The sequence below is a fragment of the Crinia signifera genome, chromosome 3 (genome assembly GCF_055691185.1).
Source record: "Crinia signifera chromosome 3, ASM5569118v1, whole genome shotgun sequence".
NCBI lineage: Eukaryota > Metazoa > Chordata > Amphibia > Anura > Myobatrachidae > Crinia > Crinia signifera.
The window spans coordinates 75,200,763-75,344,941 of NC_139219.1; the positions used below are offsets into that span (position 1 = coordinate 75,200,763).

The following is a 144,179-nucleotide window of genomic DNA, read 5'->3' on the forward strand; positions in this document are numbered from 1 at the left end:
CGGGTGAGTCCGAATAACCCCCTGTGTTTGCATACCCCTTTTCAACCTGGCTCAGACCCTGTAATTTGTACCCGGATCGAAACCGGGTTGGACCTGGGTTTATGACACATGTCCACTACAGTGCTCCCCACTAAATTGCCGGATCAGCCCAGTTTACACTTAACTCGGGTAAGGTCTGTTTTTTCCTATAGATTACATAAGAAAAGGTATTTTTAAAAGGGCTTTACCAAGGAGGAGTTCAAAAAACAGGGCCACCATAACCCAAAAGGGCCCCATTAAACGAAAACAAATTCCTAGTATACGCAAGTATACCTGGCCAATAAACCTGATTCTGTTTAAAGAAAATATTTCCTGATTAATGAAGAGACCACAAATATTTATTTGAAACGTTTGTACTTTTATATTCCCAAATATTCAATATGAAACCTTTTCAAAAGTGTCTTCACATAAGACATGTAAAACATTTGTGAAAACTGTTTGCAGCATACCTGAGCCATTGGTGTACCGAGGCAATTGAAATACACATAAACATGTACAAAATGCACATAAAAATGCCCCAGAAGCTCCAATCAGCTCTGTCTTTCAAATATACCCGGTTGGGAGCGTTTCCATTACCCCTCGACCTGGTAGTGTCCTGGGTTTAACCCTGATCATTACCTGGGTTGGATTGCCAGGGAATCCAAACCGGGTTATTTGGTATGGGAGCATTTCCACTAGCAGAAAACCCGGAAATTCCCATGCCTGTCCAGTCTATCTGGCCAGGCAAAAGCGACGCCACACATCGCTATCGCCCGCAGTGCTCACACAGCGCGATTTGGGCTAATATTTCTAGTCAAAATTGCCTAGCACAGGGGTCCTCAAACTACGGCCCGCGGGCCAGATGCGGCCCGCTGAGGACTTTTATCCGGCCCGCCTGGTTTGCCGCTGCCCAAGCGGCAATCCCTCTCACTTGCCTCACTTGCTGGGAGGATGGACGCCGGGCAGGCTGGCTGGACGGGCGGGGGAGTGGCCTGGGACGTCAGGGGAAGCAGCAGTGTCTGCTGGTCCGTCCTGTCTCCCTGCATAAGCTTCTCCTATGCGTGTGACGTCATCACGTCACACGCTGCGGCTGCAGAGAGGAGAGAATCCGGAGAGAGGAGCCGGACGAGAAGCCAGCAGGGAGGGAGCAGTGGCACTGACTGAGCAGACACTGACAGTGTCCCAGTCCGCACACAGTCTACTCTTGACTGTGTTCTTATTGTTAGAGGTGCGTTTTTTTTATACTAACATATTTAAATATATGTACATATATATATATACATATATATATATATATATATATATGTGTACACCACTCAGCATGCACTGTACATCCCCCGCCCCTGTCTGTTGTGGTGGCTGCCGTTACTGTGTACAATTGTACACAGTAACGGCAGCCACCACAACAGACAGGGGCGGGGGATGTACAGTGCATGCTGCGCAGTGTACATATATATATATTATTGATTCGATACAACCCTCCTGCGTTCGCCTTTCTGTTTAAAAAAAATGGCCATACACACCCAAGTCCGGCCCTCCAACAGTCTCAGGGACAGTGAACTGGCCCCCGATTTAAAAAGTTTGAGGACCCCTGGCCTAGCACATCAAGCCGTGTGTACACCCACTTCCACTACACCAATATGACACAGACATGTATTAACACATCTGTTAATACATTGTCTCCTCTTTAAAAATGCAGCAATAAACATTGATTATGTGTTTTTTCGGTACTTGTGTATTATCAGGGTGCCCATTACATAGTTTATGTAGTGGTGTATTCAGAATACCAATACAGCACTATGCTGGCTACGTAAACTACGTAAGTGGCTCTGGAGCCCTAAAAATACACAATGCTTAATATCCCCACTATCCACGTCATACCCCCTGTATCCACGTCGGCGTGGAGTTGATTTTATAAAGTGTGGCGGGTGCATCGAGCCCGAAGAGTTGCGAGCGCAGAAAGCCCCGCGAATACGCGTGCACTCGCCACGCTTCAGGCTCGGTGGCACGCCACACTTGATAGAATCAACTCCACGCCAACGTGAATACTGGGGTATGACGTGGATAGTGGGGGTATGATGTGTATAGTGGGGGTAAAATGGCTGGTCTAGACTTACCCTCCTCCGGCCCAGGCACCGCGTCGATCCCTGCTGACTCACACTGGGATCCACGGTGACTCCCCAGCAGTCGCATTCAGTCCCCCTGCTCCGGCACTCGCCACGGATGCTGTACGCAATTAGCGTAGTGCCGCTGGGGGAGCAGGGAAACCATGTGATGCGCTACCAGCGGCACTATGCTGAATTACGTACAGCATCCGCTGCGAGTACCAAAGGAGGGGGACTGAACGCTGCCACCAGGGAGTGACCATCGGGGAGTAATAGGGGACCGCCGCCCGGAGGAGGGTAAATATAAACCACACCACCCTGCTCCCAGTGCTGCCTCCTGCATTATCACGGCGCCGGCTACGCTGACAACGTAGCTTAGCCTACGTTGAAAAGCCAGGTGCCCTGATAATACACAAGTACCGTTTTTTTCTACTTTGCACGAGCGACATCAAATTAAACATAATAAACACATTGTAAATTCAAGTGTGCAGAGATTAACAGACATCAGTATATAGGATGGCATCAAGACATAGCCAGGTGTTGGACCTCACAAACATAAAATGTAAAAATCCTGATCTCAAATTGCTTTGAGCCCAGATACTGGCTTTACTTGCTGGAGTGATAGTCTAAATATTGCCCCCACTTGCCGGAGTGGTAGCCCAGGTAGGGTATGGCTCTTATCTTATTAAGGTCGACTACTATTGGTTGACACATTAAAAGGGTTGACATGAGTCGAAAGTTCGACACAAGCAATAGATCCACCGAAAAAATGTCATAAGTTTTTCATTTTTTGGTGTTCTGAAGCGGAGACAAGCAGGATTCCTGTCTCCCGCCGGGAAAATTGGGACGCACATGCGTGTGAGACGCTCGTGCATCCCAGTCAGATGGAGTGCCTCCCCGCCGGTGATTGTCAGCGTGGACATTCTGGCGATCACCGGCACAGAGGTGCTCCATCTGTAGGCACTGTATAAGTGTACCGCTTCACTCATCATGCTTTGGGCACACTATTATATTCTCCCTCTACGTCCAATTGGATAGTAAAGTATAAAAAAAAATCACCTGTTCTGAAAAAAAATTTGAAAACTCATGTCAACCTTTCCCATATCGACCCTTTTCAAGGTGTTGACCTATGAATGTCGACCTGCCGACTGGATCCCACCCAGATAATGCCACACTTGCTTGAGCAACAGCCGAGATACTCCCCTCACTTGCTGAAGTGACAGCCAAAATATTGCCCCCACTTGCTGGAGTGGTAGCCCAGATACTGCCCCCACTTGCTGGAGTGGTAGCCCAGATACTGCCCCCACTTGCTGGAGTAATAGCCAAGATACTGCCCCCACTTGTTGGAGTGGTAGCCCAGATACTGCCCTCACTTGCTGGAGTGGTAGCACAGATACTGCCCCCACTTGCTGGAGTGGTAGCCCAGATACTGCCCCCACTTGTTGGAGTGGTAGCCCAGCTACTGCCCTCACTTGCCGATTACGGTGACCCCCTAGTAACAAATACGTGGCCAGCGAAGGCGAAAGGACCTCTCTGTCCATTCTCCGTTCATCATCCGGTTGTGAGTGACTGAAACCGGCCCTATCCCAACCAGCCATTTTTTCTCTCCGTCTCTCCCAGTCCCACACACAAGGGGAGGGGCCGTCCTTTCCTGCCTTCCAGCCCCCAGCCTGACACCTCCCGGAGTCGCGCTGCTCTGACGTGTGTGCGTCAGCGCGGCGCGACTATCGCCGCATCACGGTGACGGGCAGAGGGTGAGCGCAGCAGAGCAACTTTCGGTCGCGTCACATCACGGTGCCGGGCGCCGTGCAGGGGTGAGAGCAACCGCATCACGGGGCCGGGCGGAGCGCCCGCACACAGAGGAGCCGCAGTGCAGCAGGTACACGCCGGTTACAGGGGATCTTCCGGCTGGGAAATTAAGGCAATTCCGTGTGGCCACTGTGCCGGTGGTAGTGACTGAGTGCAGGGGAGACCGAGCTGCTCACATTACTGGGGAAGCCACATAGAGGCTCTGCTATAACCCTTCATACTTCAACAAGTACCCAGCTGCTGTGTGCCCCTGTCCCGTGTGTCAGGCGGCCGGGGTACCTGTCCTGTGTTCGGGCAGGCTGTTGGCTGTGATTACAGGTCACATGCAGGCTCAGTAACATTAGAAGCTTGTTTTTGTTGGACAGGATAAAGCTTATGGTGCCGGCTACTTGCTGCATTCTGCACACTCACTCCCAGCTAGGTGCATGCTGACATTTGAGATTAATAATGGTGCGTCCTTAAATAACCTCACTGATCACTTAAGTAGCCCAGGACTGAGCAGAAAGTATGGGCAGGTTGGATCTCTGTGATCATGGAAAAATAAGTGTCCAGTTTGATTTTGTCCCGTGTGCTCTCTGCTGAGCCGACAGATACAAGCAATTTATAATCTTATTACATGAGTAGACAAGAATCTGTGGACAGCCCTAATAATTAGTGTTTGCTATTTCAGACTCATCCAGTCGTGACTGGTGCAATAGGGGGGCAGTATGGATGGTGTAATGATTAGCGTTATTGCCTCACAACTGTGTAGAGTTTGTATATTCTCCCCGTACTTGTGTGGGTTTCCTCCGCGTACTCAGGTTTCCTCCCACAATCCAAAAATATACTGGTATGTTAATTAGCTCCCTAAAAATAGAATGTCTGTGTGTGTGTGTACATGGGGTAATATAGATTGTAAGCTCCACTTGGGCAGGGACTGATGTGAATGTTCAACTATACTACAGTATGTAAAGCGCTGCGGAATATGTATGCGCTATATAAGAAACTGTTGATGATATTAATAATAGCAAGGAGATGTACATATGGGTGAGATATGCTGGTGTCCTCATGCATTTGAAGTTATAGGGGGAAATGCACTTGTTCCTTGCACTCGTAGCTCCCATGTAAAGTGACCCAGAGCTATTTGGTTATTGACAACCAGTCATGCATTGTCTGCAACAGTCACATTCTTACAACCAAATGCCCAGGGTCTGCCATGTAACTTTTCCTGGGCAAAGTGCACCAACACTCTTACCCAGCCTAAAAGCCCAACTTTGGGTGGGTTTTCTTAGGAGAATGAGAGCAGAAATCCAATTGTCACTCAAAAACAATACCTTTCAGTCACTTTAAAGGGGAGTTAAGATTTTGAGAAACAATTGAATGTGATCAAATGTCTTAATTCTTACATTTTCTTGATTATACCCAGATCCCATACAAATATGTTGAAGCTAAAGCAATACATGAGTACGATATCATACAAACCGCCAAACAGCTGTCCTGTTGGAACGATAATCGGTCAGTTTGTTAATCAGTGGTCATTCTTTTACTCCCAAACGCCAAAGCTTGGCCATCCCAATTAGTTGGGATAATGAAATGGTTAATATTTTCCCAAGTTAGTTTGGCTACTATTGTTTCTTTGTAGGGTGGACACAGATGTTTGTACATATGCAAACAGATACTACTTGTACTCTGTACAGTACAGGTTGCTGGTTCGCCCAAAGGACTCTGGGCGGGATGTACATAGGGAAAAATGTGTTAAAATCCCTGTTTTCAGTGGTTTTACCGCATTTTCAATTGTACCTAAACCTGGTCACTGCGTTTTCGCTGCCCAGGTTATTGCTACCTTTGGGTGGTGATACCCTATAGAAGCCTATGGGCTTCTTAACACTGGCCGCCGCCCACCACAGCAGATGCCGACCCCACTCCTCGGCAGGCATACCCCTGCTGGAGGAGGCAGCGCCCAGGACACCTGCTTCCCGTCCAGGGAGAAGAGCTGAAGAGGGAGAGTGGCGCGGCGAGGGGCGGCAATGTATTATAGTGTATTGCATTAACATCAACGCCCCCACTTCGCTGCACATGGCCGGCTACCGCAGTGATAATTATAGCATATGCGATAATTATTGCAAAGGACAGCTCTTGCATTAAGAGCTGTCCTTTGCGTTAGCGATGTGCAACTGGTCCCTGGTGGCTCCCCATCCCTCCCTGATGATTATGGTGGTCACTGGGGCTCCAGGGCGGGCTCTCCTCCTCCTCTCTGCACCCGGAAGAGGATGTATAGTGCAGGGAGGAGTTGGGATGGCCCTTGTTGCCTTTGCAATCTATAGTGTATAACTATGCAATGGATGACCATCAATGTTTTCACATATCAATAGTCATCCATTTGCTTTGAAAGATTGGCCTGCGGGCCAATCAAAATATGGGGGTGGGGCTTCACGGGTGTTGGGGGTGGAGCTATGCTCTGTGTCCCGGCCCCTTGATGAAAAACGGGTACTTGTGTATTATCACAGCGCCCCCGATTTCCATCGCAGGGCATTGTACAACCACAAAATCGCGTTGCATCGCATGCCATGCCATATGATCGCATGCGATGCGATGAGACGCGATTATACCTGATTTTTAATTGTACAGGCACCCAGATGCCTGATTCCTATGTTAAATGCCCCCCAGACCCGATTTTACATTGTACACCCACCCTGATGGGTAATGACTATGTTCAAATCCCCCCCCCCCCCCCCATTGTTAACGCCACCCCACTATCAACGCCAACCCGAAGCGTGGCGAGCGGCGGCGGTACGCGTCCTCCGACCTTTTCATAGCCCCACTATCCACGTCAGCGTGGAGTTGATTTTACATAGTGTGGCGAGTGCAGTGAACCACCAAGCCCGAAGCGTGGCGAGCCCCGCGCATTACATAATACACAAGTACCAAAAAAAGAAAATCAAAACTCTTCATATAAGCTTGATATCGATGGTGGGAAACCATCTGGTTTTCCCCCATCGATGTCAAAACTATTCAACATCGGCCATAAACCATCAATGTTTTCTAATCATCGATGGTCAATGGCCATCCTAAGGGAGGAGGTCACTGGTCCGGGCAGCACACCACGTTTCTGCCTGGGCAAAGGTGAGATTTTTTCATTTCACCAACTGCTGTGGACACTGCTAACATTTTGCTGGACACCATTGAATAGAGCTAGGATTTTTGACTGCAATCCCTCCTACTTGTTCAAAACTTTGTTTTACAAGTTACTTATACAGCGCACACCTGTTCCGCAGCACTTTTCAGAGAATATTTGAACACTCATATCAGTCCCTGCTAAAGTGGAGAGCATACAATCTATATATATTATAGCATACATGCACACACAGACATTCTAGGGATAATTTTGATGGTAGCCTATTAATGCTGCATTCACATCGCAAAACCTGCTTAGACCCTGTATTTAAAACCTTTCTTAAACCGGTTGTACCTTTCACATTGAACCCGTTCAGCCATAGAAAAAAGGTGGGGTGTTTGGTCCACCCCCTCCCCCCAAAAATAAAGATTTCATATATATGTATGTATGTATGGTGGGCGCCGCTGGCTGACAGATGTCCAGGTAGCAGTGAGTGAGCACTGAGCAGCTGGTCCCGCTCCGTGCATATCTAATGAGCAGGACCCAGCGCAGTGCATATTTAAGGAGTGTGTCCCTGCCCCCTGCATATGTAATGAGCGGGTCCCGCTCATTACATATGCAGGGGGCGGGACCCGCTCAATAAATATGCACTGTGCTGCATGGCGCGGGACCTGTTTATTCCATATGTGGGAGGTGAGGACCTGCTCATTAAATATGCACTGCTCTGGGTCTCACTCATTAGATATGCAGAGAGCGGGACCAGCTCACTACTGCCTGGGTACTAAATACCGGTTCAGACCCATTCACACTACACAAAAAACAGGTATGAACTGTGTAGGATCCTTTTTTAGCTTTTTCAAAATACAAGTTTTCTGAAACTTATAAATTCACTAGGGTGCTTTCACATCACAGCTGGGTGCTTTCACATCACAGCTATTACCGCTTTAAAATGTTTTAAAATCTTCAAAATATCGGGTTTTAGCTGCGATGTGAAAGGGGTATAACCTACCAGTATATCTTGGGATTGTGAGAGGAAACCAGGGTACTTGTGATATAACTGGCCGCCCGATTTTGAGATCGGGTCGGAAATCGCATGCGCTCGCCACGCTATATAGAATCAACTGTATGACCACTTAGATAGTGGGGAAATGAACAGGACCATTTTAACATTGAATCCTATGGAAAATCGCGTCCATCGCATGCTATTTGGTCGCGATGCGATTTTGGCGGAAATCGCATCGCATCTGATTGTTTGCCTTAAGTTAAGGCATACAATCAAATAATCGGGCACCCAGATATTACACAAATACTGAAACCAGAGTTTATAGAAACTCTGCACAGTTAGGGTCATTATCTCAGCGCTGTGATGCAGTAATGCTAACCATTCCACCATCCATGCTGCCCTATTGCTAATATATACTGTTTATCCAATAGAATTCACATGGTGTGAGTTGTTGAAATGGGCTACCCAAGGGTTACATACAGTACAGCCCTGAAATGAAATATGATCCTACTGCACCTTTATTCACTATTCATACATGCAACAAAGTTGACTGAACTGGGGCATGACTTTACCTATGCCCCGCTGGTCATACAGTCATCCTACAGTTCTGACTGATGTGGGCCATCGTAGTATTAATGTAACCAGAAACTTCCTGTCATATGTTATTTACAAGGATCAATGTATTTGTTTGTGCATCTGGCAGGCGTTTTTAGTTAGTACTTACATAATTTTATATTTTCACCCGCCATCTTTGAAAACCCATGCAGTTCCTCTTCCCTGACTGGGGTGTCGCTGTCTGGTTTGCATATCAGTGCTGATATACAGACCACACAGTGCTAGAAGCACTATAGCAAACAGCAACACCCCAGGCAGGGAGGAGGAACTGCATGGGTTTTCAAAGATAGCGGGTGCTAGAATGAACACTAATCTATATACACCAAATTTTTGCTGAAAATGTTGTAGATAATGATTTTGGGACATATTTTGCCTTTGGGATATCTCTGTAAAGCCGTGTACACCCGGCAGCAATAGGGGCTGATATCACAGGCAATATGGTCGCTGGCGACCATATTGCCAGTGATGGGAGTGTGTCCTGGCGACAAATCGCTGGGTGCGCGCTCCCGTTTTCAGCCCCGTTCTAACCAGCTGATTACCTCTGCGGCAGAGGTTTCTTTTCATCTGCGACCATCTCTGGTCGTCGATGAAAAGGGGGCATTGAGTGATATATATCGCCCCGTGTGTACGCACCCTACATTGTCCTTTTCGCCTGAAACTTCAGATAGCACATCAATACGAATTGCCGTATTTTCAGGAGAGTAAATGTCAAAAATAAGTGTATTTCTAAATACAAATACACCTATTTTTTTACAAATTTCCTTTAGTAAATTTCCGCCAACAAGTGAGGTGCTGATGAACGACTTGTAGTGAATGTAGGATCACTTCTCAGATTGATCTAATAATTCATGCAGAAGAAAAGGCAGCAGAGTCACTGTTAACACTTTACGTCACACAAAATCTGGACACTTTGGTACAGGAAAATGTTAGGCAGGCCTCATTGCAGATGGGGATTTAGGATAATTCAGGGGCAAATGCAGTATTTCTGGAATGTGTTCCAAATATTTGCTTTAGAGTGATTGTCGCCAACCCATGAAGGATATATAACTAGCATGTAACACGTTATAGGCTGCCCCATACAAAGTGCATTTTGTGTAATACACTATGTTGGACATACACAGGCTCAATGGTCACTGTAAGCCAAAAACTGGTTGAGTATCCCCTATCCGTGCATCCCCTATCCGAATTATTCCAAAAACCGTGGTTTTTTGAATCATTCGAATTTTTATTTTTATTCCCCCCCTAACCCTCTTTTCATACTTACAAAGTCCCAGGGTGTCCACAGCAGGCCTCCGGCATCTTCTCCAGGGTCTCCAGCGGTCCCAGGAATGCATTGCGCGAGTGTGCGCGCGCGCGCCGGTGACGTCACCGGTGCACGCGCACACTCGCGCAATGCATTCCTGGGACCGCTTGAGACCAGGAGAAGATGCCGGAGGCCTGCTGTGGACGCCCGGGGACTGCGCGGATGCCGAGGGACCACCGGACACCATCAGGGGACAGGTAAGTATGGCTACAAAAATTTATTCCAAAAACTGGAAAATTCCCCTATCCGGAATGCTCGTGGTCCCGAGCATTTCGGATAGGGGATACTCAACCTGTACCAGATTCTATATCTGGCCGAGCACTTAAGACCCATACACACTGGGCGATTTTGAGCTGAAAGCCGCTCAAAACAAAGGAATTGAAAATTACGTATGATGTGAACCATTTCTTAGCCAGATCATAACTTTTACACCCTCAGTAAAGTTCCTAACATTTTATTTTAACAAGCGGTGTGAAATTTCACCTCTGAGATTTGGAGGTAATGGCTCTTTTTGTCTGTGTGTATATGACAGGCCATAGAAAACATAATTATTATTATTAATATTATTAACCGTTTCTTATATAGCGCATACATATTCCGCAGCGCTTTTACAGAGGATATTTGAACATTCACATCAGTCCCTGCCCTAGTGGAGCTTACAATCTATATTCCTTACCACATGTACACGCACACACAGACATTCTAGGGTTAATTTGTTGGGAGCCAATTAGCCTACCAGTATATTTTTGGATTGTGGGAGGAAACCGGAGTACCCGTAGGAAACCCACACAAGAGAATATACAACGCACAGTTAGAGCCATGGTGGGAATCAAACCCATGACCTCAACGCTGTGAGGCAGTAATGCTAACCATTACACCATCCGTACTATCCTAAAAAAGCTGAAACCAGTAACTCACACAGTATACCCACTGGACAAGTCACTATTTCTTGGGGGTGACATCTTGACCAGTGTAATTCGTATATTTAAAAACCTGAGTATTCCAAATATATAGCAGGCATATGCAAATGGGGATACAATCATTGGGTCACCAGCAAGTTGTTAGATAGTCATTAGGTCGACATGGGTTTGGTCGACAGGGTCATTAGGTCGACATGGGTTAGATCGACAGTCAAACGGTCGACATGGGGTTTTTCACTGCTTTTTGAGCCGACAGGCAGTATTTCATGCCCTACCATCCACTAGGGCGTGGAATAAAATAGTGTGCCAAGTGTAGTGAGGCACTGAGCCTGAAGCATGGTGAGTGCAGCGAGCCTTGCGAGGGGACGCGGTGCACTTTAACCTGTGTCCATGTCGACTGTGTCGACATTCATGTAAAAAAACCAGTGAAAAGGCCGGTACTTGTGTAGTTTCATGGCGCCGTGCTACTTCCGGGTTCTACGCTCGCCACAACTATCTAAAATAAACTAACTTAACTCCATGCCAACATGGATAGTTCATACCCCCACTATCCATGTTGGCATGGAGTTGATTTTAGATAGCGTGGCGAGCGTAGCGTGGGCGAGCGTAGCGAGCCACCCAGCCCGCAGCGTGGGCGAGCGAAGCAAGCCCCGCAAGGGGAATCAGACGCACTGGCGCCGTTAAACTACTCAAGTACCAAAAAGCCCATGTCGACATAATGACCCTGTCGACCTAGACTCATGTCGACCTTCCTGCATGCCGACCTAGACACATGTCGACCTAATGGTGTAGACCTTATGACTTTCTAACAACTTGCAGGTGACCAACTGATTGACTCCCTGCAAATGATACACTTTCCCTTTGTACTAGCTGCGTGTACTGTATGTTTGTTACAATTTAGCACACAAGGTGAAAGGAAAGATTGGGTTTTCTTGGTTTTTATTAAGTACTGTTCAGAACTGTACCAATCTATCGCTTTTCATGTACAGTATGTTGATAAACATCTCTCTAAGCAGGGAATTGCTTCATCATGTTAGAGAGGCACAAGTCATGATGAGTAGAGGAAGCAGCTGCTCTAATAACCTGGTGAACTGCTCAGTCTAGGAAAGACTCTCTATAGCCAGCAGTTCATAAAAAGAAAAAAAAAATAGTGTTCGTAGAAATGGTTTCATTAACATGGCAACCTCTGTGGAAAGATGCTATTTATAGTCTTCTGTACGACCAGACTGTTCCCATTCATGAGTATACTTCATAGAAATGTTGGAAACACTTGCTTAATAATGGAGTGACAAAGCTTTTGCAATATAGATAAGTGTTCTCTTGTCATACAGCTACCCTCAGTGACTTCCTGTCAGGTGTGCATAGCATACAAAGATATCAATTTAAAACAAAGGTGCATACATAAGTTACATAAAAATTGCATAATATCTAGGTTTGTGCCCCCTATCCCTCATTCACAGTAGGGAAGGGGGCACAACTAGACTAGTTTTTCACATTTTGAACAAAAAATATGCTAGGCAGAGTTGCTTGGGACCCTGTGCGCTTAGGGGTCAATCCTATTATCCTGAAAGGTGCTGATGATACGCCGAGTGCGAATTATCTTGACACCGGGCTCACTTTACGGCGGGCCAAATTCAATGAAAAGGGCTCACACCACTATGGAGGTTTCAGCCAATTCGGCCCTGCGAAGGGTGCGAGATAGGCTCAATTCAGGTGCCTTTTTCAGCTTGAAAATGTCACCCGAACGGCAACTCGCACCCTCTGGGTTAATAGGATCTACCAGTTAGACTGGCGGTTTGGCCCTATAGAGACCAGTTTGTCAGGACACGTGTGGTGCTTTTTTCATTTTTGAACTGAACCTATTTTGTGTTTTATATATTTTTTAAAAATGATAGTCTATTCACACATTCAATAGATTTTTTATAAAATGTATTCAAAAAATGTTTTTCTTTTTCTTTAGAACTGGCCTCATCATGGATGAAGAACATCAGCATTCACATTGTGTTACCTGTTTCAGCCGACGTTGCATGATAAGACCAGAGACCGGTGTGTCGTGTGACCTGATAGGCTGCCCACATGTTTGTGGAGCAGTCTTTCACTCATGCAAAGCTGAGGAACATCAGACATTGTGCCCCCTGGAAAGAGTGCCTTGCTTAAACAAAGAGTTTGGATGTCCATTTGTCATGGTTCGTAACAAACTTGCTGATCACTTACAAATATGTCCTGCGAGTGTAGTGTGCTGTACAATGGAATGGAATCGGTGGCCTGTGAGCTATGCAGACAGGAAATCTTATGAGAACCTAAGCAGAGATGTTGATGAAGTAGAACAGCTAGATATGGCTTTGGCTTTGCAAGATCAAAGAATGCTTCTGGAGTCTCTCAGAGTAGCAACAATGATGTCCAAAACAACGGAAAAACTTGAATCTCAAGAACAAATATGTGTCAAAACCGTTGATAAAATACTTACAAATGGTGTACCTGGTGATGAAGATTCCTATAGTGCACTTTACCAAGCAACAGTTGAGACCACCAAGAGTTTAGCTGCTGCCCTGGATATCTTAAATAACGCTACAAGAGACATTGCTATCCTTAATGGTAGGCTACGCGATGCAAGCTGCGAGATGAACCGAAATTTCCAGATTACAGAGCAAGGTAGTAGAAATGATACACTCGCAGATCCAGAATTTGATGAAGAGGAAAGTACCGAAGCTGCTGCTGGAGTGGCGTGCAGTTCCTTGAAACCGCTGCATCAAAATGGCTCAAGTGATTTTTACGCAGGAACAAATGGTAGTTATGTGGTGGAAAGTGAAGACATTAACATGCGCCAGTCATCTGCACTGTGCAATAATATTCATGACGAGAGAAGGGAAGAGCTGTTCCCTATACGATCAATACACAATGGTGCTAGAGCTGGCTCAGAAGCCGATGAACAACTGGTGAATTCTTGTAACCATTTGCCCATTGTTGAACAATTGTCAGCATCATGTATTACCAATGGGTCAGAAGAACAAATAATGGATAAGAAAGATGAACAAGGATTACGGAATGTTGCGGTCTTCGGGAGACGGCCTTTCTTGGTTGATACCTATTGGTTTAAAGCAAAAATGGAGAACAAAGCAGTGGACACTGCAGACTTGGAACTACAAGAAGATCCCATGGGCCTCAATAGTATTGACTTAATCACTGCGGCTTTGTTGTTCTGCTTGGGGGATTCCCCTAGGGGAAGAGGAATTTCTGATAGTCGATATGTAGACTTTTATCATGTTGACTTTGGAACACAAACCTTTTCATTTCCATCTGCAATATTGGCAACAAATACTATGGTTGGAGAAATTGCATCAGCCTCTGCTTGTGACCATGCTAATCCTCAACTTTCCAATCCAAGTCCTTTCCAGACTCTTGGTCTTGACTTAGTTCTGGAATGTGTTGCAAGATACCAAGCCAAACAAAGGTCTATGTTTACGTTTGTATGTGGACAGCTATTTAGAAGAGATGAATTCCCTTCTCACTTTAAGAATGTACATGGTGATATCCATGCAGGCTTAAATGGCTGGATGGAACAAAGATGCCCGTTGGCTTATTATGGCTGTACATATTCCCAACGTAGATTTTGTCCATCAACACAAGGATCAAAAATCATTCATGATAGACACTTGAAGTCATTTGGGGTTCAGCCTCTTTCCAGTGACATTAAACCTGTAACGAGCTGTTCTTTAGGGCTGTTTGAGGATCATTTTAGTAGCTTGCCTTATGAAGTTCTGCAGCACATTGCAGGGTTTCTTGATGGCTTCACCTTGTGCCAACTTTCACGGGTGTCTAGGCATATGAGAGATGTATGTGCCAGCTTGCTGCAGTCACGTGGCATGGTTGTACTGCTTTGGGAAAAGAGACATTATCCACATGGAAGTTCTTGGCAAATCAAAGAAAAGGTTTGTTTATCAAAATATTATAATTTAATAGTTACATTCTGTCATTTGTCAAAGTACATTTAGATTCTCCCATTTATCTTTCTGCACTAGTTGAGGGGGCAATAACTGTAATGCCAAGTTTTTGGTCATTAGTGTTAAGCAGGCCATACACTAGGTGATTTACGTGTGATTTGGACTCTTTTTTTTTCATGCGATTGTGGCGATCAATAGCATGAAAAGCATCCAAACCGCTTGTGATTAACAGCAGATCCGATGCGATGTGTGGTCCCCCGCGCATCGCACCAGAGCCTGCATTTTGCTCCTGCTGCCGAAGAGATATGTTGGATTGAATTGTGGCCTTTTTAGTAGCTATTGAAGGCTTTTTTTTCAACAATGCCTTTCTTCTTTTTTTCCAGCAAAAAGTTATTGGAGAAAATGTCCGCTATTTTCCCGTCAAAGTGGCATAAACACGTGGATTGGTGACTAATTCGCCATTTCAGAATTTTTCGCCTAATCCTCCTCCACTCCCAAAAAACGTAGAAAAGTGCAGATTTTTCGCCTAGGTGAAAACTGACCTAAATGACTATCCTAATTAATGTTAAAACTTAGACAAAATGTATAGTCTATTTTGAAAATACAGTCTTAAATGAACAACGGTTACAGAAGTGTCCTCATTCATTATCGTTGCAGTCACGCCTCCTCTTGTCATGCTAGGTCCCACGAGACACTGTCTTAGTCACAACATGATGCTGCTAGGACGCACCAAGAGACTGTGCTGATTAATTTGATAAGCCACTCGTATATATCGGAACCTGCATACCAAGTTCTATGATGCTGCAGATGCAGTTTTCGTACTTATGTAGTATCTGGGCGTCCGATTTTGTGATTGTATGCCTTACCTTAAGGCATACAATCAGATGCGATGCGATTCGATGCGATTTTGCATAGGATTCAATGTTAAGAAGGTCCTGTTCATTTCCCCACTATCCAAGTGGGCATAGAGTTGATTCTATATAGCGTGGCGAGCGCAGCGAGCCACCGAGCCCGAAGCGTGGCGAGTGGACGCATATTTCTTAAAAAGTATTCTGTGTCCCCTCGCGGGTCTCGCTACGCTCGCCATGCTTCGGGCTCGGTGGCTCGCTACGCTCGCCACAGGTTTATATCCAACTCCATGCCCACTTGGATAGTGGGGAAAGGAAAAGGACTCCTTTTTCCCATTGAATTTTATGTTAAATGGACCATTTTAACATTGAATCCTATGGAAAAATCTTGACCATCGCATCGCATACGATTTGGTCGCATGCGATGCGATCCGATTTCTAAATCGGACGCCCAGATACTACATAAGTACCGCAGTTTTTTCCATGTCAAGTTCCATTGTTCCTTTTTATAAAGACTCCATCACACAGAGATATGTGTTATATGTGAGTTTAATCTACGCAGTTGCGTTGTAGCCATGTAGTGTTGTAACTAAGATGACTTTTCTGCAACAAAAAAAAGAAAAAAACCCAGATGCTAGCAAATTTCCATGGGAATTGGCAGCAAGCTTGTGCCAGGCATCTCGCGCTGCGTGGCATATTGAGGCTATATGTTTGAGGACTTGTAGATCTTCACCAGCAGTATGCACTGAGACATGATCTACAACAAGTTAGCCAGTCTCCATACAGATTGCTAATTTTAGAAGGTAAGGTGCCCATACACTAGTAAGATTTATCTTTAGATCTGGCTGGTTGGAACAAAAACATGGTTATGGATGAGTGACAGTTTGTCAGGTTTCCAGCATTTCTAAGCAAATGGTCAACTGTCATTTGCTCTCATCCATAGCCATGTTTTTGTTCTAACCAGCCAGATCTGAAGATAAATCTGCGTGTGTATGGCCACCTTATGACTTAAAGTTCAAATAAAGATGAGAAATGCTAGTGGAGGGTCTGTCCTAGTGGGAGTCCTTAGCATTTCTGAGTGCTACATAGCTCTCCCTCCTAAAACCATCGACTTGTCATACAGATGTTTCCTCATACACCTTAGATCAGCACAACTATCTTTCGCTTGCATGTGTGTCGTAACCCTTTGACTTCCAGTATGTCTGTGAGCGATGTGCAAAATATCCGCTAATAATGCCAGCGTTGCTCATATTTGTTATATAATTTTAAATAAAAAATGTTGTGTAAAAAAGATTATTTCCTATATAAGGTAAACATTACAGGTCATTAAGATAAATAAAAATGTTTGCTTGTCAATTTTCACACCTACAGGTGGAGAGCCTCTCTTTCAGCGCCGGGGAGTGCCAGAATGTCCCTGCAGGCAATAGCCGGCGGAGAGACAGTCCATCTGACTGGGACGCGCGTGCGTCTCACATGCACACGTGTCCCAGTCTCTCGATGGCGGCGCAGCAGGTCCCTGCCCGTCTCCGCTTAAGGGAGACAGGCAGGGTTGGGAGGGTGTCGCGGAGGCGGCGATAGTTTCGCCAGCCCTTGCAAAGACCAGGCCGGCTCCATCTGTACTTTGACAAATTCACTCAAAAGGTTAATCATAATACAATGCAGCAAAAACGCATCATAGGGGGCTTCGAGCGGGAATGAATTTCTCCTTAATTGTTCATCATAACCACAGACCTTTCTGGAATATAGTATGCTGAGTGTAAAGTGTCATTAATTATTATTTTATAATTGGGGTAATTCTTACAAAGAATGAGATCACTGTACATCGGCCTTTGTAGTAAATGATTGTGAGAGGAGAAAAGTGCACAGTCCATCCAGCGTTTACATGAACACTTGTTTACAGTTGTGTAACATACCATAGAGCAGGACAACTTAATAATCCAAGATTCTTTAAAGTGTCATCGCAACATAAAGTTTTCAGCAAGCACTTTGCCATGTTGGCAGTGAAGTTTTTAAAATAATGGTATATGTACAGTGGTGACACATAGTGAATGGCACAGTCCCCATCTAGTCAAATGAGCACAATAGTTTTGGAAACGCTGAAATCGGCATCTTCAAAACTGTATCATTTTTTTTTTTTTTTTTTAAAGGATGTTTTTACCTTCATTTTGTGTCACTGTTTGATAGAAACAGTGATAAGGAAGCGGGGCATTATAACAGTAAAATACATGGGACAAAAATCACTGCTATCAACTATTAAAATTTGAAAAAGCAGGGAAGGACTATATTTATATAACTATATTTATTCTGACTTTTTCTTTTTTCCCCGTTCAGGTGTGGCGATTCAGCACGGCATTCTGTACAGTGAAGGAGTGGAAGTTTGCTGATATTGTAAGCATGTCTGACCATTTGAAGAAATGTACTTACAATACTGTAGAGAAAAGGGAAGAAGCTGTTCCTCTTCCTTGTATGTGCGTGACCCGGGAACTCACTAAAGATGGCCGCTCTCTCCGTTCAGTCTTGAGACCTGTCCTTTAATTGCAGGATGGATTACAGATGGACACTCACTCAGTTCTGTCTTGAACTTGTCCTTTTAAGCACCAACACTCAAGCACCAGTTTTAACCTCTATACAAATAATTTGTGACACTTAAATATTTAACTTTAAAGCCACTCTCACTGTATATAACAATGGTTTTGGAAGTGATGTTTATTTTTTTATAAATCTTATTAAAGAGAAATAGTTTAGGTGTATGGAGTAAAAGATGCCTTAATGTTTGTGGAAAACTGAACTTTGGATGTGGACTTGAACCTTTCAGAAGTATAAATCATATACGCTTCCTTGTGGATCTTCTATCTTCTAGCATGGTCTTCTGATTCACCAGTGCTGTTTTCCTGATGTGCAGTTGCACTCAAACAATACTAACGGTTATTTGACTTTACCATGACCAAAAATAACATTAGAATGTAAATGTATTCTTCAGCGTTAGTCCAGGGTTGGTCACCTTATAGTCAGGGAAGACTTGCAAACCTCCAGGTTTGCCTTTAATCAAATGGTACCCTACATGGAACCCTCTTTATCCTGTAGTGTTGTAAGCTGACCACCGTGCCATGAGTCCATTGTTATCTTCCTGTAATACAAAAATGCACTTAAATTTGAACAGTAACAAACTCTGCTAGCACTTTATTTCAAAGCTCTGGAAGTTTTTCAGACTGTTGAGGGATCAAGTGCAGCCTGTTGCTGCATCCTGCTTTCGTGGGAAATGTTTTGCTGCACACCTAGGGAGGAATTCTGATATTTTCACCGCCCGCAGCAGTATTACATACCTAAGGCAGCTATTCATTTGTTTCTGGGTAAGGGTGAGATTTTTGGTCACATGCTCCTGGGGTGTCGAACAGAAGATTGGTGACACTCCTAGTTTGGGGCGCCAAACCAAATGTTTGAGCAAGCTAGCCAGGATTTAGCTGCTGTATCCAATCTATTTGGGTACTACATGAACAAAAAAACCCCATAAACAACTGGCTATTGTCCAGTTAGTTTAGACGGGGGATAAGGTGCAATAGATCACACATAAAAAAAGTCCCCACCTCCCAATAGAAGTACTTTTACTTGCTAGCTTTATGGTTATTGGCAGAATTCATTAGAGGTTGGTTTATACAGCATTGTAGACACATATACAGTTTTAACATGCAGCTTATTTTACATTTTTTTTAAGCATTGTTTTCTGTTTTACTAAAACTTATTTAAAAGTAAAATATTTAAAAATGACTATTAAGAATGTTTTTCTTTTCTTGTTTTTACCATGCATTTTTTTTCGTGAGCTGAGATAAAACACTACTTAGAATTATGCATTTGGGATTGAGATTTTATTCCTAAACAAGTCTTCCACAGCCGAGTACAGTGCCTTTTAGGCAAACAGAATTGATTTTTGTCCCCTTTTTATACTGTAATTTTTGGGATAGTGTCTTTCATGTGTGCAGACTTTTATTTTAGGGCTATGGATTTGGGTGAACACATTTTCTACCAAACAATGTGCTTTAAAATTGTGTTTCCAGGTGAAGAATGGAACGACTAATGATCACCACTGTTTCAGTATCTCCCATTGTCACTCAGAAATCATTAACACTGTCACTTATCTTTATTGCAGAGGCCTTATCAGTTGGTGATTTATATCCATGAATTTTAGGTATGGTTAACATTTTTCACTGTGATGTGAGCGCACTGTATACTGTTTGTGCTTCAGTGCTTCACAAAATATTTCTTCTCTTCAGAAAGTTGTTTGAAGACTGTAAACACTCACATTAAAGCACTTTTTATTTAAATTAAAATTAAAGGTGATTTAAGTTCTCTTACGGGGTAAGTGGCCACGTGTGGATTGCAACTTCTTCAGGTGCGTTACATTTGCAGTGTTTTCATACAAGCAGCATTGATGTATGCACAGTATTGTGTGAAGAAGTTCTTCTACACTGATCAGTATTACTAAACTTAGTAGACCCATATATCTTTTGTGTACTGGTGGTGGGTTGGGGGGTTGTAGTTTACCATTCCCAACCGCCACCACCAACACCATAATTCCTTTCTTTAGTTTTTAAAAAGTTCTTCTGAATTAGAATTGAATTGCAAGCATAGGCTTTGCAGCGAGAGCCCAATTTATAAACGTATAATCATTTGGTTGTGTAGATATATTCAGTGTAAATTTACTGGTATGTTAAAATTGTTTTGTTTTTTTTCTTTTATGCACATTCAACAGCTTTACATATGGAACAATCTCATTGTAACAGTATTGAAAAGTAAATTTCCACTGCTTGGGACTGCAGTTATGTTTTGAAGCCTTACCTTACTGTTAAGGTGGAGACATTCTTCTGATTATTCATTTCAGATATCAGTCTCTATAGTAACATAACAAATACATAGACATGCATGGTGCCTAGATTGTTACCAATTACCTAATAAAGCCTTTTTTTCCCCTCCATCTTTTAAGTTAAACATTGGTAACAATCAGTAATATTTAATTCCGTTACTTATCATGGTGTTCAAAATGCTTTATTTTCAATTATAAAATATTTTGGTGTATAATAAAATCTAATAAAATCATTGGTTGAATGTTTTTTTTTTTTTTTTTTTAAACCTCCATACAGTATGTGCGTTTGTTTTATGTTCGAGGTGTTGTTTGCCAGAATGCTTCCTACTCGGTCACCATCCCCCATAAGGTGCAGCATCTAAGTGTGAACTGCGGGTGATCACGTAAACCCACAAACATCCATGATGTAAGTAAACCATTGTGTGTACTTACATGTCTAAAATATGCCCAGAAGCATAGTAATATATACAGATATAGAATCGCCAGCCATTAGAAGCGGGTGCATATGAGACGCTCGCGCGCCCTGATTTGACGGAGCCCGCTGCCGCCCACGCCCCCCCTAACCCTGCCCGTCTCCCTGAAGCGGAGACAGGCAGGGTTTCTGCCATCCGCAGCTGAGTGATGGGGATGCGCAGACACGTGTGTGAGACGCTTGTGCATCCCCATCAGATGCAGTGCCTCTCCTACAGCGTTTGCTAGCTCAGGGAATCTGGCGACTTCCCTGAGCTTGCTGAGAGGCGCTACATCTGTAATGCTGAGCTGCTGATATTATATAGCTATGGAAAAATGTTTTTAAACAACTGAGACGACCACTTGCAGCATCTTAACCCAGTGTGTTTCAGTCAGAGTATGTATTTTATTCCAAAAATCGAGGCTAATCCAGACCTGATCGCTGCTTGGCGATTTTGCAGAGGCATACGATCAGATTGTCGCCAGCCAGACTCTGAAGAGCCGCCCAGTGCGAGTCTGTGGATGGCTTGCTAATTGCTTTCTATGTACAAATCCATGCGCAATTCTCTCATTGAATAATTTTCCCTGAGCATATTTGCGTAACTCTGACCCTTCCACAACACTGCGACAGATACAGGCTGATCAAGGCCGGAGGTGTCGCCACACACCCTACTTTAAAATTCCTGGGCATGTCTGCGTTGTTTAGGACACCTCCAAAAAATATCCGGATACCACAAACAAATGCTTGATTCCTGTTGCGAGGGGATTGCAGTTTGATGTGTTCCCTATTTTATTTCCTATTTGTCCATGCGATCTACCGGCAAGAGCTCAGCAAGCTACCGGTAGATCGCGATCAATGTTTTTGTATGGCTCACTTGTACCCCTTTCAGACCGCACATATTAACTGGTATATTGCCGCTTTTTTACCATTTCAAAACGGTAATATGTGCAGTCTGAAAGGTCCAGCGTGAATTTACCGTTTTAAAATAACTGGTATTTTAAAACGGTAAAAAAGCAGGGTCCTACCTGTTTCAGACCCGTTTTTTTTTCTGTCTGAAACGGTACCCAGGCAGGCAGCAGTGAGCCAGTTTGTTCCCCAGCGCAGTGCATATTTAATGAGTCGGCCGCTCATTACATATGCGCATATGTAATGGACAGACCATTAAATATGCACTGCGCTGGCTCAGAGGGGACCAGCTAATGCTCGCTCAGTGTCAGATTTAATTAACCTACAAGTATATTTTTGGATTACCGAACACCCCACCTTCACACCCACACAGAGCACCCCATCATTAACTAACACTGGACACTTACACCGTCATTAGCCGACACCTGGTACAACACCACCTTTCACCAGGCAGCACACAACACCAATACACCAGACCAGGTGCCAACCCCACCATTATTACCCTGTATTGGGATAGGGCATGTCAGCAACCCACCACCCCAGACCGGGCCCCCGACTACCATACCAGCACAGGGGAAGTGGGGGCCTTGCAACAAGAATGCAAGAAAAGACTGATATAATCTTTTTGGGGCACTCTTTTATTATCAAATTTATGTGTATGTTATCTTAATTTAAGAATTAACTTTTATTTGGTATGCCTTAAAATAAAACATGCTTTATCGTATAAGATTAATCTTTGTTTAAATTTATGCAGATAAGTACACAGATCAATCTTTGTTTTAAAAGATACAAGTATACAAAACCATGTTTACCCAGTTCATACAGGATTAATGAATCAAAACTACAATAGATTTCATTTTCTTCAATGGTTTCCAGTTTGGCGAAAAATAAATCAAAAGCATACACATATATCAAGTATACTTCTGAGACCTCAAACCCATATTTGGGGTCCTCACTGCTTTCCTCTACAATGACACACCCCTTTACTTGACTCCTATACAAATGTATGATCAAATCACCAAATTTTAATCTATGGAGTCTGGGGTTTGTGTCTCAGCACTATCACTCCTAGAGAAAGTTATTTTAGAATGTCAAACCCACATCTGAAACTGTTGCAAGTTAGACCTCTGATGGTGGTATTCTTGATACACTGTTTCTCTTCTTATTTATAGAAGCAGGGAAAAGTAGCACTTCCTCTTACACCAGGTTTATTCTGCTTTCCAGTATCATGTAATTTACATCAGATACTGGGTGAGAGTTAAACCCTTTCCGTCCTATGTGCCTTAAGATAAAGATATAAAGCAGTGTTCACCTCTATTGGTCAAGAAAAATCTGAGCAGATTTTTCTTGACCAATAGAGGTGAACACTGCTTTATATCTTTATTTTAAGGCACATAGGACGGAAAGGGTTTAACTCTCACCCAGTATCTGATGTAAATTACATGATACTGGAAAGCAGAATAAACCTGGTATAAGAGGAAGTGCTACTTTTCCCTGCTTCTATAAATAAGAAGAGAAACAGTGTATCAAGAATACCACCATCAGTGGTCTAACTTGCAACAGTTTCAGATGTGGGTTTGACATTCTAAAATAACTTTCTCTAGGAGTGATAGTGCTGAGACACAAACCCCAGACTCCATAGATTAAAATTTGGTGATTTGATCATACATTTGTAAAGGGGTGTGTCATTGTAGAGGAAAGCAGTGAGGACCCCAAATATGGGTTTGAGGTCTCAGAAGTATACTTGATATATGTGTATGCTTTTGATTTATTTTTCGCCAAACTGGAAACCATTGAAGAAAATGAAATTTATTGTAGTTTTGATTCATTAATCCTGTATGAACTGGGTAAACATGGTTTTGTATACTTGTATCTTTTAAAACAAAGATTGATCTGTGTACTTATCTGCATAAATTTAAACAAAGATTAATCTTATACGATAAAGCACGTTTTATTTTAAGGCATACCAAATAAAAGTTAATTCTTAAATTAAGATAACATACACATAAATTTGATAAGAGTGCCCAAAAAGATTATATCAGTCTTTTCTTGCATTCTTGTTGCAAGGCCCCCACTTCCCCTGTGACTAAGTTTCTCTGAACTTATATTGGGAGCACCACCAACCCTGTAAATAAGCATTTGTTAACCTTTATGAGATAAATGTTGTTTTTTTCTGACAGATAAAAGTAAAAACGCTTATAAGCTTTTTTTGTGTGCGGACTCATCCACATCTACCATACCAGCACCCCAGACCGGGAACCCCACCATCATACCATTCCTATTTATCACCCTCGACAGGAGACCCCATCACCCTGTGACGTGGGTGCGGGGCCCCCCATCACCCTGTGACCCAGGAGCGGGCACCCCATCACCCTGTGACCCAGGAGCGGGATCCCCATCAGCCTGTAACCCGGGTGCAGGACACCCCATCACCCTGTGACCCAGGAGCTGGCCCCCCATCACCCTGTGACCCAGGAGCTGGCCCCCCATCACCCTGTGACCCAGGTACCGGCACCCATCACCCTGTGACCTGGGAGAATACTCCCCATCACCACGGACCGGGCGCATATCACACAGACACCCGGCTACCTCAGCCTCCCAGCAGTATCCCCACCAGGCAGCTGCCAGCGTCCCCTGCAGTCCCGGGCCATCTTACCGGCCAGCTCATCAGGCTCCAGCCCGCTGTCCACATCCGTCCCACATATCACAAAGTAATGGGCCAGGCGACAAGGAGCAGCGGCCGGGCCCAGAAAGGAGCCGCTGCCCCCGCTCATCGTCTAGGCTCCCGGCTGTGTGATGAGAACCCCCGACTGATGCTCAGCGCCCGCCCCGCTCATGCTGCTTTCACATCGCAAACCTGCTTTAGACCAGGTATTTACATGCGATGTGAAAGGGGTTAAACTTGCTCTGACCCATTTTAAAAAACTTTTAAAATAGCTGGTCTAAGCAGGTTTTGCAGTGTGAAAGTAGCATTTGTTGCAGTCCCAGGCAGATTAGTGTGTCACAAGCAGCAATTAATAGGCACATGGGGGGTTTCTGGGTACTTGGAAACCCCCCTGCGTGCGCCACTGCTCTGCAGAGCAGCCAGTGATCACTGAAGAATACGCACAGCATCTCCAGTGCAGGGAGGGAGCCAGGGGGCTTCTCTGGTGACAAATACAAGGGTTGCTGTGCTAGACCATGCCAGCACTGTCATCGACCACACCCACTTGTATCATAGCTCCGGTCCTTACTCGGGTTGGATGCATCTTTGGCACGGCAAGTCCCAGTACACAAAAAAAAAAAAAAAAAATGTTAGGAGGTATACTTTAGGCAGCTACCTTATCATCTACTAACTCAAAGAGCGACTTTACATTATTTGAGTTAAAATTTCTCCATATTATCTGTAAAAGACGCCTAGACAAAGGTGTGTATTTGTAGGTTTAATTGTGAGTGCTGAGTGATTTAAGTAAAATGTTTACATTTTATTTCTAAGATCAGCTAGACCTTCCTAAGATCAGTTATTGCATTTAAAAAGGGGTAACAGTACTTGAATTGCAAGATTTACTCAGTGTTGCAAGTAAGGGGGTACGGCGTGGTACGGAGTACCTGTAAGAAATATGTTGCAGGTACGCAGTACCACTTACCCCCACTGTCAATTCTATTTTTATTTTAAGTCTAAATATAATGCATCCGCAGCCCACCCACCCAGCATTATGATTGGTGCTATATGCAGCTACCGGCTACTGCTGATTTAGCCTATCACACTGACAGGCATCATCGGAGCCAACGGCATGAAGAGCAGGCTCCACAATTGTAAGCACAAGCTGCCCGGCTCTCCCTCAAGCAAGAGCCAACCCACCCCCAGTCATTCCCTGTTTCTCATTCCCTGTCTCCTGATGCCATTTAGTCACTCTTCTAGCTTTGTGTTACCACGCCCCCTCATGACACATAGCCACGCCCATTTTTGGTGGAGGCTATCAGTACCACCAAGAAAAAAATTCTACTTGCACCACTGGATTTACTATCATTCCCCCTTCTTGTACACAGAGATTGTGTGAAGCTGCAAGAGAAAAACAAAAGGATATTAGAGGCACGTCTGCACCCAGTATATCGGAATTATGTAATTCAAATGGGAACCTTGGTACATGTCACTGAGAAAACATGTATCATGTATTGGGAGAAAGGGAATTGGCACCATCTAGTGGCTGAAGTGCATCACTTATGGTGGCTAAAAATACATGTTGAGTATCCCTTATCTGAAATGCTCCGGACCACAAGCATTTTGAATATGGGAATTTTACATATTTCGGAATACATTTTGTTTCATACTTACTTGGCTACACCTGGCTGTGCCCCAGTGGTCCTCCGATATCCACAGTGTCCCCTGGTGTCCACAGTGGCCATCGGAATCCTCTTCTGCGGCATCCCCTGTCCCAAGGATGCATTGCATGGGTGCACCGGTGAAGTCACTGGCGCACCCGCACAGTGCATCCTTGGGAGCGGAGATGCAGCTAAAGAGGATTCCAATGGCCACCATGGAAACCATGAGATGAGGAAAGTATGAAAAAAAGGGGTGGGGGGAACCCCAAAATATTCTGAAAAACCACGTTTTTTTTGAATATTTTGGTTTTTGGATATATGGTTAAGGGAGACTCAACCTGTATTTGAAAATCCTACATCATGTACTTTTTATTTAATGTGCTGTACGTTTGAGAAAATATCTTTTACAAAGAAGGTCGATAATTCAGAATTCACACTTTCGTTACAGATAGATGAGTGCCATTTGGCTGAGACTGAATTCTGATAAAACAGAGGTCCCTATGATAGGGCCTAAGCACTCAACATCAAAGCACAAGACTGCAGCATAGTCATCCAACTGGACTGACACAAATCTCTGATCATGTGTGGTATCTTGGCATTGTGCTGGATGGTGTGCCCATACACTTATACGATTTAGGGCGATTTCACCCGATCCCGAAGGATCAGGCCGAGAAATCGCCCCAAATCGGATAAAGTTTTGACATCCCATCTGTCTCGATTTGTACTTGCTGCAGGTTCAATCTGTCGGATCGGACCGATCAGTGGCACATCTTGGGTGCGTCAGATCTGTAGGTGCGTGCCAGCGATGAATCACCCCTGGCACACACCTATGTGCAGAAGCGGTATCCAAGCGGTGGTGTGGAGCTGGTAGCGACATTTGCTGTGCGGCGGAGCGGTAAGCAGCTACTGAATTTGAAAAAAAAATATTTTGAAAAGACTGGCTGGACGCTGATTGGCTGAGAGAATTCTTCCAGCCAATAACCAGTCAATTCAAAATAATCTTTCAAATTCAGTAGCTGCTTCCCGCTCTGTCACCCGGCAAATTCCGCTATGTGCTCCCTGCCGCCACCTGCACCTGGGGAATTCTTTACAAGCAATAAATTGCATGCGGATTATTGCATGTAAAAATGGCACATCAAGTTCCAAATCATAAGCAAACCTCCCAGGGAGCTCAAGGGGCAAACACGACACACATAATGCCTGTTACACATGTCGCACATTATTAATGCATTTATACATGACACACATAATGCCCCTTAAACATATGCCGAACACTATTGCACAACCAACCCACCCGCAGACAGCACTTGCACAGCCGCTAACACTGTGACCTATGCCTCTGCTTGGATACAGATGTTTCCTCATACATCTTGCCTCAATAGGCCATGCAGCTCCTGGCCAGTTAAGCTAACAGTGGCGTAGCTAGGTTTTGGGCGCCCCCCCCCCTGCCGTTAGGCATGCCTATATTCTGTGTGCGACTGTGGCTGTACCTGCATACGGAATGCTATGCCACAGTGATTTCCATGAATACACTATTTCATATGCAGATACAGCCTCACTCACACACAGAATATAGGCATGCTGCATATCATTTTAATCATCAGAAGCTGCTGGTGCCCCTGACAGCTGGTACAAAACACATCTGCCAGGCTATTAACCAACCAGTGCCGTGATAGCCATATAACTCCCATTATGACCAAGTCCCAAGGTACCTGAAGCAGCTTCTGATTCCATACTGTCCCACCCATTACTGCATTCGGTACTTGTGAGTTATCCGGGCTGCCGATTTTGTCCTTAACTTAAGGACACCCGACCGACGCAATGCCCGCGATTTAGCCGAAATCGGGGGCATCGCGTCGGTCGTGGCCGTTATAAGGAGCCGCGACGCGATGCCCGCGATTTCCCATAGACAGTAATGTTAAAAGACACGATGGACACGATTTCCGACACGATTTCCCATAGACAGTAATGTTAAAAGACGCGATGGACCCGATTTCCCATAGACAACAATGTTAAAATAAAATGACAATGTGAAATTGGCCAATATGGGCATTTCACATTGTATATGTTTTAAAAAAAAATGTTTCATGGCCCCCCACCACCGTTAACGCCACCCCGCTATTGACGCCAACCCGAAGCGTGGCGAGCGCAGCGAGCCCGAGTAGAATAGTGTGGCGAGCGCAGCGAGCCACCGAGCCCGAAGCGTGGCGAGCGGACGCGGATACCTTCACAGGTATCCGCATGCCCTTGCGGGCTTCACAGGTGTCCGCGTCCCCTCGCGGGGCTCGCTGCGCTCGCCACGCTTCGGGCTCGGTGGCTCGCTGCGCTCGCCACACTATTCTATTCTCACTCCACGCCCTAGTGGATAGTAGGGGTATGAAAAGGTCGGAGGACGCGTACCGCCGCCCCTCGCGGGCTCGCTGCGCTCGCCACGCTTCGGGTTGGCGTCAATAGCGGGGTGGCGTTAACGGTGGTGGGGGGCCATGAAACATTTTTTTTTAAAACATATCCAATGTGAAATGCCCATATTGGCCAATTTTCCATTGTCATTTTATTTTAACATTGTTGTCTATGGAAAATCGGGTCCATCGCGTCTTTTAACATTACTGTCTATGGGAAATCGTGTCGGAAATCGTGTCCATCGTGTCTTTTAACATTACTGTCTATGGGAAATCGCGGGTATCGCGTCGCGGCTCCTTATAACGGCCACGACCGACGCGATGCCCACGATTTCGGGCGCGATGAAAAAATCGGCAGCCCGGATAACTCACAAGTACCCTGCATTCTGTAGATGAAGAACTTTTAGCAGTACCTAAAATCTCCCGTAATTCATCTAGGGGTTGAGCTTTTAGCCATGCGGCTCTGACTCGATGGAACTCACTTCCCCGCACAGTTTGAGAGGCCCCACTCTATCCTTCAAAAACAGACTCAAGACTATGTTGTTTACTCAAGCATTTCCATAATTCCCTTAACTATCATTTATGAATGCTTTTCTGTACTTCATTGTTCCTATACTGTATTACATTTATTCTACATAATCTATTCTAGCTCCATCCCTTTTATAACCCTTTCCTGTACTCTGAGGTTAATTCAGGTTGGATTGCATAAGCTATCCAACCCACAATTTTGGGAACTGCACATGCGCAGAATGCACTGGAAAAATTTGACGTCAAATCTGATTAGTTCCCATGGACAACATTTCCACTCTTTTCACTATATATTTAAATATTTGTTATGTTATATGTTGAGCTAGACCAGTCTGACCATTGCACCTTTGTAGTAGAAAACAGGTTCTCAAAGTCGGACCTCAGGACCGCACATAGGGGGTTATTCGGATTCACTCAGAAAGGCACAATCACTCTCTAATGGACAAGCCCATGTGCACTGCAGGTGGGCCTGATGTAACATGTGCAGAGAGAGTTAGATGTGGGTGGGTTATTTTGTTTCTATGCAGGGAAAATCCTGGCTGCTTTATTTTTACACTGATATATAGATATCAGTTTGAAGTACCATACCAGGACCAGTACCATTGAAGTACAATACCAGGACACCACAGGCTGCTTCTCCTGTATAATAACAGGACACCACAGGCTGCTCCTCCTGTATAATAACAAGACACCACAGGCTGCTCCATAACAGGACACCCCAGGCTGTTCCTCCTATATAATAACAGGACACCACAGGCTGTTCCTCCTGTATAATAACAGGACACCACAGGTTGCTCTTCCTGTATAACAACAGGACAACACAGGCTGCTCCTCCTGTATAATAACAGGACACCACAGGCTGTTCCTCCTATATAATAACAGGACACCACCACCACAGGCTGTTCCTCCTGTATAATAACAGGACACCACAGGCTTAATATTACCCAACAAAGGACTGTATAACAGCTCCCACTCACTCGCAGCTCTCACCAACTGCACACCCCTCCAGTAGCAGCACCAACAAGGCTCGTATTCCTTCCTATTTTAAAATGTCCTGCGGTGACGTCACTTCTGACTCGCCAAGATCTTGCAAGTTCGGTAATTGATAGGTAGAGTCTGCTGCAACAGGGCGGGCAGGCTGTATAAATGATTCCGGCAGTCTTGAGGACGTAGTAGTAGTGCAGTGTAGCTGCTGCTTTCTCTATTATCCAGTAAGTTCATTTTATACCCCGGAAGTGCCAGAGTGAGCGCTGGTCACTCAGCCTCAGCCTTACAAGTAACCCTAGCTGCGGCCAGCAGCCGCTGACAGTCGGCCCGTAGCACTAATCAATGAAGTGGCCCGGGGGCACATGGCACCCTGCCCCCGGCCCAGCCCGCCCCTGCTCCCCATAGCTCCAAATCCCACATTCCGTCACCTAAATCTTCCCCCCCCTCTATGTAGCCTAACCCTAAGTCCCCCCCACTAGTGCCCAAACTTATGCTCTCTTTCACAGACTGATCCTAACCTGCCCAGCATACTTTCAGGATGCCGGCTGTCGGTAATCCAGCCTCAGCATCCTCATTATTTTGAGGTTCAGGTCGAAATGAGAATGTATAGGGAGATGCAGGGTGGTAGTGAATGGATAGAGAGACGCATAACACTTTACCTGTGTCCATAGAGCACACAGATAAAGCAGGCCACTTTCAGGGAGTGGAAATGTGAATGCATGACCTGCCGCCTGCAGCTCCCAGCACCGGTACATATTGCTTCTATTTGTCAGGCTGAGGTCCAATCTTCCCCGGGATGATCAAGAGTTGTGGAAGATGGAGACACGCACAGCTTGGGGATGGGAGCAGCATCTCTAACTAAAGACTGCTGTCTTTAGTTCTCCCACTGCCACGGTCACCCTGCCCCCCCCCCCCCCCCCTCCCAGGAAAGTAACTGATACTTTGCACATTGCAGTGGGATTGCCTGATGAGTGTTAGGGGTCATGAGAGTCAGTGGTGAACACAGGGTCCCCTCTTTCCATGGGTACAACAATTTTTAAAATAGGTCCTTGGCAACCGGAGATATCTGACTTCAAAGCAGATACCTCTCCCTATCCAAGCCTGTTAATTGCTCTTCCCAGTCAGATATTTCAGGTTCTGTCTGACAGAGTTTTTCTGAGGGTATATTCCAAAAGCTGTGACTCTCCCCCTTTGATTGACACTAGTAGCTTGTCTCTACTGTTCCCAAAACCAGAGATATCAGCCTTCCAGCGCTCCACACACCTGGTATGTAGTTTTATATACTTGTTGGCAGATTGCTCTGCCTCCTGAACTCTGATCCCCTAGTCCCAATGCCATTTGGTAGGTGGGATTCTCTAGTTTTTAATTCCATTAAAATCTAAGAAATCTATTTCTGCAAACTGGAGATATCTGCAGTCAAGCAAGCTGCCCTCCCACCAGAAAATTATTAATAATTACTTAGCCCACTCCACTATACACCCCTCCTCTGCGTATTAAACATCCTCTACCACCCTGGAAGTTATGTATCAGGGCCCCTTCATTCAGCCCAATTCCCTCTTCTCCCACCTCATCTCCCACCATCTGTGCAGTAAAGGGGTAATTAGTGGAAATTACTGACCCAGGCCCTACATGCTTAGCGGCTGATATACCCCCTACCACCCGCGGGACATCAAAGCTTCCCCCACCCCTACCGCTAGAGGATCGGTAGGGGCCCCAATACATTGCTATGCCCAGGGGTCTACACTGCTGTTGACGCCCCTGTATGTATGTGTGTGTGTATATATATGTATACATATATATATATTATTATTTATATACATTTGGTCTATCTATAATACTTTAACTGACCCGGCATATACTGGGTCACCTAAGTGTCCATCTCCGTGCTTTGCTCCACCCCTCTGGAAACCCCCTTCTGAAAATCCTGTTTGCCCCTGAGAGTTGCTGGCTGCTGCTGGGAAAATGGGCGTGGCAAAGCCTCCTTTCCTATACTTTCAATGGTAAAGTTGGAGGGTAAATATTATTGAATCAATAAGTGCAGCCACCTTACTTGCTGCAGTGCTTGCTTCACTGGCTCACCTGATGATCCGATTCCCCGTCATGCACTGGCCACCGCACCCCATGTGCTGCTTAGCCTCAGGCAGCTTTGTGCCCAGAAGGACATCACTGCGCATGCAGAGAGGGCTGACAGTCCTTTCCCCTGAGTGCGCATCGGTGCCAGCGTGTGACATCATGACGTTATGATGCATCACACGCTGGCACGGGATCACCCGCAATGCACTCTTGGGAATGGGTGCTGAACAGGGGAGAACGGAGCACCAGTGGATGACACCGAGCCCAGATCCAAGAGGAGGATTCGGGACAAATTATGGAGACACAATCAATAAATCGGTACAGTCTTTATTTGCCCGTAGAGATAGTTAAAAAACTGTACTGTACTGGCTAAATCAGTACTGTTGGAGGGTATTGTAATGGAAACATAGAATTTGACGGAAGATAAGAACCACTTGGCCCATCTAGTCTGCCCCTTTTTTAAACATGTTACCTCAAACCATATTTGATCCTTATTTTTTTGTAAGGATATCAATATGCCTATCCCAAGCATGTTTAAATTGTACCTTCTCTACCACCTCTGATGGGAGGCTATTCCACTTATCTACTACTCTTTCTGTGAAGTAATTCTTCCTCAAATTTCCCCTGAATCTTCCTCCCTCTAGTTTCAGTGCATGTCCTCGTGTTCTGCTGCTCCTCTTCCTGTGAAGAATGTCTCCCACCTGTACCTTATTAAAACCCTTGATATATTTGAAAGTTTCTATCATGTCCCCCCTTTCCCTTCTCTGCTCTAAAGTATACATATTAAGATCTTTTAGTCTTTCCTGGTACGTTTTGTGATGTAGGCCATGCACCATTTTAGTTGCCCTTCTTTGTACAGTCTCTAATGTATTTATATCCTTCTGGAGATATGGCCTCCAGAACTGAACACAATACTCTAGATGAGGTCGTACCAATGATCTATACAGTGGCATTATTACTTCTTTCTTTCTACTGCTGATACCTCTCCCTATGCAACCAAGCATCTGACTTGCCTTCTTCATTGCTTTGTTACATTGAAATAGTGACATCGAGATCACTTTCTTCCTCAGTAGTTTCCATTATAGTGCCATTTATACTATATTTAGTCTTTGGATTTTTGCAACCCAAGTGCATGATTTTGCATTTTTTGGCATTAAACTGTAGTTGCCATGCTTTTGACCATTCCTCTAATCTACCTAGATCATCAATCATTTGTTTTAACCCTCCTGGTGTGTCTACCATGTTACATACATTTGTGTCATCTGCAAAAAGGCACATTTTACCCTCAATTCCATTTGCAATATCACCAATAAAGATATTAAAAAGCACTGGTCCAAGTACAGATCCCTGGGGTACTGCACTTGCTCTTATCCATTCAACTATCTTAGAATCCAATCCCAAGCTTTCAAGTTTATTTAACAGTCTGCTATGTGGGACAGTGTCAAAAGCCTTACTAGAGTCTAGATAAGTTACATCTACAGCCCCACCTTGATCTATTACTTTAGTCACCCACTCAAAAAAGTCAATAAGATTTGTTTGACATGATCTTCCCCCAGTAAACCCATGCTGTTTTCGATCCTGTAAATTGCTGGTTTTGAGATATTCTAAAACTCTTTGTTTTAAGAGTGTTTCCATAAATTTCCCTACTACTGATGTAAGGCTCACTGGTCGATAGTTGCTTACCTTTTCCTTGCTTCCACTTTTGTGCAGTGGGACTACATTTGCTGTTTTCCAGTCCTCTGGGATTTCTCCAGTAGCTAGTGACTGGTTGAATAATTCTGTTATTGGTTTTACCAGCTTTCCTTTAAGCTCTTTTAGTATCCTTGGATATATCCCATCTGGCCCCATTGATTTATCCACTTTCAGTTTTGAGAGTTCTGTGAGGACTTTAGCTGCCCATACACGGTCCGTTTAACGGATCAGTTTGGGACTTATATAGTACACATCGCATCACATTGCATGCCTTGTGCATGCAGTGTGCATGCAATGCGATGCGATAACCAGATAGTACAAAAAGAATATGCAGCACATACTTTTTGTACCATACGATGAGATGCGCAGGAGCGCGCATCTCATATTACAGAACGGAAGGTCCGGGAACGGACCGTCTATGGGCAGCTTTTCTCCTCTGTAAATGTGCTTGTTTCTCCCTCAGTTTTCTGACTATACTTGCAACTTAACTGTGGCCCCTTCCCCTCTCTTTCAGCAGTGAATACTGAGCAGAAATAATTATTAATATTATTATATGCTACTACATTGTCCCCCTCAAGAAAACTTCCACTCTCTGTCTTTAGTCTTATTATTCCACTTTTTGTTTTTCTCCTTTCACTTATATACCTAAAAAAGTGTTCCCCCCTTTACCCACTGACTGGGCCATTTTCTCTTCAGCCTGTGCTTTTGCACATCTGATTACCTTCTTAGCCTCTTCTTAGCCTGTGTCTGCTTAAATTTCTTAAAGGCCAACTTTTATGCTTTCACAATACTTGCTACTTCTTTTGCAAACCACAATGGCTTCCTTTTTCTTGTGTTTTTCCTAACTCTTTTGACACAAAGTTCTGTTGCTTTTAGAATTGCAATTTTTATTTTTTTCCACTTATCCTGCACTCCTTCCAAATTCCTCCACTCTGCCAAAGAATCCCTTACAGTTTCCCATCTCTACAAAATCAGCCTTCCTAAAATCTAACACCTTTGTTTTTGTGTGCGATGTGTCGGTCTCTGTCTTTATTCTGAACCATACTGCTTGATAGTCACTGGATCCCAGGTTTTCCCCCACATTTATGTCAGATATTCTGTCACCATTTGTAAGTATTAAGTCTAATATTGCGTCTTTACGAGTGGGCTTCCTCACCAATTGCTGGAGGGATGCTCCTTGCAATGAATTCAGCATGTCCCTACTTCTGGTAGAACTTGCAACAGGCAGCTCCCAGATTACATCAGGTAGATTAAAGTCTTCGATGATTATCACCTCTCATTTTAATGCCATTTTATTATTGTCCTGTATCAAGTTCCTCTTCCTGACCTGGTGGTCTGTAGATCACCCCTAAACGAAGAATTGCCTTCTCCCGTTTCTATGGTCACCCAAAGGGCCTCAGTTTTTTCTTCAATACTTTGTATTAAGGTAGTCTTTATGATTTTTTTCACATTTATTGCAACCCCTCCTCCGATTCTTCCCATTCTGTCCTTCCTAAATACAGTATAACCTGGTATAGCTATGTCCCAGTCATGATTTTCATTGCACCATGTCTCTGTAATAGCCACAATATCCAGTTCATCCCTTGTCATTATTGCAATTAGTTCTGGGATTTTATTTCCTAAGCTCCTAGCATTTGCACACATAGCTCTTAAAGTTGTGTTTGGGCTTCTCCTGCTGCTAGCTATGGTTATCTGTATATCTATTCGGTTTGATTGGCATTATCTTTTGTTGCAGTGGATAGGCTTCCTGTTCCATTTTCCTGCAGAGACAATGGGGGAAATTTACTAAGATGTGAATTCTACTTCACATGTGATGTTGCTATAGGCAACCAATCAGAATCTACTTCTTATTTAATTAGCACCCTCTAGAACAGTGATTTTCAACCTTTTTACCTTTCGGCACACTAAATAAGATTTTTAAATTGCCAAGGCACACCATGAGATCCCCACAGGGCAAAACACATTGGCCCCCACAGGAAAAAAACAAACCTATTGGCCCAATAAAGAAAACAATCACACATGTCCCCACGGTTAACAAAAATAAAGCACATTGCCTCTTTACATGAAGAGAAGAGACCAGTAAATAACAGTTGAACTGGTGGAGGCTGTAAACTGATTTGGGCATCTCTAGATCTGGGGGCACACTTGAGAACAGCTCAAGGCACACTAGTGTGCCACGGCACAGTGGTTGAAAAACACTGCTCTAGATGACAGTAGACAGGATCTGATTGGTTGTCCATTGCAACATCATATGTGAAGTAGAGATCACATCTTAGTAAATGTCCCCCAATACCTCTAGGTTGGGGGAGCAGATTTCTTTATTCTTATTTGGTTCACTGCCCCCCTCTGCTAGTGGAGAGCGGCAGTGTAGTCACACACTATTTATTTACAGTTTATTATATAGCGCAGCAGATTCCATTGCGCATTACAATTGTAGACAGTGATAAAACAAACTGGGTAACAATAGATAGACTTGCAAGCTATACTATGTGGTGTAATGGAGTGTGGCAGTATACAGTCACACACTATGGGGTCGATCCTATTAGTCTCAAAGGGCAGTATTCAATGTCAAAGTTCTCTGTGCATGGAGAGCGTTTTATTTCGCTCTCCATGCACGCTCCATGTTCCGGAGCCTCCTGCTCCCACTATTCAATGTTTTGAAGACTCGCCGCCACTCGCGGCGAGTCTTAACCCCTGCAGCGGACGAGCGTCCGCGGCAGGGAGCTTTCAGGGAGCCGGGGGACGGAAGCAGCCAGAGAGATTAAAGTCTCCCTGGCTGCTCCAGAGGACTGTGGAGGGGAGGGGGGGCTCTCCGGAACCCAGGCAGCACATGCTGCCCCCCCCCTATAGCCAGCGGGGGACCCAGTATTCACTGCACCCGATCGTGCATATTAACGATCGGTGCAGTGAATATATGAATATCTAATGAGCGGCTCGAGTGCTCCGGCGCCCCCTGCTGGCTGCACTGTGTAAAAAAAAAAAAAAAAAAAAAATTTTTATTTTATTAAATATATATTCATGTGCTATAATCACATGAATAAAAATAACATGCCCCTTCACAGAAAAAAAAAACTGATTTTTTGACACCAAAATTAAAAAAAAAACCTTTTAGTTTAAAAGTTCACATTCCAGCTCTCCATCAAAAGATGGAGAATTTCTACACGGAGAGAGACGGCGAAAATCACTTAGAAAGACGGAGAATATTTCACATTGAATAGGGTTGCTCGCTTTTGGAGAGCAAAATGCTCCGTCCAAGGCGAACAAAGCACAAATTCTCCACAAAACACGGAGAACTTTTCTCATTGAATACTGCCCAAAGGGAGCGAGTTGCCATTTGGGTGCCGTTTTAATGCTGAAAACAGCACAGTATTCTAATACATCCCGCCCACTATATGTTGGAGTGAGGCAGTGTACAGTCACACTCACTGCAAAGAGGGTCATCTAAATGCCTCCCGCCACGCACACACCGCGGATCTCCCGGCAAGCATGCAAATGAATGTTATGGATAAACATCCGTTTGCAGAGTGAGTGTGGGGCAGGGAGATCGGTGTTTGTTTGCTCGCTGGGCTCTGAATATTCACAGCCAGCAAGGAGGTTTGAATCAGGCCCACTATGCAGTGGTGTAATAAAGTGCAGCCAAGGGCGTAACTACCATAGGTGCAAGGGGTGCAGCTGCTATGGGGCCCAGAGGTGAAGGGGGCCCATCTTTGCTGTCTAACTAATATGATTTACATACATTTATCACCATAAGTTCCTAAATAGGGGGCCCTCACAAACTTTTGCTATGGGGCCCAATAATATCTAGGTACGCCTCTGAGTGCAGCAGTATACAGTCACACGCTATGTGATGGAGTGAGGCAGTATACTGTCACACACTCTGTGGTGTAATGGTGTTTGCCAGTATACAGTGGGATGGCAGAGCAATCACAGGCAGCAGCAACAACACAGAGGCGGCCCCAGCATGAGCGGTAGCTGCTGGAAGTGTCAGTGAGCATGAGCAGTGAAAGCAGTGACCCCGAGCAGGGCTGGCCCATACTGCTCCGTGTAACCAGCTCACACGCTGCTGCTGCGGAAACCTCCATCTGTAGTGAGACACATCCGTCCTCCACCGCTGCCAGCTGACCGCTCAGCCTCCGCCATGGCGCCCACCATACAGCACGCCGCCGGCACCCCGGGTAATGGCAGCTGCTCCTGCGTGTGTGTGTGTGTGTTGCATAGGGCTCCGGGTACTGTGTACTGCACAGCATGTGAGCTCAGGTTCCCCTCAGGTGCTGTAGTAGTATCACTGTTATGAAGTTACACCGACTGGCAGCTTAGTACATACATAGCACATGTATAGCAGGGGAGCTTCGTATTACAGGACTGCTGATGTAACGTTGTGGCCGGTGACCTGCTGTAGGAGTGTAGCATAAGCAGAGTGTTGGGCTCTGAATTGTGCAATGCTGTGTGCTCTGTAACAGGAATACTATTATTCTACGCAGAATCTCTCCAATTCCTGTATCTGTGATCTTATTTTGTGTTATTTTCCACAGGTGTATTGCATTGGTGTGTACTGTATTATATACTGATACTTTGTAGGCAGGTTATACACCAACAGTGGTTGTGCCTATTATATATTTAAGGTCTTATCAGGTTATGGGAACTTTAGTATATACATATGTACATATTACATCACCACTGATTTATATAAGATGCAAAACTGATATTCTTGTATATGGTATTTTTATTATTTTTCTTGTGTTATTGCTGGGACTTTATTCTTTTATACAATATAGATTTTAACAATTGATTTATATTACAAGTCTGGTGCTTACTTGTACTAGGGTTCTCTATGGAGAGCACCATTTATAGATCCTGTTTACATGACTTTCTCCACACACATGTTTGGCTGTGTCACATGTGACACTCACTTTCTCACCTGCTACAGCAGGAAGCTGCATCTGCTCAGAGCAAAATGCTCCCCAAAGGCTCAAATGTGTTTTTGTTCCAAGGTTACAACGATTTTAATCTCACACATTATTTCATTTTATGTGTCTAATGTAAATAAACGAATATATAACAATACTTCTATTATAACAGGATTTTGCTTGGCTTTTGTACGTATGCATCATCACTTGGGAACGATAAAATGGAGAGAAATAAAGTAGCAGTCAATCAACTCCTAACTGTCATTCTTCAAACCCAGCCTTATAACATGGTTAGGAGCTGAATGGCTGGAACGTTATCTCTCTCTATCTTATCACCAAGCAGTGATGTGTCTCACCCTTGGTAACACCTAAATGGATGAAGGAGGTATCGCAGCACTGATCTTCAATATCTACTGCAAGCCCTTCATTCTTCAGCAGCCGCTGAACCAATGCAATGTCACTAGGATGCATGAGAATACTGTGTTGATTAATTTGATATGACACTTGTACTGTGTATTCCTGTTACATTGTAGCACTACATATACAGATTCAGAGAATCATTTGCAAATAGTTACAAATGTGTCCACATACATCTATCCTCCATGCTCTACAAGTCGCATTACACTTAAAGTGTGACCTGAAAACTCAGAGCATCATACAGTATCATTTTTATCAACAGAAGCTGCTTGTGCATCCTATTGAATTGCTTTGCGAATAAGACCTATTTTGATGTGAAAATTAGCACAAGAAGTTGTTACATATATCACAAGTGTCATATATCAAATTAAGCAGCAGTCTCCTTGTGTGTCCTAGTTCAATTGTGTTGGGACTATGACATTTCCAGCAAAAATACGCCCCCCACTAGCATATTCTCACGGGACCAGGCCTACCAAGAGGAATTGGTTGGTTTGTCTGCAGCAAAAATATATGAGGACACCTCTGTAACAGCTGTCCTAGCATTGCCTTGACATCTTAGTTCCTGACCTGGGGGTTGAAATGCGCATAGGCAGCCTGTAGGAGAAGCTTTGTCCCTTTTTTCCATCACCCACTATTATTGTGCGTGACATACCAGGGGCCAACTCACAACACACAGTTTGTGAAGAACCTGCCCTGTTTGGTCTTGTAACAGTGTAATATTGGCCATAGGTGAAAACTAATATTGTATTCAGATTAGCTGGCAGTTGTTTAAGCTGTGTCCTCATGTGAACTGTTGTTAAATGTTGCCTACATGTGCTCAAACACCAGTATAAGTATTCTCTCCAACAGATTTAATTTATGCCACTTGATTTATTTATCTTACATAAGATGCTTGAACTCTGCCTTATGCACGTTAAATTGGCATAAAACACAATGTAGTTAACTTAACCCTTTGAGTGCCAAGTGAATTTGACAAAATAGGTGTGCAAATTGCCAAGCAAACTTTTTTATTCATCATCATGACCTGTAATATTGACCTTTTTATATAGGATATATAATCATTATTTACACAACATTTTTAATTTGAATTGATATAACAAATGTGAGTGACACATTTTTAGCGGATATTTTGAACATAACTCACAGAGATGTTGGCACTCAAAGGGTTAAATTAACTTTGTAACTCATCTATAACTATCTGCAGTACATGGCTCATATGGAGATGGATAGAATGTAGTGTTCCTTCTAGGAACAGGGGCGGGCAGGGCGCCGCTGCACGGGTGCAGCGTGAAGGGGCGGACTGGGCCAGCCGACGTCACTGTTCTGGGCGGTCCCGGGCCGCCAACGTCACAAAAGGGGTGCCCGGGCCGCGCCGTGACAAAGGGGTGGGGCTGGCCGCCGCTGTCAAGAAAAGGGGACCGCTGTCACTGTAGGGGGTGGACCCGGCCGCACCGAAGGCTCGCCACTGCCGGGGAAGCACCGGGCACCGCTATATACTGCGGCGCCGGGCTTTCTCGGTATCACCATAAGAGTAGGAGGCAGGCTGTTTTAGCGGGGCGCTGCCAGAGGGGCATGGTGCATTTTGTCCTTTAAAAATCAGGCAGAGTGCAGTGCCCCCCTAAAACAGCCTAGCGGGAACACTATATTCTGTCCAGTACCTGACTATATATATATATATATATATATATATATATATATATATATATATATATATATATATATATATATATAGTGTTCATTCTAGCACCTGCCATCTTTGAAAACCCATGCAGTTCCTCTTCCCTGCCTGGGGTGTCGCTGTCTGCTGTGGTGTTTCTAACACATGTCTGGTTTGCATATCAGCACTGATTTACAGCCCAAATTGTGCTAGAAGCACTACAGCATACAGTGACACCCCAGGCAGGGAAGAGGAACTGCATGGGTTTTCAAAGATGGCGGGTGCTAGAATGAACACTATATGTATATATGTCCATTATTCTTAATAAGGATTAGTAAGTCAAACTTAGATGCAATAAACCAATGTGTTTATTGTGCAGACAGCAATGTTTCAGATTAGTGTGATTTCTTATTAAAGTTCCACCATACATGATGAGGCGGCATTAATCCTACACGCGTTAGCGAGTACCCCGGAGACAGTGGCTAGATACAAAGGGACCCGATTCCTGACTGCACGCTGCTGCTCCGCTACTAGTCTTAATCTAAGTACATGCATACCTCTTACTGGGGGGAGGGTGTGGGGGGAATTAATTAAATCAACTCCTTCTATGTTCTGAAGGGGGTCTCAGACTCGACAGTCTCTGGTGAGTGGAGCAGTATTGCAGGTGACATTTTTGTTGTAGGTCTGATGTCAATTCATGACTAATTCATATTAATAATAATAGTAATAATATTGCTTATATTGATAAGATAAATGTCAAAATTATGACTGTAGGTGTGTGTGCAATAGGACATTTATTTACACTAAGTAGTTTTACATTTGTTTTTGTTTTCTCACCAGCTGCCCCACAAGTCAACCTACATGAAGAGCTGGACTCAATCCTTCGGGTGCGGATCATGGTGTTGGATGGTGGCATGGGCACCATGATACAGCAGCATAATCTCTCGGAGGAGTCCTTCAGGGGGCAGGAGTTTGTAGACCACGGCAAATCTCTAAAGGGAAATAATGATCTTTTAAGCATCACACAGTCTGACGTAATATACAAAATTCACAAGGTAATAATATAAGAGCCAGCTACATAGTGTAAATATAAGCTGGAACTTATATTAGTGTATATACTGTATACTTGTTTCTTCAGTTGATGCTTACTTGAAAGGACCAAGCTTGCAGTGAGTTGTATAGGGAGACGGGCCATAACTTGGGTTTACAAGTGGCGCGGAGGGGGTGACACTGTTGCTGTCCTAGTTGCACCTGTATTTGGCTTATAGGGTATCTGGAGAGCCCCCCCGAAGTCATCTGACTCATCGCTATGACATGTCTGGCGCTCAGTTTTCTTATTCCAGGATCCTCTTCCTGGCCCATTAGTGCCTTGCTATGGCATTGGGAGTAGTGCCAAAAGAAATTCCTAATTTTATTTAGACTGATAGCTAACTAGATAATTTCTCAATTGTCACATGGTGCAGTTTGATGACATTTGATAGAGGAAATGGAGATCCTGTGTTTATTGTTTTTATTTCATTACTTTGTATGCTTCTGATGGTGCCCATACACGCACCGATTTTCCCGGTGTGATGCTATGCGCAAAGTACAAAAAGTATGTGCTGCACATACTTTTTGTACTGTGTTTTGATCGCATCGCATTGCATGCACGCATGCAATGCGATTTAGCACAAAACGCACGGCCATATCGGTGTGTGTATGGGCACCTTGACACTGCAGACTAAATATTAAGTAAAATAAAAAAAATCATACTGGTTAGTTAGAAAGCTTAGTCAGCATGAGTAGAGAAATAAAGGATGTACTGTATATGCAGTTATTATGCACTCTTGAGGCCCCCATACACTTGTCCTAAGGACAAGTCGAACCCAATTCCCCTTCAGCGGGGAGCTGCAGGCAGGGGGCAGGAGAATTAAAAAAAAAAAAAAAAATTCCAAACAATGGGTGCCACTGATTGGCTGACAGCGCTCACTCAGTTAATCAACTGCCACTGATTCTTTTGTATGTTTTTTTTTTCTTCTTTTGATTGTAATTCTCTTGCCTGCCACCCGCTGGGAGATGCAGAGAGGGGAGAGCACCTCTACTGCCTGGAACATTCCCACTGTGCAGCACCCCTGGCACACACCTAGTATCAGATGCAGATGCTGATGGCTGTATTTACAACTTATCTTACATGCAGCCTCCGACTCCTGTCCCAATGCACACAGGACCACGCATTGGATCTGATGTCATACACATGCGATTTGGGCCTATTTCACCTGACTTCTCAGCCCGATCCACCGGAACAATAGTGTAAACCAGTCCCAATGTGGATAGCTTAGGGCTGAGCTGAAAGTGCTTTGGCTTGAGTAAATAATGCGATTGTCAACCCTGGACGGAAACTGGCCACCATGCACCATGCCACCTTATAGTCTTCCCAATTCCCCTAAAATCTGCACATTTTATAAAAATAGTAGAAGAAAAAAAGCTTCTTTTAGTACTGGTATTAATCATGTTCCTAAATATAAAATACATTCTCACTTTGGTCACTGTAGTATAAGTTGGTAAAAACAATCGAAATACATACAAAGTATGATCAGGCTGCATGGTAGCATTGACCGCTAAAAGCTGGGTTTACAGGTCTACATTCATACGGTCAACCAATCAAAGCCATGAGTTGTCCGTGTATCGGTAATTCCAGTATTTTGGTGATTTTGCACGGTGTCTCCTCCCACCAATTGTTTGAAAAATATTGTGTTTATTTTTCAAGGGGCAGTCATTTACAAGGCAAAACCACGCCCTGTTAATGACTGCCCCCTAACAAAAAAGTTCAGCGGGCATCTCGCATGGAAGTACATTCGGCCAAAGGTTGCTTGTTTCTCCGAGCAGTGTAAATTGTTCTACAAAGTTTTAACTTATTGGTTCTTATTTGTGAAATGATTTGGGGAGTATTTCATATACATAACAAGCTTTAAATATAATGAGATTTCATTCAATAACAATAGTAAAAAAACTTCAACCATAGGCACTGTGTATTTAAAATGAAATTTAAAGGTAAAGGGTGGAAAGCAATGCCATCAAAGTTTGGTGGCAGTGTGGGATACCTGCCGAACACGGTCATTGTTTTAAAAGGGGCTATCACTTACAAGGCAAAACCATTATAAGTGATTGCCCCTTTAAAAAATAGTCTGTGTTCGGCCGGCATCCCGCACTTCCTCTGAACTCTGGTAGCATTACATTCCACCTAATATGTGCAGTAGTCATAAAATTATTACCATCTCAAACCTGTATATAATATGCATGTAACACCGTTCGGCATAGAGAATTAAGGAGCAGATTTATTCAGCTTGGTGAAGTGGTAATGTGGCTGGTACTTTATCACCGGCCAATCACCTCTCAACTGTGTAGTTACAGGCTCGGTTTGAAAAATGACAGGTAGGAGCTGATTGGCCAGTGATAAAGGCCTTTATTCAGATATGATTGCAGTACAAATTTGTTTGGAAAATGGGCAAAACCATGTGCACTGCAGCTGGGGCAGATGTAACATGTGCAGAGAGAGTTAGATTTGTGTGAGTTATTTTGTTTCTGTGCAGGGTAAAAACTGGCTGCATTATTTTTACACTACAATTTAGATTTCAGTTTCAACACACCCCACCCAAATTTAACTCTCTCTGCACATGTTACATCTGCCCCACCTGCAGTGCACATGGTTTTGCCCATTTTCCAAACAAATTTGTACTGCAATCAGATCTGAATAAGGGCCAAAGTACCAACCACTTTATCACTTCACCAATCTTAATAAATCTGCCCCAAAATGAGAAGATCGTCTTTCAAGCTGTTATTTCAAGTGTAATAGACGCAATAACATGTCACCTGGAATAAGCTACTGCACCAGGCTGCGGCATGGGTATCGTGCTCTTCTGGAATACCCAAGCTTTATTTTGGAAGCTCTCTTTGCTACACATTCCTTACTTACAGAATAAACACAACGATCTGTATTTATCCAGCTGTCTTCCAGTTCTAGTAACAGAACATATCTAATAGAATGTCTCCTTTTGTTTTATTTGTAGGAGTATTTACTCTGTGGAGCAGATATCGTGGAAACCAACACATTCAGCAGTACAAGTATCGCCCAGGCAGATTATGGCCTTGAACACATGGTTAGAGGACTTGTTATCATAGCATTGGCCATATAACTGCAGTCACATTTCTATGTGTTCTTAGTGTACATTGTCTAAAGAAACATTTTGGTATTAGCATTTTAAACATATATTGTTACTTGGTATTCTGTACTCAGTTGTCAGTGTTCAGATTAGGGGCTAAAATAAGTACAATGATAGTTTTTAGACTATTGTAATAGTGAGTATAATGTATGCAAGTCATTATCTTATATTGTCGTCTGATTAACACTGAAGCAAACTGATGCCAAGTAGTCAGTATGAATAGAAACTGGTGACTGACCTCTTCAGCTGTACAATGTACTTCAGAAAACCATAAAATCTATCTAGCCGTACATTTAATAAGGCTGCAGGTTGTTCGGAATCACAGGAGTTGGACTGTAAATGATTGGAAATTGGTCATGTGAGCTGATCAATCATGTTTTCAATTACACCATGCAAATAGTGTGGTGAGGATAAGGACAGAACAGCACAAAGGGCCTTATTCTAGTTCACTCTTTCTGACAATATCCTTCTTATATGGACAAAACCATGTGCACTGCAGGGGGGCAGATGTAACATGTGCAGAGAGAATCAGATTTGGGGGAGTTATTTTGTTTCTGTGCAGGGTAAATACTGGCTGTTTTATTTTTGCGCTGCAATATAGATCTCACTTTGAAGTAAAACCCCACCCAAATCTAATTCCCTCTGCACAAGTAACATCTGCCCCACCTGCAGTGCACATGGTTTTGTCCATCTAAGAAGGATTTTGTCAGAGTGAACTAGAATAAGGCCCAAAGCCACAAATGCTTCTTGCACAGTCGCCCCTATTCAGGCTGGTGGAGGCAACATTATGGCAAAGCAAAATCATCACATTTGGGCTAATATTCCCCACAAACAATATCAGCAGTACGTAGAATTCAAGCCATGTTAAGGGAAAATGGTGGCCCAACAAAGTAATCACCTGATAGTCATAATAATTTCCCACTCAGTGTATGTTTTTAACCCTTTGAGGTCCGCACTAAAAAAAAAGTTTGGTAGAGGCCTATATCTCAAAAACTGTGGGGTCTCATTTTAAAAACTATTGATTGTTGTTGGTTGTTGTTAATATTATCCTCAGTGAATAAAAAATGCAAAGAACTTTTTTTTTCCTTTGCTTTTTTTTGTGGTGCGGACCTCAAAGGGTTAAAGAGAGGAAAAAGGTTTAATGTGGGAACTCAAGCCATGTAACATTACTTTCTTTAATGGCTTCTTTCTATAAGCTCATTTATAGCCCATTATCATAATGGTATTTTGTTACTTCATAGGCTTGGGATGAGGTACTGTATCTGTCAAGGATTTACACTTGTATGATTACAAATGTTTACATTCAAGGATATGTCATTCTAACTCTCTTCGTTCTCTTCTGCATCTCAAAAGAATTCATTGTTGGAAGTTCTTTTTTTGTTACAGGCTTATCGTATGAACAAGGTCTCTGCAGAAGTAGCTAGACGAGCAGCAGACGATGTCGCATCTGAGACAGGTGGGAATGACACTATGGGCGAGATTTAATGCCGCCCAAGTTCAGAGGCAGTGCGAGATGTCTGCCCAACTCGGACGTCTTTTTAAAGGGGAATTAACGAACAAGGCAAAACCATGCCTTGTAATTTGGGCGGCATTAAATCTCACCCTATATATCAGATCTATTTGATTGGAAATGATGTATAAAAGGTTTGGATATGGGTCCAATATTAGGTTGACATACATTGGGTCGACACGTGAAATAAGTCAACATGGCTAAGGTCAACAAAATCATTAGGTCGACATGGGTTTTTTACATTTTATTTGTCCCAAATGATAAACTGGCCGACATGGACACCGTATCGGTGCACCGCGCCCCCTCACATGGCTCGCTACACTCGCCATGCCTCCCTCGGCATACTACTGTATTCGAAATACCGCCTGATGTCTGCTCAAAAAAAAAAGTGGAAAGCCCATGTCGACCTTTTGATTGTCGACCTTTTAAATGTCGTGCCATTTTTCTTCCATGTTGACAGTAGGCATGTCCACCTATTTCCTGTCTCGACCTTCAGTGGTCGACCCACCGACTGTATACCGAAGGTTGAACCTTCCTTCTTCTCAGATACATTGTGCCTGTTCCACTTCCTCTTACTTCCTGATACATCTGTAGTGTTTCATCATCATTGGTGCACAGAAATCAACCTTGCATCACATTGTTATTGCATTGGAGGCTTGCAGAGGTCTGAGATCTGATGGGTGAAGTAATATAAATGACTACTGAGATCTGGAAGAAGGGGAACATGCATTTTGTGTTTTGTGAAGAGAATCTTCATACATCCTCTATAAATTAAAACCTTGGAAGTGACTATAATATTGATATGTAAATGGCCAGCAGGAACGCTTGGGCTCATATGTTGTATGTTGATCTGGCTCTGATACTAGCGATTTGCTCCCCAGACATTTACCTCACTGCACATCACTGAAAAAGTAAGGGGGAAACTTACTAAGACAGGAGGTTTTTTTCACATGGGATGTTGCAATGGCAACCAATCAGAATCTACTTTCCATTTATTTAGCAACTTCTAGAAGATAATAGATAGTACCATACCCTTTAACCATTCCATTAGGTACAAAATGCTCTGTTCCTGGACTTCTTTGCCAGTGGCAGTTACAGAGGTTGGACTCCAGCACAGTCCAATATTCAAAAAGTGGAGCCACACCTCATGCCACCCCAAACATCACTGTCCGGGACTCACTGACAGTTGATGTGATCCCCCTTTTTGAATTTTAGACTGTGCTGGAGCCCCACCCTTGTAACTGCCACTGGCAGGGAGGTCCAGGAACAGAGCATTTAGTACCTAATGGAATGGGTCGTGTTGGAGGGTATGTAGTATCTGGTTGGTTGCCCATAGCAATATCCTATCTGAAATAGAACTGCCTTCTTAGTAAATTTCCCCCTAAGACTCACAAGAGCATCTCATACATTATGACCGTTAAATCTTAAGGGACATATATATTAGATGGCCCATGCAAAAATGTTGCGTGTGAATTGGCCAAAAGTCAATTTTTATTTTTCATTTTTAAACAAACAATACACTGTGCAATTCTAAATCAACAATTTGTCGGAAGCAGAGAACTTAACCAAAAAAAAAATAAAAAAGGATAAATGAGCTACCATTTTAAAGATTAAGTATGAAGAGAGAAAATGGGATTGTCACCAAAAATCTCCTTCTTCTAGATATAATAATAATATATATATATATATATATATATATATATATATATATCTACTTCTCACCTCTATGAGGTGAAGTACCACCACTGACCACTTTGTTTGCTAAAAGATGTCATAATAGAAAGTGAAAGCATTTTTTTGCAGGGACATTGATCTTTTTTAAACTTAATGGATATGGAGAAAGGGAGCTATGAAGACAGATTGGAGGTAGCAGCACATAGGAACTGGGGGTGGGGTGGCGAGTTTGCGCGATGGAAACGGTCATTGCGCAAAGTACATTGCAGTAGCAATCATTTTGACAGGCTATTAACTAGTTATTTAGTATTAGCATACCACAGTTTGTTTCACTCTGTGGCATGTAGTAGGATAGTTAATGTTGTTGAATGAGGATATGTCTTGGATACTAGGCTTGCTAAGACTTTTACTTACATTTTTTATTTTTGTTTTGTTTTGTTTAGGAATTAAAAGATACGTGGCAGGAGCTATGGGGCCAACCAACAAGACATTGTCTGTGTCTCCCTCTGTTGAAAGGCCAGACTACAGAAATGTTAGTAAGTGCATATCCGATAATTATTATTATTCAATAATTGTTTTTTTTGGCATGTTATTGTGTATCTGGGAGATAGGGCGACACCATATGGTCAAAGGTCAACAGGTTCAAATGGGTGACATAACAGTGGTCAACACAATATATGGTTGACCCGAGTTTTTGAGACTTTTTTTCAACATTTTTCATATTTTCCATCCACGTGGACTACAATTGGGAGCAGTAATCACCTTGCCCAAAACGTGGCAAGCGAAGGGGTACACAAATTGGGGCATTGTGCTGAAACGTACAATTTGACACCCATAAAACATAAATAAATGTCGACCTTTTTCACATATCAACCTTAAGCATGTCATCCAAAGTGTCTAGGTCGACCGTTTCTCTGTTTTATCTTTTCAGCCAAACTCATTTTACTCTTGGGTCTTTGTCATTTTAAGGTCAGTGTGTCTCCACTGTGTAAAGGGGATGCATTCAGCTTCTCCACGGTCAGGATGTCAACGTTCACTATACCAACACCGACATCCTGACTACTGTCAAAAGGCCAGTGCCGGCATCCCGAAATCAATTAGTATGCCAGCGCCGGAACCACGAAAGCTGGGATGCTGAACAGAAGTATACCGGGGAGGGTAAGGGTTTGGCTGCAGGGAGGGAGTGTTGGGGTTAGGCACTTGGAAGTGGGGGTGGGGGGGTTAGGTTTAGGTCATCTGTTTGTATCCCATATAAAGAAACGCACTTTTTATACATTGAGTAATTTATAGTTCTCACTCATTTCTGATTTTTATTTTTTAGGTCTAAGAATGAAGCACTGTGATGTGTAAACCTCTTTCCATTAAGAGATGCACAGTATTTGCTTGAAATTTGTCTCTATATTAATCAAAGTTCAAGAAAATACATCACTGAATGTTCCAATATGATCTGTCAGTACTATTGTAATTACCATTTTTATACAAAGTCACAGTATATAAGACCATTGTCATGTGGATGATTCAGTACTCAAGGTTGCTTTACTCTTCTATCATTGATGTATTGATGCCATTTATTTATTTATTTCCCAGCCTTTGATGAGCTTGTGGATGCCTATGCAGAGCAGGCAAGAGGTCTTCTGGATGGTGGCGTTGACATTTTGCTGGTAGAAACTATTTTTGATACAGCCAATGCTAAAGTAAGTGAATAATTCAAAATCACAGGAACAAAAACATCTTTAGCACAGGACCAGTGTTTTGTATGGTGGTTTGGAAAGAAGTGCAAAATAAGTTACAACTGTAATAATTAGGGAGTTTGATTGTTATAAATAGTGTGTATAAAATAGCAGATTGTATGGGTGTACAGATTTCAGTGGAGTTGGCCTAAATGCACAGTTAACGGCAGTCAAGTTTAAATTGAAACTTGTGCCGGGTACACACTATGTGCTGTGTGTGTCCAGCGATATTTGCAGTGGCAGGGACCTGGCGCAATGTCTGCATCAGCAAGTGCATACACACTTGACAATGCCAGTGGGAGGGAGAGATGGAGGCGGGGGATATGCTGCGTTGTGCAGCATGACCCTCGTTAATGGTGAGTGTCCTCGTCTGTACAAACAGGAGGGCATCGTTATTGACCCACGGGTGCTTGCAACCATGCCAATATTTAGAATGAATGAAAATGTTTGCTATGCAATTTTTACACCTATTTTGACAAATTCATTTGGCTAAGGTTTTATACCACACATTCCCACACTTACTATTTCAGGTGCTAAAAGCATGCGATTAGTTGAACAAGAATAGTTGTCATTCACATGAGTACCTTCCAGATGGAAGATTATAGTCTTAAATACTAATTCAGAGAGGAAGAGTAATTCCCCCCCCCCCCCCCCCCCCCCCCGCAACGGGCTGATGTTTTTGAATCTCCGCAGGAGCCGCATTTCACTTGTGGAGATCTGAGCCTGCAATATCGCTCCCAGTGACCCAATTGCTGCAGCATAATGTACATGCTGCTGCCATTTGGCAGTGGTGACAATGCGGTGTCCACGAAAATGGGGTTGTGTCAGCCCCATTTTCCTAATTGCTCTGAAAAACCAGTGTCCGTGTCCTCCGACATAGCTTCACTGGCGCTAGCAGTGTGATTTGGCTGAACATCCTAAAGGCCCCCATACACTATGCGATTTTCGGCCGATTTCACCCGATTTCGGCCCTTTGGGCCGATAAATCGGGTGAAATCGGCCGAAAATCGCATGTATTTGACATCTGATCTGATGCGCGGTCCCATGCGCATCAGATCTGATTAGGGCGTCGGACCTGCAGAATATAAGATATATAGGAATCTGACCCATCATGGGCACATCGTGAGTGCTTTTGAGCACCCACGATGTTTCAGATCCGATATATCTAAGTGAACAACTCCTGGTACCTCCTTCCGGTGTTCTGCAGTAGCAGCATCGAACACACATCAGCGGAAGGGGCAGGAGAGGAGAGGCAGTGAGACTCTTCCAGTTACCTGCTGCTGCTGCTGGAGCTCGGCGCCGGCAGCAGAGCCCGACCCCCTCTCCTCTGCTGTTGGAGGTCGGAGAGCAGCAGAGTGTCTGACACCCCCCTCTCCCCTGCTGCTGCTGGACGTCGAGGTCAGCACGGACACCAGAGCCAGTGACCCCCCTCCCCTCTTTCTCCTGCTGCTGCAGGTCAGGGGGAGCTTCTCATTGGCTGATCTGCCTCCCCCTTGACGTCACTGGAAGTGTCCTCCTCCCCTCTATCTCCAACTTTTGTAAGGTTTCAGATGAGAAGAAAGAAAAAAAAAGCAAGAAAGAAACCATCCCGTTTTCTGCATCCACCTGGGACAATGTATGTGGCTGTGGGATAACTGTCTTTTTTGCACCATTAACCCCTTCCATAGTGGAAGAGCATAGGAAAGGAAATCCAGGCAGGGGATTAATGCATAGATGTAAATGTAAATTCATCATCTAATACACACTAACAATGTAATAATATATTGATATATTGAAATCTAATTTATAATCAGATATTGCAAATAAAAAATGAATTCAATGAGAAATGTGTTTTTCGTATTTGAAAGCTCAATTATTTATATATATATATATATATATATATATATATATATATATATATATATATATATATATATATATACCAGATAGTCCCCCTGTAACTGACGGCGCAGCTTCAATGAGGTAGGCGGCACTCCAACGGTAAAGTTTCAAAAAGATGCAATATTTATTTCAGTGAGCCATTGCCTACGTTTCAAGACTTTCGTCTTTTCATCAGGGCGTGTAGCTAAAAAAATAAAGTGCCGTGCAGAAGACCTCAGACATGTAAGACCTTACCTTAAGTAGCGTGTGTCTCTGTAGTGTATCGTGGGAGACCCGGCGTCTGTGAGCGCAGCTTCCGGCTGCTGTTCCTCCGCCCTCCTCGTGTCAAGGCCGTTGCCCAGCAACGGTGGAAGCTTGCGCTCCACTGCTTTTCCGGGGCTCCTGTGTGTGAGAGACTATAATGTAAGACCAGTAATCTGAAAATGTACGTTTTACGGGATAAAGTGACGCGTGCATAAAACATAACTCCTATGTGGCTACTATTACTATATTGTGCTCTAGACAATAATGGAACTTGGAGACATAATATCTTAATACATAAAGTGGCTTTTTTAAGCTGTAATTCATAAGCTCACGTATATGGGATGTTTTTCCTATCGTAAAACCCCCAAAGATCACACTGTATACATTGTAGCTAAATACACTGACACTTGCAATTGCCTACTCAGAAGAAAAGACAAGGGATAGAAATTGACCATGTTGTGCAGTTTCATATGTTATATAAAAACATTCCAAGAGATCTTTTCATTTAGTCCTACAGGCGCCATGGTATTTAATTTAAAAATCCATTCTGATTCGCGTTGGTTCAGGATTTTTTGCCTGTCTCCTCCCCGTGTCAGGGGGGGGGACATGGTCGATGATCATACAACGCATTTCTGATAAAGTGTGTCCACATGCTTTAAAGTGCTTAGCGACCAGTTGATTGATGTCCTTTCCTTTCAGGATTCCTGTTACTGCTGATCTATGGAGGGCGAACCGCTCTCTGAATGTCCTTATAGTTTGGCCCACCTACATGTACGTGGGCCAAACTATAAGGACATTCAGAGAGCGGTTCGCCCTCCATAGATCAGCAGTAACAGGAATCCTGAAAGGAAAGGACATCAATCAAGGATCACATGTGTTTTATCTGACACAAATTGGATGTAAAAAATGGCACATCAAGTGTCAAATTGGATGTAGGCCTCCTGGGAAGTTGCCGGGGAAGTTCAAGGGAAATCAGATGCAATTTTAAAGGTCAGATAAATCTCATAGTGTATGGGGGCCTTTACACCACATGCGGGCCCATGCTGTCTCTCCACATAGTTAAGCTTTCATATAGTCAGTGAATGGCTGTCCACAGTCTTATTGCTGGACAGCTGCAGCCAACCATCTGTCAGCAAGATGACAAGCTTTCACTCCCCCTTATTCTGCATCGTGCGGTACGGCCCGCGTGCGGCCGTACCGCCGATGTTTTTAGTCTGCACATGCGCAGAGGTCAATCTGCGCATGTGCAGCCCCATTCGCCGCAGACGTATTTCGTCTGCCGCAAAGGGGGCGTATAGGGGCGTGAGGGGCTTCATACCCTCATTTCCCTATGTATACGCCCCGCGTTTCATGGGCGTTCCCATGCAAACGCGGGGCGTATGCATGCTAATGAGGGTATGACGCCACTGATGGGGGCGGAAAGCTGACGTCGCCGGATGTCAGCTCTCAGCCCCCATACAAGCTAACACACGGACGATTGTCCGTGTGGTCTCAGCTTGCGGGAGCTGCTGTGGCGTGCGGCCCTGCCTTCGATGGTCGACGACCATCGAATGCAGGGGGCAGCTCCCACCATGGTGGAGGCGTACGCCCCACCATTTTCATGCGGATCGCCAGCCGTCCGTGTACGGACGGCCGTGGCGATCCGTCTCGTGGGCGGGGATTGGTTTGTGCGGCCAGAGCACCGTGTGCGGCTCTGGCCGCACCAACCAGAATAAGGGCCTCTGTCTGACTGCAGGCTGGGAGGCCGGGAGCGAATGCTTCCTGGCTGCTCTGATTGTGTGCAACTCACAAACAACTACTGTATGTCCTCTGGAGGATGTCGCTGACCACGCATGGGATAGTGGCACAGTGCGCACACACTAGACATGAAGATGTTGTTTGGAATGGTCATTATCGTGCATATTCTCTAAAATATCGTCTTGTGTGTATGCACCCCTAATAAGGACCTATTGGAGTGAAGAGAGGAAAATTATATTCTCTTTATCCTTGTTAAATAAATGAACCTCAGAGATGTGGCAATACCCATGCAAAAAAAAAAACCCAGCACAATGATATTAAAGCTCTACGATATCAGAATTGCATGAATTTGATGAAAAATCCTTTAGCTTAGTACAGGCTCCCTGATTGGGCTCGAAGTACACCATCCTGTAAGATAAGCACTAGTAGAAAAAGTACTATATGTACCTTATTGTGCACATTGAGCTCTAGATTTGCACAACAGCTGTAGCTTAGAAGAAAAATCGCCTACCACTATGTTTTTGGATTGTGGGAGGAAACCAATGCAAAAACGGGGAGAATCTACACACAGATTGTTTCTTGACAGACTTTGAACCCAATGTTAGTTCTGTGAGGCAGCGAGCAAACAACTGTGGCACAAATTCTCAGAAAATCGTAACTTTTTTGATCCTAGAATTAAGACTGTGATATGCACAGATAAGCATGATTGTGTTTTACTGGTTGGATAATTAGCTTAGGGAATTATTATGCACAGTATGCGTGTGTGAATGCCTTTTGTGGAGACATTCTGCTGTAAGCTCCCCTATGGCAGGAAATGACCCAACATAAAACCACCATTATGTTTGGTATATAAAAGCCATCCTGTTTCATTTTATCTGTCTTGTTACACTATCAACTGAGTGCTGTCATTCAAAGGTTACCGGCTTTATCGATTTAGTTCCAAAGTCCTTGGTGATGTGCACATGTGTGTCACTGAGATAATCTAGTGTATACAACCGAATAGTAGTATATGATTCCTTGGTTTAATCAGTGAGCAGTAAAAATCTATACTGTCCTACTTCTCTACATATAGGGCATTTATTTCGCCTTAAGTATGTGCTCTCATATTACTAGATTTACTCTAGGATAAGACAACCAAAATCTGCTGGCCTTTTGTTGACTTGGTATCCCCAGCCACTAGGCCGATACAGGGGCCTGTTTATCATTTTGCTGTGGTACTCAAGGTTTTATATTCTGGTCTAAAATCACCACCAAAGAGAACATTGCTGGAGCTGACGTTTAATGCCCATCTCGTTATCCGTAAAGTATCGCTCCGCTAAGAGACTGCTTCACCATACAGTGCTTTTCCAGATCACACCTGTCCACTGCACAGGAAGCCCAGACCTCAAAGATTAATCATAAAATATAAAAAACAAGTCAAACGCTTTGGTCGAAATTAAGCCAAAAAAAAAATTAATTGTGTGTTCTACAATCGGTTCATGTGAAGTTTACTGTGTCCTGTTTTTTTGTGTATACCGAAAGTGTTAAGGTGCACACACACACACAGCGATGTTGCTTTGACAGGGGATGCGCAGCACATCGCAAAGCACAGAAAGTATGTGCTGCACGTACTTTTTGAACTAGATAGAATCACATCTAGTTCAAAACACACTCTGCTTTAGCACATCGCATGCATTTTGAACTAGATGCAATCTACTTCGAAACGCACATTGCACATCGCACGGTGTATGGGCTCCGTAAAAAAATAATTCATTCTAATAACTGAATTTAGGGCCGAAAACAACTTTGTACAAATTTACAACAACAGTATTTTTACATGAATCTACTGTATCTTCATATTGGGTATATTGTGCGTGGATATGTGTAACTGAGTGCATGCACGTACAATATTATGTCTGCAGCATTAATATTGCATAAGTGAGTGCTTATCTTACTACAGACTGGCAAACTGCATGTGCACAAAGAATATTCTTTTATTTTAACAGGCAGCTCTGTTTGCTATCCAGCAACTGTTTGAAGAGGAATACAAGCCTAGACCCATATTTGTGAGTAATACGGACACCTTGAACCTACACTTTAGGGTACCTGTCCCTTACACACAGCTGGGACATTAAATGGATCCTGCCATTTATCACCATAACGTAATGACCCACTGACGCTAACCTCCCCCTATAACATTATCCTTAGTCCCCTGCTAGTGCCTAAACCCTTTTTCCTTCCATCCCCAGAGTGCAGGCTTTGCAGAGTGCGGGGTCATGGATTTGCAGCTGCCTCTCCTCTCAGTCCCAGACAGCAGCAGCGGACATGGTACCCCAATGCACCAATCCGCCCCAGCGTGCAGTTAAAAAACTTCCATCCATGGCTACATTTTACAATTGTACATTTGGAAGGAAGAGGAAATATATAACTTTTATCCTGTTTAAATAATATTTTTACAAATACATCACCTTCATGTACCTCATTTAGTTTTGGGTGCCGGTCGGGATCCCGACAGTCATTTACCCGCCGTCGGGATCCCAACTGTCAAAATGCCGACAGACAGGTGCCCGATGGCCACCCGCTATTTTCCCTCGTGGGGGTCCATGACCCCCAAAAAGGGAGAATAGAATAGGTGGCGAGCGTAGCAAGTCACCGTGCCCGCAAGAGGCTTTGTTGTGCTCACCATGCTGTCTGAGTCCGGGCAGCCGGGATCCCGACGTCAGGCTAATGACTGTCGGGATCCCAACTGTCGGAACCCTAAACCACACCCTTTAGTTTTACTCTAACAGATGCCCCAGGAATGTTCTATGCAGTTGTTTACCATGTCTCCCCCTTTTTATATAAGATAGATTAGGCCTATCCAGTGTGGTGTGGCTGGAGGCGAGGGCCGTGGTCTCTGTTTGTCCCTTTCTGCTTTTCTCTACTAGGAAACTAAAGAACAAGTTTATTTCTGGAGTTCAGAAGCCCGGTTTACTAGAACAGGCCTGGACAATCTGTGGCTTTGAAGCTGTTGTGAAACTGCAAGTCCCAGCATGCGCAAAAGCTGATTGGTGGGATCATATACTGGGACTTGTAGTTTCACAACAGCTGGAGAGCCAGAGCTTGACCAGCCATGTAGTAAATAGTCATTTCAGCTTGGTTTTTTCTCATTACTGTATATAGGTAAACATATGCGCATTCGTGTCATTTATTGAACTGGAAGTAGTGCTCATGCTGTATACAGCGGTGCTTAAAAGTTTGCAAACCTTTCCGAATTATCGGTATTTCTGATGAAATTTGGGCTAAAACTAGCACAGATTTTCATATAAGTCCTGAAAGTAGATAAAGAGAATCAAGTGAAACAAATAAGACCCAAAAAAATTGTGCTCTTTTTTTTTTTAATTGAGGAAAATGATACGTTGGACCCGAATCAGCGAGCAGGTAGCTGCTGACCCCCCCCCCCCCCCCCCAACAATGTCTAAAAAATGTTGTCTTATTTGTTTGGTTTGGCTCTTTATCTAGTTTTAGGACCTGAGTGAAAATATGAGGTAGTTTTAGGCCAGATTTTCTAATAAAACGGAGTTATAAGACCGTGAATGGTACCCGGCATATCTACCTACTGTATCGAGAGTGCAGAGTGGTAATTGCAACTGGTGATTATCCTTTTTTTATTTATTTTAATTTTAGATTTCAGGGACCATTGTAGACAAAAGTGGACGAACCCTTTCTGGACAAACAGGGGAGGCGTTTGTGATTAGTTTGTCCCATACTGAGCCATTGTGGTAAGCAGATAATTTTTATATGTTGGGCTTTATATGCAACATACTGCAGCTGACAGTCGCATCTAAGCTAGAAACAATGTGTGTGTGTGTGTTATTAAATCATTAGAAGAAAGTATATATTTGCCAGACATATTAAGATAAAAATGCATGGTCTCTATCTAAAACCAATTATTTCTACTATTATGTAATTGTTTTTAAAGAGCTGACTAGCCCCTCCGGAATTATACTGCCCCTCTTATACTTTCTGACTTCTTTATATACTACAGCAATTAAAACTTTGGCCACATAGAGGCACCTGTTATTCAAATTGACCAGAAAATACCCTATTTTGCCATTTTAACTTTTACTTTTGTTTTAAAAAATTTCTAATGACATGGGTTGTGCAATGTTGCATATTGTCGTAAAGGACACATCATGAATATAATAGAGAATGCATAGTTTATGTATTAAAAATAGGCATGAAAGCATATATGGCAACAAAACAGAGCAACACACACACAATTAGTCACCACATGGAAAAAACAACAACTATTATTTACACTATCCGCCATAGAACACAAAAAAATAAAATGCACTGTCCCCTAGAGCACAGTTGCGTACAGTACAGAGGGTCTGACCAGGTTTGTTTAGCTTTTTAGGTTATTGTCACTTTAAAATGTCAGGCAGATTCGCAGGAATACTGCAGATGTCTGCCTTTTGCCATGAAGGCTATTACATCCCCCATCTCTGCCACGCGTCCTATGTCCAGGGTACTGCATCTGAGGGATGACATACAGATGTGTCCTCATAGATAGATGTTTCGGTATGCAGTGTTTCGTAGCTTTACCGAGATGCATGCCATTCCTCCATGTATAATTCATGGATAAGAGGATGTGTGTAGGTGCCATGCATAGGAGAACACATCCATATTATTTATACTTTCATCATATTGACATACACACGCAGTCTTGCTTTTCTAGTCACTAAAAGCATTGAGGCTGGTTTTTGTATAAAAGTCTTGGATATACTGGTAATATCATTAATTATGCAGGTATCTGTATATATGTAATATGTGTAATGTGACCAAATGATTACCATCACCATGACCTCCTTTTTTTTTTCTCTTAAGCATTGGCTTAAACTGTGCTTTGGGTGCCGTTGAAATGAGACCTTTCATTGAAGCCATTGGAAAATGCACAACATCATATGTTATCTGTTATCCAAATGCAGGTAGGCTGTCCAGCGTGATTTGTTACTGAAACCCTTCTGTAGTTTCTGATGGAATGCTGTGGTTCTCCTAAGGGTCATACAGAGGTGACTCTTCTAGTTGACAAAATGATGTGTTCTACATACAGTATGCTGACATATCTGCAGCTTGTGTAATGCTGGGTACACACCAGGACAACAAGGGTCCGATCCCATCAATCTAGATCCAATTCCGACCGATTGGATGTGGATTGTGTGGTGATTGGGCCCTTTTCTGTCCTGCTGTGGACCGATACCGATCCGATGCGTGGTCCCGCGGGTCGGTCTGTCGTTATTCAGATCCTAACTGCAGCAGGTAGGATCTGGAAACAACCATACTCCCGGGTGCGGGTCGTGCCCCCCGCGTCATCGTGAGTGGGTCGGAAGAAACACTGACGAACCGCTCGCATCATGCATGGTGAGCGGGTCATCCTGGTGTGTACCCCACATAAGAATTATTTGAAGTTCTTTTTTTTATTACACCCCATACATTAGTGGTCGTGATTCACAGTTTTGCAAAATAGTTGCAGGAAAATGGGAAGTAAAAAAAAAGCGACTCCAAGATGTATTTGTGGGGGTAGTTAAGTCAGAACATTCATAGGAGAGTTAACGTAGAGGTCCTACATCAGGAGGGGTTGCAGGAAGGCCACATATTCAGCCAACACCTTGAATCTTAACCAGTCATACCAGGTGGCATTGAAGTGTGTACTATTCACTGATTCAGAAAATGTAATCTTTCACGGTCATTTAAAAGCTGACCTTTTTGAATCACCAAGAGATTGGCAACAAGAGATCTCCAAAGACAGGGTTTTGTGGTGTTCATAAGATGTTAAATTAAGGATTTCTTAAATTGTTCGAGGTGTATTTGCATATGATTTAATAGGCAGAACTCCGAAATAAAATAGAGCGCAATCCCAGTGATGTCTGTGAGACCCTGTGAACCATTCCAGTTCAATCAGGGCAGAGCATTGCCACCAAATATGTAGTGGCTCCCAGAGCCTGATTAGAGACTCTCGGAAACTTGAAATGGAGAGTGGTAAGACACCTAGAACACCAAGAAAGTATATTTATACTAATATCTGGAGGGAAGTCGAGTTGATAAATTGCCAGAGTTTTAGGTGCAAATTTTCTTTGGATGTCTGTAAAGGATTCCAGCCTTTGAGTTTAGACATACTGGACTAGACAAGGGTGGAAATCGATGTTAGAGGGGGAACCGGTATGAAATAGGGGTTATGTGTTAGAAAATTATGTGGGGATACTCCAGGCCAAGAGTAGGATGCTAAATTCATGGATATTTAAGCTGCCAATACACGCACCGTGCGTTTGAGACTAGATCGCATCGCATCTAGTACAAAACGCATGTGATATGCCAAAGCATTTTTGAACTAGATGTGATGCAATCAAGTCCAAGAAGTACGTGCTGCACATACTTTTTGGACTTTGCAATGTGATGTCTGTGGGAGACGCATCGCAAGCCCAAAATGCACCGTATGTGGGGACCCTTAACCCTGTGGAGTACCGATATAGAACCTGGGCAGACTGATTTCAATTAGGGCCCACTGCTTCAGGTAGGGTGGCCAAGACATTTTAACTATATGGGCCAAGTGAAGTGAATGGGTAAGTTGAACACCCCCACTTTTTCAGCTACAAATGAAGTCTGGGCACGTTGCCAAGCCAAACAAATGTCTTAATCTCTGAAACATTTAAAAAATAAATGGTGCTGTCCCTCAACCTGAGAAGAAAAAACCCAAGAACCTCAAATACAAATACACACAGCCATCAGGTAAGGACTTCCACACGGTCAGAGCACAGGAAAGGCATACCTAAGAAACTGGCCATGGTCTCAATGAGGCACAGTTGGGAGTACTGGTCACCAGGTGCATAAGCAGGTACTTGTAAGTATTACTAAAAGAATGGTTATAGAGTATCTTGCAAACAAGCTTTTGCTTGGTGCGGTTTATGATTGCTTCGGTAGTAACACAGAGCCACCACTAGAGGTCAGCATGGGAACAAGACTCTACAACTCAAGGGGACTTCGCAGTGAATATAGATTGAAAAGGCATAGAGGACCATCCAATACATGGAAGGCAGGGGCAAAACATTCCTGTACTCTGCATCTTCCCAGTAAGGCTAACAACACGATAAAATCCCCTGTTTAGAGATCTTCATCCAGTATAACAAATAAGGCTGAGAACTCCGCAAGTAAAACCAGGTATGTACCAATTGCCACACAAACCTTGCAGGGCAGAGACAGGGGTGAACAGCCAATGCAGCAGTGAGCCAGCAGGCAGCCATGACAGAGCCTGAAACCGCCAAGCACCTTCCAGTCACCTCTTAAATTGCCCCAGCGAATGATGCAGTGGGAATGGTGCATTAGGTGCAAGAAATTCCCTTGACTAGGTAAAGAAGATGTTTGGGGGCTCATTTATCAATGAGGCATAAAGCTTGTTGCATTTGATGAGTGGTGCTACAGCCAATCGGCTCCTAAATTCCATGTGTTTGAAAAATGACTGTTGGGAGCTGCTTGACTTACACACCTTATATCATATGCAATGAGTATTATCATCCACAACAAATTTTTATCAATTGTTGATAGATTGCTATGAAGAATGATTGATAAGTGGTATTTGCTGATACATGTTGTATAATATGCGACAGAGGGTTTGTGAGGAAAGAGGGAGAAGCTTGGGAAGACCAATAGAAAGTTTGAATTATATGTTTGAAGTTTCTCTTTGAAGAATTTTAAATAAATTGAACTTTCCAATATAATTTAGGTCTGCCCAACACGTTCGGCGATTATGATGAAACGCCAGAAGTGACTGCTAAGCACATTAAGGTAATGCTCTGCTCAACATTCTGCTGTGTTCTGTTCAGCCCAAATACATTGGTGGTAGTAAAGGAGTGATGAAACTAATTTAATTCTCTTCAGAGGAGCACAGTTTTTTCGGTACTTGTATACTATCACGGCTCCCATCGCATGCCATATGTAGTGGCATGCGATGCGATGCGATTTTTCCGGGTTTTTTATGCATTTGTTGTAAAAATCGCATGCCCTCGCATCGCATGCCATGCGATGCTATGCGATGGCATGCGATTTTGATCACAAATGCATCCAAATGCATTTAAATTATTAGCAAACATGTTAAATGCACCCCAAATGTCTTTTTTCACACTGTACCACCCCCACTATCAACGCCAACCCGAAGCGTGGCGTTCCCGCGAGGGGCGGCGGTACGCGTCCTACGACATTTTCATATCCCCACTATCCACGTCGGCGTGGAGTTGAGAATAGAAAGTGTGGCGAGCGCAGCGAGCCACCCAGCCCGAAGCGTGGCGAGCGGATGCGGATACCTTCATAGGTATCCGTGTCCCCTCGCGGGATTCACAGCTATCCGTGTCCGCTCGCCACGCTTAGGGCTAAGTGGCTCGCTACGCTCGCCACACTTTCTATGCTCAACTCCATGCCGACGTGGATAGTGGGGGTATGAAAAGGTCATAGGACGCGTACCGCCGCCCCTCGCGGGCTCGCTGCGCTCGCCACGCTTCGGGTTGACGTTCATAGTGGGGGTGGTACAGTAACAAATGACCATTGGGGTGCATTTAACATGATTTTAACACATGTCAATGATTTATGTGAAAAATGCCATCGCAGCCCATCGTGGGAGCCGTGATACTACACAAGTACCGTTTTTTCTTTTTAAATGTAGTTGGTATATTGGAGTGTTACGAAGCTCTTCCAAACTGGGAATGATTCCTCCTGCTGTATGCTTACATGTAATCTGCCATTACAGTTATTGTCCAGCATCAGGGTTTTGTCTGCCTCAGTAGCAGCTATACTACTAATGTCAGAACTCAGTACTTGTGTACTAACACGGCGCCCATCGCATCGCAGACCATAAGTCATGCGATGCGATGTTACGCGATGGCAGCCGATGTTATACAATTTCAAATTGTATACCATCGCATTGTATGCCATTCTATTGCATATACAATGGTATGCGATTTAAAATTGTATAAGCACCCTAAAGGGATTTCCCATGTTAAAAAAGGCCCTATAACTTAATTAAACGTGTTGGGTGCTTACAATGTTAAAAGCACCCCCAACGGCACCCCAACTATCAACGCCAACCCGAAGCACGGCGAGGGGCAGCGGTACGCATCCTACGACCTTTTCATACCCCCACTATCCACGTCGGAGTGGAGTTGATTTTATATAGTGTGGCGAGCGCAGCGAGCCACTGAGCTCGAAGCGTGGCGAGCGGACTCGGAATACATGTAAAGTAATACGCGACCCCTCGCGGGGCTCGCTGCGCTCGCCACGCTTTGGGCTAGGTGGCTCGCTGCGCTCGCCACACTATATAAGATCAACTCCAAGCCGACGTGGATAGTGGGGGTATGAAAAGGTCGTAGGACGCATACCGCCTGCGCTCGCCACGCTTCGGGTTGGCGTTCATAGTGGGGGTGGCTTGGGGGTGCATTTAACATTGTAAGCCCCAATTAGGGTGCTTATACAATTAAACTTCGTATAGGGGGCTTATACAATTTAAAATCGCATCGCAGTGCATTGGGTGTTTGCCATGCGATGCGATTATATGTCGTGCGACCTAATATCGTGGGTGCCGTGCTAGTACACAAGTACCCAGAATTCTAAAGAAACCATATAGATGTGTTGTACATGATTTGGCATCTTAAACACCATTTTCCATTAGGAATCTGGTCCTTTGCTTTTACTGTGTGCTAATATGTACCTAAAAAGTTATTTGGTAAGAATGTCGACATGCCCTTAAGGTCAAAAAGTAATAACTGCTGGCATCTAAAAGGTTGACGCTGAAATGTTGACAGTACATATTTGTATTCTTATTAAGATTAGGCTAAAATATGCAAAACACTGTACTGTATGTCGCCACTCTGGTATCAACATGTTAAATGTCAACATTATGAACATATCGACCTACTGTTCATGTAGCCATTCTGACTGTCAACATTTGAATCATGGCTTTTCATTTTTCATACAATGTCGACATTCAAAGGAAACCTGGTTTGACTTTGTGTCTCTCCAAAAGAGAATGATTTGACCATTAATCCTTTTTTCTCATCATTTTCTCCTCTGCAGGACTTTGCAATGGATGGCATGGTGAATATAGTTGGTGGGTGCTGTGGAACTACACCCGCGCACATCAGGTATTTTTACAGAGGGAGAGAGGGGTGTTTTTTTTTGGGGGGGGGGGGGGACAAATGCGCCATTTTGTTCTACCTTCTCTTAAGGTGAAAATGAGCTGTCATTCTGTACCATAGGGAAATTGCTGAAGCTGTGAAACACTACAAACCGAGAATTCCTCCTGCATCTGTGGGTGATGGATATATGTTACTGGCTGGTAGGTAGAGGCCTGATTTGGTATAATCTAAACCCTATGTCATTTTTGTGTAATTCATACTTTCTGCTGTAGTGTGTTTAATGTTGTGCCTGAAACATAAATGCATACAAACCATAACTACATGCTGTTTGATGCTTGTGAATACCCGTTTCACATCGCTCAAATAACCCGGGCCCGACTCAAGTTTTTGCTGCATCGACCTGGGTCTCTGTGCTGTGGGAAAGCGCCAAAAGGAAAAACCCGGGTCTAGCAACCTGGCATTTCGACCCAGGTTAAAAAAGAGGTTTTACCTGGTTTGCTGGGCAGTATAAACGAGTAACCTTGGTCAAGCAACCCCGTGTCCAAATCTGAAATGTAACACGGCATTTGCAATGTGAAAGCGGTAAGTGTAATTATTTATCTGCGGGATGGGACCAAGGCTTGTCGCTTTGCTCCCTGTTCCTATCATTGTTCCTTTTAAGGTTTCTCACAAAAGCATCGCAAAGCAAGCATGGCATTACATGGTGCACTGACCTATCAACAACACTTAGGGGAGTATTGAATTGCCGGTGACTACTGTTGATCTCTCCCGACAGTCGTACCCCTGGCCCATTTTCGTTTCGGCTGCATAAATAACTGGTAATAAACAATAAAAATATATATTTTTTTAATTGATCTCTTTCTTCTACAGGCTTGGAACCATTTAGAATAGGACCGTACACTAATTTTGTAAACATCGGAGAAAGATGCAATGTAGCAGGGTCCAGAATGTTTGCCAAACTTATCACATCTGGAAATTATGAGGTGTGTCTGTGTAAAAGGGGTATTAAAAGGGTTTACTGTTGCAACAGCTATTAACATTGTTTGCTACTATTTCAATCTACCTAATTTAGTAAATATGGCATCAAAGGCCTTTCCTTTGTGAGCTTTGTTGCCTGAAACTGAATACACACTGTATGAGATTATATTTCCCATCTGGCTGGTTGCAGTGAAAATCTGGTTATGTCTGGGAACAATCACCCATTTTCTCCCAAAAGCTGAAAAATGGACAAAAAGTAATTTGCTCATAAAGTATTGATTTAACCAATTTGTGTGACCATTTTTGTCTGTTTTCTACGTTTGGAAGCAACGGTCAATTGTCATTACCAGATTTTAATTCCAAACAGTCAGATTGAAAAGGTAATCTTATAGTGTATATCCAGCTTTATTGTACAAAAAAAAAAAGTTTTTCAACTAAGTAAAGTATTACTGTAAATCCTGATTATATTTATTTGTAATTGCTGAAACATGGGTGCACTCATTATCTTTATCCGTGGAGCCTTGAGGGCAGTATTCAATGCGGCCAGCAAGGGGATCAAACGGCGGGGATCGCCAAAAACAAGCGACCCTCGACGTTTAACCTCCGCGCCAGCTGCTCACCATATTCAATATTCCAGGGGAACCCTCGCTATCAGATGACAGCGAGGATTCGAACAAACAGCGAGGTTCCTGGCTAATGCAGGGAGCCTGCCGCATTTAGCCGCGTGCCTCGCTGTTCTGGCAGCTGCACATGCCATTCCCACGTCGCTGTAAAAACCCAGCTATGTGGAAACGGCTTGTGCGGGGAGGTCATTTGAATACTAACCATGCGAGCTGTGACAGCGAGTAGTCAGCACTGCTCACTGTCACAAAAAAACATTGAAAATACTCCTAAATGAGATCTGCACAGGAGAGCAGCTACATGCAACCTAGAACATATAAGGTACAGCCTTGTAAGGTAGATGAACGAGGTCCCATACAGGGTGTGCAAAACTAAGACACAACTTCACAGTAGTTACAGGTGGGAACCTTCTGTAAGGTTAGAGCCTCAAAAATGAGCAGCGTCTTGTTGATGAAGGCAGATTTCTAGATTATATCTGACAATAGCTAAATGGCATGCGTAGGGTTATTCTCAAGTTTCTGTCAAGGAAGGGTGATTAGTGGAAGTAAAACCTGTTTATATTAATAGTTTAGACTGCTGTTTGTGAGTACAATTTATTTCTCAGTTTGTGATCTGGTCGCTGTGACTGGTCACTGATATGCCAGATATGTTTGTTTTGGCCACCTGCATGTGTTCTTCTTTTGCTTACTATATGTCTCCAGTCCAGAGATTAGCGAATGTGTGGTCAGCCTAATTTTGGTTTACTTTTTACAGGAAGCTTTGACCGTAGCAAAAGCACAAGTAGAGATGGGAGCACAAATTCTGGACATCAACATGGATGAGGGGATGCTGGATGGCCCAAGGGCCATGACCAGATTTTGCAATTTCATTGCATCTGAACCAGATATTGCTAAGGTAAGCCATACTGTGCTCTGTTTGCTAATATTTTTTTATAAAAGCGCTTATTTTAATTTTACATAATAGCAAAAAATACAACATAAACACAAGTATCCCATAATTAATGCGTGTGAAACATATTGTCCGAAATTTAAGGGGGTATTCAATCTCCCGCAGCCAATCCCGACGGGGGATATGGCTGCGGGGCCTTATTCAATGCTGTCTTCCCAGACAGCATTAAACAGGGGATCTCGGCAGAACGAGCCCAACTTTACAAGCAGTCAGGCTCGTTCTGCCGAGAATGGCCGGGAGCTTGTCAAGCTCCCGGCCGCAGCTCGCTGAATCCTGGCCACTTCTTGCGGCCATGCCCCCTTCTCGACCCACGGCAGGCGTGACATTGAATCTCGCCTGCAAAATCTCGGTCAAACAGACTGAGAACGGGACAGTCGTGACCCGACATTAAATATCACCCTAAGTCTGTAAATTAATTGCATGCTTTGTTTTGCGGGGACTACTTTCTTTCTTATACTATTTGAAAATTTAGTAAAACAAATCCAATTTGACTTTATATGCCAAAATGTAGTGACTGATTATGTGCATTACATTCATTTCATCCATTACAATGTAAAATCTAATGGAAATCTTGCACCATAGGCATGTGGCTGCCCATATATTTTAGTATGTGTCCAGTGCACAAGATTTGAGGGGGTGTGGCTGCAACAACAGCTCTTTCCCTATTGTGCATCTATTTTTCTCTCTGTGAACAAGCATGTTTGGTCTGCTCTCTTTCAGCCCTGCAGTCACATCAGTTAGTCTGCCTTTCCTGTTCAGGGCACCCAGGGTGCCCCCAAACTACTATAAAAGCCCTGACCCATCCTACTTTGCACCGCCACATGCCACCTACTTTTGTCGGGGAGCAGCAGCAGATTGCAGGCTCCCGGCAGAAGAGGCATTTACAGTCACCCTGGTACTGTTGCATGGTCTTTGCAGCAGTAAGGTGGGGAAATTGGCAGGCAGTCAGTGTACACAGCAGAATACCGTGTTATGTCACCAGATGCAGCTCAAATTAAGTAAAGTGTGGACGAATTTGACGAGGGTGAGAGATAGCTCAAGTGTGTATGTATGTTTGTAATAATGTAGTGGCAATGCCCCATGTTGAGTGAGTGAGTGAGTGTGTGTGTGTGTGTGTGTGTGTGTGTGTGTGTGTAAAACAGTGTCCTGTGGACAAAGCATGCCTATAATGCTGCTGCAGCCCATTTTCCTGCAGCCAGTGATACATGCTGATGTAAAATAGGACCAGGCTATAGCTTCCCCACAGCACCTATATACCCATGGCCATAACTAGGGGCAGCTAGAGGGGTACATACTGTACCATGGTTTGGGCCGCTGCCATCGCCTGACCAGTCAGCAAGTTTGCTTGCATTGAGGAGAGGGTATCAGGTTTTGGGCAAAGGTGGTCCTGCCATTAGGGTGGGTGCCACTAGGCCAGCAACTCTGATACCAATTGAGTGGATGCCAAATTAATGCCTTGCCTTGTTAACATATGAGTACCTTCTGCTTTAGAAACACCACAGATTCCGTTTGAATACTGTATACAGCAATTTTAGTTACATGATGTTAATTAATAACCAGTTTCATATTTGCAAGACAAGGAACCCTAGGCTATGCTTCATAGTTAGAGATCAGCAGGGTCAGCATCTTTAATGGCTGGTTCCATAGTCGCCCGTTCTGCTAGGGAACCCCAATGGACATTGGAAAGTATAGGATTGTGCCAAGTTGTATGGTCAATGTGTTGGTGTCTTTCCTCATGGGAGATGTGTTTATTTAATTTTTAGATATCTTTATAGCATTTTTTTGGTTATATTAAACGTTATCATAAATCACCCAATAAAGAGTGTACTAAATGCATCAAATTCTGGCATTTAGCATACTGTCCTCACCAGGAATTCCTTCTTTCCATCTGGTTACATCCAATGAAATTACTGGTAATTTGGGGTTTTGTGACTTTTTTTAAATGGTTACCGAGTCCCAATATTTAGTTTTGACTTCATTTTAGGTCAAAATCACTATCGTCTGTCAATAGACCTACACAGGTTTCATGTTGAAATATATGCTATACAACATTAAGTAGAGTTGACACTTTTCTTGGAAGTTTAGTAAGCGCTGCCCAAATTATTTTAATGTATTTTGCAGAATAATATTCTTTGGACATACCTCTCAATGAGTGCAGTTTTCTTATCCTATAGGAGACGTCATTCATGTTGGTGTCTTTGAAAAAAAATCCCAAAACATAAGAACTACTTCTGTAGATTGTGTTAAGTAGAGATCAGTCCTAAAGATTGTGATCGCAAATCTCCTTCCACAGGTACCGCTGTGTATTGACTCCTCCAACTTTAAGGTGATTGAGGCTGGGCTGAAGTGCTGCCAGGGGAAGTGCATAGTGAACAGTATCAGTCTGAAAGAGGGAGAAGAAGACTTTCTGGCAAAAGCCAAAAAGATAAAGCAGTTTGGAGCTGCAGTAGTTATCATGGCTTTTGATGAAGTGGGACAGGTAAGTTTGTTGGTTGTAGTATCATTTTTTTTCTATTCTTCTCATAGTATAGGTTTCCTTTAACGTTTATGTTTGGTTTTAAATGGCCTTCATTCTCACAGTCAACAAGCCACTTCTAGAGGCTAGTACAGTCTGTAACTTTTTTGGATATGTCTATTACCTTTTAAAACAGAAATTGAACAATATTGGCCATTTCCCACTTGCAAAATTGCTGAAGCTGGATCAGGTTAGTTAGGGAGCGGTGACCACAAGTTCAAGGTCTTCAATTCGATTAAGTTCAGACCTGACTGTGCCCCTCTAAGACCACTATTATCATATAGATAGGATAGAGACGCTACCCATTTGGCTCAGTGGAGGACTCCAAAAAGGGTAGAAACGTATAGCTTGATAAGACAGGATCTAGAAAGCAACCAGGATAAATAAAATGTAGAACTAACGGTGCTTTCATATAACTGATGGTACAGATGCTAAGTAGAGAGAGATTTTTAATCAGAAATAATATGGAATACACAAATAAGCGTGGTTTACAGTTCTGGGTCTGATACCCTAATCAGGCATGCAGTAGCAAAGTGATTTCCAAAGTGCGCAATTTATATTATAAGTTTGGGACAAATTGGGCTTAGCATACATTGACATCTGTAAAATGTATACCAAAAACCTAGAGCCAACAGCGTGTGCATGCTAGCTTTATTCAGCTGGCCAGGAATACATTGTTTTGACATGAAGGGTTTTTTTTTTTTTTTAGTTCTCAATTTTATTGCATTTGAATGCAAGTTGTCATTCTTTACACAGAATGATATTATAACATTAAATATAGGTGGTGTACAGGGGCACCACAATCTTTTTGGTTAGGGGCAAGATATAATTACATTTTGGCACCCTTAAATAATTGAATGTTCCCCCCTCAGGGGCACCTGGACCTACCTGCCACACCACAGAGATTCTCTTTATCAGCTATTTAGAGATGCTATCAGCTTACCCCCTGTGGCCACATAACAATTGCAACTATCTGCACCCTTATGTGACCCGATCACAGGAGCAGACTTTACAGGGTACTTTTTCAGCCGAACCCAGTTGGAAGTGTGGGAAGGTCAGGGGGTACTATGAGGGAAGAAGGGAGGATACAGTGTAGCTGAGAGAGGGGATTTGCTTGGCAATTTTCACACCTATTTTGACAAATTCACTTGACACTTAGAGTTAAATAAGCCTGGGCATCACCAGCATTGGCAAGTCAATATGGGAATTGCTATCGGATATGTGCAGCCGTTATGGGTATAACAATGCATATTTCTTGCCATTTTCTATAAGGTGGGAACATATGGGGGAAGGCTTTTCTAGCTTTAGTTAACTCTGCCGAGTAGTCTTTATAAAGGAATAATTTATTACCATCCCAGGTCAGGTCTCTGCATTCTATAGATGCCTTCCATAATGCTTCTTTGTGTGGGCAGTCACCGAGTCGGAGAGAGCATGCGAGTATAGGCAGTCACCGAGTAGGAAAGAGCATGCAAGTATAGGCAGTCACCGAGTAGGAGAGAGCATGCGAGTATAGGCAGTCACCGAGTAGGAGAGAGCATGCGAGTATAGACAGTCACTGAGTAGGAGAGAGCATGCGAGTATAGGCAGTCACCGAGTAGGAGAGAGCATGTGAGTATAGGCAGTCACCGAGTAGGAGAGAGCATGCGAGTATAGACAGTCACTGAGTAGGAGAGAGCATGCGAGTATAGGCAGTCACCGTGTAGGAGAGCGCATGCGAGTATAGGCAGTCACCGAGTAGGAGAGAGCATGCGAGTATAGGCAGTCACCGAGTAGGAGAGAGCATGCGAGTATAGGCAGTCACCGAGTAGGAAAGAGCATGCGAGTATAGGCAGTCACCGAGTAGGAAAGAGCATGCGAGTATAGGCAGTCACCGAGTAGGAGAGAGCATGCGAGTATAGGCAGTCACCGAGTAGGAGAGAGCATGCGAGTATAGGCAGTCACCGAGTAGAAGAGAGCATGCGAGTATAGGCAGTCACTGAGTAGAAGAAAGCATGCGAGTATAGACAGTCACTGAGTAGGAGAGAGCATGCGAGTATAGACAGTCACCGAGTAGGAGAGAGCATGCAAGTATATGCAGTCACCGAGTAGGAGAGAGCATGCGAGTATAGGCAGTCACCGAGTAGGAGAGAGCATGCGAGTATAGGCAGTCACCGAGTAGGAGAGGGCATGCGAGTATAGGCAGTCACTGAGTTGGAGATAGAGCTGTAGTTAAAGTGCGAGAGGAGAGGGTTGTGATTACAGGAGGGAAGAGGGGCCTGATCTAAGGCGCTTACAATCTTAAGGGTTTTGTCCTATTGCTATCTTGGTCCAATTCATATGCAAAACATGTCTTCTTTTACCTAGTGGGGTAAATGTAACAGGGTGCGGGAAGCTGCAGGTGTGGGATATTGTACACATTTTTAAAGCGCCAATCATTTACAAGACGCAACCAACCTGGTTTTACCTAGTAAATGATTGCTGCTTTAAAAATACAGCCATTCTCTGATACTCCTGCATGGCCGGCTTATTACATTTACCCCACAGTATTTATATCCTTTCAGCATTTTCAACTTGATATTTACTGTGTTTAATATGCCCTCACTGGCATACCCTCAGTGTTCTGGTGCTATCTCCTGAAAGGAAGTACACTCACTGCTTAAAACAAAGTATATACAGTAATCACCATTTAATGGGAATTTCTATTACCACAGGCCACAGATACAGAGACAAAGATCAACATCTGCACACGGGCCTATAACCTCTTGGTCAGTAAACTGAATTTTAATCCCAATGACATCATTTTTGACCCAAATATCTTAACAATTGGCACTGGCATGGAGGAACATAACAAGTATGCCATATATTTTATCGAAGCCACTAAAAAGATAAAGGTAAGTTTGTGACATTTACAAATCATAGTTACACACTAACCCTATGTTACAGGTTGCGATTCTGTACATTCCCTTTCTCTAGATAACATTGGGATGGTCCCTTTAAGTACTGACACTACATTTAGCAGTCCTATATTGCTTGGCTCCCATGTATAGACAGCAATGGTTTCGTTTTACATACATATGTGATCTTACATCTGTCTTTGTTGGTTGTTAGGAAACTCTCAAAGGAGCAAAGGTCAGTGGTGGCCTCTCCAACCTTTCTTTCTCGTTTCGAGGGATGGAAGCAATTCGAGAAGCGATGCATGGAGTATTTCTTTACCATGCTATTAAGGTAACCATTTACTTCAAGAAGACCAACTATTTAAATTTGAAAATGCAGATCTGAATCCATTCAATTACAATGGCTGATATTCTACCCTCAGTTTAGTAAGTTTTGTGAGCAGTCACCTCTTGGTTAAATCAAAACCTATTGATTAGGAACCTGGTGACATCACTGAGGCTATTTTCTTAGACTATTCTGCAGTGAGATACAAGTTGCAGAAACATTTTAGATTTAGTGGACTTAAGTGTGGCTCATAGAGATTCCACTTCATCTTCATTTGCTGTGTTGGAGCACGTCAAATGTATGGTCACATTTTTGTGTCTTCTGTAGATTGGCATGGACATGGGGATAGTAAATGCAGGCAACCTTCCAGTGTATGACGATATAGACAAGGAACTCCTTCAGCTGTGTGAAGATCTCATTTGGAATAAGGATCCGGAAGCGACAGAGAAACTTCTAAAATATGCACAGGTACACAATTTTGATTTAATAGATGAAAGCAAATTCTTAGTCAGTAGAATCTGTTATTTTAATGTCACATAAGTGCTATAGATCATACCTATAGAAGGAGAGGTTAGTAGTGATATAATCTGCATCATAAGCTAATAATCTTGTGTCAGAAGATCGTCTTGCATCAGTTTTTTTTTTTTTTTTTTTAGATTTGCAGTTCACAGAAATGTCTCTAATTCCAGTCACGCTCTTAATTACACATTGTATTGGTCACTTTGTACTTCGATCCGTAGCAAGAGTCATTGACATTTCAGCAATCCCTCTCTGGCAGGTTAACCTTCTCTGATTTCCCTAGTTAGAAAGGGGTCTCATGCTAGCAGTTACATCCTCCAATTTGAAAGTACCACCCTATGATATATTGTTTAAACATCAATGGTGGTGATTTTATGACCATCGATAGTGGACGGGGGCTAGTGTGGAAAGCAACAGAAAATTAGGCGCAACTATTCTAGTATGTATCACCACAGTTAAAAATCCTAAAATTGTATGGGTTTGTTGCTCCCATAAGCAACTTGGATAATTACTCAATAAGATAAATGATGGTAAATTAAGAAAGCGCAAATTCAAATAAAACTAATATTCCATTTTTTAATATTAACCATAGAATTAATTAATTAACATTTTCCAATCCTACATTTATATAAAACATGATAGATTTGCAATTTATAAGTAGCTAACGATCCACGTTAGCCCAATTATGCAGTAAAAAATATTCTGATGACAAATTAATTCAAACCCTTCAGTAACAGTCCTGTGCAAATTTAAAGAGACAATTGTATGCCACAAGGTATCTGTTCTACAGTATATGAGCAAAATATTGAGATTTGTGGCCAGATGTTAAGCTTTTGCCTGTTTTAATATGAACGAAGCCAAAGTTCTCAATATGATTTGTCCAGAATGTTATTAAATTAATTTGGAGATAATAATAAACTGGGTCCAGATCGCCTCCACCTGAAGGAGCTGTATAGCTTTAGAAATAAGTGCCAGGGTATGTTGGAACAGTCTGGCCTGCTGTTGGTCAGATATTTATAGAATACCTTCAACTGGAGGGAACCTTACGTGCTTGTAATGTTACCACAGTGACAGCCGTGAGTCCGACCTGGCAGGAGACGGTGATGCAGCCACGTGCCCTCCTACCTCCTTGCTGGAGGGAGCCTCTATGGCTCTAAGGATGCAGGTCTCTGGTTTCGGATCCACCGTCACTGGGACGGGACCCCGCACCGGCAAGGATGCAGGTCTTTGGAGTCGGATCCACTGTCACTGGGACGGGACCCAACAGATGATGTATTGCTGGGCTCTCTGGCAGCCACGTCTCTCTCCTCACTGATTGAATTTTTCAGTGACAGCTGTAGTGCAGGGAGGCGCTGGAGATCAGTTAAATTTGGGTGAGATTTGACTAGCTTGATAGAGCCCCAATTTTAACGCGTTTCTCTGCTGTAATTTGTTAAAGCTGAGCCTGTTAAGTCAGCTATAGAGTCATGAGGGTGATGAGCATCCTTGCAAATTGTATGTGAGTAACACTCCACAATCAGTCAGCAGCCCTGTACTGCCCCCGAGTCTTTCTTACTTACATACATACATACATACATACATACATACAGTGTGCCTGGATGCCGATTTGGAGTCCTTCCCTGGGCCCCCCGTCCTCAAGTCAAAACTAAGCTCTGCTTATGAAGCTGCATGGGCCATCTCTCTGCACATGTGTGTATCGCCTATAGTTAATATCGATGGTACATGACCAGATACTGTAGCTTGTTGCCATCAATGTTTTATTGTGACATTGATAGAAGGTGCTCCGATGGCCATCCCTGAATTAAACTGGCTTTTAAAGACAGGGGGTGCAAGGTATAGGGGAGAGGAGCCTGTTTCAGATGTTAACATTTTGGTGCCCAGGCTCCACTAGCAACACCTATACCCAAAGTTTCTAATATATCTAAAGAAATAACATTTTTTTCTAATATAACTGGTTCTGCTCACAATGCCGCTTCACAAAATACTTTGTTGTTACTATTTTATATCATTCAGTGTGTATGTAATATAAATCTGCTTCCCATATACCTTTTTAGGGGATGCCATCAGCATGCAGGCATTCACAATAATGATGCCGAAATCCCAATTAATGGCAGGAGACTGACGCTGGCATCCCAACATCTATGAGGATGCTTTCCAAACATATGTATGCCGGGGCGGGTTCAGCTGGGGAATGTTCTGGGTTAGGCTGTGGAGTGGTAGGATTAGGCATTTAGGAAGGGGGAGTTCAGGTTAGGCTGCAGGGCGAGGAGGGGTAAGGTTTAGATGGATGTGTCTGGTGGTTTGGCACTCGCTGGAAGGGTTAATGGTCAGGCTGTAAAGAGGGTTGGGTGGGCAGTATACTAACCTGACCCCTGTTGTCATTCCATTTTTTTGGGGATGCTGGTGTCAGTATACTAACCCAACCAATGATCATCTGTAAGTATCCCCTTTATAGTGGTGAGTTTTTAGGTATATTTAGTTACAATTTCAGATAACTTACTTTTTTTTCAACCCTAGACTACAGCTAAAGGTGGAAAAAAGGTGATCCAGAATGATGAGTGGAGGAATGGTACCGTGGAGGAGCGGTTGGAATATGCTCTCGTTAAGGTAAACACCATACAGGGTTTCCTATATTCAGGGGTTTATTTACAAACAGTCGGGTTGTAAATCCCGGGGCTTCTGCTCATGTTTATGCTTTTCATTTAAAAGGGCTTTTTGTTTTTTTTACAAGCAAGGTGCAACTAGTAAAAGTGTAAAACCCAGGGAGGTGTAGTTTCTGTTGTGGCTGTCGACTTTTTGAGGACACCCCACATTGAAGGGACACTGTGACACTGTAAAGCTTTATCTGTCCAATCTGTCATTTACTCCCATAGATTACCAGGATATTTGTTCCTACTAGACAAACAACCATTTGTTTCCAAACACTTGAAAATAGACAATGGTCATTCAGACAAATTGGTTAAATCCGTTTAATTTAATAAACTGATCCAAATAATACTTTTTGCCTTTTTCAGCATTTGAGATCAAATGATTGTTTCTAATATTCTCCTATACATTACCAGATTTTTGTTTGCACACTACTACCGGTTGGCTTTTGGTAGTCTTCTGTCCTCTGTAAGAGTTCCTTCATCGGTCCTTACTCCAGGCATAGCGGTGTCTTAAGTGTTGCCTGTCAATTCCAACTGTTCCCAGCCATCGGTTACCTTCTTTGGGTTCTCACAGGCTGGTGTCTGCTGTGTCTCTGGTTTGCCTGCTCTGTGGGTGCCGTTCCTCCACCACAGCTTGTCCTTGTTGCTTCCTGCAGACATTCAGAGTTGTGGGTAACTCTCCTTGGTTGCTGGCCCTCTGCTCTTGCAGAGATTCCTGCAAGAAATTACATTGGCGGAGATTTTATTAGATGTTGTTAATGTGTTATTAAGAGGATCTGGGCTTCAAGCTAAAAGGCATGCATTGCCTACACAATTTAGCCACCTAAAAAATGGTTTCCAATTTGTAAAGGCAATGCAAGCCCTTAATTCCTGTGTGTAATGCATATTTTTCTTTTTTCTACTATGTTTCTTTTAAACCGCTAAGCAAATAAAGCATAGTCCTTACGCCCTACCAGATGTATTACATTCTGCCTTTATGTTTTTTAGGGCATTGAAAAATATGTTATAGAGGACACAGAGGAAGCCAGATCAAATAAGAAACGCTATCAGAGACCCCTCCACGTTATTGAAGGGCCCCTAATGAATGGCATGAAAGTGGTTGGAGAATTGTTTGGTGCGGGGAAGATGTTCTTACCACAGGTACTGAAGACCTACTGTACAACCTCCTTATTCTGGAACATTGTGGGTGTTGTTCCCCACATGGAGTAATAAGACAGTTCATTATTTGTATACAACCTATTACTATAGAATACTGAAAATAATACCTCAGCCATGTATTGGGTTTGACTTCAATTGTTCAATGACCAATTCCTGACATCTGCTTCTTTAACTTTTTTTTATTATAACCACTTATGGTTAAAGGTGATCAAGTCTGCTCGAGTTATGAAAAAGTCAGTGGGACATCTTATTCCCTTCATGGAGAAAGATAGAGAAGAGATGAGAGCAGTATCAGGAAGTGTAGAAGAAGATGTGAGTACCAGTTTCACTGTACATTTGTTATTCTCACCTGTAACATACCCAGCATTTATAAGATAAACGTGTAAGAGACTGATGTTCTCCCAACTAAAGGATAATAACAATCAGATATGAAAGTTTGTGTTTGAGTGGAATATAATAAATAAAACCAGAAAACATAATGTTCATGCAGCTGGCACTGTCCTGCTGTTGGACAACACATTGTGTTATCTTGTTGGCGTTAGGAGTTTGACAGTCATTATGGGTCTCTTTTCTGCTCCTGACTTGGCCTTTCCCAAGGTAGTCACTGTATTGTTCAACAGTTCACAGCAGGGGAAACCACAGCAATGTACTTGCACATGATATGGGACCACACTGGATTACGTGATTTATAGACTACAGCTAAGTATTTTGCACCTAGTTGTAAGGGAATTAACCTGTAATAAGATGTGTCTAGGGAAATTGAGTTGCAAGAAGGGCCACAATCAGGGCCAACTTAACACATAGGCGCCCATGGCCCAATGACTCTAGGGTCCCTTGAGCAGTTGTTGGCTGGGCCAGAGAGATCTGCCTCCCAGGCTGGTGCCTCTAGAGATTTTTAGGGAGGCAGGTACTGTAGAAATAGCTGTCTGACCCCTCTGATTGTGAATTACATCAGTAAATCAGTCAGTGTCAAGGCTGAAGCAAGACTAGGAATGGTTGTCTTCTTACTAATTGGTAGATAGCTTGAGCTATCCGCCAATCAGAGTGTAGCGTTCTTATTCTACCTCCAGTTTGTAGCTAGAAACCGAATGTCTGTAAGCTTTCTGATTGGTGGATGTTTGGACCTATCCAGCAACTCATTATATGGAAGTATGTGGAAAGACGGCGCAGGACTACAGGGGGGTTAAGTTATTATTTTTGTTTTATTTATTCCTGTGAATAGGTAGTTCAGGCCCCTAAGTGAATTGCTTTTTCAAGGGGCTTTAATGCTGTTAAAATGGCCCTGGCCACAATAACTATTACTGACATCCATTATTCAATGCAGCGGCAAAGCCGGATGTCGGATTTGGCCGCTGATTGATGCTCACCCGGCGCTGGGACCAGGTGAGCGCAGTGGTTGGAGGTGGCAGGATTGCTTGGGAGGCAGCTCACCCAGCCCAGCAATGGGTGGGTACTGGAGGTGGCGGATAGGAGAACAGCTCAATGTATGCTGCTGCTGTTCACCCGGTGCTGTCGTCCTTGCCTCAATCTGACATCTTTTCAAGTTGGATTGAGATTGCCGGAAACATGGCCAAAACCTTTTGGCTTTGGCTGTGTTTCTGTCAAAAGCAAGTTGATTGGCAGCGATTCCGCCAAACCACCTGGTTTTCGGCAGGTCAACCTGCCTAAAAAAAACAGCTAGCATCGAATAGATCGGAACCCTTTCCGACCTATCGATGTCGAAAACTGCTGTAAAATATGCCTGAAAATGTTTCCAGAGCGTGAAAGCTATTCTACATCTTTTACTAATTAACTTTAATGGAGTACTAATACTGTTTTCCTGAGTAACTTTTTTTTTAAACATAAAATAAAACCTCATTGCATTCTCCACTTGATATTTTTTTCCTTAATTTTAAATTTATTTAATGATTTTGTTTCCCTTTGCTTAGTGCTTTCTTCCTTAAAACATTAACATAAATAACACTCTATTCCTGTACACTATTTAGAATCCATATCAAGGGACCATTGTACTGGCAACTGTTAAAGGTGATGTGCATGACATTGGCAAGAATATTGTTGGTGTGGTGCTTGGCTGCAATAATTTCAGGTACGTCTTTTCAATAATACATTTAGTACTGTAGTCTGCTCTTTTTCCCTGAAATTAAAGGGGGTGGGATTTTGAAAAGATGGCGCTGAAAAGTTGGAAGTATGGATGTATACTTATATTTTCATGAAATATTTAAGATTAATGATGATCCATGCTTGTTGTTCATGTAATTGATGGAAGGTACATGTAAAGATAAGATATGAACATGGGATGGTGTATTGATATTTCACTCCGAAGAAGGGGTTAGGTTATCTTCAGGTGCCAGTAAGGATGCGTACCTTATTTACAGAGAAAGGGGGTATTAAACACATATAAAGGTTTCTTTGGGAAGTGGGTGCATACCCGTACTCAGGATGAGATTGATGTTAACACTCTTCAAAGGGTTTCTTTTAGTCATCCACCTGTGGTGAATGCTGTATATGAATGTATATCCAAAACTCTTATAATAAAAGAGATTTTATTTAAAATACATACAATAAAAAATTTCCTAAAATGTGTGAATTCCAATCTGTCAGGCAGTGAGGGAGGTATAGAGATAGGGTCTGAATCCACGGTGCTGGACCGGTAAACACCAAGATGTTAAAAGTTGGATCCTACCTTCTCTCAAACCTTCACCTCATAGACCGGCAGTGGACTAAAAAAACCTTTTGAAGAGTGTTAATATCAATCTCATTGTGAGTACGGGTATGCACCCACTTCCTAAAGATACCGTTATGTGTTTAATACCCCCTTTTGCTGAGTTCGCCACGCTTCGGGTTCACGTTTATAGTGGGGGGGTGGCGAGGGGGTGCATTTCACATTGTAAGCACCCATTAGGGTGCTTATACAATGTTTAATCGCATCACATTGTATGGCATTGTATGCCATGTACAATGTCATACAATTTTAAAATTGTATGACATTGTACAGTATCGTGCGATATCGCATTGCATGCCTTATGGTATGCGATGCGATGGGCGCCGTCAAAATACACAAGTACCAAAATTAATAAAATATAAAACATAAAAAAGAATAAAGAATTGTAATGCAATATACTTCCGTTGGAACTTATAGTATATTTACTGTATACATTCCTTTTCTAATGTATGTATTCACCATTTTGCTCTGATTTAGCAGCGAACTTCTCTGTTTATATACTGTAGTAGGCAGTCCTTTAAGTATTATTGTTAGTTACTAGTTACAGTTATGATAATACTGTCCGTTATTGCATATATTTGTAATTCCAAGATGAAGGGACTGATAGTTTGAGGAATAATGTCCGTTTCATAGAGTTAGTATACAGCTCAGTTTGGCCACATAAATAACAGTTTCCTGTTGTGGTTTATTGCAAACCTTTAGTGTTCACGTCAACGCTCCATGTCTCCCAGCTGCTGGCGCTTTTTAGCCGAAATAGCAGCTATCTCCAGAGTCCATAGATCCAAAGGAATTTCTGTAGCTGGAATGCTGGAAGGGTTGAGGGATTTATTCCGCTCTCAGATGTATTAAGTAATAAAGCACTAACGCATTTCTCCGCCTTCTCCTGGTCTCAGCAGCTTCCTCAGAGAGAATGTAGATCTCTTCTCTCTGGGGATGCCGCTGAGACCAGGAGAAGGTGGGGAAATGCGTTAGTGCTTTATTCTTTGATATATCTGAGAGCGGAATTAATCCCTCAATCTCTCCTGATTGAATATACATTTGGTATTTCTCATATGTCTGGTACATGTTTATATGCCTGTGGATGTTATGTGGTATACATTAAATATACGTTATATAATGCTTATATCTTTCTGATGCAGTGCAGTATCTTGTATTGTAGGGACCTGTCTCTATATCATGGTATAATTACCTAAGTGGAAAATATCCAGTAGTTGTGTAGAACTAAATGACCGCACTCTAGCTTGCATGGAACATTGGAATCTCTGCATGACATTGTAAGGTGACATCAAGTTGGACATCAGTCAGGTTGCAATTCAGTTTTCCTAGTTAAATCTCATCTAATGCACTTTATACAAAATGTTATTTTAATATATTTCTTTTGCATATGCTTTAAAAAGTGACTATTTATACACTTGGATTCCAGGGTGATTGACCTCGGTGTTATGACTCCATGTGATAAGATCCTCCGAACTGCAATTGAAAACAAAGCTGGTGAGCATTCACTTCCTGTAGAGGATTAGCTTTGAGTTGGGGTTTTGCAGCTATCCTAAAATGCTTTTCCTCTATAGATCAGCAGGTGGGAAGAGTGTAATATAGTAAGGCAGGGTTGTGCGAGTGTTGCCATCACCTAAAGCGCAAGTCCTGTAGGGCAGCACAGACATTATTACCCCATAACAATTGCTTCTGGCTAGCAGGGTACCTGGAATAGCACTCTGCAGCCAGTGGTACAGCTTCAGTGCTGCTCGGAGCAGGAGGTGTAGTGGTAGCTCCATGTACCACTACACTTGTACTTTAATCCTATTATCAAAGAAGGAAACTTTGCTCATAACATAATGAAGATGTTGTAACCACAGACGTAACTGAATCCATCCATGTGTGTGCACTATAAGTGGGGACAGATTTTTTTAAACATTTTTTCCCCTTTCTCTCTGCGTGTTGCTGCTATCTATCGCCCACCTGGGCTTCCCAAATCTAAATTTCTGGAAGATTTCTCTGCCTGGCTCCCCCATTTCTTATCCTCTGACATCTCCACTATCATCCTGGGTGACTTCAACATTGCTATTGACAGTCCACCATCTCTGCATGCCTCCAAACTCCTCTCTCTAACCTCCTCTCTTGGCCTCTCCCAGTGGTCCGACTCCTCTACTCATGAGGAAGGCCACTGCCTTGACCTTGTCTTCACCAGGCTGTGCTCAGTCTCTGATTTTACTAACACTCCCTTCCCTCTCTCTGATCACAATCTCATTACCCTCTCGCTCTCCTCCATTACCTCAAGCTCACTGACACAGAAATCATGCATGCCTACTCTAACCCGCAAAAATACTAATGCTATTAATTTTCCACAACTTTCCACCTCCCTCCAACAACAGCTCTCACTAATTTCTACATTTACCTCTCCTGACTCTGCTGTTTCCCACCTCTACCTGACTCTTGAAACAGCCCTTGATGAAGTGGCTCCAGCTACCCATTATACCCCACGTAGGCTTAGATGCCAACCGTGGCACTCCAAAACAACAAGACAACTACGAAATCAGTCACGTAAAGCAGAATGGCAATGGCGTAAATCTCGTAATATGACTGATTTCCTCACATATAAGACTAGCTACCATTCCTACTGCAATGCTTTGGACACGGCCAAACAACTTACTACCAATCTCTCATCTCTTCTCATGCCACCAACCCTAAGCGACTTTTTAACACCTTTAAGTCTCTTCTGTATCCTCCCCCTCCTCCCCCACCGGCTACCATCAGTGCACAAGAACTTGCCTCCTACTTTAAGGACAAGATTGATAAAATCTGAGATGAAATGGTATGCTCCACAACCTCTAACCCGCTTTCTTCCACACCTGAACCCTCTGGCACTTTCTCTTCATTTGAGCCCACAAATGAAAAGGAAGTATCCGCACTCTTCTTATCCTCCTACTCTACTACCTCTCCTCCTGATCCTATACCTGCACAAGTAATTAAAAATCTATCTCCTGTGCTTATTCCAACCTTAACTAAAATCTGCAATCTCTCTCTTGCTACTGGTACTTTTCCGTCTCTGCTCAAACATGCAGTGATTACTCCCATTCTAAAAAAACACAATTCTGACCCTAACTCTCTCTCTAACTATCGTCCTATCTCTCAGCTCCCATGCCTCTCCAAGCTACTTGAGAGGCTTGTCTACTCTCGCCTCACAAACTTCCTTAACTCTAACACCCTATTAGACCCGCTTCCACTCTCAACACTCCACTGAGACAGCACTGACTAAAGTGGTGAATGATCTGGTAACTGCTAAGTCTAAAGGCCATTACTCACTGCTTATTCTTCTAGATCTTTCTGCTGCATTTGACACTGTGGATCACACTCTCCTTTTACAAACACTACACTTCCTAGGTCTTAATGATACAGCCATTTCCTGGTTCACATCTTACCTATCTGATCGCTCTTTCACTGTTCGCTTCTGTGACTCTACTTCCTCTTCACTACCTCTGTCAGTCGGAGTTCCGCAAGGCTCAGTCTTAGGTCCTCTGCTTTTCTCAATCTATACCTCCTCACTTGGCAAACTAATCAGCTCTTTCGGATTTCAGTATCACTTATATGCAGATGATACTCAAATCTATCTATCAACCCCAGAGTTGTCACCAGTGGTTTTGGGCCGAGTCTCTGAATGTCTCTCTGCCATCTCATTTTGGATGTCTTCTCGCCAACTCAAACTCAATATTTCCAAAACAGAATTACTTATATTCCCACCAACTAAGAACAGTTACCATCCTGATATGTCCATCACTGTTGACAACTCTACAATCTACCCTACCCCACAAGCTCGTTGCTTAGGGGTCATCCTCGACTCTGACTTGTCCTTTCTTCCCCACATTCAATCTGTCTCCAAATCATGTTACATGCATCTAAAAAACATATCCAAAATACGACCGTATCTCACACAAGACACTACTAAATCTCTTATCCATGCACTCATTATATCCCACATTGATTATTGCAATAGTCTCCTAACTGGTCTTCCCAAGAACAGACTCTCACCACTACAATCCATTGTAAATGCTGCTGCTAGGCTGATCTTCCTTGCAAGACGCTCATCGTCTGCTGATCCACTCTGCCAGTCCCTCCATTGGTTACCTGTGTTTTACCGTATTCAATATAAAACACTTCTACTCTCATATAAAGCTATTAACCATACTGCACCAGCATATATCTCTGCACTTATCACAAAAATATCTCCCATCTCGACCACTCCGCTCTGCACAAGATCTGCGTCTCTCTTCTGCACGGATCACTATCTCCCATTCACTATTACAGGACTTTCATCGGGCTGCTCCCATCCTATGGAATGCCCTTCCACGCACAATAAGACTCTCCACTAGCCTCCAAACTTTCAAGCGTTCCCTGAAAACACACCTCATCAGGCAAGCCTATCATATTTAAGTTCTACAAGCATAAACCTCTGAGGCACTTACTGTATGCATTACATAGCTTCCCTTCTGGACCTGTAACTTGGTGGGACTGCTATGCAATTACTGGTGCCTGTCCTTGTGTTTCCCTCCTATATCCCTATAGATTGTAAGCTTGCAGCAGGGCCCTCCTACCTCCAAGTCTGTCTGTTGTTACCCAGTTTTTTTTTATCACTGTCTACAATTGTAAAGCCCAACGGAATCTGCTGCGCTATATAAGAAACTGTAAATAAATAAACATTAAAAAAAAAATCTATTCAGTTTATAACATATATATTGTAAATATAAATTTCATTTTTAAAATACATATTTCATGGATTTCTGTGTTAATTACATAATTTGACTTCTTACAAAATATGGATCAACACTTTCTATTTTTTTTGTAAAACTGTCTTGGCTTTTGATCACAGAAGTTAGGCACTTTCAAACCTTTTTGACTCAAAATAAATGCCAGAAATAAAGATGGCAGTAGCATTGCCATCTCAATCACAGCATTGATGACATAATTTCAATAATATGTATTTCGTTAATAGTGTTCATTCTGGTACCCTGCTCCTTGAAAAATCCTTGCAGTTCCTCCTTCCTGCTTGGGGTGTCACACTCTGCTGTGGTGTTTCTACAACAGCCTGGTTTCTATCTCAACATTGAGATGGAAACCAGACTGTTCTTGAAGTACCACAGCAGACAGTGACACCCTAGTCAGGAAGGAGGAACTACAAGGATTTTACAATCATGTCATCTATGCTGTGATTGAGATGGCCACTGCCATCTTTATTTTCGGCATTTAGGGGTCAAAAAGGTTTGAAAGTGACTAACTTCTGTGATCAAAAGTCTGACAGTTGTACAAAAATAAATAGTGTTGATCTATATTTCGTTATTAATCAAATTATGTATTCTGTCATACTAGTAATACAGCTGCTGGAGACTAAAGACCTCACAGTTAAGATTAGCTATTCATATGGCTATCTATAATATGTAGATAGATAGATAGATAGATAGATAGATAGATAGATAGATAGATGGTGTAAGCTATTACTTCCCTTAATCAACTTTTAATTATTATCGCTCATTTGCTGCAATCTGGGGAATCATTCTTGTAGAAACTCTAGGTTTTAGCACTTGTTATATACAGGTTGCTTAAAACTTTCAGTGGTGAGTTTTCCTGGGGCCAGGACAAACCTAACAGGGCAGGTTTGTCCTGCCCCAGAAATACTCCGCAGTCAAGCTGCAGCAGAGCTGCTGGTCTTCTGCAGCAGCCCCTGCTCCCCTTGGGCTGCGCTTGGCTTCGGCTGTTCACAGCCGCTCGGGGAGGTTTGTGGGAGCTAGGACGCACTTGGGCATGTTCGGGCATTCAATGTTCAGATGATACATGGGTATGTATTGATGAGCCAACTAGTGATGCCTCCTTTACATTGGGGAGCGGTACTGGGAATATGAAACCACTTTCACTGCATTGCTACTCAATCAACAGGTGCCGGTCGTACATAGCGTGTCTCCTCGATGTGTAGTATTGTATTCTAATTGATAAGTATTTTCTTTTGAGGTGCAGGTTACAATTTGCCTTCATCAATTGTCATAGAACAAATCAGAGCATTAACTTAATTTTGTTATTTTGCATTTCCTATAGATGTAATTGGTCTGTCTGGTCTCATCACCCCTTCCCTGGATGAAATGATCTTTGTTGCCAAAGAAATGGAAAGACTGGCAATAAAAACCCCATTACTAATTGGTGGAGCCACCACATCTCGGTATGTAATCTGACAGTATGTGTGGTGATAGCTCTGCTATATGACATTATAAATAATGAGATTTGGTATGTAGAAATTATCAGCCAACACTTTAGTTTATATACTGTATACATTGCAGACGAATCTAATAGTTGTTTTTATGTTCTCACTGAAAAGTCTTAAACTTCATCGACAGCCCGTAATCAATTCGCTTTGGCTACTTTTTACTTTCAGCATGGTTTTTGTAAGCTTTAGCACACGAAAGAAATGCAATAGCCTCAATGACGTCTCTAACTTCTAGCGACTTCAAGAAATACTGTAGATAAATCTTTGCCACTCCTATTTAAATGCTGCAGATCATAACAAACATACCTCCAGTCTCTCATCCCCAGACTGCAAGTACCTTTTTTATACATTTATTTATACCTTCTCAACCTTCTAAAACCAAGTATTTCAACAACAGTCAATGCTCTAGATCTTGCTTCCTATTTTAAAGCAGATTTAAATATACCCAATGAAAATATCCTAAGCCGCAACCTGCTAAATGCTCCTACTGGCACTTTTTCTTTCTATAAACTCGCACATGAAGATACGCTATCTACACACTGTTTTTAACACTCCCAAAACCACAAGCTTATTTATAATCTGCAATCTCTGGCTTCACTTATAGGGCAGTATTCAATGAGTATAATCGTGATGTGCAGCGAATCCTGTTTAGGTGTCTCTCAAACTCGCTCTCCTGATGCCATCTTTCTCTTCCCTCATGTGTCTCTAAACATTTTGACACACTTGCTTATCATACTTTCTTCATAAAAAAATTCTCTTCAGTCTTTTGTTCCCACCTAAGGTTGTCAAAGAACTGGTCACTGCGAAATCCAAAATAAAACATGCAACAGCACAGGTTTACTCTATCGACCTTGTGTTGTGATTTACTGCTACTGGTTCTAGACAGCAACCAACTGTTAACTATGCAGAGCCTTTGTGTACTCCGTTTTGTAGTTTCTGCCCACAACTAGTACCTTTACTAACACCTAAAACCTCTTGTATGTGGTTTTACTGGAGCAGCACCTTTTTCAGTAGCTCACCGGAATTCTGGCATCTGGCTTAGACATCCCTGGATAACATGGAGTAATGTTCAGTAATACAAAATGCCTGAAAAACCCTAATGGACACAAACTACAAATAAAAAAAAGATCATTAGAGTGGCATGGTGGGACCTCATACCATACCTGAGAAGAGAAACTGAATAGATACTATTTAGCCAAGAATTCAGGAGAATTGGGGGATCTTGAGGTAGTCGGTGGTAACCGTACCACAGAGCATGTACAATGAAGTCACTTATTCTCAATTTAACATCCATTGGGAGCATGTTAACCTAACTACCCAAGTTACGTAGAACATGGAAGCCTTGTGCTTTATTTTATATGGTTTTAAACCAGTCCATATTAAATATATGGTACAACTTTTTTTTTTTTAAATAAGGTAAAAGCAACTGTGCTAATCGAAGTCTGCAGTATGGCTTTTATTGCAGCAGCACTAACAAAAAAAAGTAATATTTTTACATCCCCCAGTTACTTTGAGCTCTAGGTAGAATAGCAAGGAGAAAGCCATTCACTGGTTAGTGAGAGGTAACTCACCAAATTGTCAAAGGTAAATTTCCTGACTTTGAGCCATAAGAGTAAAATGATGGGACAGCTCTAAGAAAGATGATTTGCCTGTGGGGTCAGACAGCATGAACGGGAATGAAAAGGTGACATACCTGTTAAAATGTAGTCATTGGGGATGAAAAGTATGCAGGTAATACCTTGCGTGATGTATTTGACAGTAAAGTGTTGCAAAATAGAGATGGGAAAATTTGATGCACATACAGTAAATATTCTTAAAAAGCAGTAATGCATGTATATAACTCACTGGAGAGCAGTTGGGGCAGGAGCACACAGTCAAACGAGTTCTGCTCATATTGGTACAAGGACCACTTATTAGAAGCATGGACCTTATTCTGTGATTCAAAAAATGTCAGTGGGTCATGACATAAATTAGAAAATGTACTGTATCTGTGTGGGCGAGTGTAAGTGGGTGCTTAATATTTATATTCATAAAGCAACCAATAAAGGTTTATTTTATCTTTAAACTATTTGGAAATGGGGAAATCTGTAGTCCCGCACTGAAATTTAGGGGTTGCTTAAGAATGTCAGAAACAGATTTGTGAGTTTAAATTGTATTCATACTGCAATACGTAACTTGTGGGCACCACAGTATGGAGTTATCATATACCTGCGGCAGAATTTCAGAATCAAGTTGATGGAGATAACGTAGAAGACTGCAGTCATTCAGGAAATGCCTCTCAAGAAATGCTTGTCTCATCATTTCTTCCAACTATAACTCCATTCTTCCCGAAATCAGAGTCTATTCTCCGCACTCGTTGCCTACTCCCATTCCCTATTAAAGGACTTCTGATTCAGCACCCACACTGTGAAATGTTTTCCCATGTACAAGACTATTCTTTGAACAGTCCTGTTCACCCCTGGATCCCAAACCTTCTTGAAACACAGCAGGATTCATATAACTTTTCACAGCATTCCAAGTACAAAAGTTTATTTTTATTGTGAAATTCAGCAATAATAATTAAATTTTGTAAACTGTGCTTACCTGTGATCCCGCGTTTCAGTTGTGTGAAGGTGGACAGGGTTCCATTTCTGTTTGTCACATATTTTATGACTGGCAGCCACCAACACTGGTTTTGTTTATTACATTATCCATACATAATTTGGATTACAAATCTGTGGCACTGCAGGGTACCACGGCAGCAATTTTGTGACCTATGTTCTAAAAGGTTTGTTCCATCCTATCTTAGTTTTTCTCCTATACTGATCCAGTCCACTGACCATAATTGCCCTGTGACTAGATCTGTAGCCCCACATTTAATAATTAATAAAGGTAGTTTTTTCTAATGAAATATCCTAATTTATTTCAACAATTGGCCCTTATATCTAAGCCAGTTATGCTTATTAGACAATTTTTTGGTAATGGTATTACTAAAGTACAGTGTCATTGTTTTATGTTACCACTGTAAAGAGCATGGTTTCATAAGTATTTCTTACAAAATTGCAGGACCCACACTGCTGTGAAGATTGCACCAAGATACAGTTCACCAGTAATCCACTGCTTGGATGCCTCCAAAAGTGTTGTGGTTGTGAGTGTTACAAATCTATTTCATAAACAGTCTGTTGTACTGTACAGTATGTTGAAGTTGTGATTGCCTTCCGCTACCTAGTTATTATACCGTATTCTGTTAGTGATCTTTCCTTATTTACATTCATTCATTCTTCTTGACAGTGATATGAAGTGAGGCAGATTTGACTATATAAAGTATCTGAAAAATACAAAAGATATTAATATCATCTTTTTATTGTTCTAATCATGTTTATAATCAAAACTCTGAAGTAAAAAGTCTGACAGATGAGGCAGTGCCTCCCTTCATATGTTTTCCGCACATCTTTAATGTCCAGCAGTATTTACTTCTGAACCTCCCTGGTTGTTAGATATGATTAATGGAAATTTATAGGATGTTGTGCAGTTGCCCAAAATTAGTGTAAGCGCTTGAATAACTTTTTAACCCTTTCAGGTCCAACTACTAGTCAGGCTCAACAGCCTTAGCGCTAGTAGCAGATCCAATGGTGAGCCACTTTAAAATCAGAATATTAACATTGTTCAACATTCAATGTAGACCATTTTTTAATAAAAAAATTATAATTAAACCAGACTTTTTGAATTACAAAAAAAATTGGGAATGCAAAAGGTTAAAACAGTTTGGTGGAAGGAATAATTGCTTTAGTTAACCAAGGGTAGATGTTCTTGTGAATGGCCACTATCCCTTATTACGTGGCTCTTGTTTTTTACAATTTTTTTTTTATTTTTAATCAGTGTTCACAGCTCCTGGATGAAAACTCCAGGGATGAATTCATAGACGAAATAGCAGAAGAATATGAAGACATTCGTCAAGATCACTATGAGTCTTTGAAGGTAGGTTTGCTAGACTGGGTCGCACCTCATATGGATATGCTTCCATATTCAGATATACTAGAAGCATCCTATGTAAATTCCTCCTTGGGGCACTGACCCTTCAATACTGTAGATTCTGTTTATTTGGTCTCATTATGCTTCATTTAACCGTTTTGCATCTGTTTTCACTTGGTAACTATATAGCAGCAGATCCTTTATTTCATCTAAAATTACTCTTGCATCTAGTAAAAGACAAAATACCAAAAAAAAACAATCAAATTTAGCAACAAAGTTTGGTACTTGTATATTATCACGGCGCTCACGATGTGCCTCGTAAGGCATCTTATGGCATCGCATGCCATATAGCGGCATACAATGCATGCGATGCGTTTTTTAATTGTACAAGCTCCCTTATGGGTGCTTGCAATGTGAAATGCCCCCCCATTGTCAACGCCACCCCAAGGATCAACACCAACCCGAAGCTTGGCGAGCGCAGCGGTACGCGTCCTCCGACCTTTTCATACCCCCACTATCCACGTCGGCGTGGAGTTGAGTTTAGATAGTGTGGCGAGCCACCGAGCCCGAAGCGTGGCGAGCACAGCGAGCCCCTCGTGGGGACGCATATTACTTTACATGTATTACACGTCCCCTCGTGGGGCTCGTCACGCTTCGGGCTCGGTGGCTCGCTGCGCTCGCCACACTATATAAAATCAACTCCACGCCGACGTGGATAGTGGGGGTATGAAAAGGTCGGAGGACGTGTACCGCCGCCCCTCGCGGGCTCGCTGCGCTCGCCACGCTTGGGGTTGGCATTGATACTGGGGGTGGCGTTGACAATGGGGGGGGGGGCATTTAACATTGTAAGGACACCCATCAGGGTGGTTGTACAATCAGAAATCGTATACCATCGTATCGTATGCCATTGGATGGCATACGATTTGATGCAATATTTTATTGTACAATATCGCGTCGCATCGTATACCATATGTAGTGTTATGGTATACGATGCGATGGGCACCGTGATAATACACAAGTACCCAAAGTTTATATGTTTGAAGATAAATATTTGAAATACTAATAAATACTTGGCAAACCTTTATTTTAGATAATGTTTTAGGTCTACTATGCCAAGATACATATCGGACATCTAGCTTGTTGTTTTTATGTCTGTTACGTTTTGGAGGCGGATCTTGCTATTTTTCCCACAATATATGCTCCATAGCAGAGCATACACATATATAAGCATCTATAGGGCTATTCAGTTACACATCTCAGCTTGGCTGATTTGGTGTGACGTGGTGGCGATTAAGTGTTTGAGCATACATAGCAGTGATAGCGTGGGCTATTAAGAGCTGAGCAAATGCAGAGATACGGCAGATGGATCTGCTGCACTAAGGATAGGGCTGGTCCAATTCCCATTTGGTCTTAATAGCTACTGCCACAAGTGGATTTATGGGGCCGGTGTGGCTGCATAGATCTGTTAATATTAATTACAACCAAATTATACACGTTCCGTTTATTTCCATAACCGTACTACGAGACTACAGCTATGGCCGACTGTGTACATCTCCTTATCAATCTCAATATGTTTGGGACCAGATAGTGCTTGTATCTCCCTGATTACCGTTCCCTGGAAACTGTTAAAAGGTTTATAAACTAGTATAAAAAATGTCTGCATAACACTTAGAAAATGGTTTTCTAAAAATGTAAATAGTAACTTTTTAGGTTTATAAACCACATTCTACCTTACAGGAAAGACGCTATCTCTCTCTACAACAAGCCAGAGATAAAGCATTCCACATTGACTGGCTTTCCCACCCTGCTCCAGGTATGTGTGTTTTTTATTCTGGTTGTGTGTGTGTGTACTAGGTAACAACACAGTTTTTCCTGGGTAGTGCATTCATGTATTGTGTTATACTTCCCTGGTAACATAGACCTACAGCTCTGATTTCTATGGTTGTAGACTGAAGCTGGGAAACATAATGGGTTGCACACAGTTGGAGAGTTACAGGGAAAAGAACTAGCATCGGAGGATGAGCAATTCTACTTTGTAGTGATGGGTAGAGTATGGACTGGGAGTTGGCGAGGGAAGCGTGGATGACAAACAACAAGGGATTTAAGTTTGACATAGAATAGGGCTTAATTTATAGAGCTGGATGGAAATAAGTAAATGAAGATCGGGTTGGTAAAAAAAGGTGCAGAAGTGAGCAAAGTTTGCACCAATTAAATTGGAATTAAGTAGAAAACACGAAGAAGGAATAGAATATATGTGTATATGAAACACCTACAGTACATTGGATAAAAGGGATTCTGGATCATCAGGAAATGGGGTGAGCAGAGGGTGGCTTAGAGGAGTAATTAAATAGTTACTATGGCCCCATACCTGACTGTAGCCAATGGCTCAAGCAAGACTTTCATGTTGTGGGATACATCATGTGCATAAGCAATTTTACACTTTATTTAATTCAGCCTTCATTAGATTGCCTTTACAGTTGTGTTTATTCAATTTCTGCTGCTGTTTTTTATTTTTATTTTCCTTAGTAAAACCAAAATTTGTGGGAACAAAAGTTTTTAAGAATTATGACTTGGAGAAACTTAGTCACTACATTGACTGGAAGCCTTTCTTTGATGTGTGGCAGTTGAGAGGAAAATATCCCAACAGGGGATTTCCGAAGATCTTTAATGACAAAACCGTGGGTAAGAAAATACTTTGAGTAAATCAAACAGTCGGCTCATGTTTCTTTTAGTTTGGTGCGCACAGACTGGACCATTTGACTAGTGTATAGAATAATGATAATTGAGCGACTGCGCATGTGCACCATCATAGTATGCATGCGGGGTAACCGGCCATTTTCCTTGAGTGGCAGGAAAAACGCAGGTGTGCCCAGGCATTGGTTGTGAAGTCGTGTGACGTCTGCTCTGGCCCTGATTTAGCCTGTCTCTTTTGCAACAGCCGAGTAAGTTTTGGGATACGCACAGACTGCACCCACTTGTGAAATCATTTGACGGTGAACGGATTGCGTATAGATTTGCAGCATATAGATTGGCAGCTAATCGCAGGGCTGACATTTTTTCACAAGATTTTCACCAATCTTGCACAGCAATTCGCAGGTTTGGCCAGGATGCTATTTCTCTATGGCTGGGTGGCGGTTACCTGATCGCAGGGCCCTGCAATCAGGTCTGAATAACCCTGTAAGTTATTAAAATTTACACATTTCTCCTTCCAGCACTGGCAATATTCTTTGGGCAGCGTAGAAAATACTGCTGTACTTGCCATCATAAGTATTTTAAGAGAGTTATACAACCAGTTTGATTTTGCGATTGTAATTGATTGCCGCTTTAAAAGAACGGATTCTCTCACCATATTACATTTCACCCTGGAAGTCCCTGAGCTCTTCAGAATGACCCATTTTGTAACACAAATGTTTGCAAATGGAGACTGCTTGGTGCTTGATCTTATACACCTGGGCAATGGGTCTGATTCAAACACCTGGATTCAATAAATAATAGGTGCACCAAATCTTTTTGTCCATATAGTGTACATAGAAAATTTTAACACAATATTGTCTAGCGGCTGTGTTTTTTTTAAATATGTTGCAATCTTTTTTAGATTTTAACATTTTTGCATTATATGACTCATTTTTACACTTTTTTTTCCCCCAGGGGAAGAAGCCAAAAGAGTTTATGATGATGCCCAAAAATTGCTGCAGAGTTTGATAAGCCAGAGAAAGTTTGAAGCCAGAGGTATTGTAGGCATCTGGCCAGCCCAAAGCGTGCAGGACGACATTATGTTATATGCAGATGACGATGTACTGCATTCCTCAGAGCCCATTGCTACTTTTTATGGCCTAAGGCAACAGGTGATTATGTGAACGCCCCCCCCCCCTTATTGAATAAACAGTTTTTTACCACTGTACAGTTCACCCTACTAATAAATGTTAGGACTACCCTTCCTATGTTAAATTAATCTGGCAGGTCCAGTTTTAAACAAGAGTTCTGGGCAGATTGCATTCCCTAGAAGAATTGATGCTTAAACCTTTGAGGTCCGCACCACAAAAGAAGCAAAGGAAAAATAAATCTTTGCATTTTTATTCACTGAGGATAATATTAACAACCAACAACAAGCAATAGTTTTTTAAAATGAGACCCCAAAGTTTTCGAGATAGAGGCCTCTACCAAACGGTTGAGAAATCCGTTTATGATAAACTTTTTTTTTTTGGTGCGGACCTCAAAGGGTTAAGGAACCTGATATATTTAAGTCTTAAAGAACCATATAATAACCACAAAAGCATTTACAAATTATCTCAAAAAGGAAAAGTAATATATAATGTTATGTGGCACAACCACACCTTTTGTAGCACATTGCTGATTAGCGACTATAACCCAAGTGACTTTTAGGGGGGTATTCAATGATGGTCGACCTCCCACAGTCATCTCCCGACGGTGGAGATGGCTGCGGGGCCCTATTCAATGCTGTCTTCCCCGACAGCATTGAACAGGGGTTCTCCGCAGAACGAGCCCGACATCACAAGCTGTCGGGCTCGTTCTGCTGAGAAAAGCCGGAAATAGGCGAGCTCCCGGCCGGAGCTCGTCTATTTCCGTCCTCAGCTCGTGGCCACGCCCCCTTCTCGCTGGACATTGAATCCCGACCGCCAAACTCACGTCGAGCAAAGCGAGAACGGGACACCTGACATTGAATACCCCCCTTAGTCTACATGACTGTGGACTGTGAGGCCGACTAGTAATGATACAAAGGTAAACAACATGTTGTATTCTGTATTGTAGGCAGAGAAAGACTCTGCATCAACAGACCCCTATTACTGTCTGTCTGACTTTATTGCTCATATGGATTCTGGAGTGCGTGACTATTTGGGCATTTTTGCTGTAGCCATCTTTGGTGTAGAGGAACAGAGCAAAGCCTATGAGAATAAAGGAGATGACTACAACAGTATCATGACCAAAGCCCTGGGAGACAGATTAGCTGAAGTAAGTTTATTTCATTATGCACTGAAATTGATATGTCTTGGCCTTATCTATGGATAGTATTAGGTTTTTGTTGTTTTGTGCTCAGAATTGGCTACATAGAAACTATTCTTATTTTCTTATATTTGTTGACTATTTACTGTTCATTTAAATTAGGCATTTGCAGAGGAACTCCATGAGCAGGTGAGGAAGGACCTGTGGGGTTATTGTGGTACAGAGGATCTGAATGTTGCTGATTTACGCAAGATCCAATATGAAGGCATTCGTCCAGCACCAGGCTATCCTAGTCAGCCGGATCACACAGAGAAAGTCACCATGTGGAAACTGGCAAACATAGAGGAAGCAACAGGTACAGTAGTGTATTTCTTAAAATTGAGCAATTAGGTATTTATAGCACAGATCAATGTATAGTAGTAGTTCTTCATGACAAGGATGCTAATAAAACTCCACCATACAAAAATAGTGCATTATTCTTGATAGGTGAAGTGATTATATTGGCTAACTTGTTACAGTGGCACATGTTATGGGGTGGCATATGAGACAGCAAGTGAACCGTCAGGTCTTATAGTCAATGGTGAGTATTCAATGCCGGTGCGAGCGGCCGGCGAGGGGGTTAAACTGTGAGGATCACAGAAAACCAGTGATCCTCGCAGTTTAACCCTCGCGCCGGCCGCTCGCACTATGCAACGTTCCGGGGGAATCCTCGCAGTCACAGAACTGCGAGGATTCCCCTAAACTGCGAGAGCCGAGGCTAGTGCAGCAAACTCGCTGTAATTAGCCTCGGCTCTCGCAGCTTTTGGAGGCACATTCGCAAATTCCCCCTCGCTCAAAAAACGGAGCGAGGGGGAATTTGCGAATGAGGGGGGGTCAGTTGAATACTGACGGGTGAGCGGTGACTGCGAGCAAAAAGTCCTGCTCGCAGTCACCGCTCGCCACGGCATTGAATATATGCCAATGTGTTGTGACTGGAAAATTGGACAGTCATAAGGGTCTGAGCAATTTTGACAAGCCATATATAGTGATGGCAGGTTTTTGAGATGTTCCCAATAAGCATTGGTTTGTACCTAAAGAAAAAACCTGGCCCGAAGAAGGACAACCAGCAGGGTCATGGGCACCAAAAACTAATTGAGGCGCTTGGCTAGCGAAGGCTAGTCGGTCTCTTCCAATACCACAGAAGAGCTGGTATAGGGTCACTAGGTCGACAGTTTAAAGGTCGACATGCATTAACTTGACCACGGAAGGTTGACAGGCCTTAAATTGACACATGAAAATTTTTGTCATGGCTTCACTTATTGAAAGACTCTGAGTGTCGCCTCTTCATCGCCTGGTTGTAAGTAAAGATAAAAATCACAGCGTGGTAAGATCTCTGCTGTAGCAAGTACACTGTACTTGCGAGCATAAGTATGTGTAGTAAGGCCTTTTTTGTGCTGGTTTATGTATGCTGAATGTGTTTGATTTGAGATTAGCTAAAAATCAGAAGTCTTTTTTATTATAGAATTAACATAAAGGTACGAATATAAACAAAACTACATAATAAAATACTTTATGATGAAAATGTCTTTATTAAATGAAAGTGTTTTCAGTATGTTGTAATAGTTTTGGGTGGTTTTTTATTTGAAAGTATAAAAAGGATGTTAAAAATTGATAAAAACAGAAAAACCGTTTAATATAGAAAACCTAGTGTTAAGCACAAAAAAAAAAAAAAACTATTGTGTATCGTAGTTCTTGCTCCAATAACCTGTACATTGTTTTTACTTCACTTTTTTATAATGTATATAAATTGTGAGTTTGTTTCTTTTCATTAATAGGAATAAAGTTGACAGAATCTCTTGCAATGTCACCCGCTGCTGCAGTCTCTGGATTAATCTTTTCTAGTCCAGTATCCAAATATTTTGCTGTTGGAAAAATCAGTAAAGATCAGGTATGTTTACTGTAGAATTAACATTCTTTTTTAAATTCAAATGTTTTAATTTATGGATATAATTTTAATATGTTACATTTGTATCCTATTTCATTAAAAAATAAAAATAAAAGCTTAACTTTTAGATTGAGATGTTGAAATATAAAGTCTGGCCTGAATATGCAGTGTCTAGTCATATTCCACCTTTTTTTGTTGGACCTGCGTATTGGGCCTTCTATAGACTCCATTGCAAAATATTAAAGCCACAGCATTTAAATCAGATTAGTGACTTGGTTTGTCAGTTATAATAATTGCTGTGATATCACAAGGTCATATTTATGACTATACAGACTATGTATGATCATTGAGGGAAGCAGGAAACTAAAATTGATTCACTTAAAGTAAACTATGTTTCAACCTTATTGGAACCAGTGGCGTAACTATAAATTTTGCTCCCCCCAGCCAAAATAATTTATGGCGTTCCTCCCCCCCCCCCCCCTAATACCTCTTACACCACACACCATAATACCCCATACACATTACACCATACACTGTAATGCGCCTTACACATTATGCCATATACTGTAATGCCCCTTACAAATTATGCCCCACATCCAAAAGCACCTTACACTATATGCCATACACCATGATGCTACTTACACATTTTGATGGCCATTCATTTTATTTGTCAGTCAAATAAAAGGGATGGCCATCGATAGTTGAAATCATCACATAGCATGCTACCATCAATGGTCATTTGCACTATCATCATTGATGGCAACCATCGATGGCAATAGCGTTGATGGCCATCCCAGTAACTAGGGGCCCCTGTGTTGTCATCCCCTCCCTTGGCCCCTGTATGAGCCATCTCCCTTCTTTCCCTTCCCCCTGTTTGAGTCATGCCCCTATTCCCTGTGTAAATTAAATCCCCTCTTCCCCCTGTGTAAACCATGACCACCCCCCCCCCCCTTCCCCCAGTGTGAGCCTTTATCCCTGCTTCCACCTGTGTAACTGATACCCCCTCTCCTTGGATCATATACTGTTTATCTGGATTGTAAGTGTCCACTTCTGCTCCAATTCCTGCTACTGATCTTCCAAGTGCGTCATCTGCATGCAGGGACAGCGCGGCGGCACCCTCCAACCTGCTCTGTCTCCCAGCCTGTTAGGACCTCAGTCAAAGTGCAGTGCAGCCTATTGAGCGCAGAGTCTAGGGCACGGGGGAGAGCAGAGCTTTCCCTCTACTTGGGGACTTTACTATCTAAGCAGTCGGGGGAACATCCAGTGGCTGTCAATCACGGCAGCAGGGAACCCGGGAGTGCTGCAATGCCTGTCCCTGCAGCAGCGCAGAGCCTCCTATATTCTTCACGCTGCCACAGACCCCATCGGCGCTGGCTCCCCCAAGCCACCACGGGGTCTGCCTCAGGATTGTTATGCCACTGATTGGAACACTTCTTGCATTTTAAATATTTCTGCTAATTAAGACATATAAATATAACTTAGACTTTCATATATATCACTGTCTATCAGACGCGTCTCTTGGACTTTTCTGGATGTTTCTAATAATTAGAATTTAGAATTCACAAATGTTCTATTTGTACAGGTACTATGATACTGTGCATAATCTTCCTTCTCTACAGCTGCAGATTCAGAGAAGTGCAAAATAATATTATTATAAATATGACTAATAACATACCCTTCAATGACTTCCTGTGTTACCATAAAATCTGTCCTATCGGGAGATTATAAAATGTATAGGCACCCAAACAGACACAAAATATTGCAGTACATTCCCGGTACTCCTATGGCTAGGTCATAGAATCTGGTATAGTAAACAAGTTAAAGAGCATCAATTCCATGATCCCGACCGTCTAATTCTCCTATTTTATTATATAGGGTGGACGACCTAGTGGATGGCTAATTAAATGCTGTCGAATACACAGGAAAAACCTTCTAAGATAGGCGCAAACTCCAGTGATATTAATACAGCAGTTATTGATATTCTTACTTGTTAAAATGTATAAATCCAATTGATCAGAAACGGTAGCACATGTAAAGCTTATTCTCAAATAATCTTAAACTAATAATATAATATATTTGTTTTAGGTTGAAGATTATTCACGAAGGAAACACTCGCCTATTGAAGAGGTTGAAAAATGGCTCAGCCCCATTCTCAGCTATGACCCAGATGAATAAACCAGAGATTTCTTCCTATTACAAATTAGACTATAAACATTATAAAATGCTGCTCATAGAACATATGCCTCAGTGGTACCAGAAGCCTTACTTGAACTGATTTTACTTGCATTGAAATGTTTTCTACGTATATATAAACCATTGGCAAGACTTTAATCCACGTGACTCCTCTTTTGGGATTAATACTGGAGTTTGTCTGGTTACTACAAGTGTTGGAGTGCATTGGTTCGTAACTAGGTATTTGAACTGGCAAAATATTGCATTTTTAGAATACAGTTTCACATTGATCCTATAAGGCATAGGTGGGGAAGTCTGTGCTACAGATATTGTTATCCCCACCCCATTTTATCAGAGCCACAGACTCTGCAATATACTTTTTAGCAATGGTGCATTTTCCTAAAATGCACTTTAAACGTTTCAGTACTTTCATTACAAAACGGTTGAGTAATTTATTGAGATTGTATTGAATTTTTATAAAATTACTTTAGAAAACAGTTTTCAGTAAATGGTAAAGAAATAAAACGGTATTATAATTCTAACACGTTTGGTTTGTTTCAATCATTTTAGCACCATTCAGGCACAGTATTTTATAACTTGTTTTTACATCAGTAAAGTCATTGGAATAATTTCACAGTCCATGTACAGTAATTGTAAAATTATATTTCATTACTGGGAATTACATACTTACATGTACATTTTATTTTTGACAGTTGTATAAGAATTTCTAGGAATACTAGCGGATTGTGCTGTTAATTGATAAGTGATTGCAATCAAGCTTGAGCAGAATATTCATTATGGGGAAGATTTAGCTACATATGAAGAGATCTTCTTGATGTGCGTTCCGCACATAAAAATGACCGTAGCTCATTTTGCTCATACCTCTATGGATGGGCAGTGAGCAAAAATGAGTGAGTGACCCGTATATATTCAGATTCTTCTACCACAAACTTTGTCAATTCTACTGTATCTACTTCTGTAGCAGTGTTGCATAGGCAGAGCCCCATATGAGATATGTATTTTATCCCCCAGAACATTGAATGTCATTGCATTGGTACTTTTTGTTAAACAGATCATTTGCACCAGTATTTTATCTATTTATTTAATTTTTACTGGGTTTTTTTTTGAAAGAAGAAGCTTTTTACAGTTGAAGGTTGTATTAATATAACAAGAATTAGTTTGCCACTACTCTTGTCATGTACAGGATATTGGGAAATTGGCAGTACTACAGTACCTCAATATTGATGCAACCTCAAAAACTAAAAATTAGATTTTTTTGAAGAATTTAAATGTTTTCTACTTTTATTTATCTATTCCTGATTCAGTTATACCCCTTTCACACCAGAAATGCAGAGACAAACCCGGGAATTAAATTCCAGGGACAAGCAGGGACATTCCCGAGTTGGGACCATTTCACACATGCTTTTGAAGCAGGGATAACCCGGGTTGGCACCTTTCACACTGAACCCGGGATGACCCTGCATTTCTATGAGAATAGCATTGAAAATGGCCTTTTTTAGGCTCACATTAGATTATTGATTATTAATAATTAAGACACAAAACATTTGTAGTGTTTCAGCATTTGTTTACTTGTATAAAACAAATTAAAAGGCATATAAAAGCATCTTCCCCTCTCATGATTAATAGCTCTCTCACCTCCTCATTTGTCCAAGACATGGCACACATTGCAGGCTTTCAGGGGTTAAAATGAACTTCTGGGGTCTGTGGTGCTACAGAACATGCTCAGTGTCTCCCTGCAGGCTGTATGCTGCCTCTGGGCGTGTCTGTGATCATCCACCACAACAGGAAGTTGTCCTGCTAGCAAATCAGCACTAGCAGAGGCAACACGGGAAGCAGGGACATGTCCCTGCACCTTTCACACCAGCCAGTAACCCTGGAAGGACCCGGGAGCAACCCTGCTACCTAGCAGGGTTGAATTGCCGGCAAATTAACCCGGGAATTTGTCCCTGGAACCTTTCACACCAGATCTAGTCCCGGGTTGTTCCCGGACCCAACCCGGGAATTTAGGCTGGTGTGAAAGGGGTATTAAGTAACTGTTATCAATGCCGGACCACATCGTGGGTGACCAATACAGTATCTGTATTCAGAGCCATGTGATGATTTAAAGACATTATTCAATTTTAATTGAAAATGTAATGAAATATTCTTTTTTTTGTAGCACATGGCTGAGCCCTTGATCCTATTTGCTATGATTTATCTGTGGGTGCGTGTAAGTGTGGCTATAAATCACACTTGTGCTAATACCAGATTTGTGTAATCAAACATCTGTGAATAGGGACTGGAAAAATAGGGACAGAAGGTGGTGATTTCCATTGCTGTCATTTACAACTCCTACAGATTGGATTGACCCCTACATGTAATAACCATTAATAACAGACCAGACATTCAAGAAAAATTTTCAATTCTAGAAGAGAAAATCATAAAATTGTGCGTTATTGTGTATGGACAACACACATTGCGTAACTTGTTTTGATCTACCTAAATTATAATTGATCTAATGAAGTTTCTTCCTTCAAAAATATTTTGGAGACATTTGTGAAAACTGGAGCGCAGGAAAGGATTTGTAACCCGCTCCAACCAAACCATAGTTTTCATAAATGCCCCAACATTTGTTTTTCCACCTTCAGACGTAATAAATCATTGAGGACATTCTATTTTTTGTTTTTATTTGGTTAAAAGAAAATCTAAGTAATTTTGCTTTTAAAGGAGAATACCACCTTTTAGAGAGGGACAACATATTCAAAATAGACCATATACACTTTCTGTCTTGGCAGTTTGAAAAGTGCAAAAAAACGAATGTGCAGTGTTGAGATTTAATAATGTATACTTGTATAGTACAAATACGATTAAAGAATAAAAACACATAAAATCAAGTAATAGAAATAAAATCTGTTGCAAGCGAGTATGCACCGGAGTGATTCGTACTAGTAGGTGGTGGGGAGAATCAATCAGGATTCTCAGCACAAAGTTTCCATATAACTCAGTGCTAGACACTCGCATGTTTTTGTGTACCAAGGTCTTGATGCAGCATACAGATGATGCAGTTGCTCCTGTACTCCAGGCCAATGCATTTCGAGCTGCGGTTCTCTTTTTTTTCAAGGATGCTGTAAGTCTGCTCCATGGTGCCCTTTTAAATGATATGTATGCTGCATCACCGCAAGTGACCACTGTTATCTTATTGATTAGTTGCCTTCTACTATAGCACAATATATGTAACAAATATCTGAGGAGTTTTCAATGTGAAAAACACTAGGAACAACGGCCTGTCTGCTGCTGATGCATCATTTGTCCCACGTCAGTGGGCTCAGGAAAGCCATTTGCACTAATCCTGATGATAGATTTGTTATACGGCGATGGGGTATACTTGGCTACTCTCTAGGAATAACTGGGAGACTCCTGACACACACTGATGCTTCCTGGTGGGGTGTCGTACCATTAATCCATCAGCGTGACTTGCAATCAAACCTGTATGTCATTTCAAGAAGATCTTTTGGATGTGGCCAGAGAAACCTCTCTGTGAGTGTTACTGGACCCACGGAGCGCTGCAGTGCACACCAGCAACGCCAAAACGGGAGTCTGTCGGCAGACACTTCACCTCTATCTTTTGAGGCAATGTACTTTGCACATTTGAGCCACACCATCGAGTAACACTCATCTGTAAGCTCATTTGAGCTCTGAAACGAAGCAGCATATACATTGATGCCAGAGGACCACACTCTTCAACAGTAAATATTTACCGGTTCCACACACATACACAACACGTTTGTCTTCCCGTTCCCCACCCACCCTAATGTTTGTGTGTACCGGCTCTAGTGGTTAATAACTCGTGCAATATCGATTTTTTTATACTCTCAATGTATACCATAAATTGATTGATTAATTTATTTATGCAAATTATACTGAACGATCTTAATTGATTTAATATATATATATATATATGTGCAAAAAACTGGCGTCACTCCGAGGGCTTGTAGTCAGGAAAACTTTCTTTTATATATATGCAAAAAAAGTCTACACCAACATGTCACAAAGTCGACGTTTCAATGTCGCTAAGACATTTTTTTCAAGACAAGACATGCAAAGGTGCATACACCTTTGCATGTCTTGTCTTGAAAAAAATGTCTTAGCGACATTGAAACGTCGACTTTGTGACATGTTGGTGTAGACGTTTTTTTGCATATATATAAAAGAAAGTTTTCCTGACTACAAGCCCTCGGAGTGATGCCAGTTTTTTGCACATATCCAGTATTTGTTGGATGGCACCTGGGGCACTTTGATATCGTCAAGGGAGTGCCGGCTCGCACACCGTACTATATATATATATATATATATATATATATATATATATATATATATATATATATATATATATATATATATATATATATATATATATATATATATATATATAATTTTTTTTAGAGAGAATTTATGTATTTACATCTTTTTACCTCATAGACTGATTAATAGAAGAACAACCTGTTTATAAAGTATTTGAATCAAGATCTTCATTTTAAGTCCATTTAGATCATGCATGTCCAATGTTGGCCCTCCAGATGTTGTGAAACTACACTTCCCAGCATGCTTTGCCACAGTTTTGCTATTAGAGAATGCTAAAACTATTGAAAAGCATGCTGGGATGTGTAGTTTCAAAACATCTGGAGGGCCAATGTTGGATATGCCTGATTTAGATACACATACTCTTGTTATACGCGAGCGCAGAGTGACACCTTTTCCCGGTGAACCCTTAACCCTTTTGACGCAACTTTTAGGTATTGTAGTGTACCTATACACTCTGCAGCCACCTAACTGGAATAGTCCAAAGCGCAGCATCCGAGCACCCCAACTCGAAACCTAAACCCAGTCTCTTGAATGGTGAAAATTTGCTGAGAAACATACATGCTCATATTCTGTACAAGAGATGGATCTAATAATTATTGACCAAAGTTAAAAATGTGGGATTCACCGCGCTCAGGGTTTGGGCAGCTCCAGTTAAGGGATAGTTATATAAGGTGAATAAGGAGCGCACTGAATATGTTAAACGAGTGACACCTGTAAAAAAAGGGGGGATTTTTTGGTTAAAACATAATGTTTACACTCCTTTTTGGAGTACTTAAGAGAGTTCCTGATGACCTGACTTTCCCTACCTTACCGGCTGAGCCAGCGGGACAGCTCAGCGGCTGTCAGATGTTTAATATCGCGGCTCCGTGTCACGCCGGATTTTCGCAGCTCCCGATGTCAGTTTTCGCCGGCGTCCCGGCACTGTCTCTTGATGCTGCAGTTCTTGGTGCTGGTGGGGATAGACGGTCAGGTATGTTCTCTCCGCTCCAACGCGTTTCATGCCGCACGGGCACTTTTTCAAGGATGCGGTGTGTTTGGAAAGAATCTTCTTTTATTGATAAAACTTTATTGATTGCACAGGAAGTGCCAAAAAGGAAGTAAAAGATTTTTTGGTGGGAATCACATGTATTCCATTTATTCGGTGTCACTCGATTTTAATATGAAGTTGATTTGGTTTTAGTTAGAGGTCTGTTATTCTAAAAAGGCATTTAATGAAATATCTATGTTTAGTCCATATGGATGGAGGGTTTTCAGCTCGAAGATCCATTTTGTTTCATGTTTTAGGAGATCTTTCACGATATCTCCACCTCTCCAGTTCTGATTGATTTTTTGTATTAGAATGAAGTTCAGTCCGGTGGGATCTTTATTGTGGTTCTCTAAAAAATGGTTGGAAACACTGTGAGGGGTCAAACCTCTTTTGATATTATAAATATGTTCTGCTATTCTTATTTTAGCTTTTCTTTTGGTTTGGCCAATATATTGCAGTTTACATGGGCATTCTAACAGATATATAATGCCCTCAGTTTCACAACTTAAATGATTTTTTATTTTATATTCTTTTTGTGTGATATTAGATTTAAAAGTTTTTATTGCTTTGGTGCTTGATGGATTTAATTTGCAGCCTTTGCAGTTGCAACAATGATGGAATCCTCCATTTTTATTGTTGGTTCTTGTGTTTTCTGTTGGAATAAAGCTAGAGGTGATCTCTTGTTTTAAATTTCTAGCTTTTTTATATATTATTTTTGGCTTGTCTGGAATGATGGTTTTAAGTGTCTCATCTAATCGGAGTACGTGCCAGTGTTTTTTTAACATGCTCTCCAAGTGTTTTGAGTTGCTGTTGAATTGTGTAATGAAAGCAGTGGTTTGGAACTTTGGGATGTCTTTTTTGTCTTTATATTTCAGTAAATCTTCTCTCTTTGCTTCAGTGATGGTGTTTAGTTGTAGCTGCAGTTGTTTATTATCATAACCTTTTTCTTCAAAGTTTTTTAGCATTTCTTGACTTTGTTGTTGGAAAGTTTCGTTTTCAGAGCAATTTCGTCTTAGTCTGCGAAATTGTCCTCCGGGTATATTACTTATCCATTTGGTATGATGGTTGCTTGAAGAATGTAGAGTATTATTTCCTGATACTTCTTTTATATGGGTTCTTGTATTGATGGTGTTGTTTTTTATATATATTTCCAGATCCAAATAAATTATTTCCTGTTTGCTTTGTACTGTGGTGAATTCCAGATTTAAATTGTTCGAATTGATGTACATGATGAATTTCTTTAGGTCTTCTTCGTTTCCAGCCCAGATGAACAGCACATCATCGATGTATCGATGCCATGTGATCAGATGTTCTTTATAGATGTTGTTATTCCATATATGGTCATCTTCCCATTTCGCAACGAACAAGTTTGCGTAGCTGGGGGCTAGGGGGGTCCCCATAGCGGTCCCACAGAGCTGGAGATAAAAGTTATCATCATACCAAAAATAATTATGCGATAATATGAAATCGATGTTGGTCATCAAAAAATGTATTTGTTCATTGTTAAGAGTGGTTTGTTCTGAAAGGTAATGTCTGGTGTGATCACATCCTTTGTCATGATGGATTGATGTGTATAATGACTTTACGTCAGCTGTGCACAGAGTATACGTGTCTTTCCACTGTATAGTCTCCAGTATCTTCAGTATACTTGTTGTGTCTTGAATATAGCTCTTCTGTTGTGACACTAGGTCTTGTAAGAAGCTGTCCGTATATTTGGAAAGGTTTGCTGATAATGATTGGATTCCCGAAATTATCGGTCTTCCGGGGGGCTTTTCAGTATTTTTATGAATCTTCGGCAGGAAGTAAAAAGTCGGTATTTTGGGGTTTTTTTGTATAAGAAAGTTGAATTCGGATTCCTCTTGATCCCTTTTGAACTTTTTTTGTTTTTGCAGTATAATGTCATCTTCAAGTTTCCCAATCTAATCAAATTATGTCAAAAGAACAATATGAAGGAGAAGCAAATAACCTCCTATCAGACACCTCAACATACAAGATTCTGAAAACAGACCCCACCAATCAATTTAACAAAGAACTAACAGAACATTTACAAGAAGGTCTTCAAATGGGAATCCTCAACCAAAAAGAATTCAACTTTCTTATACAAAAAAACCCCAAAATACCGACTTTTTACTTCCTGCCGAAGATTCATAAAAATACTGAAAAGCCCCCCGGAAGACCGATAATTTCGGGAATCCAATCATTATCAGCAAACCTTTCCAAATATACGGACAGCTTCTTACAAGACCTAGTGTCACAACAGAAGAGCTATATTCAAGACACAACAAGTATACTGAAGATACTGGAGACTATACAGTGGAAAGACACGTATACTCTGTGCACAGCTGATGTAAAGTCATTATACACATCAATCCATCATGACAAAGGATGTGATCACACCAGACATTACCTTTCAGAACAAACCACTCTTAACAATGAACAAATAAATTTTTTGATGACCAACATCGATTTCATATTATCGCATAATTATTTTTGGTATGATGATAACTTTTATCTCCAGCTCTGTGGGACCGCTATGGGGACCCCCCTAGCCCCCAGCTACGCAAACTTGTTCGTTGCGAAATGGGAAGATGACCATATATGGAATAACAACATCTATAAAGAACATCTGATCACATGGCATCGATACATCGATGATGTGCTGTTCATCTGGGCTGGAAACGAAGAAGACCTAAAGAAATTCATCATGTACATCAATTCGAACAATTTAAATCTGGAATTCACCACAGTACAAAGCAAACAGGAAATAATTTATTTGGATCTGGAAATATATATAAAAAACAACACCATCAATACAAGAACCCATATAAAAGAAGTATCAGGAAATAATACTCTACATTCTTCAAGCAACCATCATACCAAATGGATAAGTAATATACCCGGAGGACAATTTCGCAGACTAAGACGAAATTGCTCTGAAAACGAAACTTTCCAACAACAAAGTCAAGAAATGCTAAAAAACTTTGAAGAAAAAGGTTATGATAATAAACAACTGCAGCTACAACTAAACACCATCACTGAAGCAAAGAGAGAAGATTTACTGAAATATAAAGACAAAAAAGACATCCCAAAGTTCCAAACCACTGCTTTCATTACACAATTCAACAGCAACTCAAAACACTTGGAGAGCATGTTAAAAAAACACTGGCACGTACTCCGATTAGATGAGACACTTAAAACCATCATTCCAGACAAGCCAAAAATAATATATAAAAAAGCTAGAAATTTAAAACAAGAGATCACCTCTAGCTTTATTCCAACAGAAAACACAAGAACCAACAATAAAAATGGAGGATTCCATCATTGTTGCAACTGCAAAGGCTGCAAATTAAATCCATCAAGCACCAAAGCAATAAAAACTTTTAAATCTAATATCACACAAAAAGAATATAAAATAAAAAATCATTTAAGTTGTGAAACTGAGGGCATTATATATCTGTTAGAATGCCCATGTAAACTGCAATATATTGGCCAAACCAAAAGAAAAGCTAAAATAAGAATAGCAGAACATATTTATAATATCAAAAGAGGTTTGACCACTCACAGTGTTTCCAACCATTTTTTAGAGAACCACAATAAAGATCCCACCGGACTGAACTTCATTCTAATACAAAAAATCATTCAGAACTGGAGAGGTGGAGATATCGTGAAAGATCTCCTAAAACATGAAACAAAATGGATCTTCGAGCTGAAAACCCTCCATCCATATGGACTAAACATAGATATTTCATTAAATGCCTTTTTAGAATAACAGACCTCTAACTAAAACCAAATCAACTTCATATTAAAATCGAGTCACACCGAATAAATGGAATACATGTGATTCCCACCAAAAAATCTTTTACTTCCTTTTTGGCACTTCCTGTGCAATCAATAAAGTTTTATCAATAAAAGAAGATTCTTTCCAAACACACCGCATCCTTGAAAAAGTGCCCGTGCGGCATGAAACGCGTTGGAGCGGAGAGAACATACCTGACCGTCTATCCCCACCAGCACCAAGAACTGCAGCATCAAGAGACAGTGCCGGGACGCCGCCGAAAACTGACATCGGGAGCTGCGAAAATCCGGCGTGACACGGAGCCGCGATATTAAACATCTGACAGCCGCTGAGCTGTCCCGCTGGCTCAGCCGGTAAGGTAGGGAAAGTCAGGTCATCAGGAACTCTCTTAAGTACTCCAAAAAGGAGTGTAAACATTATGTTTTAACCAAAAAATCCCCCCTTTTTTTACAGGTGTCACTCGTTTAACATATTCAGTGCGCTCCTTATTCACCTTATATTGACCAAAGTTAGCCATTAAATTATGGGCCTTCTGAAAAATATTGATCTTATAGAGATGACTGTGAAATCTATGTCTGGTTAATGAAATTAAGTTTGCAACAATTTGGTGTTTTGTGGGTGATAATTCAACTACTGCTCTAGTAAAGACAAATGTATAGGAACTATATAAATTAGAAAGACCGTGTAATGTTGATAGAGATCTTTTCATGTCAGAAAGTACATGGCACACTGGTACTTGCATGATTCACACGTCACAGAACAACAACATGAGAATGTGGAAATTAAACCTATACGGCAATGGAACTTTGAGAAGCGATAGCTGGCAGTTTGAATTTTTCTGGTCCCCAGAACATTACAGTTACAGTAATAACTAACAAACCCCCCCCACACACACACACACCGCTGAGATGTTTCCCTTCTATGTGTAAAATGAAATCCTAACAAACTGCATCAATGAAACTTGCTTAAAATGCATTTTGTAAACATACGGTAGCTACTAAAAAAATGTTTAGTTTTGCCTCAAATTTATGTAAAAATTAATATACAGTATGCTGAAGTGTAAAGTCAGGTTAACTAAATTGCAGCTATTTCTGGAACTAAAACTTAAGCATTTCATGGCAACCCACTTTCCACATTAAATTTAGTGACAAATTGTGTTAGAATATCTGTACACTGGGTCTGTGTTTTTAACATGTGATATGTCTTTTACACTATATTTACTACAGTGTCATTTTATAATGTGACAGATTTGTATTTTGATATTTTTGGTTGAAACTGTAAATGTTTCAGGATGAATAAAAAGGAGGATATTTTGAATGTCTGCAGTATTCGTTTTGTCACATATGAGGAAATGATCAACTGCAGATGAACTTGGAGCATTCTGATAATATGGCACGGTACTTGTTTCCTAGCATGGCGCCCGTCGTGGGTCATCGCATACCTTAACTTAAGGTATGCGATGGACACGACCGACGCGATATTTAGCTATTTTTAGCCTTTATTGCCGGCAATGAGAAAATCGCGTTGATCGCGTCCATTGTATGCCATTATAATGGCACACGATGCGATCAACGCGATATTACATAGGGAGCAATGTTAAATTAGCCGGCTATTACAAAATCGCATTGATCGCGTCCATCGCATGCCATTATAATGGCATGCGATGCGATCAACACGATTTTACATAGGGAACAATGTTTAATGGGCCAATGGCCCCGATTTTTGATTTGTATAGGCACCCTAATGGGTAATGTGTATGTTAAATGCCCCCCCATTGTTAACGGCAACCCACGATTAACGCCAACCTGAAGCGTGGTGGTATGCGTCCTCCGACCGTTTCATACCCCCACTATCCACGTCGGAGTGGAATTGACTTTATATAGTGTGGCGAGTGTAGCAAGCCACCGAGCCCGAAGCGTGGCGAGCGGACGCGTAATACCTGTGAAGTAATGGGCGTCCCCTCGCGGGGCTCGCTACGCTCGCCAAGCTTCAGGCTCGGTGGCTCGCACTCGCCACACTATATAAAATCAATTCCATGCGGACGTGGATAGTGGGGGTATGAAAAGGTCGGAGGACGCGTACCGCCACGCTTCGGGTTGGCGTTGATCGTGGGGTGGCGTTAACATGGGGGGCATTTCACCCATGAGGGTGGGTATACAATGAAAATTGGGGTCTGGGGGGCATTTTACATTGGTTCCAATGTAAAAAATCGCGTCCATCGCATGTGAATTGGTTGCATGCGATGCAATCAACGCGATTTTTTGGGTCCCGATGGATGCAATTAAAATCGCTGGTGCCGTGCTAGGAAACAAGTACCTATGGCACATTACCGGACTGATTGGAATTAGGCCTTTTCAGAATGTGAGGCAGCAAACATTCTTAAAACATATGCAAAAGATAAAGATCATTCTCCAGGGCCGGCGCCACCACTAGGCAAATCTAGGCATTTGCCTAGGGCGCCGGCCACTGGAGGGCGGCATTTTGTGCCGCCCGGGTACCTGTCCTACGGCGCTGTCTATTTAAATCTGGCGGCGGAGGCAGCGGGGGTCCCTGCAGTCCATTAAAAATCACGAGCGCTATCCGCCGGGCTATGCGGAAGCGCTTCTAGTGTGAAAACTCTGGCAGCACGGCGCACGCTGATCTCAGCCAATCAGCGTGCTGCCAGTGTTTTCACACTAGAAGCGCTTCCGCATAGCCCGGCGGATAGCGCTCGTGATTTTTAATGGACTGCAGGGACCCCCGCTGCCTCCGCCGACAGATTGAAATAGACAGCGCCGAACGACAGGTACCACCACCACCCCCCCCCCCCCGGCACCGGGGCGCCCCCACCCCGACTCGCCTGGGGCGCTCCGGTGACTTGCACCGGCCCTGTCATTCTCCTTAATATTTGATTTGTGGCCGTGCTAGGAAACAAGTACCCAATATTTATTTGTGTTGCATTTGTGTGGGCTAATTTTACAATCTTCTGACTTTTTTCCTAATAACTTTTATTTCCTATAGCCACATTGTGGCATTAAAACTATCTGTCCAATTTATCAATGTGGTCTTTCCAAGAAATGGACTCCAAAAAAAAAAAAATCCAGCGACAACAAAGGCTAAAAAGTAAAGGGATCATTTTTTGTTCTGAGTACGAAAAAGGTTGAGCAACGCCATCAAAAGATTATGTGGGAGATGTACCAAAGCTTGGAGAGAAAGAAAGTACTAACCAATCTGCTCCTATTTGTCCTTTTTTTTTTTTACTGCCTGCATCATGACCGTTGCAAATTGGTAATGTCTCTTTACTTTTATCTCTCAAAGGTTTCATGCATTTGATCATCCCAATGCTTGCTTTTTTGTTATTTAACCCCTTCCTGACGCAGCATGTTTTTGCCTTCCTGACAGAGCCCTTTTTTTCAAATCTGACATGTATCACTTAAGTGGGGATAACTTTTTTTTGCTTTTACTTATCCCAGTGATTTTGAGATTGTTTTCTCGTGACACATTGTACTTCAAGTTAGTGGTAAATTTGGGTCGATACAGTCTGTGTTTTTTGTGAAAAATACCAAAATGTCGTAAAAAAATGGAAAATTTAGCAATTTTCAAAATGTTAAATTTTCTGCTTGTGAGACAAATAATCATACCACTCAAAATAGTTAATAACTAACATAGACCATATGTCTACTTTATGTTTCCATCATTATTTCAACATCCTTTTAATTTTTTTGGACACTAGGAGGCTTAAAATATGAATAGCAAATTCTCAAATTTTCAAGAAAATTTCAAACACTGATTTTTTTAGGGACCAGTTCAGTTCTGATGTGACTTTGAGGGACTTGTATGTGAGACACCCCCATAAATGATGCCTTTTTTAAAAACTGCACCCCTCACAGTATTCAAAACAGCATTTTGGAAGTTTGTTAACCCTTTAGGTGTTTCACAGGAATTAAAACAAAGTGTAGGTGAAATTTCAAAATTTCATTTTTTTTGCAGATTTGCAATTTTAATACATTTTTCTAAGGAACACAGTAGATTTTACTAGAGAAATCTGACTAAAAATTGATTCTCCCAATTCTTTTGTTTTCATAAATATCCTATATGTGGCCCTAGTGTGCACGTTGACCAAACCACAGGCTTCATAATAGAAGGAGCACCTACTTGATTTTGGAGCCTCCTTTTTATGAGATTATTTTTTAGGCACCATGTAGGTTTCCAGGCACCATAAGATGCTAAAAGTTAGGAACCCCCCCCACAAGTGACCCCATTTTGCAAATTACACCCCTCAGGGAATTCATCTAGGGGTATAGTGTACATTTCAAACCCCCAGGGGTTTCACCAATTGTGGTACAACTGGGCAGTGAAAATGAAAAATTAATTTTTTTACACAAAAATGCAGTTCTGGCTCCAAATTTTTCATTTTCACAAGGAATGAAGGAGACAAAGCACCCCAAAATCTGTGCCCCAATTTCTCCCGAGTACGGCAATGCCTCACAAGTGACCAAAAAATAGCATTTGGGTGCATGGCAGGACTCAGAAGGGAAGGAGTGATTTTTGGATTTTGCAGCTCAGATTCTGGTGGAATGTTGGTGGGTGCTATGTCGCATTAGCAAGACCCCCGAAGCACCAATACAGTGGAACCCCCCCACAAGTGACCCCATTTTGCAAACTACACCCCTCAGGGAATTCATCTAGGGGTATAGTGTACATTTCAAACCCCCAGGGGTTTCACCAATTTTGATACAACTGGGCTGTGCAAATGAAAAATTACATTTTTTACACAAAAATGCAGTTCTGGCTCCAAATTTTTCATTTTCACAAGGAATGAAGGAGACAAAGCACCCCAAAATCTGTGCCCCAATTTCTCCCGAGTACGGCAATGCCTCACATGTGACCAAAAAATACCATTTGGGTGCATGGCAGGACTCAGAAGGGAAGGAGTGATTTTTGGATTTTGCAGCTCAGATTCTGGTGGAATGTTGGTGGGTGCTATGTCGCATTAGCAAGACCCCCGAAGCACCAATACAGTGGAACCCCCCCACAAGTGACCCCATTTTGCAAACTACACCCCTCAGGGAATTCATCTAGGTGTATAGTGTACATTTCAAACCCCCAGGGGTTTCACCAATTTTGATACAACTGGGCTGTGCAAATGAAAAATTACATTTTTTACACAAAAATGCAGTTCTGGCTCCAAATTTGTCATTTTCACAAGGAATGAAGGAGACAAATCACCCCAAAATCTGTGTCCCAATTTCTCCCGAGTACGGCAATGCCTCACATGTGACCAAAAAATACCATTTGGGTGCATGGCAGGACTCAGAAGGGAAGGAGTGATTTTTGGATTTTGCAGCTCAGATTCTGGTGGAATGTTGGCGGGTGCTATGTCGCATTAGCAAGACCCCCGAAGCACCAATACAGTGGAATCCCCCCACAAGTGACCCCATTTTGCAAACTACACCCCTCAGGGAATTCATCTAGGGGTATAGTGTACATTTCAAACCCCCAGGGGTTTCACCAATTTTGATACAACTGGGCTGTGCAAATGAAAAATTAGAATTTTTTACACAAAAATGCAGTTCTGGCTCAAAATTTTTCATTTTCACAAGGAATGAAGGAGACAAAGCACCCCAAAATCTGTGCCCCAATTTCTCCCGAGTACGACAATGCCTCACATGTGACCAAAAAATGGCAGGACTCAGAAGGGAAGGAGTGATATTTGGATTTTGCAGCACAGATTCTGGTGGAATGTTGGTGGGTGCTATGTCGCATTAGCAAGACCCCCGAAGCACCAATACAGTGGAACCCCCCACAAGTGACCCCATTTTGCAAACTACACCCCTCAGGGAATTCATCTAGGGGTATAGTGTACATTTCAAACCCCCAGGGGTTTCACCAATTTTGATACAACTGGGCTGTGCAAATGAAAAATTACATTTTTTACACAAAAATGCAGTTCTGGCTCAAAATTTTTCATTTTCACAAGGAATGAAGGAGACAAAGCACCCCAAAATCTGTGCCCCAATTTCTCCCGAGTATGGCAATGCCTCATATGTGACCAAAAAATACCAGTTGGGTGCATGGCAGGACTCAGAAGGGAAGGAGTGATTTTTGGATTTTGCAGCTCAGATTCTGGTGGAATGAATGGTGGGTGCTATGTGGCATTAGCAAGACCCCCGAAGCACGGTGAAATGATGAACCTAATAATCCATAGATGTGTGGTATATTTTAAAACACTCCTTTATACATAGGCCGGGTTTGTCGGGGCAAGTTTCACAGTGGAAAATAGTATCCTTTCTTATTCCCTTTTTATAGCAAACTTTGCACCTTTTTTGTGTCCTGCCCTTTCTTGCAGTGGAGGGGATTTCATTAGGAAAATGCTGCCCTGGTACAATACGGGGGCCAGTACTAGAAGTACTGGGGCCCTCTGCCTGCTGGTTCCCAAATATTAGGCCCTTTATGACTTCCTCTTGAAAGTGCATAAATGTCCCCCTCTGGCTGGTAGAACGGAATAGCACGTAAGCGTTATACAGTGCCATCTGGATGATATACACGGCCAGCTTCTTGTACCAGATTTTTGTTTTCCGCAGGGGACTGTACGGCTTCAGTACCTGATCTGAAAGATCCACTCCGCCCATGTACTTATTGTAATCTAGGATACAATTAGGTTTTGAGGTGTGGGTACTGGTACCTCGTACAGGGATGGAGGTGGTACTGTCTCCATGGCCCTTATTCTGGTTGGTGCGGTAATATCCGCGTGCGTTCGTGCCGCCGATGTTTTGTGTCTGCGCATGTGCAGAGGCGTCTCTGCGCATGTGCGAGCGGGGCGTACGGCAAAATCCCGCATGAAATGTGAACACTCCGAACAGGGGGGGGAGAGGGGCGTGAAGGGCTATTTGGGCGCATTACCATATGCATACGCCCCGCGTTTCATGGGCGTTCCCATGCAAACACTGGGCGTACGTATGGTAATGCGGCCGTGACGCATGTGTAGGGGGCGGACATATGACATCGCCGGATGTCAGCTGCCCGCCCAGATCCCTGCTTTTGCACGAAAAAATGTCCGTGTGGTCTGAGGTTGCGGGAACTGGTGGACCACTCGGTCCTGCATTCGATGGTCTGCGACCATCGAATGATGGGGGAGGTTCCCTGAGATGGAGGAGGCGTATTCCATGAAAAATACACGTGCGGTCCGTTCGGCCAGCTTCTTACCGCGTACGGACGGAGTTGGCGATCCGTATGGAAGGCGGGGTTTCGCACGCACGGTCCTGGCCGCATATTCGGATCCGGCCGCACCGATCAGAATAAGGCCCCATGAATTGTTGTCAGTATAAGGACATCCCTCTTGTCCTTATATTTGACCAACAACATATTTTCGGTGCATATTCCCCTGCTTTCACCCCTTCTCAGTAATTGGGCAACGTGCGTTTTTGGGAGGCCTCTTTGGTTCTTGCGCACAGTACCGCAAGCTGCTGTACCTCTTGAACCAAGGGCCTTAAACAGGGGGATGCTAGTGTAAAAGTTATCCACATAGAGGTGATAACCTTTATCCAGGAAGGGGTGCACTAAATCCCAGACAATTTTTCCACTAACACCTACGAGGGAGGGGGGGCATTCTGGCGGTTCAATTCTTGAATCCTTCCCTTCATATACCCTAAACCTGTGGGTGTACCCTGAGGTGCTTTCACACAGTTTATACATTTTTATGCCATACCTTGCCCTCTTACTGGGAAGGTACTGGCGGAATTTAACCCTTCCTTTAAAATGTATAAGGGACTCGTCGATACAAATAAATTTTTCAGGGATGTACATCTCTGCAAATTTGGCACTGAAATGATCAATGACCGGCCTGATTTTGAATAGCCGGTCAAAGGTGGGATCATCTCTGGGTGGGCACTGTGCATTATCGGTGTAATGTAAAAATTTAAGGATTGTCTCAAAACGAGTCCGAGTCATGGCCATACGGTAAAATGGGGTGCTGTACAGAACATCTGTACTCCAATATTGCCTAATTTCTGGCTTTTTTACTATGCCCATATGTAACCCCAGACCCCAAAACGTCATCATCTCTACTGCATCTACAGGGGTCCACCTAGCAAATGATGACGTGGGGTTTTGAGCAATAAACTGCTGGGCATATAAATTACTTTGGTCCACCATTAAATTTATAAAATCATCAGAGAAAAATAATTTGAAAAAGTCAATTTCTCTGAGACCTGTTGAATCAAATTGGATTCCTGGGATGGCCAAAAGCTCAGGAACCTGGGCTCAAAATTGTCTGGTGGTGGGGTCCATACGGGATCAATCATTTGGGGGGGGGGGGTCTCAGCTGCTCTACGGGGGCGTCTTTGAGGGGGTCCCTCATCACTAGAGGAGGAAGAGGAGCTTAAGACGAATCCTTCAAATTCCCCACTTGCATCACTGGCTGTGTCAGAGTCAGAGGCAAGCATGGCATATGCCTCCTCCGCTGAATACATTCTTCTGGATGACATTTGGGATGACATTTGGGATGCCATTTTTATTTTTGTGTTTCTGTAAGTGTAATGTTTCAACACGTGTATAGTGTAGGGGGGGTACAAACTTTATTTCAACACGGGGGGTATGTAGTGTGTAGTGTGTATGTAGTGCAGAAAAAAAATACTTTATACAGGAATTTGATCCCAATAAAAAAAAAAAAAAATTAAGGGGTTAAAAAAAAAAAAAAAAAGGTCCTGCGCCAAAAATTGAGCACAGATGTTGGTCAGTAACGTCCGTCACTGAACAGCGCTAAAAGGCAACAGGACACCCACAAAAGCAACGTGGGTGTAAAAACAATTTAAAAAAAAAAAATACCACAGCACTCTCCAAAAAAAAAAACTGCAGAAAAAAACTGCAGAAAAAAAATTATATCAACCCTGTGCCAAAAATGCTGTTCAGTGATGTACGTCACTGATCAGTGGCCACAGGACACCCACAAAAGCAACGTGGGTGTAATAAACCACAGCACTCTCCAAAAAAAAAACAATTTAAAAAAACTGCAGAAAAAAAATTATATCAACCCTGTGCCAAAAATGCTGTTCAGTGATGTACGTCACTGATCAGCGGCCACAGGACACCCACAAAAGCAACGTGGGTGTAATAAACCACAGCACTCTCCAAAAAAAAAAACAATTTAAAAAAACTGCAGAAAAAAATGATATCAACCCTGTGCCAAAAATGCTGTTCAGTGATGTACGTCACTGATCAGCGGCCACAGGACACCCACAAAAGCACCCACAAAAGCAACGTGGGTGTAAAAACAAAACCCCACTGCAATCCCCCCCCCCCAAAAAAAACCTGCAGATCAGTGATGCAGTGATACGACACTGATTAGCAGTGAGGGGCAGCAGGCAGACAACTGTGGGTGCAACCTGACAGGGTATATATATAAAAAAAAAAACCTGGACCCCCAAAAAGTTGCTGATCAGTTAATTAATTTAAACTGATCAGCACAAAAGGGGAGGCAGCAGTCAGTTGCACAGGCAGCACAACCTTTGGTGCAACTGACAGGTATATATATAAAAAAAAAAAAAAACCAAAAAGTTGCTGATCAGCACAGATATACTGATCAGCACAAAAGGGGTGCAGCAGACACAAAATATAGCACTCTCTGTCACTCTCTGTCACTATCTGTCACTATCTCTCACGATCTGTGACTCTATGACACTGCAGCAGCAGGACACAGGAAGTCACAAGATCCAGGAAGCATCCAGCTGCTGGCAGCACGCTACCAGCGGTGATCAGCGGTGATCAGGTAAGTATCAGGCAAGGTTCAGGTATGTATAGCACGACAGAGTGGCCGGTGACCGCTCTGCACGCAATTCCAGACCGGAATGGCGTCTGCAGCGCAGTCACCGTTAGTTTAAATGACGCGCCTTGGCTGTGATTGGTCCGTTGGTCCGACGGACCAATCACAGCCTTGGGGGCAGGTGGGGTGAGGTGGGGTGAGGTGTGGTCATCACCGGTGACCCCCTCATGCCCCCTCACACCCGGCGGTGATTGACACCTGTGTTACCGAGCGTCTGATTCGCCGGTAACACAGGAAAACGCTGCGACTGGCTGTTCACATTGAACAGCCAATCACAGCGATCGCCGACAGGGGGGAGGCATCGCCACCCCCCCTGGGCATGCAGGGACATGTCTGCTGTCAGGGACAGCAGACATGTTTAAACTGTCACCGCGTCTATAGACGCGGGGACAGTTTAAAGTCATGACGTATATACACGTCATGTGTCGGGAAGTACATCCCGGCCATGACGTATATATACGTCAAATGTCGGGAAGGGGTTAATATAAAATTACGAAAGTTGTGATCGATGAAACCTCTTTTGTAGATAGCAGAATTGGGAGTACTTGAAGATGATATAGAAATTTAGGAAAGAACACCATGCGTAATAAATTGGCTCACTCAGATAAAATAACCGGAGATGGCTCAGTTCTCAGAGGTCAGATGTTATATCTAAATACTGAATATTCTTAGGAAGAATGATTCCCAAATATGGGATATGTCCTTTAGCCCACATGGGATGCGAATGTGTTGCCAACTTAAGCTGAGAATATCCAAGATTTAAATATAAACCAATCCTACATTTTTAAGTTTATCTAGAAGGGGAAGTAGAGAAATCTTTGGATTTGATATATATATATATATATATATATATATATATATATATATATATATATATATATATATATTAAAACATCATCATTGAAGGCTGTAATTCTGATTTCATCTGTACCTATTTTTAAAACCCACCAAGATAGGCGAAGCATCAGTAATTTTTAGTAAAGGATCTAAATAATGGTTAATTAAAAGAGGGGTTAGGGTGCAACCCTGACAAGTACCTCATGTTATTTTTATAGGGTCACTTTTGGTATTGTTAGTGGAAGGTGTGGTGTAAATTAAAAGAATTGTATTAAATAATAAAATCAGTTTGCTGGTGGGAATAAAGATTAGAAGAGTATAAAAATTGTATTCGAGTGGTCATTGACTTTAAATCTTGAGGTGAACTTTTAAAAGGATAATGGGGCAATAAGAGTCTAATTGGGTGGGGTCAGATCACTATTTAGGAATTAATGTCATAAAAGCGTAATGGAACATAGGCCCCTATACAGATCTGATCTCTGTACATATTTGTTCTCAAAATGGGTAAAACCACGTGCACTGCAGGTGTGGTAGATGTAACATGTATAGAGAGAGTTAGATTTGTGTGAGGTTTTTTTTGTTTCCGTGCAGGGTAAATACTGCCTGCATTATTTTTACACTGCAATTTATATTTCAGTTTCAACACACCCCACCCAAATGTAACTCTCTCTGCACATATTACATCTGCAGTGCACATGATTTTGCCCATTTTGAGAACAAATTTGTTCTTCGATTAGATCTGAATAAAGGCCATAGGGGTATGATGGGTTGTTTCTACGGATATGACAAAATAGTTCTAATAAAGTACGAGTGACCTCAAAATGCAATAATTTATAACATTCCCCTGAAAAACCATCTGGACCTGTTTTATATGTGTGAAGCAAGGAATTGATTTCCTGTTTCGTAATATCTGTATATAAAAATGCTATTTGTTCTTAAATTCGTAGGGACTGGGGAATTATCCAATTTGGGATCTCTAACAGAGTTAAGGTTGCCCCAAATATAAGAGTATAGACCTCACGCAGAAACATTAGTGTTTGGTGTATGATCATTAAGGTATGTATATGGAACGTCCCCAATTTTAACATCAGTGAGTAGGGCCGGCAACAGAAATCTTGGGGCCCAGTACTCTGGGCTCCCCTCAAACACAGTTTACTCCTCCTCATATGTTGTGTTACCACACCTATTCCCAAATACAAACACACACACATACATATATATTTATGTATTTGAGGGTGGACTGAGCACTCTGGACATGTAATAGTTAATACGGCTGGGTGTCTTCCCGAGACAGATATGCAATATGGAATGGAAAGGCGGGACTCACAGACTTTAATAGACTCAGACTATCGCAGGTATCAGATGAATTAACGCTTTGGTTTATTGAAAGCCTTAATCAGGATATATATGTTTGTGTCTGGTGAGGGAGCTAGAACCTGGAGGGACTCACAACAGCCAGTGTGAATCTGTCTGCAGGGATTGCATTTGGGCTTCACACGCTGCTGCTTCTGCCTATCTGTCATAAAGAAGTGCACCATCCTGCCTGCTGGGCTCAGGGCTGTGGGAGCTCCTCGGTGGAGGCAGGAGTAGACAGGGAACGCACAGTACAACGTGTGTCCTGCATAATGACATCACTGTGAGTGAAGGTCAAGATCAAGTGACCGGTAATAGGGGTGGTGGGGAAGGAGCATTCATTGGGACATGTTTACTGTCTGTTCCGAACTGGTGGCAGAGCGGACAATATAAAAATAATAAATAGGCACTGCAAACACCTTTTTTTGTGAACCTGATCCTCAGGCTCCTCTGACTCTTGGGGCCTGGTACTGGCATCCCCTTTGAGTCCTCCTATATTTCATGAAAGGCATTTAATAGAGTCTGTAGGGGAGGAAAAGGGAAGAGTCGTGTGACTATTCATCATCAGTCAAGACCTTTTCTACGGACGTATCTCTCAAAAAGGGCAATTTCCAAAAAATAAATAAATAAAATAGTCCCCCATCCCAGCTAGAAGGGAACATCCCTCTGGACACTATGACCAGTCAATACGTAATTGAATTTCAAAATGATACCCATAATTAAAAGAAGATATACATGGGGATACAACATAAAAAAAACATCATCACTACTTCTATAAAGAAGCTTCAATTCTATTTTCATTTTTTCCCCCAACCAAATCGTGATTGGCAGATCGTGATCAGGATCATCCAGTCATAATCTTTAACATTTACCAATTACGTACAGAATGAAAACCTAAATCCCCCCAAAATACCATGATTCATATAATATCTTCATTATCATCCAAGTGTAAGTATAGGAGTGACGGAACCTTTATCAGAAATAAAGTAAGTTTCAAAAAACATGTCTTTATAAAGTATAAGTGAACGTTTAGGAGAACAAGTGTGAGGTAGTGAGGATGTTGGTGAATTTGAGGATGTCTCAGTAAGAAATGTTTTTGTGCTGCCTCTGGATCATCAAATAACAACGTGTGTCCATTGTCAGTTACATGTAATTGGTCCGGTATAATAATGCAAATCATTTTAGTTTTTGAGTGTCTGCCTCCGATTGAATCATTAAATTAGAATCACTATCCCTTATCCACTGTTCCATGTCATTAGTTCTAGAAGTATTAGAGGCTACCTCACGTATTGTGTACCCAAGATAGGCCTTTAAATGCATTTTTTTTTTTTAGCAATATGCGGCTTAAAAAAACCCTACTAGTGTTGCTTACCTACATGCTAGTTGCCAGGGGGTTAGGGGTTACATTATAGTTGCCAGGTTTTCTTGTTCATTGCCAGGGGTTACATGCTCATTGCCAGAGGAGGTTACATGTTCATTGACAGGGGGTAGTTACATACTCATTGCTGGGGAAGTTACATGCTTGTTCAAGGGGGTTAAATGCTTGTTTCTAGTAGGTTACATGCTCATTACTAGGGGATTTTACATGCTCGTTGCCCGGGGGGTTAAATGCTCATTGCCAGGGGGGTTACATACTTGTTGCTTTGGGAAGTTACATGTTCGTTACCAGGGGGGTTAAATACTCATTGCCAAGGGGGCTACATGCTCATTGCTAGGGGAAGTTACATGCTTGTTTCTTGAGAAAGGTTATATGCTGGTTGCCAGGATCGGTTAAATGCTTGTTGCTAGGAGAGGTTACATGCTCATTACCAGGGGGGGTTACATGCTCCTTGCAGGGGCACTGCGTGCCAGTGCTCCTGGATTCTGCACTTCAAGTTAGCGCTGAGTGCTCTGTGCATCACTGACAGACACAGAAAGTGCAGGAAGACCTCTAATGCTTGCCTAGTGGCTATTTTTGAAGGGTTGCATGCAGGGTTTAAAGTGGTCATGCAGAGGTGGGGGAACTCGAAGGCAGATTTATTAAGCTCGGTGAAGTGATAAAGTGTCTGGTTTTTATCACTGACCAATCAGCTTCTACCTGCCATTTTTCAAACCAAGCCTGTAACTTCACAGTTAGGAGCTGATTGGCCGGTGATAAAAACAAGACACTTTATCACTTCACCGAATTAAATAATTCTGCCCCTCATTTTTCTATGCCACCCCTCTTCTACTCCCAATTAGGTATAGACAGGTCCAGTAGGATTTGGGGCATCGCCCTGCAAACTAGAATGCTTTTCTGAGAGAATTACTGTGCTGGGCCATTGTGGAGGTTACAATGTTCCACCTCACCATTAGAGGTGGTGGAACTCCGTTCCACCCCATTCCCCCTCACTGGTCGCATGGTCTCAGTCTGCATGTGAATAAGAAGGCCGTGGGGTGCCCTCCCTGCAACCGAGCACACACTCACTCCCACTATACACAGCCCCAAAGTCATGCACACAGCACACTGTCACAAAGACACACATTGTCCCACAGACATACATACCACACAGTCCCATTAAAACACACACAAACACATTGTTCCATTCATATACACACAAGTGACTCAAGCTTCTCCTTCCTGTAGTCCCCTCAGTTTACCATTGAGAGAAGGCAGGGGCGTAACCAGCACCTTCTGGGCCCCATAGCAAAATCTTGAGAGGGCCCCCCCCCCAACAGTGCCAGAGAGGGCGACTGAGCGAAAAATATTAGAGAGGAAGGGGCTAACGTTAGAGAAAAAGATAGGAGAGAAGTTAGATGGAGGGGGAGGGGTGAGAGGCAAATGGAGAGATTGCAAGAGAGAGAAAGAGGTCAGATGAAGAGGGAGTAAGAGGCGGGGGTAATTAGCGAGAGAGAAAAGGTTAAACGGAGCAGAAGGGGGAGAGAGAGGGGTAGAGGTTAGATGAAGGCGGAGAGAGAGTGCAGGAGATAGAGAGAGATAGAGAGAGATAATGAGGATATATGGAGGGGGAGGGGGTGAGAGAGAGGCACTCAGGCTGGCAGAGAGAGAGAGGATAGAGAGTGAGGTTAAATAGAGGTGTGAGAAACAGGGGTACAGTAGTGCACTTTATTCCTCCCAATCTCATCCTCTCCCCTCTAAAGCCCGTGTACATGCTGTGTTGTGTGTCTCCCCACCCCCTCACTCTTAAGCATGTTGCTGCTGTATACTGTATGTATACCTCCATCAGGGTGTCCTGGTCGGCGCCGGGTCTTTCTCTGGTCAGTGCTGGGTCTCAGCTGATGCAGCCGTGCCATCTCAGTGCAGGCTATGGCGCACAGCGCTGGCTGGCAGCAGCACGCCGCACGGGTTTGCGTGCGATATCCACGCTGGGGCTGGTCACTAGATAGTGACGTTGAGCCCCGGCCGGCAGCATCAGAGAGGGGAGGGGGGAGGAGAGAGAGGGGGGGGGACAGGCAAGGAGGCTGGATCAGCCGGCCCGGATCACGATTCACTAATAGTAATGCAAGATGATACACTGCCGCGCTGACAGGGAAGGGGGAGGCGGAACAGCGCCACCGAAATGCTGCCCATGCACTGCAGCATCATTTCAATAGATTGAAAGGGTGCAGGGGATTGCATGCAGGGCCATGGGGCCCCCCAAAGACCCGGGCCCCATAGCAGTTGCATCCCCTGCACCCTCCATAGTTACGCCACTGAGAGAAGGTCCTGGTGACAGAAGCATGGTTCAAGGCAACCTCGGAGAGACAGAGATGTGATATTATTCCATACAGCGCCAGTTGTGAGTCAACTGGAACTCACGTACAAACAGCAAATCAGGAGCTGTTGAGCTGCCTTTAGTCCCGACTGTCTCCCCTTGATGGCAGCCATGGGTATGATGAAACTAATTGCACCTATGATTTGAGTGTGAGTTAGAATTTTCGGTACTTATGTAGTATCTGGGCGCCCGATTTTGTGATTGTATGCCTTACCTTAAGGCATACAATCAGATGCGATTCGACACGATTTTCGGCAAATTCGCATCGAATCGCATGCGATTCGATGCGATTTTGCATAGGATTCAATGTTAACAAGGTCCTGTTCATTTCCCTACTATCCAATGGGCATAGAGTTGACTTTATATAGCGTGGCGAGCCCGAAGCGTGGCGAGGGGACGCGGAAAACATTTTAAGTAATCCGCGGCCCCTCGCAGGGCTCGCTGCGCTCTCCACACTTCGGGCTATGTGGCTCGCTGCGCTCGCCACGCTTTATAAAATCAACTCTATGCCCACTTGGATAGTGGGGAAATGAACAGGACTATGTTAACATTGAATCCTATGGAAAATCGCATCGGATCGCATGCGATATCGGATGCGATTCGATGCGATTTTTCCGACCTGATTTTAAAATTGGGTGCCCAGATACTACATAAGTACCGAATTTTCTTTTAATTATATATATAGTTCTAATTGGTTCCAAGAAGTGGTATTATGTAAAATAGTTGAACATGCTGTGTCACCCTGGGAACCAGCTAGTTTTGTGAATTTTGTCCACTTTTAAACTGATATCTAAATATTTAAATGTGTAACTAATTAAAATCGTACAGAAGGTGGCACTATTGTACCACACAGCTCATAAACATTTTAAAACTCTTTGTATTTTGGGAGTTGAAAGTTGCATAGAACAGCAAATAAAGACAAACAGTAGAACATCAAATAAAAGTTGGGAAACTAGAAAAGCTATGGAATCATAAAGTAATACACTGCGAGAAAGCTTAGCAGTTTCAGGCCATTGGAGAGTTTGGCCCAGTAGCAGTCACTCCCCTATACGCTATGTGATTATGCTAATGACATTTTTGTTTGCGAAAACTTAGGCTCTGTAGACAGATTTTTATACTTCCATATTTCTATATAGAACATGTTTTTACAGTGTACAATGGGGTTTATTTATCTCGGATCGCACGACTGCTAATTTGCAGAGCCCCGTGATCAAGTATACACTGCCCAGCCAGAGTGAAATTCCACCCATGCAAGCCTGCAATTTGCTTAACACGACTTGTAACAGTTAGCTGGGTTGGCGGTTAGCTGCAATGCTATTCGCAATTCACTCATCATCCATTCTTTCTCCTGTGTGTGCAGTCCGTGCCTAGCCTAGAACTTACTTGGCGGCTGCGATAGAAACAGGCTGATCAGGGCCGGAGCTAACGTCACAGGACTTTCCTTCAAATGCCTGGGCACATCTGCCTTTTCCTTTACACTCCCTGAAAATGGATGGCTATCACTCATATGCAAGTTCATGGCTTTTTGTCGACTTTCATATAGCCAGCAATAAAAACAATTGCAGAATATTATGGCGAGGAGGCCTTACGCATGCCTCATATGGGCCATACACATGCATAGTCGTTTGATTGGTGCCTGGCCTGTGAAAACACAATCGTTTGTTCAGGTTTGATTAACCCCCAATGTCTACAGGATAGATGCGCAACCAGAATTTATTCTCACAACTGATTTTATCCAATGCCACTGGAGCCAACCGATCCTCACTACAGACTGGGACACGCAAGCGCCTCGCACGAACGTGCGTCCCAGTTAGTTGGCAGCTGGGCAGCGGGACCCAGACCATTTCCACTTCAGGGAGACGGGCAGGGTGAGGGGGGTGAGGGGTGGTGGTAGGGAAGCCAATCCCGGAGCATTTTTTCAATCCCTGATTTCGGGATTGGAAAAATGCCTAATCCCGGGATTCCCGGGATCCCGGGATTGGCTTCCCTAATTCAAAAAACGCACCCCGGCCGCCCCGCATATTTACTTACATGTGGGCTGGGGTGCGGTGTGGCCGGGTGTGTGGGTGGGCAGCCGGCCGGGTGTCTGTGGAGCCAGGCAGCCGGGTGGGTTGGTGGGCATTAGGGGAGCCGGCAGGTGGATGGGCGGGGAGCCGGCAGGTGGATGGGCGGGGAGCCGGCCGGATGGGCGGGGAGCCGGCCTGGAGGGTGGGTGGATGGGCGGGGAGCCGGCCTGGAGGGTGGGTGGATGGGCGGGTAGCGGCTAGCGGGGTGGGCAGCGAGCCAGGGGTGGGGGGGGGTGGGCTTCTGGGGAGCCAGCCGGGTTGGCGGGCAGGGGCAAATGCATGCTGCACAGAGCCACGCTGGCTCTGTGCAGCTGCTTGGCCTGCGCAGCGTGACCTCTGTACTCGTCACGCTGCACAGGGATGTACTGCCGGGGAAGGGAGAAGCCGGGCAGTGTCTGAGCACACGCTCAGACGCTGGCCGGCATTAGACTGCGCATGCGCAGTCTAATCCCGAAATCCCGGGATTGGAAACTCCAATCCCGGGATTGAAATCCAGGCATTTTAGGGGCCAAATCCCGGGATCCCGCCGATCCCGATCCCGGGATTGGCCACCCTAGGTGGTGGTGACCAACGGGAAGCTCCATAAGAACGTGGCGCACAACCGGCTCGTGTGCGTGCCCCATTCCAACAGATGGCGGGGCCTGGCAGCTGGCGGGGGCTGGCGATTCTATCGCCAGCCCCCGCAAGCATGAGAGGGGGCTCCATCTGTAGGTGGGGCTGACAACAGATGTGCTGAAGATGGTTGCTGGGAGGAAGGAATGTCTCACCGAGGTAGCCAAGCCACACATTAGAGGTCTAATCACTGCTCTGTAAAATTGCAGATGACTGCGAGTAGACAGAAAGAGAACCAGCCCCATGTAAATTTGCAAAGGAAATTGCAAACCCGTACGCAATTCACAAACCATCAAATGTTTTTCCCAGTCTGTGCATATGAGTAAGACTGACCCTTCCACAACTCGGCGACTAACACAGGCTGATCAAGGCCGGCGTGACGTCACAGACCCTCCTTTGAAACTCTTGGGGACGGCTGTGTGTTTTTCGGGCACACCAGAAAATAGCAGGTGCTCACCCTGCTCCCTGTCAATCTCCAGCTATTCCTCTTCAAATTTAAACTTTGAAGCAAGATAAAATGCCCTCTTTAAATTTATTCCCAGGGTGGCACAGATTGTGCACCACTGGCATAAAACTTTTTCTATAGTAATAGTTTGTAGTATCCATATCCAATAGAAGTGTGTTCTCATTACTCCCAAGGAGTTTGCTGATAGGATTAGAAGAATGACTGCAAGGTTTGTAGATAACATTGCACTGGACGGCTAATCCTCCGCTTGGAGGGGAGCCTGAACTAACTGGGATATAAGGGAGTAAATCCCAAACAGTAGCTCATGTAAACTCTGAGAGGCTTTTGGATTTTGTTCTACTTAATGCTAATTAAAATTCTTAAAAAAGGGAACTTGGCTGAGCTGTAGAATAACCGGCCCAAGAGAAGGTGACAGTTTTCTTAATTCATGTTTCTTTTGGACATGTGACAATTATTCTCTGATCACTTCTAGTCTTTAAAACCATGCTAGCACGCAAGCAGTTCATTATCCTGTTTAGGCTACACTGATTTCATGCCACATGGTCAAGTAAAGACAAATGAAGTTAGAATAACACTTTTAAAACCATAGATTGCCTGTAACTGATGTGGGGGAAAAAATAAGTATAATATAAATCCAGCACTATGTGATTGAAACAGGTGAAATGATCCTTTTTGATTTAAATATCATTAAATCCCCCAATTTTCAGAGTACATGTAAGATGTTTACCTATCTTTCTACTGTATTGTTTCCAAACAATATTATAATGTATACTGAATAGTATCAATCTGACAAAAATATGTATTTTGGCACGTCAGACAAAGTTTTGCGGCAATGGTATATATGCATTTGCCACTAAATCTTGAGGCACATGATTAAAAAATCCATATACACATAATATGTAGGTGATCCCCATTACATTGACTGAGCCCTGCAGAAGTACTTGCTTGAAAAATCTATGTATAATATATGTAATATATGGGCTGGTTGTGTATATATATATATATATATATATATATATCAGGGTTGCCAACCCTCCCGGAATGGCCGGGAGGATCCCGAAAATCGGGTCCCCCTCCCGGCCCCCCGGAAAGGTGGGCCACCCTCCCGGATTCCGGCAGACCCCCTTCCGCCCTTAACTTACCTGGTTGACTTGAGTAGCAAAATGTATAATTTAAAGTAACTGCTCACTATCCTGGACTCAGGGTCCGCCAATATCCATGCACCACTTTTACAGAGATTAATTGAACTGGGTTATTTTTTTTTCTTTGTTGAGGTTGGATGATTTGGCTTAAACTCTGGTTGTAATAACTAGATAATTATTAATATTAAAATGCAGAAATGTTTGTCTAAATGCCTGACTACAGGACATACAGGGGGCAGTCGTATAATGATGGGTGTAGAGGGGTCAGTGGTATAATGCTGGGTAGAGGAGGTAGTGGTATAATGCTGGGTATAGAGGGGGCAGTTGTATAGTGCTGGGTATATAGAGGGGGTTAGAGGGGGCAGTGGTACAGTGATGGGTATATAGGGGGCTAGAGGGGTAAGTGTTACAGAGCTGGGTATATTGGGGCTATAGAGGGGCAGTGGTATAATGCTAGGTATAGAGGAGGTAGTGGTATAGTGCTGGGTATAGAGGGGGCAGTTGTATAGTGCTGGGTATATAGAGGGGGATTAGAGGGGGCAGTGGTACAGTGCTGGGTATATAGGGGGCTACAGGGGGTAGTGTTACAGAGCTGGGTATATTGGGGCTATAGAGGGGGCAGTGGTATAGTGCTGGGTATATATATATATATGGTTATAGAGGGGGCAGTGGTACAGTGCTGGGTATATATGGTGTATAGAGGGGACAGTGGTATAGTGCTGGGTATAGAGGGGGCAGTGGTATAGTGTTGGGTATATAGGGGGTTTAGAGGCTGCAGTGGTATAGTGCTGGATATATGTTGGTGGTATAGAGTTGGCAGTGGTACAGTGCAGGTTATAGAGGAGGTATAGTGGATGTAGGGGTATAGTGGTGGTTATAGAGGGGGCAGTGGTATAGTGCTATGTATAGAGGGGGCAGTGGTCTAGTGCTGCGTATATAGGGGGTAAAGTAGGGGCAGTTGACTTGTGCTGGGTATGTAGGGGGTATAGTAGGGGCAGTGGTCTAGTGCTGGGTATATACAGTATGTGATATAGAGGGGGCAGTGGTATAGTGCTGGGTGTAGAGGGGGTATAGAGGGGGCAGTGGTATAGTGCGGGGTAAGGATGGGGCAGTGGTATTGTGCTGGGTATATAGGGATTATAGCAAGGCAGTGGTATACTGCTGGGTATAGAGGGGGCAGTGCTATAGTGCTGGGTGTAGAGGGGGAGTGGTATAGTGCTAGGTATGGAGGGGGTAGTATACCCAGCACTATACCATATATATATATATATATATATATATATATATATATATATATACACATAGGTGTGCGCAGCCCATTTTTTTAGGGGGTGCACCATTTGAGGGGCGTGTCTATCACCACCTACTGGGCGTGTGCACCATCGCCTACTGGGCATCAACGCAAACTAAATAGAGGGTGACTTATTTATGTACTGTATATGCACTTCAGAATGAATCATTCCCCCCAAACATACTAGAAATTTACACTGAAATTTACACTGTAATGCCTATTGCACATAATGCCACGCACTGCAATGCCCATTCCACATAATGCCATGCACAGTAATGCCCATTACACCTAATGCCACACACCATAATGCCCAGCACACATAATGCCACACAAAGTAATGCCCATTAGACATAATGCCACACACAAGCATGCCAAATCCACATAATGCCACACACCGTAATGCTCATTATGCCAGGGCTTGACAACGTTTAGTAAAATAAGGACAGTGAGCACTGAGGGACTGGGCAGTGCTGAGGGACTGGGCAGCACTGGCAAGTTTTATTGCCTGACAGCGGCCTCACAGAAGGGACCACAGCTGGTGGAGCCGCTTGGTGGTTCCACGCTGCATCAGACAAGCAGAGGTGGAGTGGAGAGGACACTGGCTGCTGAGTAGAGTGGCTGTGCTGCTGAAGGCATTCAAGCAGTACCTGAACCACCCCGGCTTGTGTGAAGGAGGCTGTGGCATCTCCATAGCTTCAGAGACACACCTCCAACCCCCCCAGTACTCTTCACTTGCTGAGCGGTGTGTCCAGCGGCTTCTCCGCGCCGGAAGTGTGGGTGCGTACTGCAGGAGGAAAAGCTGTCTGCAGGCGGCAACTGATGTGTGTGTATGGAGGATGGCACCAGACAGTATTGCAAATCCCTCCCAGACTGTATGCTCTGCACAGCAGCAGCCGCAGGCAGGTGAGCTGTGCTGAATTGAAGGAGGAGACCTATCCTCCATAGGCAAAAGCAACAGCGGGACGAGCCGTTCAGCACACCATGCAGTTGCGCGGCACGTCCCCCTGTAAAAATGGTCCCGAGTCATTAGGAGGTGCCTGTGCACCCCCGGCACCCCCCCCTGCACACGCCTATGCTGCCAATGTGACAATTATTAATGGTGCTGAGCATTGGGAGCCAAGGCACACTGACTGCACAAGTGTGCAGTGAATTACTGGGAGTTGACTAAATCCCATGAGACTAGGAGGTCAGAGGCTGAGAGACTTGTGCTGAGCTCTGATTAAAGGACAGCGCAGCAGTGTCCTCATCAATAAAATCCACCCCACCCCCTGCAGTTACCCATTGAACAACTTTTATACTGCCTTTACTCTATGTTTTGACAGTGTAATATTCTCCCTTGTAGTTTGCATCCAGTAATGACAAGTGGGAGGGGGTCCCCCTGTCTAAAGTGCCCCGGGCCCCCCGAAGGCTTAAACCAGCACTGTAGTACAGGCACATGGAATCACTTGTTGAAGGCCTGGATCAGGTATGACTACAAATAGGCAGTTGTGTATATTGAGCATGTGTCACTTTCAATCCTGCAGCAATTTGGTGCCTGACCAGCCCTGAGTGCATGTAACCAGCGTCTCCTGCGATATCATCTTGGCCGGTGCTGCTGAGATGCATGCGGCCTAATCGCTGCGACATCTGGCACTGGTATCCTGCTCCAGTGTAGGCCTCAGACCTTTCCACGTGATGAAGCCGCTGACATTCTAAAAGGCGGGGAAACGCGTCATCGAGGAGTCCCTCACTGCCTACACGTGAGACACCACCTATTGGGGGAAGCCGGAGCTGAGCGTTCCTGAGAAGGCTGACCAGACAAACGGAGCAGCCGGGGACCCGCTCACGGCGTGGGTAATTGAACAAAAACTCCCCCAATGTGGATTACAAAATGAATAACCACGGAGCATAAGTATAACTTTTTTACTTTCTTCGCATTTATATCAGGGTTGCCGACTTTAAGATTCTCCTCTCCGGGAGAAGCCCGGAGAGGAGAGTTTCAGCAGCCGCTCAGGGGGCGGGGCTTATGAGTGACATCACTAAGCCCCGCCCCATGTTGTTACAGCAGTGAATTCAGAGATCTCCGTGGAGGGGGCGGGGCTAAAATTACGCGATTTTGCCGTTTTAGCTCCGCCCCCTCCTCTGAGACCCGAGGATTGCGGCATTTTAATGCCGCAATCCGGGGGTCAGCGGGGGTCCCCCCTGAATCCAGGAGGGTTGCCCACCCTTCCGGGGGCCGGGAGGGGGTACCCGATTTTCGGGAGACTTTTCGGCAACCCTGATTTATATTTCCAAAAGCTTACTAACAACTAAAAGCTGAGTATTAACAACTGGCTGGAAATTAGCAAACTGTTTGCATTGGACCCCATGCATGCCTAACCAAGCCCAAAAGCCTGCAAGATAAATTATCTCTGCTCTCTGTCTGGGAGAGATAGAGTGTGGATATTAATTGCCTGAAAAATATCTAGTTGTGCTGTAAACTGCAAAAGCACAATACAAAGAATGAATAGTGTGCTAAATATAAATGCTTTTTTATGTGATTTATTTTATGTAAAAATTCACCGGCCAGTGTTCTCACTTTTAAAAGTGTATAAAATTTTGTAGTAGTAAATAAAATTATACTGATTTTTATTAAACCAAGTATCCATAGTGTCCCTTCGCGACGTCCTTGTATCTATTGTCTTTTTTCTTTAAAGAGGGGTTGAGTATCCCCTCTAGACGGCAGCAAGGACAAACAATTTCCAGCGCTTGGCTATTACTAAGCTTTCCACGTGAACACCAGTCTCCGGCATGCGTGCCGCCATATTGGATCTGCTCACATGCTTCTTTCAGCCAATCCTGGTCAGGTCATCTCTGACATCGCTCCATTGCAGCCAATCACTGGTGTACTCTGCCTATATAGATGCGTAGGCTGGAGTAGGTCCTTGTTGTGCAATGTTGAGAGGCAGCGTTACTAGTTCTCTGAGTACTTCTGCTATTCACAGCATCTGCGGCTTACCATCCTGCTGCAGCCTGACTCCCTCCAGTGTCCTGATTGGGATATTGCATCCTTCATTACATTGTTAACTGATTCTACCTGATCATCTAAAACCTCCAATCCGGTCTACCTCTAGCTCATTCCTCCTTATCACTACAGTTACCAGTCACCATTCAGAGAGACAATATTGATATTACCACCATCTCTGCTGTTGCCATCATCAACATTGGCGAACCTCTCCAGTGTCTGTAATAGTGATACTCATTAGAGCATACTTAACTGCAGTGACGTCCTCAGTCAGTCTTCACTGATGATCAGCGTTAATTGAGCCAGTCCATACATACCAGTTATCCCCTGGCTCCAATTCTTCATAGACCTTGGCAATACTCCTTTGTGGGGTTCCTCCTCTATCCCTATCCCTAGTGGTCCTATATGCAGTCTAAGCTCATCAAAGAACCCAGCTTCCATTACACTCCAGCTTCAGTTCAAAGTCACCCCCCAGATGTGACAAAACCATATCCTATGAAGTTCTTTGGTAAATGATTTGTGTATGCTGACGAACAGTTTTTTTTCTTATTCCATTACATTATTATTATTATTATTATTATCATTATCATTATAATTCTTTATTTATAATGTTTGCAACATATTATGGGAGCACTGCATAATACTAACACGTAATGCACAATGACATGGAACATTATCAGCCACCTATATTAAATCAGTCATTGCCGAATGGCATTTCGGTGTGGCTATCAGTGATGTGATATGTTTGGATTGTGAAGATACAGTGGAAGGCACCAACATAACAGATGACAAGTAATTGTACAGATCTTAACAAAGATGCTGGAATCCACCACTTCTCTTCACTATTTATTGTACCAAATCTTCCTGTTCCCATTCTGGACAAGGCTTTTATTTTTTGTTCTGCATGAGCTCCCTTATGTTGTCCGCCAAGAGTAGTTTTGAATGTGGCTTATTTGTTTGGCATTGTGTTATCTGTTGGCAGTGGCGGAACTCCCGGAGGCAATGGAGTCACCTGCCACTGGGCGCAATGCTTACAGGGGGTGCTGGCTCCATTACCTCAGATGTTTTGCTCATTAGTGCCGCTGCCGCACTTATTCAGCGGCATGCAGCTATGTTATGCAGCACAGCGCAGGCCGACATAGCCTTGTGGAGCGGGCGGGCACCCCCTCCCCCGTAGCCTTGTGTGCAGTGGTGCGGGTGGGCGACCCCCCTCCCCCGTACTCCTGTGTGCAGTGGTACGGGCGGCCCCCTCCCCCGTAGCCTTGTGTGTAGCAGCCGCGGTCCCATCGCCGCTCCTCCCTGTCACCTGGCAAGCCAGCCAGCCATCAGTGTCACTGTCAGACAGTGACGAAGAGCCGGGAGTCGGGCGGGAGGCAGTGGCAGCTGGTAAGGGCCGGGAGCTGGGTGGGAGATGCTGCAGCGGCAGACTGTGAGTCTATGAAAGCCTCTCTCTCTCCCTGACATACTTTCTTTCTCTCTGACACTCTTGTTTCTCTCTTTCTCCATAATTATTTTTCTCTCTCTTTCTCTCTCTCCCTCGCTGTCCCTCTCTCTAGCTATCAAGAAATGGGGGAGGCACCAACTTTTATCTTGCCTCCGGGCTCCATGAACTAACTTACGCCACTGTTTGTTGGACATGGAGCTCTAGTTCACTTGCTCCCTATGACTGTGAAAGTTGTGGCAGCAGCCACAACTTTCACAGTCATAGGGAGCAAGTGAACTCCCTATGTCTTTAAGTTAACCCAAGGGCATAACTATGAACTCCCTATATCTTTAAGTTAACCCAAGGGCATAACTACCATAGGTGCAAGGTGTGCAGCTGCTATGGGGCCAGAGCTGAAGGGGGCCCATTTTTACTGTCTAAGTAATATGTTTTACATACATTGGTCACCATCAGTTGCTAAAGAGGGGGCCCTTACAAACCTTTGCTATGGGGCCTACAAATATCTATTAATGCCCCTGAGTTAACCTAAAGTTTTCTAAATTTTGAAACTTCGACAAGCTGTAACTTTAAAACATGGTTTAAGATTATACATGTGCATTGGTAATTAAAAAAAATAAATTTGTATTTTTTTTGTTTTCAAATGAACAACACACTGACATAAAGCATACAGAACTAAGTCGGACAATAAGTCAGTATGTAAGAAAACAATCTGACGGTGGTGTGGAGGAAATGTTGGACCATGTCAGGCTCAGAAAGAAGGCTTACCAGAAAATAGAATTAATCTGAAACAAAGAACATTCTCATTCTAACAAGTAAATCCTTGGAACACTTCCAATTGTTCCTTTTCTTACTTTGGTCTAGCCATAGTTCTCACGCAATAAATCAGATGTGTTGGCTAAATATTATTGAAAAAGCATTACTGGGGCTTTGTGCTCTTGAGCTGGATAGGTTTCTCTGGAAATGTAACGTCTGGGAAAATTGGTTGTGACAATAAGGAAAACAGATTATTGCATCTAACCAAAATCTTGACACGCCTTATTAATTGGTCTTTAATTTATACATGCTCTTATATACCGGGCTCTTATACTTACATTTTATTAGGCTTTTATTTAGTACTAGACGATTCATCGCGCCCTACGGGCGTTCTTCACACCATTGAAAGGGTCTCCACCCCCTTAATCTGTGAACGCCTTTATTGAGTGAAATATGGTTTGTTCGGGAGGGGCGGGTTTGGAAATATTGGGGGTGTGGGAGGGGCTGGTGTGGTGTTTTCACAGGTGGATGTGGGGGTGCTGTAGGTGTGGAGTGGTGGGTGCTGTGGTGTGGTGGGTGGGTGTGGTTCGGGTGCAATTGGTGGGTGAGGTTGATTGGGGGTGGTGAAGTGGTGGGTGTACAGGGATACTGCAGGTGCTGGAGTTGCAGGTGTGAGGGTGCCCATTGTGGGTTGGTGAGTTGCAGGGTGCACCGGTTAAGTGAGGTGCAGTTGCTGGGGTGCTGCGGGTGCTGGACCAATGGTGTTGTGATGGGGGAGGTATGGGTGTGTAGGTACTGCTTGTGGGTGATGGGCGGGTGTGGTGTTGGTCCGGCTGGGTGCGGGGGTACTGTGGGTTGTGGGGGTGCCATTGGAGCATTGATACCGGGGGAGTGGCGGGTGCGGGGTTGTTGCACACCTGGATAGGAGCTATGATGCTGTGCCTGGTTTTCACTGGAGGGGCTGCAGTTTCCATCTGGTAAATCAGTATAGTAGTGCAGAATATTCGGCCAGATCTGTGATTTTTTTTAGTTGTTGTTTTTTTTAATTTAATTATTCTGCAGCAGTGTATGGTGGGCAGGAGCCTAGATGGAGTTCCAGCCAGGAGGCACTGAGACTGTGCCCCAGTGTTGGAGGACACCTGGTGTTTCAGGAGGGAGAGGGAGCAGTTAGCTGACAGCAGGCATAGTCCGCAGCTGTACACACTGCCCTATCCATCCAAGATGGCCGCCTCCCTTGAATGATAAAAAGCCGGATCAGAAGTCTGGCCGCCCGCCCACCCCTGAGCACTGCTAGCACTGCACAATAGTACTCACAGGGATGGGGGTGGGGGGGGGGGGTGCACCTCCACAGGCGGTGGGAACAGCTGTAAAATCGCCGATGGCATAGTCCGCAGCCGTACACACTGCCCCATCCAAGAGGGCCGCCGGCTAAGAATGACAGAAAGCGAGAGCAGAAGTCCAGCCGCCTGTCCCCGAGCACCTCTCGGAGGAAGCACAATAGTACTCATGGGGGGCAGGTAGGCTGGATAGGTGGCCGTGCTGCAGGCCAGGTATCCAGGTGCTACTTCTGGGTCTCTTCATATATAGGCCAGGAGCAGGGGCGGACTGGGACCAGAAATCGACCCTGGCATTTTGAGCACACAGGCCCACCTGCAGCAGGTGAGGCCGCGCAGTGTAAAGGGGGCATGACTATATGGAAAGGAGGCGTGGCATCACAAAAAGGAGGCATTACACATTATGGAACACACCGTTGTGCCCATTACACAGCATGGCACACACCGTGATGCCCATTACAGACTATGACACAATCCGTTATGCCCATCACACATTATGACACACACACTGTCGTAACGCCCATTGCAGAATATGACACAATCCTTATGCCCATTAAACATTTTTATGGGCCATTGCAATTATTACTACTGAGAGCAAATTCACCTTGCTCAGCCACAGGCAGCAGAGATATGTCAGAGGTGTGCAGGGTAGGGGCAGGAATCAGGACTAGCCAAAAATGAGCAGGATACTTGCTTGCATTGTGGCACAGGCAGCATGCAGGCCAGGACGGATCCATACATGTGGACTGCCCTGGCCCCAGCACCCTCAGTTCCCCCTACCCATGCTGGCTGTTTAGACTGGATGGGCCGCAATGACTTGCGGGGTGGGCGGCGCATAATGACTGACGGCCAGGAGGCAGTGGGCTCAAGGACTACCGCGTCATGATGGGGGGGGGGGGGGGGCTGGCACGACGCGGCATCGGGCTCAGCGTTACTGCAGAAAGTTTTAAGAACTTCTAAGTTCTATGAACTTTCTGCACAAAATCGTCCCACAAGGCCATCTGGCGGGGGCGGAGTTCACTCTATGACTCCGCCCAGTGTTATACACACACTCACAGATTGACAGTTCTGGGCTATTATATAAGACATATAATTTCTTTATTATCTGGTTCCAGTGTATTTTTTTTTCAAATATTTGTATTAGTTCTTCTTTAGCTTAGAACAAACTAAAATGTCAATGACCTTAGATACATATACAATAATGATACATATATGTTCAATGTAATATATGCCCTACTGAACAGAATTAAACATTTACAATACAAATATCACAAAATTAAGATAATCACAGGGTATAACTAATTTTAATTTTGTGGGACACATCATGTGAAAGAAAATAATAAAACAAAATTTAAATGAAAAGCACTTTCATGATGTCTGACGATCAAGGTTGCGCTGTATAATATCCAGCCACCGAAGCAGAATATAAATTGATCACATTACTGATCACTTTACTTTTGTATGTTGCAGGGATGGACTCCTATTGGTGTGTGAATATTAAAAATACAAAAATATATTTATCATATTTAATATCAGAAATCAATAAGTATTTTCCTAAAAAGTTTTTTTGCATTGTTCATTTTTTTAAAGTTTTGTAGAAAAGTAATGTTGAATATTATTTCAAAGCTAATGCTAGAGATAGCACAAATACTGTATCACTTGTGTACTTTTCAGTCCCTGTTTGACATGCTGTCCCCAAACAATATCATTTGGACCTATACTCAACATGAATTGTAATTTTTAGAACTTGATTGCAGGAACTGATGACATCAATAGATGGCGAGTGTTTCCAGTCCACCGTTTCCTTATGGGAAGGAAATACTAGTTGCGAATATAGATAATTTTGAATCCTTTTCATGGTTCCTAAAAAGACTCCACTATAGCCCTTTAATTATCTGTTTCATGCAGAAATGCAGTTCATGCTTGCACACTGATCAGACCCAGCGGTGCAAAAGTTGTAATGCTACTGAAAAAGCAGTGATTGCATAGACAGCAGAGTTTCTGATCTGCAGTCATCGCATTGAGCAATGCAGATAACAACAATACTACTGCGGTATGAACACATATTGGGTTGCCAAGGCTGCTTTGCAGCCTCAGTGATTAAAGCTAGCCTAAAAGTAGTGCAATAACACATTTTATCTTTAATTTGGCATATTACACTTACCTGCCAGGGTGATATACAATTGCAGCTGCAGGGGTTGGATGAATCTCACATCTCACTGTGGCGGCTGGTACCTTTTCACTGCTGCAGACAGCAAGGTAAAGGCATGCTTGCCTGGGCCCCACCTTTAGTGCTGTGTGTCCCGCATCTGATGCTCCTCCCGCTTCTGGCTGGAGGATGCGGGCCGCTTGAAATTACAGCACAGGCCGCAATTGGCCCCCGGGCTCAACTTTGGACATGCCAGATGTAGAGGGACAGCTATGTGGGCACATTTTTGAATGAATTGGCAATAATAGCCTACAAACCCTAACGTCTTTCAGGGTTTTTGGTACTGACCAATCTTTGATGGCTGTGACTTTTTCTGGATCAGGCATCACCTTTCCCGCACTTACAATGTGCCCTAAATATTGTATACTTTTTTTTAAACAAATGACACTTGGAAGGTTTTACTTTAAGGCCATAATTAGCAAGTTGAACAAAAACATCTCTTAAATGTTGAAGGTGGTCATGATAAGTCTGGAAGTAAACTATTATATCATCAAGGTATAACAACACTTTCTCTAAACAGTGCTCCATCACACGTTGGAATGTGCCTGGAGCATTAGTCAAACCAAAAAGCATACTTTCCCACCAATAAAGACCCATAGGTGTAGTAAGGGTATTTTTTCTTGTTCTTCCGGCATCTCTTGTACTTACCAATACCTGTTTGTTAAGTCAAGTGTCAATAAATATGTGGCCATTTCAATGCTGTAAATGATTCCTCAATTTGAGGAAGTGGGTAGGCCTCCTTATGCGTAATCCGGTTTAGCTTCTTGTGGGTAGCGCATCTCCAGTTGGTACTCTATATTGAATTTGGCTTAAATTTCCAAAAACAGTTGGCCCTTTGCTAAAGGTTGCCAAATTTTCTTGGACAACTCGTAATACACCTTCCTTTAAATCATCGGATGTGGTGCCATCTCTTATTTGTATCTCTTCCCGCCATAAAGGTTCTTTGTCAAAAACATTATTCAGTTTCCTAGCACGGCGCCCGTCGGGTCCCATCGCATACCTTAACGCCGCGAGGGGCGGCGGTACGTGTCCTCCGACCTTTTCATACCCCACTATCCACGTCGGTGTGGAGTTGATTTTATATAGTGTGGCGAGCGCAGCGAGCCACCGAGCCCGAAGCGTGGCGAGTGCAGCGAGCCCCACGAGGGGATGCGTAATACGTCTGAAGTAATGCGCGTCCCCTCGCGGGGCTCGCTGAGTTCGCCACACTTTGGGCTCGGTGGCTCGCTGCGCTCGCCACACTATATAAAATCAACTCCACGCCGATGTGGATAGTGGGGTTATGAAAAGGTCGGAGGACGCGTACCGCCGCCCCTCGTGGGCTCACTGCGCTCGCCACGCTTCGGGTTGACATTGATCGTGGCGTTAACAATGGGGGGACATTTCACATAGTAATTACCCATCAGGGTGGGTATACAATGAAAAATGGGGTCTGGGGAGCATTTAACATTGGGGCCAATGTAAAATCGGGTCTCCGGGACCATTTAACATTGGTTCCAATGCAAATATCGGATCGATCGCATCGCATGCGATGCAATCGACCCGATTTTTGCGACCCAATTTCATACAATTAAATCGGTGGCGCCCTGCTAGGAAACAAGTACCCATTATTATTCATAGTCATACCTTTCTGAATAACCTCTGTAAATATCTCCAACACATCTTAAATTGTCGTCCACGTCAATTTTGCCACAGCTCAATTTTGGTGACTCTTGATGGGGTGAGCATGAGAATTCAGAATTCTTACAGTTGCTCAACCATCTCTTACTGTGACCAAAGCTGAACATATCACTAGATCACTATTCATCATAATAGTACAGGGTTCCACGACAGCATCATAGTCTCTCCCTAATAGTCTAAACTTTTATTTTCCCCACACATTAGTGTCTGTGTTAGAATGTAAAGTTATTAAAGTATAGGTATTTTATCACTGATTTTAACTTTTCCAACCTCTGCATTGGGATGTATGAATCGCTGCTGTCCTTGTATAACTTATAATAGAATCGTTTTTAATAAGGCTTTTTGAATTACAGGTGGGACATAAGGCATTTTCAATGCTTCAGGACAATCCTGTAAGACATTCATGCCAATAATGGTGGCAGGCACTGTTGGATCTTCAACATCAATTTCAAGACTGTTGCTAGCAAGAAGTATTGTGGGGGTAATGGGGCAGATGTATTAAGCCTTAACAAGAGATAAATGCAAGGGTGATAAAGAGAGATAAACGTCCAGCCAATCACCTCCTAACTGCCATGTTACAGGCTGTGTTTGAAAAAAGTCAGTAAGGAGCTGATTGGCTGGACGTTTATCTCTCCTTATCACCCTTGCATTTATCTCTTGTTAAGGCTTAATACATCTGCCCCAATGTTCCTTTTGATCCCCAATATTGACAGAACAAACTCTGCTGGATGATGGTGACTTGTGATCCTGTATCTAAAGTAGCTAAAACATTGATTACTTTAATTTTTTCAGGTATTATGGAACATTGCATGGCGACCACTCTTCTGTGGATAGACCTTTTGATTTTACTTTCCTCGAGGATTGGTCTCCTTCCTCAGGGCATGCGGGCTTAAAGGCTCTTCACTATGGCACATTTGCTCTACGTGTCCACTCTGGCTGAATCTTCTACAAATTGGCCTACCTTAGGAATCTAAACAGTCAGTGGATCTTCCCCCACCACCCTGAAATGACCCCCACTATTCATCCTTGTCTGTCTCTGCCAGTATGCCATCTAGTCTTTAAATGACTGGGTAAGGTTTTCATCAAAGAATGCTTGTTTTGCAGCAATTACAGCATTACAGACCTTTGGCATTCTAGCTGTTAATATTTTAAAGTAATCTGAAGATCATGTAAAACACGAAATTGTCTGGATGACCCCCAAACTTTTGAATTGTAGTGTAGATATTCCTTTAAAAACCAGATGTTTGCAGCTAGTATAGTCTTTTACCACATCTCTTATATATTTGGCTACATCTGGCACTCAAAGTGTGTGAGTGTGTCTGTAATGCTGGGTGGAGCCTCTGACTCACATGACTGACTCACATGACCAGCCCAGTGAGCCCACAGTGCCAGACACCCTCTGCCTCCCCATGTTGCCCAGGAACCTACTCCACAGCCACCAGGTGAGCGCCCCCCCCCGCGCCACCCCTTCCGCGATTCGCGCCCCCCACCACCTCCCCCTCCTGCGGTTCGCGGCACACCCCACCCCCCCATGACCCCCCCTCCCGCGATTCGCAGCAAAACATTTTTCAATTTTTGAATGTTTTCATATTCATTCTTATGTGTCGACATGGACACCAATGAAGTGCCACACTTATGTCAACATTTACATGTGTTGACCTTTCTGTGTTGATTTTTTCTTGTGGCGATTCGCGGCACCCCTCCGCGACCCCCCGGCACCCCTCCGCGACCCCCCTCCAGCGATTCGCGGCAAATTAAGGGGGCGCAGCCCCTTACGACGGTGTGAAGAGCGCCCGTAGGGCGCGATGAATCACCTAGTTAACAATATGTAGAGTTTATTTCTAATTCATTTAATGTTATCTTCAGTGAAAAAACAGTGCTTTTCTTTCAAAAATAAGGAAAATTCTTTTATTTTACTGGAACGGGAATGAAGTGGCACTTTCTTATAGAATTTTCTCCTTAGATCAGTGTTCCCAACATGGGGTACTAGTACCCTTGGGGGTACTCTGCAGACCAGTTGGGGGTACTTAAAAATAATATTGGTACTGGCGGAAGAAAAAGTCTCCCAATGGCGGAAGAAGTTTCTCATTACCATGGAGATGAACCACGTTGTGTCACTTCCAGTTCCGTCTGCAGCATCATCAGCATCTCCTCATGCTTTTGTGAAAACAGCCATCCACTGGGAGATACCCATGCTGCCCTCAGAAAACAGCAATGATCTGCCCCATGCTGACACTCTTGGAGGAATCCATGGCATTAATCCTATAGACGTTAGTGGGAACCCTGGAAACAGTACACACTGACCTGTGAGTAACCAGACCGGCAGACATGACAGGCCGGCCGGCAGACATCACCAGCCGGCCCAACAGAGGGTGGATTGGGCCGGCCCACCGGGATTTCTCCCGGTATCCCGGTGGCCCAATCCACCCCTGCACCCAGCCACCAGACACCGGAATCGGAAAGACACGATTCCTGACAGCACACTATTCATCAGCTACTCCTTTATATAAGGACACACATACCACTCAATTCCACTCCACTCCTTTGTAAGGTGAATATTTCAAATTGAGATGAGGGGGTATTCATAAATGAAATGCATAATCAAGGGATATGGGAAAGAAAAAAGGTTGGAAACTGCTGCCTTAGATTATCTGTAATTAATATTAATTATATTAACATAATTTCTAATTCCTTCAACAAACTAAGCAATTGAATTAAACAAACAAGAAACACAAATATTCTTCCAATAAAATAAAATATTTCAGTTCAACGAGTATAGATTTTACTAGTACAACTATTTTGTTTTATATTAATTTTATTATTGCGCAATAATACTCTTGCTGCAGCAATTACTTAAACTCCTTAATCTCTCTACTTGCAAATTGTCTCTTTAGTAATGTATAATGTGTAGTTGTGTGTATATAAATGGGTGCATCACGCTGTCCATATGGGCAACCCGTATTTTGCTAGGTGGGATTATTTAAATGAGTTTACATGTTATCTAAAGTCCTTATGGGGAAGGGCTCCCTGCAGCTCCCCTGTTGATGGGGTAGGTCATTGGGTACTTGTGTACTTTCACGGCTCCCACGATGTGCATCGTACAGGGAAAAATCGCATCGCATCGCATGCAATCGCATGCAATCGCATGAGATCGCATGCGATCTGATGCAATGCGATGTCATTTTTCACTGAAATTATGGACATGAGTTGACATCATGTAAAATGCAACCCAAATGTCATTTTTCACACTGTACCACCCCCACTATCAACGCCAACCCGAAGCGTGGCGAGCGCAGCGAGCCCGTGAGGGGCGGCGGTACGTGTCCTACGACCTTTTCATACCCCCACTATCCACGTCGGCGTGGAGTTGAGAATAGAAAGTGTGGCGAGCGCAGCAAGCCACCGAGCCCGAAGCGTGGCGAGCGAAGCGAGCCCCGCGAGGGGACACGGATACCTGTGAAGCCCGCGAGGGGACATGGATACCTGTGAAGGTATCCGCGTCCGCTCGCCACGCTTCGGGCTCTGTGGCTCGCTGCGCTCGCCACACTTTCTATTCTCAACTCCACGCCGACGTAGATAGTGGGGGGTATGAAAAGGTCGTAGGACGCGTACCGCCACCCCTCGCGGGCTCGCTGCGCTAGCCACGCTTCGGGTTGGCGTTGATAGTGGGGGTGGTACAGTGTGAAAAATGACATTTGGGGTGCATTTTACATGATGTCAACTCATGTCCATAATTTCTGTGAAAAATGACATCGCATGAGATCGCATGCGATTTTATAAAAATGCACAAAACCACAGGAAAATCGCATCGCATCGCATGCCACTACATATGGCATGCGATGGCATGCGATGGGAGCCGTGAAAGTACACAAGTACCGGTCATTGGTAGCCAGCACCAACCGTGTAGTGTAGGGGGTGAATGCTAAGCACATATATACATACATGTTTGCATGTATATGTCCTGGATCATCAGCATGAGCCTTCACGCACTCTTTCTAAGCCTGCCCAAGGACACCCATTGGCTAGATTTACAGAACTTGACTTAATAGTGTTTGATGAGTGATGCATGGCACTCGATGTGTGCAGCGCTGCTGATATTCATGGGATCCATTCAGCACATATATTACATACATGATAACATGTATGTATATATGTGCTTAAGTGATTCATCTCACTGAGTGGCTGAGGGATAGTGGGAGATTGCTGTTCATCCCTGTATGGAAATGGTATTCTCTGTGCTGAAAGATTAAGGAACCAGCCTGACACACACTGCCACCTGCAATCTACATTCAGAGGACAACGTAATGATGGAAGAGACACCTGTGTCAGAGGAGTGGGCACTTACCCTAATAAACATTCTTTGGATCTTTTTCAAGTTATAAGCAATGCAATTTTTATATGTTTGATTTGCCCATCACCACAAGGGAGGCCAATCACGGTAACAGGATTAGCAGGAACCTGGGATTTAACCCCAAAATCACAGGGATTTCAGGATTAGACTGCGCTTCTCCCATCACCAGCATGCGGCTCTGCGCAACTGTGTTATGATGTCATTAGTCACGCTGCGCAGGCCGAAAAGCCGATCCCGGACCCATGATTCAAGTCGCACCAACTTCCGGCCACACTGCTCTATCCCCACTGCTCACTGCCTCCTGGCCACACAGCCTGTCTCACTCCCATGCACCACCTGCCTGCCTCTGCGGCACCACCCAGCTCCCAGGGCATTTTTTTAAATAAAGAAGCTAATCCCAGGATCCCAGGAATCCCGGGTTTGAGCATTTTTCA

The 144,179-nt window shown here is 43.2% G+C and overlaps 2 protein-coding genes across 2 annotated transcripts; both read left to right on the forward strand.

Moving 5' to 3' along the window:
* The first annotated feature begins 3,816 nt into the window (after positions 1-3,816).
* FBXO30 (F-box protein 30) lies at positions 3,817-20,747 on the forward strand. The gene is made up of 3 exons (XM_083176029.1): positions 3,817-4,002; positions 12,828-14,796; positions 17,988-20,747. The coding sequence occupies exons 2-3, from the start codon at positions 12,841-12,843 to the stop codon at positions 18,189-18,191; spliced, it is 2,160 nt and encodes a 719-aa protein (XP_083032155.1). The 5' UTR covers positions 3,817-4,002; positions 12,828-12,840; the 3' UTR covers positions 18,192-20,747.
* A 17,052-nt stretch (positions 20,748-37,799) lies between these two features.
* Positions 37,800-99,048, forward strand: MTR (5-methyltetrahydrofolate-homocysteine methyltransferase). Its single transcript, XM_083176030.1, has 33 exons — positions 37,800-38,027; positions 41,674-41,888; positions 44,880-44,969; positions 46,419-46,488; positions 48,660-48,752; positions 49,804-49,910; positions 55,793-55,852; positions 57,453-57,547; positions 58,656-58,756; positions 61,546-61,607; positions 63,885-63,952; positions 64,067-64,146; positions 64,817-64,929; positions 66,299-66,439; positions 68,787-68,972; positions 71,699-71,878; positions 72,096-72,212; positions 72,534-72,674; positions 75,243-75,332; positions 76,361-76,513; positions 76,736-76,843; positions 78,517-78,617; positions 80,677-80,744; positions 85,332-85,452; positions 88,543-88,624; positions 89,356-89,454; positions 91,186-91,261; positions 91,975-92,130; positions 93,097-93,293; positions 94,219-94,419; positions 94,573-94,765; positions 96,225-96,337; positions 98,420-99,048. The coding sequence occupies exons 1-33, from the start codon at positions 37,991-37,993 to the stop codon at positions 98,507-98,509; spliced, it is 3,804 nt and encodes a 1,267-aa protein (XP_083032156.1). The 5' UTR covers positions 37,800-37,990; the 3' UTR covers positions 98,510-99,048.
* Positions 99,049-144,179: the final 45,131 nt, after the last annotated feature.

Excerpts from the sequence above, each read along its gene's own strand:
- FBXO30 (XM_083176029.1), top strand. The coding sequence starts at position 12,841 with ATGGATGAAGAACATCAGCATTCACATTGTGTTACCTGTTTCAGCCGA. Across the intron at positions 14,797-17,987 it reads CTTGGCAAATCAAAGAAAAG|GTGTGGCGATTCAGCACGGC; the intron begins GTTTGTTTATCA and ends TTCCCCGTTCAG.
- MTR (XM_083176030.1), top strand. The coding sequence starts at position 37,991 with ATGGCGCCCACCATACAGCACGCCGCCGGCACCCCGG. Across the intron at positions 41,889-44,879 it reads TAATATACAAAATTCACAAG|GAGTATTTACTCTGTGGAGC; the intron begins GTAATAATATAA and ends TTTTATTTGTAG. Across the intron at positions 66,440-68,786 it reads CTGAACCAGATATTGCTAAG|GTACCGCTGTGTATTGACTC; the intron begins GTAAGCCATACT and ends CTCCTTCCACAG.